This window comes from Nicotiana tomentosiformis, chromosome 9 (genome assembly GCF_000390325.3).
Source record: "Nicotiana tomentosiformis chromosome 9, ASM39032v3, whole genome shotgun sequence".
NCBI lineage: Eukaryota > Viridiplantae > Streptophyta > Magnoliopsida > Solanales > Solanaceae > Nicotiana > Nicotiana tomentosiformis.
Window position 1 is genome coordinate 101,322,424 of NC_090820.1, and position 144,179 is coordinate 101,466,602.

At 37.7% G+C, this 144,179-nt stretch overlaps 9 protein-coding genes, 1 long non-coding RNA gene and 2 pseudogenes across 10 annotated transcripts; 6 read left to right on the forward strand and 6 right to left on the reverse strand.

The window, feature by feature from the left end:
- Positions 1-770: 770 nt before the first annotated feature.
- Positions 771-7,449, reverse strand: LOC104098644 (uncharacterized). Its single transcript, XM_009605428.4, has 5 exons — positions 7,188-7,449; positions 4,205-5,534; positions 3,135-3,404; positions 1,778-1,933; positions 771-1,443 (listed from the first exon to the last, which is right to left on the reverse strand). The coding sequence occupies exons 1-5, from the start codon at positions 7,193-7,195 to the stop codon at positions 1,324-1,326; spliced, it is 1,884 nt and encodes a 627-aa protein (XP_009603723.1). The 5' UTR covers positions 7,196-7,449; the 3' UTR covers positions 771-1,323.
- Positions 7,450-42,283: 34,834 nt separating this feature from the next.
- LOC117278253 (small nucleolar RNA R71) lies at positions 42,284-42,382 on the forward strand (annotated as a pseudogene).
- Positions 42,383-53,987: 11,605 nt separating this feature from the next.
- On the forward strand, positions 53,988-54,689 carry LOC117278252 (uncharacterized). The gene has a single exon (XM_033657696.1). The coding sequence runs from the start codon at positions 53,988-53,990 to the stop codon at positions 54,687-54,689; it is 702 nt and encodes a 233-aa protein (XP_033513587.1).
- A 7,520-nt stretch (positions 54,690-62,209) lies between these two features.
- Positions 62,210-63,077, reverse strand: LOC138899282 (uncharacterized). Its single transcript, XM_070185432.1, has 2 exons — positions 62,637-63,077; positions 62,210-62,269 (listed from the first exon to the last, which is right to left on the reverse strand). Exons 1-2 carry the CDS (start codon positions 63,075-63,077, stop codon positions 62,210-62,212), a joined length of 501 nt encoding a protein of 166 aa, XP_070041533.1.
- Positions 63,078-75,002: 11,925 nt separating this feature from the next.
- LOC138899283 (uncharacterized) lies at positions 75,003-75,362 on the forward strand. The gene has a single exon (XM_070185434.1). The coding sequence runs from the start codon at positions 75,003-75,005 to the stop codon at positions 75,360-75,362; it is 360 nt and encodes a 119-aa protein (XP_070041535.1).
- An 852-nt stretch (positions 75,363-76,214) lies between these two features.
- Positions 76,215-76,523, forward strand: LOC138899284 (uncharacterized). Its single transcript, XM_070185435.1, has one exon. The coding sequence runs from the start codon at positions 76,215-76,217 to the stop codon at positions 76,521-76,523; it is 309 nt and encodes a 102-aa protein (XP_070041536.1).
- A 5,261-nt stretch (positions 76,524-81,784) lies between these two features.
- On the reverse strand, positions 81,785-82,475 carry LOC104102292 (uncharacterized). Its single transcript, XM_070185436.1, has 3 exons — positions 82,152-82,475; positions 81,924-82,052; positions 81,785-81,820 (listed from the first exon to the last, which is right to left on the reverse strand). The coding sequence occupies exons 1-3, from the start codon at positions 82,473-82,475 to the stop codon at positions 81,785-81,787; spliced, it is 489 nt and encodes a 162-aa protein (XP_070041537.1).
- Positions 82,476-84,536: 2,061 nt separating this feature from the next.
- LOC104102291 (transcription factor MYB102-like) lies at positions 84,537-85,988 on the reverse strand (annotated as a pseudogene).
- A 10,785-nt stretch (positions 85,989-96,773) lies between these two features.
- LOC117278250 (uncharacterized) lies at positions 96,774-97,842 on the reverse strand. The gene is made up of 2 exons (XR_011411359.1): positions 97,083-97,842; positions 96,774-96,947 (listed from the first exon to the last, which is right to left on the reverse strand). It is a non-coding gene; the product is annotated as an uncharacterized lncRNA (long non-coding RNA).
- A 2,588-nt stretch (positions 97,843-100,430) lies between these two features.
- LOC104102289 (uncharacterized) lies at positions 100,431-105,125 on the forward strand. The gene is made up of 3 exons (XM_009609971.4): positions 100,431-100,600; positions 102,477-104,745; positions 104,835-105,125. Exons 1-2 carry the CDS (start codon positions 100,540-100,542, stop codon positions 103,001-103,003), a joined length of 588 nt encoding a protein of 195 aa, XP_009608266.1. The 5' UTR covers positions 100,431-100,539; the 3' UTR covers positions 103,004-104,745; positions 104,835-105,125.
- On the forward strand, positions 103,567-117,161 carry LOC104102290 (uncharacterized). Its single transcript, XM_070185437.1, has 6 exons — positions 103,567-104,023; positions 104,196-104,412; positions 104,835-105,071; positions 116,357-116,411; positions 116,494-116,588; positions 116,723-117,161. Exons 1-6 carry the CDS (start codon positions 103,567-103,569, stop codon positions 117,159-117,161), a joined length of 1,500 nt encoding a protein of 499 aa, XP_070041538.1.
- A 15,409-nt stretch (positions 117,162-132,570) lies between these two features.
- On the reverse strand, positions 132,571-137,120 carry LOC104107685 (sugar transport protein 12-like). The gene is made up of 4 exons (XM_070185807.1): positions 136,877-137,120; positions 135,797-136,119; positions 133,897-134,520; positions 132,571-133,351 (listed from the first exon to the last, which is right to left on the reverse strand). The coding sequence occupies exons 1-4, from the start codon at positions 137,013-137,015 to the stop codon at positions 132,848-132,850; spliced, it is 1,590 nt and encodes a 529-aa protein (XP_070041908.1). The 5' UTR covers positions 137,016-137,120; the 3' UTR covers positions 132,571-132,847.
- Between the last annotated feature and the right edge of the window lie 7,059 nt (positions 137,121-144,179).

Genomic DNA, 144,179 nt, shown 5'->3' on the forward strand with positions numbered 1-144,179 from the left:
GCTGCAGATAAATTTGCACAAATGGGACATCATTTAAAGAAGCCTCAAATTTGGAGAGATGTTCCTCCTAATCAAGTTCTTCGTATTGTAAATGAAGATGCTGAGGGCAAGACATTTTTTCGTAGAAGATAGGTTTTTGTAAAATAAAATAAAAATTAATAATTTGGGTGATAATTATTTCACCTTGGTTAATTGCATATAGTGATAATTTAGGTGCTAGCTGATGAATAAATCAGATTATTACCAAGAATATAGGAAGGGGAATCTGTATTTTAGTAATTTTTCTTTTCAGTTAGTTGTAAGATTTGCCCATGTATTTTGAGTTAGATTAAATTGGCACAGTCTAATTGCTTATTGTATACTCTTAGTTGTTGTAATCATAATTCATAAGTGTGTATTAATTTAAGAACCATTCATATCCGAGTACATAAATTATTACTCCCCTTTTTTTATGGTTATGTTTGATTGGATGCGAAATGCAGGAAAGAAAGAAAAACCTATTGCATACATACCAAAAATACCCTTAAATGCTAGGCATTTCAATAGTTTCGGTCTATATGAGTATTTAAAGTAAAATAAGATATTTAAAGTTAAAAGAGTCTTTAAAAATAAAAATGCATCATTCTTTTTAGTGAAAATTTGACTTCAAATTCAAACAAATGTCATTAAGTGGTCAACAAATTTAACTTCTGGTTCGTTTTACATTTTAACAAATGCTGCCTTAATTTAGAAATAAAATTCTAATTATGAAAGAATAAAAGAGATTCACATGGTACAAAATTCTGGTACAACAATCTATTTCTCTACAATCTTAAATATTTGATTGTCAGTACAATATCAATAGCTTTCACAACGCCAATAAACCATAGCAATCAACAACAGATAGCTTCCCTCAAAATTTTCTTTTTTCCTTCTAATAGAAAAATAAGCACAAAACAGACTAGTAGAATTACATACATTAAGGGGAAAATTGTAGTGATGAAAACAAAACCTAACATCTTCAGTCTTCTATTCCCTAGAAAAAACTACTACATAAGAAAGAAAAAACGAAAGAGATAATCAATGAATAACTTAGGAAGATTTTACTTTCGCCATTGTTGCCGCGCAGTGTCAAGCTCCAGAGGTCAGCATTATTGGATAAAATGTACAAAATCTTTCGCTAACAAAATTTTGTGAGGAAGGTATGTGGCTACTAGCTAAGTGGTTAATAAAAATAAACTAGACATGATTTTGGTCTTTTCGGCTAAATATACATTTGTGTGTTGTATAGTAACGATTTGTGAGGCAATTCTTTAGCAGTAACATATGATTTCTGAGGGACTTTCATGGAGCCATGAGCTGCTCAATTGTATAGGAAAGATCTTTTGCCCAATCGGCTTTAAGAAGCAACGTCTGTAGCGTGTGCATTATATTATAATCAGGATCAAGTTTCCGCTGCCAACCCTACAACCATATGAACAACGTTACATATATAGTATGTAGAAAAGAAAGGGTAGCCCGGTCCACGAAGCATCCAGCTCCACGCAGGGTCCGGGGAAGAGTCGCACCCCAAGGGGTGTGATGTAGGCAGCCACCCTAATGCAAGCATCAGTGGCTGATTCCACGGCTCGAATCCGTGACCTATAGGTCACACGGAGACAACTTTACCGTTGCTCCAAGGATCCCCTTCAACGTGTAAGTATGTAAGCAATAGTATTCATTAGGTTTATTCCCTTCGTCGGCCACAAAAAATTTACATTCAATTATAATAGCTCAACTGATAGAAGGAAGAAACTACCTCGAGGACTAAAGTTGTGACCATCGCGGTGCATACATTGCCGTCAATGTTAACTCTGTGACGCCTAACTTGTTCAAGTAGTTGCATCATACAGTCCGCAGGATGGACTAAATCTCCTTCTGGAGTCCCCCAAAAGTCGAAAGATTTTTTCACTTCCTGTTTAGCAATGTAGTAAAATAAATAAGACTAAATATATTCAGGGACTAAAACGAAGACAGGAAATATTCATATTACCAAATCTGAGCAATACAAAGGTACTGGCAGTGGTCATAAAAGGGCCATTATACCTGCATGCTTAACCAAAAAAGGCTATACCCTCTATGAATTATTGAATAAAAATGTTCCATCATATATATCTAGAAATATGAGAACTAAAGACACTTAACCAAGAACAATCAAAACCATGCTTCTGATTCTGGAGGAAGGTTATTTTTCTCATAACTAAGAGAGTGACTGGTTGAAGGGAAAGGGAGCAGAAAAATCCAGGGATTCGATATCCCCAAAACTATTGGACATTGAAAGAAGACTTATAACCCTTCTCGGAAACTGGAATAGCACATAAGCCAACTATATTACGAGCGGAAAATGAACTAATTGACCTCTTCAAGAAAAGGGCGTTGCACATGGGAATGCTGGCAGATCCTGCTGATAGGAGCAAAGGAAGGTCTCTTTCGTCTTCAAGCATTAGTACTAGAGAGGAGTCTGTTAGGTTACAAAGAAGGTTTTTACTTATTTCCGCTGGGTTAGTGCGCATCTCTTAGGGACAATGAAAAGACAAACTTTTCAAATTTCTACGGGGAAGGAGGAAATGAAGAGTTTTCCGCAAAAGGAAATTAATCTTGAGCTTTTATTTCTGGCGGTCAATAGATTTTATTCAATAACTTTTGACCCCCCCCCCCCCCCAAAAAAAAAAAGAAAAAGAACCAGAGGTGTAGCTTCTCATTACGATGTATATCATTCATGTATCAACTTCCCTTTCCTTATACCTTTCGACTTTTTTTCTTCTAATTAGTTTAGCATGGTGTTCTATCAATGGTGTAAACAATGGCCAATTCCCCAATGCTGTCACCTAAAAGGCTCATTCATAAACTTCCTAGAAGAGAAAAAGCCATATAGAGAAAAGGGAAACCATGTTCCCACACCCAAATTACAGATTCAGCCAATTCCTCGATGTAGTAACAATCAGCATAACAGTTCTAAGTGGTATTGCTTCATTGAACTTTATTTTTAAGGATAGCTAACTAGTCAAAGTACTCAGTTTAAACCAGTCCAAAAAACAAAAGTCGCTGGCTAATTGGAGTCTTTGAGAATCGCGTTGAACTAGAAATGAAAATTTGAATGAACAAAAATAATTCACCTTAATGAAGGCATCTGGATCAGGGCAGTTCTGCTTCTTTGACAGATTTAAAGTGCACTCAGCTGCAGTGGTACCATCTCGACGAGCAACGGCCTTAAAGAATTCAAGCAAATTCAGCTTGTCGTTCTGAGAAAGTTCAGCAGTCATGCCTACGTCAAGGAAAATCACATGGGGCTTTGACTTGAATATACGTTTCCGAGAGGATTTGTGCTGCGGCACACGGACAAGAATATTTCCTGGATGCATGTCAGCGTGCATAAAGTTGTCAACCTGAAAGAAAGAAGTGTATCGTAGGTCCAGCAAAATCACTCACACAGAGAAATACACATAAAAGTCAACTTTCCTTCTATTACGCCGGGTTAACATCTAAGCTTTCACATAATATTATGAAATAGCAGCATGTAAAAATATCATGAAGTGCAATAAAATAGCAAAGATCTCGGCACTCTGCCTGCTCTCAATACTGAGTAGGTTTATTTGAAAGTAACATTAAGAGCACTAGTCTGAAGCCAGTAATTAGTGAGCTGCTTCTTCACCTTAATAACATATTAGAAGAAACTGTGTGACGGCAAATGATGATGACTATGTTGTGCAGAAGAAACAAGGGACAAGGACAAGAGAATATATCATAAAAACCAACTACATATGCACATGCATAAATGAATGGAGTCATCGAAGCAAAACCACATAGGGTATCTTGCCACAAACATAAAAAACATCCTTGCTCTAAGCGTGTGTAGGCCCGTATTTGTGTCCAATACTCTCATCTCAGTCTTATGTAGAAAAAGAAAAGATGAACCCATATTACTAAGGAATATCAAATAATCTTTGTTCATGTCATGTTTGAACAGAGTCTTCATCATGTGAGAGTAATTGAGAATCTTATTCTTAAAAGAGTAAAATCCAAATATTATAGAGTAGAAACAAAAAAGATACATGTTTTGTAACATCCGGCCATAATCGCAGTAAGACAAATTTTAGGAAATAGAAACCAATCACTATATAATGAACCACAAAAAAGTGATGTTAATACAAGCAAATCGAACAAAGCAGAACAGAGAAAAGCTTACCAGAAGCATCTTGAGAAGTGCATGAGTACCGATATGAGCAAGAGCACTCTTAAGTCGTTCGTGACCCACGAGTTCATCAACATAGTGGGCGACACTTTCACCTTCCTCAAAAGTTTCCACCAACACAGCAGGATGTACTAATGGATAAACAGGCTTAGGGAAAGAAACATCTTTCCATCTCCGAAAGTTATAAATAAAACGACTTAGATGGGCAGCTTCTCTTGCAAGGTCAACTTGTGACATCATAAAGACAGCAAATTGCTGGACACTTTCATCCAATCTAAGCCACTTAAGTGATGGTATGAACCCTGATAATTTTGCAACGACATTGATAATCTCAAAGTCTCTTCTAATTGATTCACCAACTCCAGGGTGTCTAACCTTCACTGCCACTTTTATGGGCTTGATCTCACGACCACGGTATCTATACTTCAAGGAAGCACGATGCACTTGAGCGATACTTCCAGATGCTACAGGGGTCTGCTCAAACTCGTCAAAAATCTCGGAAAGCTTGCGACCAAAAGCTTTTTCAACAGCTCTTTTTGTGTAGGCAAAGCTATGTTCAGGGGCTTTCGAGTGAAGCTTTGACAACTCAGCACACAAGTCTCTTGGGAACAGATCCGGCCGTGTAGCCGCCCATTGGCCCCATTTTATAAATGCTGGACCTGCTCTTTCAAGAGTCCGGTGAACAACCTGAAGCCATATTTTCCTGAACCTAGGTCCCAGAACTTCTGCAAATGGAGCCATTGCTATGCTTGGAGAAAACAGGATTGCCAAATAAAAAGCTCTCACCAAAAGAATAGCACCTTCAAATGCAGAAAGGATTACTCGAGTAAATAAAGCATGACAATTTTGTGCACGTAGATAAAATGAATTCCTTGGCGGGGAAAGGTCCATATCCGGCAGAGCGTCTGCCACTGCTACATTTTTTCGACATGTTAAGGCAAATATACCAGGAACAACAACGGCAGAGCGGCACAAGGCTAAACTAACTGCTTGAGCAACTCTACTAAGTGGAACAAAAGTTCTTCCCTTGTACAAAGAATTCAGCAAGAACCTCTTCCAAGCAAGTCGGGCATAATGTAATTTAGAATTACTTGATGAAGTGGCTGACTGTATCTTGTGAAAATTGTTATAGATGCCATTTTGCAATCTGTACCCGGTAAATGAAGCATATCCTCTAGAAGATGTGTATTGCCCATAATATCTGTATCGAGAAGAACATAACCCAACCCTAAGAAGCAATCCATGTTTTTCCCCTGAATAGACACTTCTCTGACTTTTTTCAAGGGATTGTACTATTCTTTTAATACTACCAATTCTAAAGAATCTGCATTAGCAAAAAGTACAAATACAGGTTACAAAAAGCATTCTGTGATTACAAAAGACCAACGCATTCAAAAGAAAACCAAGTACAATATAAATAACCAATACGCGGAAACAACATCCATCAGGAACTCATGAAAGAATCACTAATAATTCAAGAATAATTCTGCTTCAGCGACATTTGAACTTCTCTCAAATATTTGGAAGTGACACAGGACCCTCTTATGGTTCCCCCCTCTAATAATGACCTATAAGATTTACAAAAGGATTCAATTTTATAGCTGTAAACAGAACTAGTATAAAGGACCAACTAATCAGTTGCTAAATATTTTCTGCAAAATGCTGGATAGTTTGACAAACTTATGTTGTTTATGCTTATGTCATTTAAGGGTCTGTACTCGTTATCCAGGATTCAGGAAAAGAAAAGACGAGTTCAAGATCAAGAGATTGATGTTCAGTTCTAGGATTTTGCTCTTTCATTTCTACATTACCATATCTTCTTGCAGTATAGTGAAGATTTGGTATTAAGGTAATTTCTATATTACCATACTTTCGCTTAGTAAGCTGAAGAACTTCAAACACAAGAAGTTCAGACACGAATACTATAAATAAAGAGGGAAGCTTCTTCTAGACCAAAGCCCAAGAGAATCTAGAAAGAAGAGAAATTTTCCACCTAAATTCACTACATCAGCTAGTAACTAGTCGGGTCTACTCGGGTCTCCATATAGCACAATCACAAAAACATCCAAACAACCAAATGATTAATGTAGTTATCTGATGATCAGAGGCGGAGGTTGGATTTGAAGCTTATGGGTTCGAAATTCTAGTATGTTTAAGTTACTGGATTCTAAGTTAATAATTTATACATATCCAATGAATTTCTTAAGACAAATACAGGGTTTGGACCAAAGCTACTCGATTCGGCTAACCTGCATTCCACATTCTAGCTCTGCCCCTACTGATGACAGTCCTTTTATCTACCTCATTCGTCTGCCCAAAAGTAATCTGCCTTAAACTTCACAAAGTATAGCCAAATCCAAACCCAAAAAGGAAGGAAGCTTTAAATATCTTGGCAACCAGAATAAACACTCTAACTATGATAAATTCTATGAAGGGAAAAGGTCCAATTTTATCCGAAATATCTCAATTTTATTCACACCTTAACCAGGGGCGGAGCTAGCCTTCGAATTACAGGTTCGCATAACCCAGTAGCTTTAACTCATAACCCTATATTTTGTGTTAAAAACTCACTTAATTTGTATCATTAATTCATTCAGAACCCGTAAGCTGCGTTTTCTAGAATCTAGAACTCATAAACTCAAAATTCTAGCTCCGCCTTTGCCTTTCACATTAGCAAATCGTCTTGTATTTAACCTTGACCTTAAAGGAGCTCCAGCTTAGACTATGTGGATTCTACGAGTCAAATACTTCAGGAAAAGGGTTGAAAATTACCCCTTCACTTTTGACTATGGTTTAAAATTATCATCATTTAAACTTAAATTAACTGATTTAGGATTTAAATTAAAACAAGTAGCAGAACAACATCAAGTAATCAAGTAAATCATAAAATTCAAATAGGTAAAAAATCCTTAAAATAGAAACCAATCAAACATCTTTTAAATACGTAAAACACAGCGAGAGGAAAAGAAAAAATTACCTTGACATATCGATCCAAAAGGGAATTTAAAAGGATTTATTGCGTGCGGTGGTGTTGGCTAACGTGCGCAGGAGGTGGCGAATGGCAACGAAGACGAACATTTAGGAGAGATTATTGAAGAGCAAGAAGAAGAAACCATTGTTTTGTTACATAAAAGGATTTTTGATTTTGGGTTCTTTCTTGCTTCTTCGGACAATTGTTTTTCTTTTTTTTGATATAATGTTTTTTTTGTGTTAAAACCTAGGCGGCGTAGATGAAGAAGAAAAGGAAGAAATAGGAAATAATAATAAAAAAGAAAAAGAAATATTGGTTTGGATCTTGGGGTGGAAGGCAATTTCTTTCCCACTTGGGGGTCAGATTCAAGTCCATATCAGTTTTGACCATATTTAGTGGGCGTTTGGTAGTAAGAATTGTAAAATTTCAGAATAATCGTGAATTTTTTTTTTACGTGAAAATAATATTTGAAATTAGAGTAAAATAAAAAAAAATTGAAAAAAAGCGAAAAAAATCTTATGTCCTTTATCATTACCTTTTTTTATATAATATTTGGTATATGAACCTCACAACTAATTTCAAACATGAATTAAATCTATAAAAAAAAATCATTCACAAAATTTAAACTTGAAAGCTTTATTAAATAGTGAAAACATGGCAACCGTATATCCTACCACACCAAAAAATGGCATCATTTGTTGTTTTTAACTTATATATTTCAATATTTTCTTGACTAATATTTGTTTTTAGGGTACAAAATAGAGATGTATATTATATGAACATTGATGTAAATATCTATTATGAACTGTCACTTTTTTATGACCAAAAATGTAAACACACTAGCTCATAATGCAAGACAAAGTGAAGCTTGTTTTCCAAGTACATATTTACTAAATTAATTAGTAGAGAGTTAATTTTAACTTATCAATATTTATCTTAATCTTTGGTGGTGAAAATTTTATCTACATATGAAAAAAATGATAAAATTGAATAAAGTGCAATAAAAACACGTAGAGTGGATTTTGTTCTTTTTTCAACGTATGGTGGTAATGTTTGGTATATAAACAAAACTTAAATTTTGTATTCATATGTTATGGACTTAGTTTATATGTAATCAACAAACTTAATTTTTCTATAATATATTATAAGCAATACATAATTTTTTATTGACAAGAACTGTGTCAACCCTTACCTTTCCACCCAAGCAAACTGAGAAATATCTTCCAAAAAAATAAAATTAAAATTAATAGGCCCAGGCTTGTTTAAGCGAAAAGGAAACGAGAAATTGAATACCTCTTCCTCCTCCTTTTTATTACTATTCTTCTTCTTCATAAATCATAACCCACGCTTGTTATGAAGAGGCAAGTCAAATGACAGTTTTTTATGTGGGATGGGTTTACCAAGTCGTTTTCGATATCTACGTTGAAACCTGATTATATTCCGATTCACGTTGTATAAGGTCCATATAAGAGGAAAATGCTTTCTAATAAAAACAAATTCACACCGCAACGTTCGAACACGAGACCTCTGGTTAAGATTGGATGGATTATATCCCTCCACCACAACCCATGTTAGTGTCTGCTTACCGAAAAAATCGGATAACGTTAGATTTGTGTATGGTTCTAAGGATATGCGATACAATTCGATATAAATCGCGTAGAGAAATGGAAATATGTGTATTGTTGGTTGTGAGAATGAAAATAATAAGCAAAAAAGAATGAATAAGTAAAACAAACATAAGGAGATAACTATCAATATAAGAAGTGATCTTCCTTCCTCCTCTTTTTTTCTCTCTCCTTTGGCTTACAAAGATTTCCCCTTTTATAGAAGAGAGTTTTTATAAAAAATAATAAAACATACAGTGGAAGGCCCATGATGACTTGTCTCTTCTTTGATTCCCGCCAAGATTCTCTCTCTTGGTGCGGTTGCAACGGCTCTTGTCTGTGAGCTCGATACTAGCTCGAACTCGTTACTGGGTCGGGCCCTTCGGTCTCGGATCGAGTTCGACCTTCGAGATGGACGTCGCGTATTTCGGATCTTGAAGTAGTGCCTTGCGGATCGATTCGGTCACGGGCTCGATAGGATTATCGAGCCGCCTCCTCGAGTGACCTTCGGGCTCGAGGTTCGTTAGTACCGACCTTAGAGCTCACTCTCAAAACCTCATTTCGGCTTTTTAACACTCGAACTCGATCGAACGTAGGAAGGCCGAAATTTATTTCGACCGTATACAGATAGTCCCCTCGTTTCTCGAAAAAGGATGTGGCGAGAAACGATATGATTTCTCAGCAGCTCGATCAGATATACATTGATGTTTTTATCGATCCCGACCATGACTTATGCAATGCTCGATCATCTTATGCGTCTTTACAGTCCCCAACTTTATCGAGGATACCCGAATTTTTTCTTCCCCTGTGGGAATTGCCAGTTACCTTCGGTCCTTGGTGACCAGAGAAGATCAATCAGTGATGAATGCGACGGGCCCGCCTGTCTTTTCAACGAGGCCCAACATGCTTTGAATCGCGTAACTTCTGATGGCGTTTTCGCCGCCTCTGTACAAAAAATTTGTAAATACAAATCTTTCTTCTTTTTGAAGAGAAATGGCCTTTCAAACTAAATAGATAGTTTGAATTTAAATCTCGGTTGCCTTCGGGCCTCGTGGGTAGTCCCCTTTGCTTTATCGGGCTCGAGCATCCTTCAGCTTAAATAGTCAAGTGTTTGTTTTAACTCAAAGAAATGAGTAGTTTTGCTCGAAATAATGTAGCCCGTAGGCGTAATAGTCGAGCGAGTGATTGCTCGAACTCAAAATAAAGGTAGCCCGTAGGCTTGGCAGTCGAGAGAATAATTCGAACTCGATGCAATGTAGCCTGTAGCCCTAATAGTCAAAGTAGCCCGTAGGCTTGGCAGTCGAGCGAATGATTCGAACTCGATGTGATGTAGCCCGTAGGCTTAATGGTCGAGTGAGTAATTGCTCGAACTCGAAATAAAGGTAGCCCATAGGCTTTGGCAGTCGAGCGAATGATTCGAACTCGATGCAATGTAGCCCGTAGGCGTAATAGTCAAAGTAGCACGTAGGCTTAATGGTCGAGTGAGTGATTACTCGAACTCGAAATAAAGGTAGCCCGTAGGCTTGGCAATCGAGCGAATGATTCGAACTCGATGCAATGTAGCCCGTAGATGTAATAGTCAAAGTAGCCCGTAGGCTTAATGGTCGAGTGAGTGATTATTCGAACTCGAAATAAAGGTAGCCCGTAGGCTTGGTAGTCAAGCGAATTATTCGAACTCGATGCAATGTAGCCCGTAGGCGTAATAGTTAGAGTAGCCCGTAGGCTTAATGGTCAAGTGAGTGATTGCTCGAACTCGAAATAAAGGTAGCCCGTAGGCTTGGCGGTCGAGAGAATGATTCAAACTCTATCCTGTTTGCATAATAAAACTTGAACATAGGATATCGGTAAAGAAGAGATATTTCTTTACAAGTCATTATGCATGGGTTCATGTTTTGCGTCAAGGCTCAACTGTATAAGCATGGTTCGTTTTGACCATTTAGCCCTTACGACGTTTCCCGTTGAGACACTGTTTGTCATGAAATAACGAAATAACTTCCTTTGCACCGAATTTGATAATCATCACAGATGCGTTCAATGATAAAGCCCCCATGTGTACGACGTTGATTTTAAAGAGGCCTCGGATACTCAGCAGTAGTATCGTTTCCGCTATATGGCTGGTATCGATCTCTGGTCGACTTTTGCTTTGTCATAATAGACCTAGAAGTCAACTGGTCATCTTCGACTCTTATTTTGGATTGATATCGATTGTGCACATCGGTCCAAGTAATAGCTGGGTACTCAATCAGATTTTGCTTCAGCCGCCGTGAAGCCCTCGAGCTCCGCTCATTTAGACCTTGAGTGAAAACTTGAACAACCCAATCGTCTGTGACTGGTGGCAAATCCATTCGTTCCGTTTGAAAATAAGCTACGAACTCCCTTAGCATCTCGTTATCCTTTTGTATTACCTTGAACAAGTCCGACTTTCTAGTTTCGACCTTTATGGCTCTGGCATGTGCTTTTACGAAGCAATCTGCAAGCATAGCAAAAGAATCAATGGAGTTAGATGGTAAATTATGATACCATATCATTGCCCCTTTTGACAGGGTTTCACCGAATATTTTTAAAAATACAGATTCGATCTCATCATCTTCCAAATCATTGCCCTTGATGGTACACGTGTAAGAAGTGACATGCTCGTTGGGGTCGGTCGTTCCGTTATATTTGGGTATTTCGGGCATACGGAATTTTTTGGGGATTGGTTTTGGGGCTACACTCGAGGGAAAAGGCTTTTGAATGAATTTTTTCGAATCTAGACTTTTTATCATTGGTGGAGCTCCCGGGATTTGGTCGACCCTGGAATTATATGTCTCTATTTTTTTATCATTGGCTTCGACTCGTTTTGTGAGTTCCTCGAGCAATTTAGTAATTTCGGGAGTAGTCCCCGATTCTTGCTCATTTGACTTCTCTATGGTTGGTTCCGTTCTATGGGTTACTTCTCGAAGGGGATTGGGCTCCGGCCTGCTTTGTTCCTGAGTTTGGCTCTGCAACTGAGCTATCACTATTTGCTGGGCTTGTAACATCTCGAAGATCATCCGTAAGCTGACTTCGATCTCCTCCACGTTATGGATGTCTCGAGCTACGGATCGAGTACCGCCCTGAATGCTTCTTTCTGGTTCATAACGCTGATTCGCCCCTAGAGCTATTTGTGAATTAACATCCAATGGTACTTCGGCTCGGATTTCGGGTGCTTCGATTCGAGCCTCAGTGCCATCATCGAGTGGCCTTCCGGCCCCGGGTGCTAAGTTGTTGGTTTCATATTGAAGGCTGACTTCATGGTCGATAGGTGAAACCATTGCTGATTTGAAGTTGCAAACTGGCGTGTACTTTAGATTTATATCAAACGATCACTGTTACCCTTAGCCCCACGGTGGGCGCCAAACTGTTTACCGGAAAAATCGGATAACGTTAGATTTGTGTATGGTTCTAAGGATATGCGATACAATTCGATATAAATCGCGTAGAGAAATGGAAATATGTGTATTATTGGCTGTGAAAATAAAAATAATAAGCAAAAAAGAATGAATAAGTAAAACAAACATAAGGGGATAACTATCAATATAAGAAGTGATCTTCCTTCCTCCTCTTTTTTTTCCCTCTCCTTTGGCTTACAAGGATTCCCTCTTTTATAGAAGAGGGTTTTTATAAAAAATAATAAAACATATAGTGGAAGGCCCATGATGACTTGTCTCTTCTTTGATTCCCGCCAAGATTCTCTCTCTTGGTGCGGTTGCAACGGCTCTTGTCTGTGAGCTCGATACTAGCTCGAACTCGTTACTGGGTCAGGCCCTTCGATCTCGGATCGAGTTCGACCTTCGAGATGGACGTCGCGTATTTCCGATCTCGAAGTAGTGCCTTGCGGATCGATTCGGTCACAAGCTCGATAAGATTATCGTGCCGCCTCCTCGAGTGACCTTCGGGCTCGAGGTTCGTTAGTACCGACCTCAGAGCTCACTCTCAAAACCTTATTCCGGCTTTTTAACACTCGAACTCGATCGAAAGTAGGAAGGCCGAAATCTATTTCGACCGTATACAGTGTCAAATGACAAAGTTGAGAAACAATTTTGATAGCAATGCTCAACTGTCAACTGATAACCACCCCATCGGATATCATGGCTCATGAGTCATGATGTAGGAAAAGAGATATCTCTTTTCCCTTTTTCCTTTTCAATGTTTAATTTTTATTTAAAGAGTATAACCAATTTTATATATCTTGTAAAGCAATTTTATATATGTATAATAAGGCGTTATTTGAAAGTAGCGAAGCACCACTGTTAAATAAAAATTTGAGAAAATATTAGAGTAGTAATCAAACCCATGCAATGCACAAGAAGTCAAGTTATATCCTCCCAAATCGGTTAATACGGTTGTCTAAGCTTTGAGTCTTAGTATGTTAATCAAAATATATATTTGTTATTTATATATGTATTCTTTCTAAGTCATACCATGAAAGTGTGGGAGAGGGTGGTTGAAGTGAGAGTGAGGATGACAATGTCTGTATCCGACAACCAGTTCGGGTTCATGCCGGGTCGTTCAAATACAGAAGCTATACACCTTGTTAGGAGGTTGGTGGAACTATACAGAGAGAGGAAGAAGGATCTGCACATGGTCTTTATTAACCTAGAGAAAGCGTATGACAAGGTTCCTAGAGAAGTTCTCTGGAGATGCCTGGAGGCAAAAGGTGTGTCGGTTCCCTACATTATGGCGATCAAGGACATGTATGATGGAGCTAAGACTCGGGTTAGGACAGTAGAAGGCGACTCTGAGCATTTTTCAATTGTAATGGGGTTACACCAAGGTTCTGCACTCAGTCCGTTCTTATTCGCCCTGGTGATCGACGCGTTAACACACCATATTCAAAGGGAGGTGCCATGGTATATGCTATTCGCTGATGACATAGTTCTGATTGATGAGTCGCGAGCCGGTGTTAACGAGAGGCTAGAGGTTTGGAGACAAGCTCTTGAGTCTAAGGGTTTCAAGCTGAGCAGGACGAAGACGGAATACCTGGAGTGTAAATACAGCGCTGACCCAGGGGAAGTGGGTGTGGATGTGAGGCTTGAATCACAGGTCATCCCGAGTAGAGGCAGCTTCAAGTACCTTGGTTCGGTTATCCAGGGGGGAGAAGAGATCGATGAGGATGTCACACACCGTATTGGGGTAGGATGGATGAAGTGGAGGTTAGCATCTGAAGTCCTGTGTGACAAGAGAGTGCCACCAATACTCAAAGGTAAGTTCTATAAAGCGATGGTTAGACCGGCCATGTTTTATGGGGCTAAGTGTTGGCCCATTAAGAACTCACATATCCAGAAGATGAAAGTAGCAGAAATGAGGATGTTGAGGTGGATGTGTGGGCACACTAGGATAGATAAGATTAGGAATGATGTTATTCGGGAGAAGGTGCACGTGGCTCCCATTGATGACAAGATGCGGGAAGTGAGACTTAGATGGTTCGGACATGTTCAAAGGAGAAGCCCAGATGCTCATGTACGGAGTTGTGAGCGGCTGGTTGTGGAGGGCACGAGAAGAGGTAGAGGGCAGCTTAAGAAGTATTGGGGAGAGGTGATCAGACAGGATATGGCGAGGCTCCAGATTTTTGAGGGCATGACACTTGATAGGAAGATGTGGAGGTCGAGCATTACAGTTGTAGGTTAGGATGTAGTTGAGTCTTGACTTACTTCGTACAATTGTGGGACTAGCCAGGTAGGGTTTTTGTCTAAGATAGCTAGTGACAATGTTGTGTTTTACTACTTCGCTTTTCAGTGCATGTCCTATTTACTAGCTATCGCTTTTGCTTTGCATCTTTCTTCTGCATTTATTGGTGTTCCTATTTTTTCTATGATTGTTGTGGTGATACTAATATTGTCTCCTTTTGTCTTTTTGTTTTCTTGAGCCGAGGGTCTTTCGAAAACAGTCTCTCTACTCCTTTGGGGTAGGGGTAAGGTCTGCGTACACACTAATCTCTCCAAACTCCATTAGTGAGATTTTATTGGGTTATTGTTGTATATATATATTCTTTCTGAAATTATCGGGAGCCGATGACCTCCTACTCTCTAAGAGTAGATCCGCCAGGATATATAAGTATTGTGTTACTACAAAAGCAACATGAATCATGATGGACAACAAGCTGAATTGAATATGGAATACACATGTCTATCTAATTAACCTATAATTTTATACTACAAATAATTCCTTTAAATTCCAGCTAATAGGATTTTGGGACAAGACAGCCTCAAATCAAAATTATTTATGATCTTTTTCCTTTTAAGTAATATTTGACTATCTCGGAGGCAAAAAGATTATATTTCGACTTTAATCGTCGTGATCTCAAAATTAGTGGGTCTTAGTATTTGAAGTTAAGTTGAAAAATAGTATTTTAAATTTGAAATTAAATTTGGCATGCATTTCACTTGAAAAATATTGCAGTTTTGTGAGTGGGGAAAAAACTTTTCCTGAAAATTTTGAATTTTTTGATTTTTGAAAAACTCATTTTAAAAAACATGCAAAATTTAATGGACAAACACCTTTTTGAAAAAATAATTATGGACAAACGGGGCCGGCTTAATTGTATAGTTCGCAGTAGGAAAAAGTTTCCCATATTTACTAGTTCTTCAAGTTCTAAGATATTTACATGGTATTTACCATTAACACAGCTAGAAAAAATTGGATATGTACGGTGCACTATACAATTATAAGGTCCTACTTAAGGTCCCAATTCGAAATAAATTTCAGTTCTGTCAATACCTTAGGCTAGCAGCTGAATGAATGTGGTCCATTCTAATTGGGATTTTTAGTTTAAATAGTTGGGTGAACGGCTATTTGGGTTAATTTTTCATTCTATAATTGGTATATGCGAAATCAGCCCGTGGCACCTTTTGTTGGTCCATGGACGTAAAGCAAACAGAAAATTATATTCAATAACCTTGAAAATAGATGGTAGATGGTCTTGATCTTTTGACTCTTGCTTGGCTCATGGACAAACCTTTAAGGTCAAAAGTCAAAAAGTATTGCCCATTGAGCAAGCGAGCGACAACACTTGTTAAACTTAAAGTTCTGCCCACAACGCAAACAGGGTCAAAAAAAAAAAAAGTTATTAGTGGCACTTAAGTGTCTATTTGTGCAAATCACCCTGAGCAAATGTAGGCTCAACTGAAATGAGGAGCAAGAAATATTTACTAATAGTTTGCTCTTCGTACTCAGTGATTATTCTTGGGTTAGTAGATTTAAGTCTTGACCACAAGGCGAAGCTATAATTTCTGTTAGGAGCGTAGAATTCTTAAATTATTTTGTATTTTCTTGTTCAAGTAAGAAGCTGTCAACATTTATACGAGCAACATAAACCAACACCCTTTTTAAAGGCGAGGAGGGTACTCATTCTAGTGAGAAACAAACTTGAAGAACCCAAATTACCTATAATTTAAAAGTTATTCGGAGCCCGTCACCCGAATTCAGGAAGATGGCGTGGACATTAGAGCACGAAAAATTGGAAATCGTCTTGAATTTTAATTTTATGGCCCTAAAACGCCAAAAAACGATAAACAATCACGAAAAAAATAAAAATCATCGTGAATACCTGTTTTATGTCCCTACAATGCCAGAAAAATAAGGAACAGTCATGGTGGAGCGATAACTATCGTTCATTAGGTCGTTTCTGATGTGCTCACAAACTTTTAGGCGATTCGGAACCCGTCACCCAAATTCATAAAGATGGCGTGAACATTAACACACGAAAAATTAAAAATAGTAATGAGTTTCTGCTTTATGGCCCTAAACGCCAAAAAAATGAGGAATAGTCATGGCAAAGAAATGACTATTGTTCATTTGGTCATTTCTGATGGGTCCACAAAATTTTAGGCGATCCGAAACCCGTCACTCGAATTCTTGAAGATGGCGTGAACATTAACATACAAAAAATTAGAGAATAGTCATGTGTTTCTGCTTTATGGCCCTAAACGCCAAAAATGAGGAATAGCCGTGACAAAGTAATGACTATTGTTCATTTGGTCATTTCTAATGGGTGTGAGCACCAAATTTTTGACTATATTTGAATTTTTATCACCTTATACTATGTAAATATTTTTAGAAATTTAATATATATTTTTTAGATTTGTTACATTTTTTTATATAGGGTAAGAATTAAAAATAATTTAAAAGGTCAAATAATTACTATTAGTATTATTTTTATTTTTTATCTTTATTTTTAAATAAAATAAATTTAAAAAATCGAAAACATTAAATGTTTTTTTTTAATTTTCGGATGGTAATAAGATAATAGAAATATTAAAAGTATGGAATAAAAAAAGTAAAAGTAAAAGTAGGTGAAAATTATTTTTTTTAAAAGGTAAAAGAAAGTGAAAAATTAAAAAAAATAAAAGTAAAGAATGTAAAAATTTAAAAAATGAAAAGTAAAGAAGTTGGAATTAACAAATAAAAGTAAAGGTAGCTAAATTTTGTTTTAAAAAAAGTAAAAGAAAGTAGAAATAAAAAAAAAGTAAGATAAGTGGAAATTAAAAAAAAAAGTAAAATAAGTGGAAAATAAAAAATAAAAAAAAAGTAAAAAGTGGAAAAATAAAAAAAGAAAAGTAAAGGAAAGTGGGGAATTATTTTATTTTTAAAAAAGAAGAAAAATGGGAAGTGAGAATTCTTTTTAATTAAAAAATAATAAAATAATAAAAGAAATCTGAAAAAATTCCGAATTTTTTTCTATAAATAGAAGAGAAATGTGAGGAGAGAGGAGGGAGAAGGATAAAAAAAAAAGAAGGGAGCAGGGAATTGAGAGAAATTATTTTTTTTTCTTTACTCTAAGGGAATTTCTACTCGTGTCACTCTTTCTTCGTCTTTCTTTCAAACAATCCAGCAAGTCATCACCCAAAACCCAAAAAAATATATTTCATAACATCCTTTTTTACACGCCAAAAATTGAAGTCAATAGTCGAAGTCGAGGATTTCATTGGAGGTCCGTTCACTAGGTTTGATGTTATTCGTCGCTTATGCTTGTTCGACGTTCGTCTGAGTTATTGTACCTGTTCTTTGAGACTCATTTAATTGGAAATTTTGCATTAAAGGTTTATTCTTCCCTATGTTCTTTTTATCTTATTTCATGTGATTTTATTTATTTGCCTTTAAACTTTATAAATAACAATGTAAGTTAGTCCTTAAATGCTATATGCTTAATCATGTTTTTGAAAATATGGTATTCAAACTTGCTTTAAACTTGGGAAGATTTGGACCCTAATGAGTTTGGGTTTCAATTGTTGGGTTGTAGGGTATTGGTATATGATGGTTTATTTATTCAAATATCTAAAATCATACACTTCTTCCACAAGTAATTCCATAATTCATGGCCTTCACAATAATCTCAAACTTAGGAAAGAAATAAATCATGAATGCGCTAGAATGCTTTAGGCGTACTCATAATTAATTGAATCATCGTGATTATGTATACGTTCGCGTGACATAATTACAATTCTCAAAACTAAAAATCAAGGTATGCGTTCGCGCAACTTTGGGCGAAACAACCTTAAATATAATAAAAATGCTATTAATTGCGTGCACGTACACGTGACATGATTTTGGCACAATAAACAAAATGTATTCACACACGTGATTCGTTTCAAAGATAATTCTATATTTTAATATAAAAGCGGACAGATAAAATATGGAAACAAATAAATCACAGTTTATCTAAAATTAATTCAAGTCAAGTTGTAGTCAATAAAGCGACCGTGCTAGAACCACAGGACTCGGGGAATGCCTTACACCTTCTCCCCGGTCAGCAAAATTCCTTACCCGGACTTTGTTTTCGCAGACCAATAATAATAGAGTCAAACATTCCTTTGACTAGGGATTCAAATAAAAGGTGACTTGGAACACCTAAAAAATCAATTCCAAGTGGCGACTCTGTAAATAAAATAATTCTATTCAAATTTGTCACTTTAATTGAAAAAACTCTTTAACCCATAACAATCCATAACACATATATCTTTTGGGACAAAAAGAGGTGTGACAGCTCTAGCAACTCCGCTGAAAAAAATAAACCAGAACTTCTGGTTCAGGGTTCAGAATTCGAGCTTGTAATATGATTTATACTTGGCTTTCTTGATTGTTGATATTACTGTGTTTCTGGGCCTAATGTGCTAATTGCCGCTCATTTACTGCTTTGATATTATTTGAACTATATAAACTGCCTTCTTACGCCTCCCTTCTGAGTCTTCTGAATTTATGGTACACACGTGCGCGTGGCACACTATTCTGTTAGAGGTCATCCCAAATAGAACGAGGCTGGATCAGTAACTAGGCTGGGTAGACTTTCGTGCTCCCGGTACGTTGCCCCCACCTCGGCTCGAGCTGTCCGCTTGGGTAAGCCAGGTCTAAAATACCCCCCAGAATTTAAACCTAGAATAACATAGCCTCATGCCGGATCCCTAGTAGGAATGTTTGTTTGCATCACGTGCATTTGACTTTGGGGACTCAACACAGGGGTTGGGTCCGTCTAGGACATGTGTACCAAAAAATAAAAGACCATCATGATGCATCCTACGTACTATTTGTGCATTTTGTTTGATATGATTTGCTATGTTGACCGGCTGCTAGAATAAATACAGAAAATTGAGAAAAGGCAGAAGTGAGAAGTAGGAGAGAAAATTCATCCGGTTTCCAAAAATTACGGTATTTGAAAAATCTAGAAACTCTGCCGAAATTTTGAAAAAAAAAAAGAGAAAAAGAAAAGTCAATTCAAATTGAGTAAAAAAAAATCATGTTTTCCCTGTTGTGTCAAAATCGACCGAACTACGCGGGTCTGATTCTCACAGGATGTGAGATAGGTAGGCAAACCTCATCGGTTCCGGCCCCCAATTTTTAAAAATTCAAAATGATATTTTCAGTTTAATTCCTTATTTAGAAGTTTTTCTTTGAGACGTCAAATCCAAAAATTCAAAAATATTTTCTTCCTTTTTAAAAAAAAAGGTCTTTCTCCCAAAATTCAAAATAAAAATCAAAATCCAAAAAAATATTTTCTTTCTTTTGAAATTTACAAAAAAATAGAATTCAAAATCCAAAAATATTTTCTTTCTTCTTTAGAAGTCTTTCTTTCACCAATTCTCAAAAACTAAATATCGAATAGAAAAAAAAAATTAAAAATATTTTCGTTGCTAGGAGATTTTGTCTGATTATTTGTATATGAGTAAAAAAAAGAGTTAATTTATCTATTTTATTTCTGATCTTCTTAAACTACGTAATGATTTGATTCATGCGGCGTCATGATACGTAGGCAATCCCCTTCGGATTCGATCATAGTCATAAACAAATTGAGCGAAAAAAAAAATCGAAAAAAATATTGAGTGAAAAAGAAAGAAAAGAGTGACAAAAAATAACAGAGAAAAACAAAGAGCGAAAAATAATTAAAAGAGAAAGAAAAAGAAATCAAGATATGAAAAAAATCAAAAAAGAAAAGAAAAAAAGAGCCTCCCCAGAAGGAATCAGTTCACCCCTGTTGGTGAATCATACTCAAGCTTGTTCCAAAAGCTAGTCAGGCTAGGTCTACTGCAACCAGTAGCCCTGAACTGGCCAAATCCTAAGTCCCCCATCGTGCTTTACACTCTTCCTCACAATTCACAGAATCAATAACAACGGATAGAGAGAAGTTTTACAAGAAATCAATATTTCATCAATGATTACTTTCATAATTTAACATCTCGACCTCGAATCAATATTCTCAATCTTATCGACCTTGGTGGAACCGGATACAAGTCTCCCAATATTTCAACAACAACAATAAGCATGGATAACAAGATTTAAGACTACAATTTGCAAGAAATGGAATTTCACTCGCATACTATGACTCGACCACAACGTATAGATACTCGTCACCTCAACTATACGTCGTATTCAACAACAAAACACGTAGCAAATACTCACACAATATCTATTCCCTCAAGCCAAAGTTAGACACAATACTTACCTCGCTCCGAAGGCCACTTAATTCTCAATCACAGCTTTTCCTTTGGAATTCACCTCCAAACCACTCGTATCTATTCAAAAATGACTCAATAATATTAAATATTGCTAAAGGAATTAATTATATTTCATAAATTAAATTTCGCAAATTTTCCTCCAAAAAGTCGAAAAATCGACCCCGGGTCCGCTTGGTCAAAACCCGAGGTTCTGACCAAAATCCTTTTACCCATTCATTCCCGAGCCTAAATATATAATTGGTTTTGGAATCCGACCCTAAATTGAGGTCTAAATCCCCAAATTCCTGAAATCCCTAGTTTCTACCCTAACCCCTAATTCTACCATGAAACTCTAGATTTTTGGTTGAAAATTCAAGAAATGTAATGGGTAATTGAAAGAAAATGGTTTAGAATCACTTACCAACAATTTGGGGAAGAAATAACTCTTGAAAAATCGCCTCTCATCGTTTGGTTTTTGAGAAAAATGAGTTTTTGGCTAAAATCCCATTTTTTGATTCTGTTAAGTACTGGGTGACAGTGTTCATCGCGTTCGCGAGAGCACTGTCGCGTTCGTGAAGGGTACTGGCTGTCAAGCCTTCGCGTTCACGATGATCATTCCCCCCGGCCTTCGCGTTCGCGATGAAGCAACGACCAACCACCCCCCAGGTCCCCACATGCTTCGCGTTCGCATTGGGACAATCGTGTTCGTGAAGGGTAAGTCTCCCATCACTTCGCATTCGCGTTCGCGAAGAAGAAAACTTCAGCTGCCCGGTTTACTCTTCGCATTCGCGAGAGTACCTTCGCGAACGCGAAGAAGGACATGCCAGAACACAGACTCTGCTGAAAAAAAAAACCAGATTTCCAAAGTCCAAAACATCCCGTGGTCTATGCAAAACTCACCCGAGCCCTCGGGGCTCCAAACCAAACATGCACACATGTCTAAAAATATCATACGAACTTGCTCGTGTGATCAAATAGCCAAAATAATACCTAGAACTACGAATTTAGCACCAAATCGAATGAAATCCTCAAGAACACTTAAAAATTACTATTTTCTCAACCGAAGGTCTGAATCACGTCAAATCAACTCCGTTTCTCACCAAATTTCTCACACATGTCTTAAATATCATAATGAACCTGTACCAGGCTCTGAAACCAAAATACGGACCCGGTACTAACAATGCCCAATATCAATCAATTCTTAAAAATAATTAATTTTCAGACTTTTAATTTTCATCAAAAGTTCATAATTTGAGCTAGGGACCTCCGAATTCAATTCCGGGCATACACCCAGGTCCCATAATTTGATACGGACCCACCGGGACCGTCAAAATAGGGATCCGGGCCCATTTACCAAAAATATTGACCGAAGTCAACTAAAATTAACTTTTAAAGCAAAAATTCTTATTTTTATTAGTTTTTCAACATAAAAGCTTTCCGAAAACCTGCCCGGACTGCGCACGCAAATCAAGGAGGGTAAAGATGAGATTTTTAAGGCTTAAGAGCGCAGATTCGTGTTCTAAAACATAAGATGACCTTTTGGGTCATCATATTCTCCACCTCTAAAACAACCGTTCGTCCTCGAACGAACATAGAAAAGTACCTGGGCTGGTGAAAAGGTGGGGATATCTACTTTGCATATCAGACTCAGACTCCCAAGTAGTTGCCTCAATAGGCTGACCTCTCCACTGCACTCAAACTGAAGGGTAGCTCTTTGATCTCAACTGGCGAACTTGCCGGGCTAGAATTGCCACCGGCTCCTCCTCGTAAGTCAAATCCTTGTCCAACTGGACAGATCTGAAATCTAACACATGGGACAGATCGCCGTGATACTTTCGAAGAATGGACACATGGAATACCGGATGAACAACTGATAAACTAGGTGGCAACGCAAGTCTGTAAGCCACCTCTCCCACTCTCTCCAGAATCTCAAAAGGTCCGATATACCTAGGGCTCAACTTGCCCTTCTTTCCGAACCTCATTACACCCTTCATGGGTGATACCCGAAGTAACACTCTCTCTCCGACCATGAATGCAACATCACGAACTCTACGGTCGGCATAACTCTTCTGCCTGGACTGAGCTGTGCGAAGTCGATCCTGAATAATCTTGACCTTATCCAAGGCATCCTGTACTAAGTCTGTGCCCAACAACCGAGCCTCTCCCGGATCGAACCACCCAACTGGCGATCGGCACCGCCTACCATATAATGCCTCATAGGGATCTATTTGAATGCTCGACTGGTAGCTGTTGTTGTAGGCGAACTCTGCAAGGGGCAAGAACTGATCCCACGATCCTCCGAAGTCTATAACACAAGTGCCGAGCATATCCTCCAATATCTGAATAGTATGCTCGGACTGCCCGTCTGTCTGAGGATGAAATACTATGCTCAACTCAACCCGCGTACCCAACTCACGCTGGACTGCTCTCCAAAAGTGCGAGGTAAACTGCGTACCTCGATCGGAAATGATAGACACGGGCACACCGTAAAGACGGATGATCTCCCGAATATAAATCTCTGCTAACCATTCCGAGGAATAGGTAACTGCCACAGGAATGAAATGCGCTGACTTAGTCAACCTGTCCACAATAACCCAAACTGCATCGAACTTCCTCTGAGTCCATCGGAGTCCAACAACAAAATCCATAGTGATACGCTCCCACTTCCACTCAGGAATATCTAACCTCTGAAGTAAACCACCAGGTCTCTGATGCTCACACTTTACCTGTTGGCAATTTAGGCACCGAGCTACATAGGCAACTATGTCCTTCTTCATTCGCCTCCACCAATAATGCTGCCTCAAGTCCTGATACATATTGGCGGCGCCCGGATGAATAGAATACCGGGAACTGTGGGACTCCTCAAGGATCAACTTACGAAGTCCATCCACATTAGGCACACAAATACGAACCTGCATCCTCAAAACTCCGTCATCTCCAACAGTAACCTGCTTGGCACCACCGTGCCGCACTGTGTCTCTAAGGACAAGTAAATGAGGATCGTCATCCTGCCGATCTATGATGCGCTCAAACAAAGAAGACCAAGCAACTGTACAAGCTAGAACACGGCTGGGCTTAGAAACATCCAACCTCACGAACTGGTTAGCCAAGGCCTGAACATCCAATGCAAGCGGTCTCTCACCCACTGGAATATATACAAGGCTACCCATACTAGCTGATTTGCTACTCAAAGCATCGGCCACCACATTAGCCTTCCCGGGATAATACAATATGGTGATATCATAGTCTTTCAATAGCTCTAACCACCTTCTCTGCCTCAAATTGAGTTCCTTCTGCTTGAACAAATACTGCAAGCTTCAATGATCAGTGAATACCTCACATGGCACGCCGTAAAGATAGTGCCTCCAAATCTTCAGCGCGTGAACAATGGCTACCAGTTCTAGATCATGGACAGGGTAATTCTTCTCGTGAACCTTTAGCTGCCGTGAAGCATATGCAATAACCTTGCCACCATGCATCAATATCGCTCCCAGACCAATACGAGATGCGTCATAGTATACTGTATAAGATCTTGAACCTGTGGTAACGCCAATACCGATGTCGTAGTCAAAGAAGTCTTGAGCTTCTGAAAGCTCGCTTCACACTCATCTGACCACCTAAACGGGGCACCCTTCTGGGTCAATCTGGTCAATGGGGCTCCTATGGATGAAAACCCCTATACAAATCGACGGTAATAACCCGCCAAACCCAGGAAACTACGGATCTCTGTAGCTGATGTGGGTCTAGGCCAGTTCTAAACTGCCTCAATCTTCTTAGGATCCACCTGAACACCCTCTGCTGACACAACGTGACCCAAGAAAGCAACTGAACTCAACCAAAACTCGTATTTTGAGAACTTAGCATATAATTGGTTGTCTTTCAGAGTCTGAAGAACGATCTGAAGGTGCTGCTCATGCTCCTCTCGACTGTGGGAGTAGATCAAGATATCATCAATAAACACAACCACAAAGGAATCCAAGTAGGGTTTGAACACCCGGTTCATCAAATCCATGAATGTTGCTGGGGCATTTGTTAGCCTAAATGACATCACTAGAAACTCATAATGCCCATACCGAGTCCGAAAAGCTGTCTTAGGAACAACGGATGCCCTAATCCTCAACTGATGGTAGCCAGATCTCAAATCAATCTTTGAAAACACCTTGGCACCTTGAAGCTGATCAAATAAATCACCAATCCTCGGCAATGGATATTTGTTCTTGATGGTGACTTTGTTCAACTGTCGATAATCTATACACATCCTCATCGATCCATCTTTCTTCTTCACAAATAACACAGGTGCACCCTATGGCGAGACACTAGGTCTAATGAAGCCCTTATCAAGCAAGTCTTGCAATAGCTCATTCAATTCTTTCAACTCTAGCGGGGCCATGCGATATGGCAGAATGGAAATAGGCTGAGTGCCCGGAGCCAAATCAATGCAGAAATCAATATCCCTGTCAGGTGGCATCCCCGGCAGGTCTGCAGGAAACACCTCTGGAAACTTACGAACAATCGATACAGAATCTATGGAAGGAACCTCCGCACTAGAATCGTGGACATAAGCCAAATAAGCTAAACACCCCTTCTCAACCATATGCCGAGCCTTTACATAAGAGATAACCATGCTGGCAGAATGGCCAAGATTTCTTCTCCACTCTAATCAAGGCAACCCCTGCAAGGCTAAGGTCATTGTCTTGGGGTGACAATCTAATATAACATGATAAGGTGACAACCAATCCATACCCAGTATGACATCAAAATCAACCATATCGAGAACTAGAAGATCTACACGAGTCTCAAGACTCCTAATGGTGACCACACACGGACGATAAACACGATCTACAACAATAGCATCTCCCACTGGTGTGGACACATACACAGGAGCACTCAAAGAATCAGGGGGCACAACCAAATAGGAAGCAAAATAGGATGACACATAGGAATAAGTAGATCCCGGATCAAATAGAACTGAAGCATCTCTATTGCAAACTGAAACAGTACATATGATAACAACATCAGATGACTCAGCCTCAGGCCTGGCTGGGAAAGCATAACACCGGGGCTGAGCCCCACCACCCTGAACTACTTCCCTGGGACGACCTCTAGCTGGCTGGTCTCCACTTTTAACGGCCTGACCTCCACCTCTAACAGTCTGGCCTCTACCTCTGGCTGCCTGACCCCTGCCTCTGGCTGGCTGAGCAGGTGGTGCAACAACTGGTGTCGGAACCATGGCACGAGAACTCTGATGTTGTGAGCTGCCCGTTGCCCGAGGGCAAAATCTAGCAATGTGCCTCGGATCACCACAAGTATAACATAACTTCGGTTGCTGTCTATGACTGCTAACCCTGAAACTGACCCTGTCGACCTGAATAACCACCCTGATAACTCTGGAGTGGAGGTGCCCTAATAGGAGCTGGTGGTGCACCGTAGGCTAGCTGGTCGGAATAATGCATCTGAGGACCACGACCACCTGAGGCAATGTGGGATGCCTGGAGCGCTGAATGAAACGGCCTGGGAGGATGGCCTCTACCAAAAGTACTCCTGCCTCTAGATGAGGCACCACTGAACTCACCGGAATGACGAGGTCTCTTGTCAGACCCCTGACCTCCCTGAGTAAGAACCAGTTCGACTCGTCTGGCGACATTAGCAGCCGCTTGAAAAGAAATCTCACTCCCAGTCCTCTTAGCCATCTGCAATCTGATAGGCTGAGAAAGTCCATCAATAAACCTCCTCACCCTCTCTCTCTCTCTCTTCGTGGGAAGCAGAAGAATATCATGATGGGCCAACTCCACAAAACGGGTCTCATACTGAGTAATAGTCATACTGCCTTGCTGGAGACGCTCAAACTAACGGCGACGCTCCTCTCTCAATGTGATAGGCAAAAATTGCTCTATGAAGAGCTGAGAGAACTGGTTCCAAGTAAAAGCAGGCGACCCAGCTAGTCTGGTCAACAAGTAATCTCTCCACCATTTCTTGGCGGAACCAGTCATTTGAAATGCAGCAAAATCGACCCCATTGGTCTCCACTATACCCATGTTCCGTAAAACCTCGTGACAGCTGTCAAGATACTCCTGGGGACCCTCTGAAGGAGCACCGCTGAAGTGAACATGAAAGAGCTTGATAAACCTGTCTAATCTCCATAAGACCTCAGAAGACATAGCTGGCCCATCTCCGACCTGTGCCGCAATAACCGGCTGAACTAATCCGATTGGCTGAGCTGCTGGAGCCTGATACTGGGGAGCTATCTGCTCTGGAGTGGGAGTGGTAGGAGTCTGGGCTCCTTCTCCAGCCTGGGAGACTGCTGGTGCCATGGGAAATGCGCAGTCTGGGCTACACTCTCCATAAGGCCCACCAAATGGACCAAAGCGTCCTTAAGTACTGGGGTGGCAATGAATCCCTCTGGAACCTGAGCTGGTCAGGCAGGAACAGTCTAGGATGGAACCTCCTCGTCAAGCTCTATCTGAGGCTCTACTGCTGGGGCTGCTGCTCGGGCCCTAGGCTGAGCCCTGCCCCTGCCTCGGCCTCGACCTCTGCCCCGCGTAGGAGCTGTCGCTGGAGGCTTTGGTTGCGGCTCAGCTGAGGAAGCGGTACGGGTTCTCGCCATCTTCGAGAGAATAAGAGTAGAAGAGTTTAATCAGCATTGAGAAAGCAAAATCTCATGACAGAGAAGAAAAAAAGTGAAACTTGTTCCTAAACTTCATAGCCTCTGGAAGATAAGCACAGACGTCTCCGTACCGATCCTCCAGACTCTACTAATCTTGCTCGTGAATCGTGAGACCTAAGCAACCTAGTGCTCTGATACCAACTATCACGACCAGAAATTTCCCACCGACGGGACCGTGATGGCGCCTAACATTTCACTTGCTAGGCAAGCCAACGTTAGAGAATCATTAACCACTTTCTTATTTCCATTAAGTAATTAAAAATAATTAACTAAGATAGAATATAATAAGTGCGGAATATCATAAAATTATATTAACTACTACCACCCGGATCTGGAGTCACCATTCACGAGCATTCTAGAATTTACGACAAGTAATAGTCTGAAAGAAATACAACTGTCTGAATGAAAGAAAACAGTATGACATAAAAGATAGACGGGGACTTCAAGGTCTGTGAACGCCGACAGATCTACCTTGAGTCTTCGGACAGCGGGCCAGTAGATAATCTCGATCAACCTGAGCCGGTATCAAAATCTGCACAGAAAGTGCAGAGTGCAGCATCAGTACAACCGACCCCATGTACTGGTAAGTGTCGAGCCTAACCTCGGCAAAGTAGTAACGAGACTAGGACAAGACACCCACATATAACCTGAACAATATAATCATGCTAGTGACAACAATAGTAAATAAAGCAATAACGCAGAAATAATGGGAAGGGAACATACAATGGAGAAATACAACATAAAGAGTGAGAATAATGAAAAGACAGAATTAAATAGAAAATCCCTTAAACGAATTGAGCAATTAAAACAGCAAAGAAAAACTGCACGACATCACCCTTCGTGCTTTTACTCTCAACCTCACCAAATAACAAATAAGACTGCACAGCATCACCCTTCGTGCTTTTACTCTCTTCCTCACAACATAAATAATTTATGTACGGCATCACCCTTCATGCTTTACACTCTTCCTCACTATATAATTAAATTATGCACGGCATCACCCTTCGTGCTTTACACTCTTCCTCACAATTCACAGAATCAATAACAACGGATAGAGAGAAGTTTCACAAGAAATCAATATTTCATCAATGATTACTTTCACAATTTAACATCTCGACCTCGAATCAATATTCACAATCTTATCGACCTTGGTGGAATCGGATACAAGTCTCCCAACATTTCAACAACAACAATAAGCATGGATACCAAGATATAAGACTACAATTTGCAAGAAATGGAATTTCACTCGCATACTATGACTCAACCACAACGTATAGATGCTCGTCACCTCAACTATACGTCATATTCAACAACAAAACACGTAGCAAATACTCACACAATACCTATTCCCTCAAGCCAAAGTTAGACACAACACTTACCTCTCTCCGAAGGCCGCTTAATTCTCAATCACAGTTTTTCCTTTAGAATTCACCTCCAAACCACTCGTATCTACTCAAAAATGACTCAATAATATCAAATATTGCTAAAGGAATTAATTCTATTTCACAAATTTTCCTCCAAAAAGTCGAAAAATCGACCCCGGGCTTACTTGGTCAAAACCCGAGGTTCGGACCAAAATCCTTTTACCCATTCATCCCCGAGCCCGAATATATAATTGGTTTTGGAATCCGACCCCAAATTGAGGTCTAAATCCCCAAATTCCCGAAATCCCTAGTTTCTACCCTAACCCCTAATTCTATCATGAAACTCTAGATATTTGGTTGAAAATTCAAGAAATGTAATGGGTAATTGAAAGAAAATGGTTAAGGATCAATTGCCAATAATTTGGGGAAGAAATGACTCTTGAAAAATTGCCTCGCACCGTTTGGTTTTTGAGAAAAATGAGTTTTTGGCTAAAATACCATTTTTTGATTCTGTTAAGTGTTGGGCGACAGTGTTCATCGCGTTCGCAAGAGCACTGTCCCATTCGCGAAGGGTACTGGCTGCCAAGCCTTTGCGTTCGTGAGACCCAGCTCGCGTTCACGATGATCATTCCCCCCTGGCCTTTGCGTTCGCGAGACATGGCTCGCGTTCGCGATGAAGCAACGAGTAACCACCCCCAGGTCCCCACATGCTTTGCGTTCGCGTTGGGACAGTCACGTTCGCGAAAGTTAAGTCTCCCATCACTTTGCGTTCGCGACCAGTCCTTCGCGTTCGTGAAGAAGAAAACTTTAGTTGCCCGGTTTGCTCTTCGCGTTTGCGAGAGTACCTTCGCGAACGCGAAGAAGGACATGCCAGAAAACGGACTCTGCAGAAAAGAAACCAGATTTCCAAAGTCCAAAATATCTCGTGGCCCATCCGAAACTCACCCAAGCCCTTGGTGCTCTAAACCAAACATGCACACAGGTCTAAAAATATCATACGAACTTGCTCGTCGATCAAATCACCAAAATAACACCTAGAACTATGAAATTATCACCAAATCGAATGAAATCCTTAAGAACACTTAAAAATTACTATTTTCTCAACCGAAGGTCCGAATCACGTCAAATCAACTCCGTTTCTCACCATAATGAACCTGTACCGAGCTCCGGAACCAAAATACGGACCCAGTACTAACAATGCCCAACATCAATTAATTCTTAAAAATAATTAATTTTCAGACTTTTAATTTTCATCAAAAATTCATAATTTGAGCTAGGGACCTCCGAATTCGATTCCGGGCATACGCCCAGGTCCCATAATTCGATACGGACCCACCGGGCCTGTCAAAATATGGATCCAGGTCCATTTACCAAAAATGTTGACCGAAGTCAACTAAAATCAACTTTTAAAGTAAAAATTCTTATTTTCATTAGTCTTTCAACATAAAAGCTTTCTGGAAACCTGCCCGAACTGCGCATGCAAATCGAAGAGGGTAAAAATGAGATTTTTAAGGCTTAAGAGTGTAGATTCGAGTTCGAAAACATAAGATGACCTTTTGGGTCATCACATAAGTTCTTCTTTCCTTCCCCCGAAAGGGATATCTCTTGTCTAAATTCATTGTCCATTTCATTGTTTGTTGTTCTTTAAATCCCTTTCGGTCTAACTCTATTCCAAAACTAAGGCAAATAAGGAATAGCAAAATTGATTTACAGGGTTTTCGTTTGATACAAGCTAATATTCAAGAGGCACCCAGCCTTGGTAGGGGCATCAAATCAACTCTGATTGGCCATGGTGGCTGATGCTTTGAAATCGAAAAATCTCGAAAGGAGGAAATCAAATTGAAAGTGCCTACAAGGCAAAATGAAGTTGAATAGGTTAAGTCCCAAGTGGTTAACCGTTTTGGCAAAGTTTGAAAAGCCAAAGGTTCCCCAATGCTTTGGAATTGAAAGTTTTGGAGGAAAGAAGTCGAAAGTGAAATGCCACAAAGGCAAAATAAAGTTGAAAAGTTTAAGTTCCACGCGACCAACCATCACGTAAAAGTTTGAAAAGTCAAAGGCTCTCTGGGGCCAGAAATGCAAGTAGTATTCACAAAACATTTAGTGACAATTTGAAATCATCATCAAAAGAAGACGGGCACAAAGCCAAGCTGCCAAAGACATCAAGGCCACAAACCGACCACCACTTTTAAAACTCACAATTTTTCTTTATTTGCAGCAGGAACAAAGCAGTGCAGAATGGCAACTCCTAAAAGACGAATGTCACCAAAGGTAAGTTTCCTCAAAATCTCCACTTTCCTTTATTTTTAGCATGCATCACTACTGTTCATACCTCTCATTTTCGTAGCTTAACCCAGGTAGAACCTTTTCTCCTAGGGGGATCCAGCTCATAGTTCTGGGTAGAAGTACTCTTCGCTCAGGATGTTTTGCATAGCTTAACCCAGGTAGAACCTTTTCGCCCAGGGGGATCCAGCTCATAGATCCAGGTAGAAGTACTCTTTGCTCAAGTTGTTTTACATAGCTTAACCCAGGTAGAATCGTTTCGCTTAGGGGGATCCAGCTCATAGTTCCGGGTAGAAGTACTCTTCGCCCAGGTTGTTTTACGTAGCTTAACCCAGATAGAACATTTTCGCCTAGGGGGATCTAGCTCATAGTTCCAGGGTAGAAGTACTCTTTGCTCAAGTTGTTTTTCATAGCTTAACCCAAGTAGAACCTTTTTGCCTAGGGGGATCCAACTCATAGTTCCGGGTAGAAGTACTCTTCGCTCATGTTGTTTTACGTAGCTTAACCCAGGTAGAACCTTTTCGCCTAGGGGGATCCAGCTCATAGTTCCGAGTAGAAGTACTCTTCGCTCTTGTTGTTTTACATAGCTTAACCCAGGTAGAACCTTTTCGCCTAGGGGGATCCAGCTCATAGTTCCGGGTAGAAGTACTCTTCGCTCAGGTTGTTTTACGTAGCTTAACACAGGTAGAACCTTTTCGCCTAGGGGATCCAGCTCATAGTTCCGGGTGGAAGTACTCTTCGCTCAGGATGTTTTATATAGCTTAACCCAGGTAGAACCTTTTCGCCTAGGGGGATCCAGCTCATAGTTCCGGGTAGAAGTACTCTTCGCTCAGGTTGTTTTACGTAGTTTAACCCAGGTAGAATCTTTTCACCTAGGGGGATCCAGCTCATAGTTCCGGGTAGAAGTACTCTTCGCTCAGGTTGTTTTACGTAGCTTAACCCAGGTAGAAAATTTTCTCCTAAGGGGATCCAGCTCATAGTTCTGAGTAGAAGTACTCTTCGCTCAAGTTGTTTTTCGTAGCTTAATCCAGGTAGAATCTTTTCTCCTATGGGGATCCAGCTCATAGTTCCGGGTAGAAGTACTCTTCGCTCAGGTTGTTTTATGTAGCGTAACCTAGGTAGAACCTTTTCGCCTAGGGGGATCCAGCTCATAGTTCCGGATAGAAGTACTCTTCGCTCAGGTTGTTTTACGTAGCTTAACTCAGGTAGAACTTATTCACCTAGGGGGATCCAGCTTATAGTTCCGGGTAGAAGTACTCTTAGCTCAGGTTGTATTACGTAGATTAGCCCAGGTAGAAACTTTTCGCCTAGGGAGATCCAGCTCATATTCCGGGTAGAAGTACTCTTCGCCTAGGCTCGCTTTTCGCAATTTAACCCAGGTAGAACCTTTTCGCCTAGGGGATTCATTTTCATTTCAGTAATACAGGGTGTCATCGCATGGTTACATTTTCTTTCAGTAATACAGGACTCCATCCTATGATTACATTCGCTTTCCGTAATACATGGTACCAACCCCTGGTTATATTTCCTTGCCAATATCAGGATACACCAATCCCTAGTCACTTTTCTAACATAGGGTCTCCACTCCCTAGTTTCTTTCATTTCCTAGTCTTTGATTTTTTCGGGGTACTCCATTCCCGACCTTTTATTGCTTTCAATAAAGAAGTAGTTTAGAATTTTGTTACAATAACTCACGAAAGTTTCCTAGTGCAAACTGGGGCAGAAAAATTTCGTTTGTTTATTTTGGTGTCTGAGTAGGTTTTACCTCGAGGCACGGGGTTCGAGATGAACAAAAGAAGAAGTCTCAATTCATAATAAAAGAAAAGAAAAAATAGGTGAATCCAAAATAGAAAAGTAGTTGAAAAGATGTGGAATGCTCAAGACATGACTAAAGCCACGAGCATTGGAGTCACGTTTTAATTAGAAGAAGCTATAGAACAATGAGCTAGTACCTACATCTAGCGAGCATCAAGGTTTAGATCAGAATCTGCATGAAGAACCAGTCAAGACTCAAGATCAAGTTTTAGAATACTCATAGATAGGAATCTTGTAACTCATAGTTGATAGGCTTGTTGAGTTTCTTTTTTATTTTGATATAATAGCAGGACCGCGGACTCGAGCCTCGACGGAACCTTACTCGACTCCTCAACTCATCATTCCACCATTCTCCTTGACCTACACGTGACCTGATTCCCCTATAACTCGGGATATGTAGGCTGTCCAAAATCAGGACTCGGTTGCACCCTGTCTTTTATTTCTTTTCGTTTTGAATAACGGTTTGGTCAAACATTAGTCACATGACTCACCTAGTCTTTTTCTGAAAACTCTTCATGTTTCCAAGTAAAGAGGGGAAGATGTGAGCACCTAATTTTTGACTATATTTGAATATTTATCACCTTATACTATGTAAATATTTTTAGAAATTTAATATATATTTTTTAGATTTGTTACATTTTTTTTATATAGGGTAAGAATTAAAAATAATTTAAAAGGTCAAATAATTACTATTAGTATTATTTTTATTTTTTATATTTATTTTTAAATAAAATAAATTAAAACAAACCGAAAAAATTAAATTTTTTTTTTAATTTTCGGATGGGAATAAAATAATAGAAAAATTAAAAGTATGGAATAACAAAAGTAAAAGTAGGTGGAAATTATTTTATAAAAAAGGTAAAAGAAAGTGAAAAATTTAAAAACATAAAAGTAAAAGAATGTGTAAATTTAAAAAATGAAAAGTAAAAGAAGTTGGAATTAAAAAATAAAAGTAAAGGTAGCTGAATTGTTTTTTAAAAAAGGTAAAAGAAAGTAGAAATTAAAAAAAAAAAAAAGAAGTAAGATAAGTGGAAAATAAGAAAAATAAAAGTAAAAAGTGGGAAATTAAAAAAAAAAGTAAAGGAAAGTGGTGAATTATTATTTTTTTAAAAAGAAGAAAAATGGGAAGTGGAAATTTTTTTTAATTAAAAATAATAAAATAATAAAACAAATCTGAAAAAATTCCGATTTTTTTTTCTATAAATAGAAGAGAAATGTGAGGAGAGGAGGGAGAAGGAGAAAAAAAGAAGGGAGGAGAGAATTGAGAGAAATTATCTTTTTTTTCTTCTACGCTAAGGGAATTTCGTGTCATTCTTTCTTCGTCTTTCTTTCAAACAATCGAGCAAGTCATCACCCAAAATCCAAGAAAAAATACTTCATAACATCCTTTTTTACACGCCAAAAAGTGGAGTCAATAGTCGAGGTCGAGGATTCCATTGGAGCTCCATTCACTAGGTTTGATATTATTCGTCGCTTATGCTTGTTCGACGTTCATCTGAGTTATTGTACCTGAGTTAAAATATGGAATTAATAGCATTTTTATTATATTTAAGGTTGTTTCGTCCAAAGTAGCGCGAACGCATACCTTGATTTTTATTTTTAGGAATCGTAATTATGTCACGCGAACGTATACATAATCACGATGATTTAATTAATTATGAGTACGCCTAAAACATTCTAGCGCATTCATGATTTGTTTCTTTCCTAAGTTTGAGATTATTGTGAAGGCCATGAATTATGGAATTACTTGTGGAAGAAGTGTATGATTTTAGATATTTGAATAAATAAACCATCATATACCAATACCCTACAACCCAACAGTTGAAGCCCAAACTCATTAGGGTCCAAATCTTCCCAACTTTAAAGCAAGTTTGAATACTATATTTTCAAAAACATGATTAAGCATATAAAATTTAAGGACTAACTTACATAATTATTTATAAAGTTAAAGGCAAATAAATAAAATCAGATGAAATAAGATAAAAAGAACAGAGGGAAGAATAAACCTTTAATGCAAAATTTCCAATTTTCAATCACGGATTCACACACGTGATTCGTTTCAAAGATAATTTTATATTTTAATATAAAAGTGGACAGATAAAACATGGAAACCAATAAATTACAGTTTATCTAAAATTAATTCAAGCCAAGTTGTAGTCAATAAAGCGACCGTGCTAGAACCACAGGACTCGGGGAATGCCTTACGCATTCTCCCCGGTCAACAGAATTCCTTACCCGGACTTTATTTTTGCAGACCAATAATAATAGAGTCAAACCTTTCTTTGACTAGGGATTCAAATAAAAGGTGACTTGGAACACCTAAAAAATCAATTCCAAGTAGCGACTCTGTAAATAAAATAATCTCTATTCAAATTTGTCACTTTAATTGAAAAAAGTCTTTAACCTACAACAATCCATAACACATATATCTTTTGGGGCAAAAGGAGGTGTGACAATGGGCCCACAAAATTTTAGGCTATCCAGAGCCCGTCACCCTAATTCTTGAAGATGGCGTGAACATTAACACACGAAAAATTAGAAACAGTCATGAGTTTTTGCTTTATGGCCCTAAACGCCAAAAAATGAGGAACAGTCATGACAAAGTGACGACTATCGTTCATTAGGTCGTTTTTGATGTGCCCACAAAGTTTTAGGTGATTCATAGCCCTTTGCTCGAATTTATGAAGATGACGTGGACAATAACACACGAAAAATTGAAAATAGTCATAAGTTTCTGCTTTATGGCCCTAAACGCCAAAAAATGAGGCGTAGTCATGGCAAAGCAACGACTATTTTTCATTTAAACGTTTCTGATGGGCCCACAAAATTTTAGGCGATTCGGAGCCCGCCACCCAAATTTTTGAAGATGGCGTGAACATTAACACACGAAAAATTGGAAATAGTCATGAGTTTCTGCTTTATGACCCTAACGCCAAAACAATGAGGAACAGTCATGGCAAAGCGATGACTATTGTTTATTTGGTCGTTTATGATGGATCCACATATTTTAGGCAATTCGGAGCCCTTCGTCCGAATTCATGAAGATGGCTAACGAGCGCGAAACACAACACGAAATTAATGCTCGCTAGCAAAAGATGGTATAGTTATGATTATCTTCTCCACAGTGATTGAACTTAAACAATGTTCAAGTAATTTCTAGCTTAACGCTATTCAGGATGATTAACACATTAGTTGTGATAATTAACAACTAAAATTAACTACGAAACTAAAATAATTAACAATTGATCACTTGAAGACTAGAGTTGAGAAACACTGAAATATCAATGGGAGAAATAAGGGTCGTGACAGAATAGGTGCAAGATAGCTATTTGGGACCCAACTCTAGTTCAATTCACTCTAATGTTCTAATGATTCTCACTAATTCACTCGATGATTAGTTCAAACGTGTAGTCAAGACTCCTCTCTCGATTAAATCTTAACTCTACGAGGTGAACTAATATAAGCTCTGTGAAAGTATGCAAGCATGCGTTAATGGATTAGTCTTCAGGAAAACGTCTCTTGAATATTCTCCTAACTTGATTTAATCAACAATTCAACAAGCTCTTTCGATTACTTAAGAGAATCACTTAATTAAACCAAATAAAATAATACAAGATAATCACCACAATATTCCTCTTTTAATTAAATAAACTGGTGAATAAAGTTACAAATAATTCAAAGCTCCATAAACGAATTTAAGCAAAGAACTAGAGTTACAATCCACAAATATCAATCAAAATACCATATCTGTCAAACCCTAAGGGAAACTACTCCATAATCATGGTGGAAGTCATCACAAATAGAATTAAAGAGTAAGAAAACATCAATCTCATGTTACAATCTAAACTCCAGTATTGAATTGATGGAAAGATGATGAAATCGTGTGTCTTCTAGCCTCCAATGCTCTTCAAAAGCTTCCAAGGGAAAAAAGTTCCTTCAAAAACGTCTTTTTTAATCCTTAATTTTAGTTATATCTCTCTCTAGCTTTGTGCTCTCGGCGCATGGTACGCTATCGTGCGCCGTCTGTGAATCGCCAAGGCTAGGAAGAGAGGACGACCTGCAAAACAATAGCACGTGACCGTAGGAAGCTCTGTTAGAGCAAGTGTGATTGCTGATACCATCGAAAGAGAAAACTCATAGCAAGTGGTAACTCCGATTGGCAACCCGTTCCCAGCTAGGTCAATATATTTGGGGGTGAAGAATAATAACCCAGATGTGCACAAGAAACTGATCTTATGCCCGCGTACAACACCAAATCAACCAATTATGGCTTCAAATCCTGTTGCTAGAGAAATTTCACCTGGGGAGATAAGAGAATCAAGTGTTACACGAGCAACTAGGGCTGAGGAAGGAGAACAGCAGGCAAATCCAAAGACTCCGACAAAATCCGCAGCACCGTGGACAACTCCTTTTGCTGGAAATCTCTCTGCTGAGAATGGTATGTACCTAACTTACATTGCACCTGAAATTGTGAATGGTCAATTTGTCATCAATTTAAATAAAATTGAAATTGAGCGTGAAACTGAAAAGTGGAAGAAATCTCTTATTTTCTATATAATTGGGGAAATTCCTGGGTACAATCATATGAGAAAATACATCTCACAATTTTGGAACAATGTGGTTGGACCAGAATTGTTTCTTCATGAAGAGGGGTACTATATCGTTAAAGTTAAGAGCCTAGGTGATTTGGAGAAAGTATTGTATGGTGGCCCTTATACCATCAATAGCAGACCAATCATTCTAAAACAATGGACCCCGAATTTTGATTTCAATGATGAATTCTTGACATAAATTCCATTGTGGGTGAAGTTTCCAAAACTTCTGATGAACTGCTGGGGCAAAATACATTAAGCAGGATGGCTAGCACCATTGGTAATCCATTATTTTTAGACCAATGCATTGCAAAACAAACCAGGGTGTCATATGCTAGAATTTTGATTGAAGTGAATATCACAAAGAAACTACCTACTGAAGTAACATTTAAGGATCCCTCTAGTATACAATTTCAACAACCCATTAAATTTGAATGGAGGCCAACATTCTGTGCCGAGTGCTTGCAGATTGGCCATGACTGTAGCAAGCAAAAGAAGGAAGTGAGAATTGGCCCACTGTAAAGAGCCAGACCTAAGCTAGTTCAAGCATGAAAACCAAAATATAACCAGCAACCAACAGATAAAATGTAGAACCAACAACAATCTTTGCATCAGAGTGAAGCTAATGAAAGGGGTAAACATGAACTTGGTCTACAATTAATGAGACCACTAGAGCAGGTTGGATTCAGATGCGAGCAAAAGGATCCACTTCAGTTTAGAAATTACCTGAAAACCAATCAAGTAGACAACATGAGAGAACATATAGGAAAGACAGGCATCATCATGCAACTAATGCAAAGATGATAATGACCAAGAATGGCTTCCAAGCTTAGCTTGTAGAGGGAATGAGAGATGAGAACACTAGGTCTCCTGATATAGGAGGTGAACTCATACTATCTCAATGACTTGGCTATTCTGGAATGTTAGGGGAATCGATAAGAGATACAAGCTGAAAGAGCTTAAGCAGTATCTCAGAGATAATCAAATTAGATTAGCTGGTTTATTAGAAACTAGAGTCAAAGAAAATAAAGCACAATCTATAGCTAGCAAGGTGGCTCCTAACTGGATAGGCTAACTAACTACACAGAAGCAATTAATGGGAGAATATGGCTTCTGTGGAATGCTAAAAGCTATGAAATTCAACTCATAGCAAAGGCAGCCTAGCTGCTTCATTGTCAGGTGACTGGTAAGCTGAATGGTATGGTTTATATGCTCACAGTGGTATATGGGTTCAACACAGTAAATAAAAGGAAAGCTTTGTGGAATCAACTTGAACAGATTGCCCCCATGATCAAGATGCCTTGGATTTTATGTTGAGATTTCAATGTTGTCCTAATTCCTCAAGATAGACAAGGCAATCCTGTGAGTTTAGCTGAATTGAAAGAATTCTCAGAATGCTACAATAGCCTATTAATAAATGAAATACCTTGGAAGAGAGATTACTATACATGGACCAACAACCAAAGAGGGGATGCCAGAGTATGGAGTAGACTTGATAGGGCAATTACAAATGATGATTGGATGATGCAATATGGGCACTTGATTGTAACCTATGGAGAACCATTCATATCATACCATAATCCTATGCTTATACCTTTAAGAGGGCCAAGGAACAACATTAAAGTTCTCTTTGGGTTCTTTAACATCTGGGCAAATCATGAGCACTTTAATCAGATTGTAGCACAAAGATGGTCCAAAACTATGACAATTGAAAAGAGGAGGAATTTGTGGTTTAAACTAAAACAATTGAAACCGGCCTTTAAGCAACTAAACTCAACTGAGTTCAAAGGGGTGGCAAGGAAAATTATACAAGCCAGAGAAACTCTGAAAGAGATTCAAGAAGCAATGCATACCCACAACCATAATGAAGGAAAAGCAAACTCAGAAGCAGATTCATGAGATTAACTCCTTAACAGGTCATAAACTACAAGAACCAAGAGCAATCAAAGCTGAATTTGTTGACTTTTATAAATCCTTTATGGGAAAGCAGCATCTAGCTTACCATTTGTCAATAGATTGGTTATGAGGAATGGTCCTTGTCTATCACATGCACAACAGAAAGATTTGTGTGCCAATGTTACAGAGTCAGAAATCTATGAAGCGCTGAATACAATTGGGGATTGTAAAGCCCCAGGGATATATGGGTTCAATGCTTTATTTTTCAAGAGATCATGGCCCATTATCAAAAAAGATGTTTGTGAAGCAGCGAAGGAATTCTTTGATACATGGATCCTATATATGGCCATAAATTGCACCACTCACCTTACTGCCAAAAGTTGCCAACCTAGAAATAGTAAAGGATTATCGACCCATAGCATGCTACACAGTATTGTATAAGCTGATTGCCAAAGTCATAACTGGAAGAATGCAAAAGGTTATGAGTCATATCATCTCAGACTCACAAGTAGGCTTCATTTCAGGGAGAAGAATAGCGGACAACATAATATTATCTCATGAGCTGGTTAAGTCATACTATAGGAAGCACATTTCTCCTAGATGCATGATAAAGTAGACCTACAAAAGGCTTATGACTCTATAGAATGGATATACTTAGAGCAGGTTCTTGAGGGACTAGAGCGTCACAACTAAAGCACTCACTATTCTCAAGGTATAATAAAGTTAATAGATATTGCCTTCAATTCAAATCATAGCACATGATTTTCTACTCCTAACAAAAATAAAAACTAACTACACCCGGTTCAAACAAAACCCTTGGAAAAGAACCGCGGCACAAAGAAAAAATAAGGGGGAATTAATACACTACCTAACAAAAGAAAATCTTTTTGTCTTTTTCTTTCAGTTTTAATCCCTCAAGAAACCCGTCGAATGATATCCATCATCAGGAAAAATCGATTTTTTTTCAATTTTTATGTTTTTTCCAATTTTCCAACTACTATAACTAACAAAGCTAACACATATACATACAACATACAATTATTCCCCACCCCACACTTTAAGTTGTGGCATGTCCCCATGACACACAATTAAAAAGCATAAGGTAAAGGAAGGTTCCCTGAACATCTAGTCGGGGTCTGAGTCGAAGTCGGGCTCCATTCCTCGCCTTCGGACTAATGTGCACATCCAGGCGGAAAACTTCTTCTCAGCCTTCTTGGGATACACCCCACACTTATCTTTCTCACTCAATGCATCCTTCTCTTTGAGACCTTCACTTTTCATTCAATACTTGCAGCTGGTTTTTCCTTTAGTGCCCCCTTTTCTACATTCATATCAAAAGTCACCGTCTCCTAGACCACTCTAAGCATGAGTTTCATCTCGTGTATATCTAATATAGCTCTACCTGTTGCTAAGAATGGTCTTCCTAGGATGAGGGGGACCTCCTTGTTCTCTTCCACATTCACCACTATAAAGTCTACAGAAAATACAAACGTGCCCACCCGAACTAACACATCTTCCACTATTCCCTCGAATATTAAAGTCGTTTGGTCCGCCAGCTGTAAAGATATTGGCACCGACCTTATCTGTCCAATCTCCTTCTCAAGTTTCCTGTAAATAGATAGAGGCATTAAGTTAATTGATGCACCAGAATCACATAAAGACTTATCAAAATTTATAGTCCCTAATGAGCAAGGTATAGTAAAACTCCCTGGATATCCACACTTTTGTGGGAGTTTATTTTTCAATATAGCACTGCAATGCTCTGTAAGATTGACCGTTGAGGTCTCCTTTACTTTCCTCTTCTTTGTGAGGATCTCTTTCATAAATTTGGCATAAGCAGGCATTTGTGAGAGCACTTCTGTAAATGGTAAGTTTACCTGGACTTGTTTTAGCACATCCAGAAATCTCCCAAACTGCTTGTCCAACTTTTCTCTATATATCTTTTGAGGGAAAAGTAAAGCAGGCAGATGCTCGCTCTTCTCAGGTTCCTCTCTTCTCGATTTTTCTTCCTTCTTCTTCTTCTTCTTCTTCTTCTTCTTCTTAGTTTTCATCGGGCCTTTTGTCTTCTTGTCATCATCACTTTTCAGATGCTCCCCACTTTCTTTTGTAATTATCACATCTTTTTGGATTGGGGTGGTATCCTTCAACACTTGCCCACTTTTCAAGGTCACAACATTCACTGTTTCTTTGGGATTTCTCTCACTATCAGCGGGGAGAGTTCCTAGAATCCTCTCATACAATAGAGTGGCTAGCTGCCCAACCTGTCTTTCTAAGTTTTGAAAACTAGTACCTATTTCTTTGATAGCTGCTCCATGTTCATGTATAGCTGCGCTATGAGTTTTAAGCCTCTCATCAGTTTTCAGAATGAAGGCCTTCATGAGATCTTCTCTGCCAGACTAAATGGGTTGTTGAGGCTGAAATTGCTGTCTCTGCTAATTTTGGAATGCTGGCGCTCCTTGTCCCTAGGGTCTAGAGTTATTTTTTTTCCATGCATTCGCGGTACCCCCAGGTGAACTCTATGAAAAACTGGGGTGCCTATGACCCATTGCATTGAAATTGTAGTTTCCCACAACATTTACTTCTTGAGTTAAGGCTTGACACTCATGAGTAGGGTGTCCTCTTCCACATATATCACATGCTGCATGAGGCTCACTCTGTATTGTATCCAAGGTCAGCTTCCTTATTTCTTCAGCCATAACATCAAGCTGTGCCTGCACAAATGTGTTAGCATCAAACTGGTGAATACCAGTTGATCTTCTTCTTTCAGCACTCTCAGAGTGCCACTGATTAGCATCATCAGATAACTCGTCAAGAATTGTAACTATCTCCTCTGGAGTCTTCTTCATCAACGGACCTCCAGCTGCATTGCTCAATGTTCTACGTGAGGCCGGTGTCAATCCATCCCAAAAGTCCTGGAGTTGCATCCAGAGTTCAATTCCTCTATGTTGACACTTTCTAACAATCTCCTTAAACCTCTCCCATGCTTCAAAAACAGTTCCATTCTCTTTCTGGCAGAAGTTATGGATTTCTCTTCTAAACTTGCCCCTCTTATCTGAGGAGAAATATTTATCAAGGAATTTTCTAGTCATCTCCTCTCATGTTCTAATTGATCCTGTGGGTAAACTTTGAAGCCACTGCTTTGCATCATCTTTAAGAGAAAAGGGGAATGCCCTTAGATACACTGCATCTTATGACACACCATTGTATTGAAAGGTGTTCATAATCTCCTCGAAGTCCATTAGATGTGTGTTTGGATCTTCGTTTGGCTTCCCTCTGAAGACACAACAATTCTGAAGGGTTTGAAGCAACTCTTTCTTTAACTCAAAATTGTTTGCTGCAATTGGAGGTGGTCTAACACTTGATAAACCTTGATTGTAGACCGGTCTAGCATAATCGCCAAGTGGTCTCCCAGGCAAGGGTTGATATTGATTAAGTCTGAGACCCCTCTCTTCTTCATAGATGTTCCGCGCATCTCTAATAGTTACTTCCTCAGCATCCCGTGTAGCTTGTTCTCTTCATTAGGCTACTTCTCTCGCAGCCAAATCCACATTATCTTCACTATTTCCAGCCATAAGTTCTTTGGTTGAGGATTGCCCAACCTTTTCTGTTGTCTCGGTGAGATTTCTTTCCTTCTTCAGCTGTCACGGTTGTTTTTCAGTTTCTAGCTCGTATGGTAGCACTTCCTTCGCAGAGGTTCTAGTCATGCACCACTCTGAACCTATAGCCTGCGCAGAGTCAAAGAACGCCAACTGTAAAAAGGGAAATATAAAATAAAAGAAAAAGAAAAATTCCTGAATTAACACTACAAACTATTTAAAACACTATTGATTGCCTATCCCCGGTAACGATGCCAAAATTTGACGAGCTCGAAACACACACTTAAATTATGCTCGCTAGTTAAAGATAGTATAGTATAATATCGTATTCACAGGGATTGGAGTTAAATATTATTTTCTTAGTTACTAGCTTGATTGATATCCAGGAGAATTAGCAATTGAGAGTTATATGATTAATAACTAAAATTAACTAAGAATCTAAAGCTATTGACTAATGACTATCGCAACAATGGTAAGCAATTAAGTTATCAGTGGGAGAAAATAGGGGTTGATAGGATAGGTGCAAGATAACTGTTTGGGATCTAACTCTAGATAATTCACTTCTAATGTTTAAGCGAGTCTCTCGAATTTACTAAATTATTAGTTCAAACATTTAGTAGAAACTCCTCTCTCGATTAAGTCTCAACCTCACGAGATGAACCAATTTAAGCACGTGAAGATATGCAAGAATGCGTAGTGGATTGGTCTTTAGGAGAACCTCTCTCGATTATTCTCCTAACTAGGTTTAATCAATGATTCAACTAGCCTCTTTCGATTACTATGAAGAATAAATGAACTCACCCAACAATATAATGCAAAGATATCACAAGCTATGCCTCTCTTGATTACATGAACAAGTGAATATAGATGCAACAATGAAATCATCCAAAAACGCTTCAATACATAAAACTAGAATTATAATCCACAAACAATCATCAATACACCCAATTCATCAAACCCTAAAGAGAACTACTCCATAGATATGGAGCAATTCATCACAAATATAATTAAAAGATAGGAAAACATAAATTCGATCCAAACTTGGGTCTTGAGTGAGGAAGGAATGATGAAATCCTTGTGTTTTTGCTCCTCCCACTCTTCCTTGGCCTCCTTAGGTCTAATATGTGTCAAAGTCTAGGAAATAATATTTTTTCATGTATTTATACCAAGTAGGGTCGGGCCCAGATGAAATCATCTTCTCCTAGGCGAAATAGGAAATTACTCAGTAAAAATTGCACAGGCACGCCGCATGGGGCGACGCACCATGCAGGGCATTAGTGGAAAAATCCAGAGAGTTGGTTCTGGCAGGCAGCAGGAATTTGCATAACCGCGGTGCGTGGGGCGCCGCGAGAGTGAGGTTTTCTCATAGTACAGATCTTTCTTGCATTTTAATGTCCAGGCTTGGTCCTCGAACCCCGATCACGATCTCGGCTTAATCCCTTGGGCTTTTACTCAGACTTCAAAACTCCAAATCACTCAAATTCATTCCACAATATCTACATAGCTCGAAATCACTCCTACAAGGCATAAAACACACAATAAGTGCAAAACACTATCAATTAAAGCTCAAAACAAGTAAAGTACAGTGAATTAGAGAGCAATAAGCGACTAATATACGAGATTATAGTCTACCATCAATAATTGACAGTAAGGAATTGGGGATTCACAGTGTGGTTTCTTTTCAATGTGAGAGATAAGGGGTTGACATGATAGGTGCAAGATAGCTATTTGGGACTTAACTCTAGTTTAATTCACTCTAATATCTAATGATTCTTACGAATTCACTCGATGATTAGTTCAAACGTGTAGTCAAGACTCCTCTCTTGATTAAATCTTAACTCTACGAGATGAACTAATATAATCACTATGAAGTATTCAAGCATGCGTTAATGGATTGGTCCTTAGGAAAACGTCTCTCGAATATTCTCCTAACTTGATTTAATCAACAATTCAATAAGCTCTTCCGATTACTTAAGAGAATCAATGAATTAAATAAAATAAAATAATGCAAATATAATCACCAAGATATTTCTCTTTCGATTAAATAAACCAATGAATAAAGTTGCAACCATTCAAAACTCCATAAACGAATTCAAGCAAGAACTAGAGTTAAAATCCACAAATATTTATCTAAACACCATATCCATCAAACCTTAAGGTAAATTACTCCATAATCATGGAGGAAGTCATCACAAATACGATTAAAGAATAAAAAAATATCAATCTAATGTTACAATCCAAACTCCCGTATTGAATTGATGAAAAGATGAAGGAATCCCATGTCTTGTAGCCTCCAATGCTCTCCCAAAGGTTCCAAGGTCAAAAATCCCTTCAAAAATATCTTTTTGGTGTATTTATACCCTGTAGGAGTGGGCCTAGGTGAAATTACCTTTTTCAAGTCGAAACAGGACAAATACTTTGAGAAAATTGGACAGGCGTGCCGCGCATTGCACCGCTCCATGCGGGGCGCTAGTGAGGAAGTTTAGAGAGCACGTTCTAACGAGCAGCAGGAAAATTACACTGCCGCTCCGCCCCATGCAGCGCGGTAGTGGAGGTTTTACAGAGTTACTCTTTTTCTTCACGTTTTAACATCCAGACTTGACTCCCAACCCCCGAACGCGATTCCGGTTTAATTCCTTGGGCTTTTACTCAGACTTCAAAGCTCCAACTTGTTCAATTTAGCTCCCTAATATCTTTTTAACTTGAAATCACTTCATACAAGGCATACAACACATCATAAGTTCAATACGCTAACATTTAAGCTCAAACACAAGTAAAATACAGTAATTAGAGTGCAAACTATGACTAAAACACATTATTCTAGCTTACCATCAACACCCCACACTTAAACCATTGCTCGTCCTCGAGAAAATCAAACTACACTTCACATCGAGATGACCTTCTTATCAAACAACTTCCCTAACCCATCATGCCAAGAATATTTAAAGCAAGTGAAGCACCCTATCATAACATCCTAACCTCAAGACTCGACTGAAAAGTACCACGTATTTTTCACAACCTGCTCACTTACTCTAACAAGAGGTCAAAGTCATTGCCTTTCCGTTGCAAGTCATGTTCCCTAGCACAAACAACAAAGAGTAGTTCCACATATAATAAAGTTCAAGAACAATTAGGAACTCAAGATAAAAATAATTCACTCACTCTCAGAATCAAAATTCATGTTCCATAGAAAACGTACCACAGGCTTGCCCGTAGTGTAACACACTACTAATTGAGCTCAGCCAGTCAAAGATCAAGTTGGACTTAATTTGGTTGTAATGTGGGTTGCGGGACGAGTAAGATACATTTGGATATACTGAATCCATCCCACTGAGCACTTTAATACATGTACATTAACACATTAAACCCCACACTTATGTTGAACCAAATCCCAACCTTCATTCATAATAGCATCAAGCTCCCAATATCTTTAAACATAAACAAGATGAGAACTACCACTACCATGGAATCTATTTTTTCTTTTCTAAGTTTTGATTTTTTTTTTCAATTAAACTCTTTTTTTTTTCAATTTTCTATAATTGGCTCTCACAATGTTTCAAACAGTGCACCTTTCTCCTTTTTCTATAGTTCCACTCAAAACCCGACCATACCTTACTTAGCTTTTACAAGCTCATAACAAAATCAAGTGCTCAAGAGAGGTAAAAGGCTCAAACAAATAGACAATTCAAACAATGGAGATCAGACTTGTAGTGTGGTTGCCAAAGAAGTAGGATTACAGGCTCAAATGAGCTAACTACGTACACATTCATTTGGTGGGTAAAAGTATATATCTGGCTCAACAAAGAAATATCTATATCACTTTCTAGACTGAACAATACTACTATTTCGCTTTGCAAACATACAAGGCAAGTTCTATACATCAACTGACGTGCACAGAATATCACAAAACCTCACACACACATTGGTACATAATTCACTTAGGATCGGATCTATCCCGACTCTCTAGTCAAAGCAGTTAAGCAAAGTCATAATCAACTAATTTAAGGCACTTATCTATGAATCAAGAACTGAGCCTAAGCGTCACAAATAAGGCACTCACTGCTCTCAAGGCATAACAAAGTCAAGAAAAGTCATCTCCATTTCATACATAGAACAAGACTTCACTACTCCTACTAAAAGAAAAACTAACTACACTCGGTTCAACAAAAATCCATGGAAAAGAATCACGACACAAAGAAAAATCAAGGGGGAATTTTTACACTATTTAAGAAAAACAAAATATTTTTTCTTCAACTTTGATCCCTCAAGAAGACAACCGAGGAACTCCATCGTCGGAAAAAGTCAATTTTTTTATTTTCAATATAAGAAACGAAAACAAACACACATTTACATATTTACATCCCCCACTTTAAATTATGGCATGTCCCCATGATACACAAATAAAAAGCAAGAGGTAAAGGAAACTTCCCTGATTCATCTAGTCAGGGTCTGAATCGAAGTCGGGATCTCCTTTGCACACCCGACCCAATGCACACATCCACGTAGCGAGATTCGTTTCCACCTTCTTTGGGTACACCCCATACTTATCTGCTTGACTCTCTCCAAGTTTCTCCTTTAGAGCCCCCATTTCTCCTTCCATTTAGAAAATCAACTTTTCATCCCCTACTCTGAGCATGAGCTGCCTTTCCTAGATATCTAGAATTGCTCTGCCCGTAACCAAGAATGGTCTTCCTAAAATCAGAGGGACCTCCTTATTTTCATACATGTTCACCACAATGAAGTCCACATGGAACAAAAGTTTGTCTACCCGAAAATAGATAATGACATAAGATTAATAGAATCACCTGAATCGCACAAAGATTTTTGAAATTTGGTACTGCCTAAAGAGCAAGGTATAATAAAACTCCATGGATCTCCACATTTTTAAGGAGCTTATTTTGCAAGATGGCATTACAATGCTCTGTCAGCTTGACAACCGATGTCTCTTCCACTTTCCGCTTCTTGGACAATATCTCCTTCATAAATTTAGCATAAGATGGCATCTGTGAAAGCACCTCTGTGAAAGGAATATTCACATACACCTTCTTGAACACTTCTAGAAAGCGCTCGGATTGTTTGTCCAACTTCTCTCTTTTTTGCTTCTGGGGAAAGGTAGAGCTAGCATGTATTTGCTCTCTTTTGTCTCATTATTTGTTGAATTATCATTTTTCTTCCTTTTTGGGCTCTAATCTTCCCCTTCTTCTTCAAATCCTCATCTACCATCACTCCTCCTTCTTGAATGTTGTTATTTTTCTATTTGTCCACAATCTCCACCTGTCTCTCAATTGACTCATCCTTTTGCTTTTCTATGGGATCTTCTAACTCGTGCCCACTCCTCAAAGACACTGCATTTATTGTCTCTTTTGGATTTCTTTCAGTATCAGCAAGGAGCATTTCTAGAACCCTCTCAGACAATAGAGTAGCTAGTTGCCCAACCTGTCTTTCCAGGTTTCGAAAACATGTGCCCAGTTCTTTGATAGCTGCACCATGGTTGTCAAGCCTCTCATCTGTCTTAATAATAAAGGCCTTCATCAGATCTTCCATGCTAGAATGATTGGACTGTAGAGGCTTATATTGCTGCCTCTACTGATTTTGAAAACCTAGAGCTCTTCGTCCCCGAGGTCTAGAGTTATTTTGCTGCCATGCATTCAGGCTACCACTTGGTGAATTCCAAGAAAAGCCTAGGTGCCTCTGTCCCATAGGATTGAAATTATTACCACTCTGGTAGTTACCTCTATCAAATCTTCCCACATCATTTACCACATCATCTGCAGCTAAGGCCTGAAACTCATGCGTTGGATGACCCATTCCACATAAATCATAAACTGGTGATGGTTGGCTCTAGACCTTGACTAAGGTCAACTTTCTTATCTCTTTGGCCATGGCGTCTAGTTGGGCTTGCACTGCGATGTTAGAATCTACTTGATGAACCCTAACCAATCTTCTTATATCATTACTCTCAGCAGGCCACTAGTTAGCATCTTCAGATAGCTCATTAAGAATTGCCACAATCTCTTCAGGAGTCTTCTTCATTAAAGGACCTCCGACTGCAGTTTTCAGAGTTTGTCGTGAGTGGGGTGTCAGTCCATCCCAAAAGTCCTAGAGTTGCATCCACAATTCAATCCATTATGCTAACACTTCCTCACTATCTCCTTGAATCTTTCCCAAGCCTCGAAAACTGTTTCGGTGTCCATCTGGCAGAAATTTTGAATTTCCCTTCTAAACTTCACTATTTTTGCAGCTGAGAAGTATTTGTCAAGAACCTTTTTAGTCATATCTTCCTACATCCTGATCGACCCCGTGGGTAAGCTACGAAGCCAGTGCTTCGCGTCATCCTTCAGTGAGAAGGGGAATGCCCTTATGTAGATTGCATCTTTCGACACTCTGTTGTACTGGAAGGTGTTCATGATTTCCTCAAAATCCATCAAATGAGTGTTAGGATCCTTATTCACCTTCCCTATGAATACACAATTGTTCTGAATAGTTTGAAGCAAGCCTTGCTTCAACTCAAATTATTTGCTGCTACTGGCGGAGATCTGACACTGGATAGTCCCTGATTGTAGACTGGTCTGGCATAATCACCCAATGTTGTACCGGGCCTGGGTATCGCATTCTCAAACTGATCTTCAATCAAGGGTCGATTCAGATTGAATTTTTGACCCCCGTCATCGTTGATAGTCTCATCAGCAGCTTTACGGGTTGCCTCAACTGCTATCCTTAAAGCTTCGTCTCTGTGTTGTGCTGCTTCTCTTGCAGCTAAATTTACCTCCTCTTCACCGTTATCATGTGTTCTTGGGTTGAAGGTTGCCCCAAGAAAGTTTCGTTGAGTTCTTTCTCTTTCCTCAACTATCGCAGACTCTTTTCTACCTCTGGATTGTATGGAATCAATTCTTTCGAAGAAGATCGAGTCATACACTAGAGACGCAAATCTGTTGCCTGCACACGAAAGAGGAACTCGTGAAGAATAAAAAAGGAAAATAGAATAGAATAAAATAAATTCCTGAATTAGCACAAAAAACTAATTTGAACACTATTGATTTTCAATCCCCGACAACGATGCCAAAATTTGTCGAGCGCAAAACACAATACGAAATTGATGCTCGCTAATCAAAGATAGTATAGTATAATATCGTCTGCACAACGATTGAATTTAAACAATGTTCAAGTAATTTCTGGTTTAATTGCTATTCAGGAGGATCAACAGTTGAGTTAAATGATTATGATCTAAGTTTAACTAGTAAAATAAACAATTGACAACAAGGAACTGGGGATTCGCAGTGTTGTTTCTTATCAAATGTGAGGGATAAGGGGTTGACAGGATAGGTGTAAGATAGCTATTTGGGACTTAACTCTAGTTTAATTCACTATAATGGTCTAATGATTCTCCTGAATTCACTCGATGATTAGTTCAAACATGTAGTCAATACTCCTCTCTCAATTAAATCTTAACTCTACGAGATGAACTAATATAAGCACTGTGAAGTATGCAAGCATTAGTTAATGGATTGGTCCTTAGGAAAACGTCTCTTGAATATTCTCCTAACTTGATTTAATCAACAATTCAACAAGCTCTACCGATTACTTAAGAGAATTAATGAATTAAATAAAATAAAATAATGCAAAGATAATCACCAAGATATTCCTTTTTCGATTAAATAAACTAATGAATAAAGTTGTAACAATTCAAAACTCTATAAACGAAGTCAAGCAAGAACGAGAGTTAAAATCCATAAGTATTTATCAAAACACCATATCCGTCAAACCCTAAGGTAAACTACTCCATAGTCATGGAGGAAGTCATCACAAATATATTTAAAGAATGAGAAAATATCAATTTAACGTTACAATCCAAACTCCCGTATTGAATTGATGGAAAGATGATGGAATTGTAAAGCCCCATAAATTTCTAGCTTAAAATTTAATAATCTCGGAGTTCATAACGTAATTAAAGTGCTCGAAGGGTATAAGGACTTGCACAGTTTAAGCGAAGTATTTGGGATAATATGCGTATAGGATATGAACTAATATGGTAGGACGGATACTTAAGAATAAACTAAGTTACCTGACTTTTAGTTGGAAAATAAAGTTGCAAAAATTTTCTAGTATCCGAGTGTATTGAATAATTTCTTATTATCTAGTGGAATGAAGGATAAGTAGCCTATATATTAGTTTAAAATATGGTAAGAGAAATCAAGTAAACAACTGGAAAGAAAGAAAAAGTTGGGCAATTATTTAGCTATGTCCCACGTGCCCACTAGTGAAAACTTTAAGAATAAATAAGTCCACTAAATCACTGGCAATTTTATGCCTCTTTCGCTGGCTACTTTCAAGATAGAAAGAAAAAAAAGTTTCTGTTTTCTCAAGCTTTTTCACCGCAAGTCTGCAACTGCTTGGGTTATCTTGCGAGTTTGATTTCACGAGAATTTTGTAATTAAAAATGAAAGATTGACTCTCTTTTGGAGGTACCCATATACTCTTCTCTAGTAAAAATTGTTTATCTACTATCAATTGAGATATGGGTAGGATTTTGAGATTTGGATTTTTTATAAAAAGAAAATAAATAAAAGGATTTTAAATGCTTGGGATTTATTCAATAATGTTATTACAATATAGTAAGAGCCTTGGATGTATTTACTATGAATTTATTATTGGAATCATGATTACCCATTGCTGGGCAGTGATGATGTTTGGAAGAAAAAAAAATAGAAAACTTCGTAGTTATAGCTTGTTTTAATGAGTTGTGGGATTAAACGTTACAAATCGATTTATTGAGTTATTACGGATTAATTAGTGTTTTAGAACCTAAGTGAAATTTTCCTAGAACAAGAGAAATGTGTATATAGTTGTATTCTTTGGACATTTATTAATTTAAGTTAGACCCAATTGTCATGTAGTTAGAGAAATTGGTGACTTGTGATTGCCTGGAAGATACGTGGAGGCAAAGTTGAGCTTGTAATTGAGGTGAGTTGAGGTTTACTTTCCTAGTAGGGAATTCCATTAGAACCCTTGTGCTCCATATGCTAGATAAAGCTAAGTCATGTCTTCTCGTGATCTAATACTCAGTTCACTTTATTCTTATTTAGTACGACCTTATATGTGACATGAATACATGCTTATGTGAATTACCAGTTGTTATGTGCCTTTATTTGTGATATTCATATTCAGCTAAGTATTCAGTTTCAACATTAATTCATGCATCAATTTGATCACATTCAGTAGGGAGAAGTGGCCAACCTCCCCCAGCGTGAGTGCCATGATGTCAGGGTTACCTACCCCACGCTCGCAGGTGCCAACTGTTTGTTGGGAGATAGGCCGACACTTCCCCGTACGTGTTCCCAGATGCTCACGTACGCAGGGCCATTATGCGTAACAATTAACTTTGCAAAGTTATGTCTTAAAATATATATAACTCAGTTTCTATTTCAGATATCAGTTATGGGCTCAATTTCAGCTTACAGTTTTAGTTTTCAGCTTATTACTTGGTTGTAAAATTTTATATGATTTATATGATTTTTCGTATATCCCTTTTCTTTCTTATAATTTCCAGAAGGTCCCGCTCCGCCTTGTTAGGAGGTAGCCTATGAGACTTACTGAGTATCCTTTGGTGATACTTAGCCCGTTTGGGCCTACTACATCGTGTGGTATTGAGGACGCAGGTAACGAGGCACGTGGCTAGAAGAGATATTTTAGATTCAGTTTACAGACTCCGTTGATTCATCCCTGTGGCAACGGATCCTTTTCAGACTATTATTTATAACTCTTTTTTTACGTTTATTTTATTTTTGGGGGATGCCCCCGTAGGCTATGTATTTTAAATTTTGTTTTTCAGATTCTAGAGGCTCATGACTTGTTAGTGGGTGAGTATTAAAATATTTTGGAATTTATTCTTTATTTATTATATTTTATCAGTCAGCTTAAGAACTGCAATTTGATTAGAATTAATATTTAAGCTTGTTAAATTCTTTGCTCTTGAACTTGAAGTTTGATACAAATAGTACAGAGTTCACTCAACGAGTGGGAAGGGTTGAGTGTCAATCACGTCCCACCCTCGTTTGGGGGCGTGACAAGTTGGTATCAGAGCAGTCAAGTTTACGGAGTTCTAGGGAGTCATGAGCCGTGTCTAGCAGTCTCAAATATGCGTATGTTATGCACCATACTTATATTTGGGAGGCTGCAGGACATGTTAGGAATTTTGTTTTTCTTTTTTTTCCTTCCTCTCCTTTGATTCTTATATCGTGCATTAGAGCTAAACGTTTCAGAATTCTAACACCCATTTATCTCTCGTTTTAGCACAAACAAGATGGTTAGAACAAGATCAACTTCATCCTCTGCTGCTAACAATGTTGAGATACCAACTGCTAATCATCAAGAAGCAGCACCAGAGGTGCAAGCCGCATTAATAGTACCAGTTGCAGTTAGAGGACGTGTCAGAGATAGAGGTATAGGTCAAAATGCTAGGGGTAGAGGTGGAAATGCCAGAGATAATTAGGCTCGTGGTAGGGCCACAAGACAAGCAAAAGCTCTACCTCAGCAGGTTGTTAATGATCGGGTACCACCACATGAGCAGGATAATCGAATTGACAGAATTTTGGACTTTCTGGAGTCCCTATCCCCTCCGATTAGTGGTCGGGCTGCACCTGTTCATGCTCCTCCTCAGGACCCTCATGATTCAGATAAAGAGGTTATAAGAGATGATTTTCAAGCTCCACCTGAGGTACCACCACCAGATGTCCCTGCAAATATTGCCCCGACAGTGCAGTTACCAACAGAAAAAATTGATCCACATGCCTTTCTGAGATTAAACCCTCCTACTTATAATGGTACCAATAAACCAAATGAACCAATGTTATTTTTGGAAGAGATAGAGGAAATGTTTGTTTCTTTGGGTTGTCTTCAAACACAAGCCACAGAGTTGATTGGGTTTCGTAGAAAGGTTCCAGCAGGATAATGGTGGAGAGGTTACAAGAAGGCTAGAGATTCTACATTACCGCCACTTACTTGGCCCCAGTTCAAAGAAGCTTTCAGGGTCAAGTTTTTGCCTAGCAGTCAGATGGATGAGCTCCGACGTCAGTTCGAACATTTTAAACAGGGTACCATGTCAGTGACTAAATATGAGATGAAATTTACAAAATTGGCAGAGTATGCACCTAATTTGATACCAACAGAGAGAGAAAAAGTGAGAAGGTTCATTGAAGGCTTGAATCCACTTATGGAAAAAGATATGACTTCATATCAGGATGAAAAGACTTATCTTCAGGTTGTCAATATCGCTACGCGTAAGGAGGATTTTGATAAAATCGCCAGGGAAGCTAGAGATAACATCAAGAAGGCTAGAACAACAGGTATTTATAGTGGATTTTCAGTTGGGGGTAAGAACATGAATCATTCAGCTCACATTCAATCAACGACTAACTCATCTCCTTATCCAGTTCCACTCAGACATGGACAACAGAGTAAGGGTCAGGCCCCTCAGAGGCAAAGTTCAACTAGTCAGGGCCAACCTTGGCTCTCCTATCCTATATGTCCTTCGTGCAGCAAAAGACATCTAGGGAAATGCCTTTTGGGTCAGAAAGGTTGTTTCCACTGCCGTGATCCGGGTCATATTAAGAGAGACTGTCCACTGCTTGGACAAGCTCCGGGGAAAACTCCAACCAGACAGACAACATCCATGGGTAATTCTATAGTTTCACCTCCTCCAGTTCGGGCATCTAATAATCATACTGGGCGTGGTGCCAATAGGGATGGAGCTTAGGGAGGAGGAAGACCAGCCAGATTCTATGCAGTTCTAGACAGGTAGAATGCTGAGGCGTCTAACAGAGTTATTATAGGTATTCTCTCGGTTTGTGGTCGCCTTGCTTATGTATTAGTTGATCATGGTTCAACTTTCTCCTATGTGTCTCCTTATCTTTGTGTCTAGTTTGGAAAAGCACTAGAAAAATTAGGGGTTCCGTTTGAGGTTTCCACACCTATAGGGGAATCTGTTAAAGTTTAGTATATATTTAGAAACTGCATCATCACAGTTCAGGGCCGAGATATATTAGCCGACTTGAACTTGTTAGATATGGTAGACTTTGACATCATAGATGGCATGGACTGGTTATATTCTTGTCATGCTACAGTTGATTGCCACGCGAAGACAGTTAAATTCTCATTTATTAGGGATGATCCAGTTATAATTAGAGGTGAAGTGGGTACGCCTGTAGGTAAGTTTATTTCTTACCTTAAGGCTAGAAAGATAGTGAGCAGCGGGTATTTGGTGTATCTAGAACATGTACAGGATATGAAAGCTGACTCCCCAATGCTTGAATCAGTACAGATTGTGAAAGAGTTTTCAGACGTGTTCCTGGATAATCTCCTAGGGATACCACCAGATAGGAAGATTGAGTGTGGCATCGACACATTGCTAGAAACTCAACCAATCTCGATTCCTCCTTACAGAATGGCTCCATCTGAGCTAAATGAACTCATGAAGTAGTTACAAGACCTCTTAGATAAGGGTTTTATTCGATCTAGTGTTTCACCCTAGGGTGCTCCAGTGTTGTTCGTGAAGAAAAAAGATGGTTCCCTACGGATGTGTATAGATTACCGCCAGCTGAATAAGGTTACTATCAAAAATAAATATCCACTGCCCAGGATAGATGACTTATTTGATCAGTTGTAGGGTGCCAGGTATTTCTCAAAAATAGATCTGAGATCGGGATACCATCAGTTAAAAATTAGAGAAGCAGACATCCCGAAAATAGCTTTCAGGACTCGGTACGGTCACTATGAATTTTTAGTGATGTCCTTTGGGTTGACCAATGCACCAACAACTTTTATGGAGTTAATGAACAGAGTCTTCAAGCCTTTCTTAGATACCTTTGTCATAGTATTTATCGATGATATTTTGGTATATTCCCGTTGCCAGAAAGAGCATGAGAATCACTTGAGAACAGTTCTTCAAATACTCAAGGACCGTCAGCTTTACGCCAAATTTTCCAAATGTGAATTTTGGCTCGATACAGTTGCATTTTTGGGACACGTGTGATAAATGGGGATTTTGACTATATATTAGCAACTTTTTGCTTTCAATTTAGTCCAAATGAGCCCCCAACATGAAATCCAACTCAAGAAGAAGTGATATGTACTCAAGGATACAAACAGGCACAGAAGCTCAAAGTGCGGACCGCAAATTTTCATCTGTGACCGCAGATTGTGAAGAAACTCCTATTAGAGACAAGTGCAAAGTGCGGTGCACTCATGGCATGTGCGGCCGCAGAACCTGGGCAAGAGCAAAAGTTCAGAGAACTTGCATCTCAAGTTCAACAGAAGTGCGGACTGCACAATTATTGTGCGGCCGCAGAAGAACAGCTATGTGGTCGCAGTCTGTGCGGTCCGCAGAAGAGCAATGTGCAGCCGCACTTAGAAATGCGCGGACCACAAAAAGAGAGAAGTGTAACCGCAGTTCAGAATTATACGGCCGCAGGTTTCCATTACTGTCAGGCTGAAGCAAAGTGCGGACCACACTTGGAAATGTACGGTCGTAGAACCTCTGAAAGGGCATTTTTGTCCCAAAATTCCAGTATTGTATAAATAGAAGAGTTTCACTTTTTTAGGTTAAGTTTTGACATCAGCAGCTACAATAGACTCTTTCTTTTACTCTTTTTAGTAGTTTTTGCTATTTTGAGCTTTTTGAATATTGATTTCATCATTTTAATTATCAATATGTGTTTAATTATCACTTCTTCTTCTTTTTCTACCAATTTAAGCATGAGTAGCTAAATTTTCACTAGGGTTGTGACCCAACCCTAGTGTGTAAACTTAATGGGTGTTTGATTTATTGCTTGTTTATGGTTGGGTGTTGATTATCTAGCCTAGTTCTTTCTTTTATGTGAAGAATTAATGGTTGCAAACATTATTTCATACCTATTTGACTTGGTCTCTACTTGAGAAAAAGAGACTTAGTCTAGGAAAACTTGGCTAGCAAGAAATTGGGTCAATCAAGAGATTGATAAGCCCAATTATGGGTTGAACCTAGAGATAGTAAAATCCGACTTGAGCTTATCATCAACTATTTTGTTCAATACCCATTTGGACTTGAGAAAGCTAAATTGGGAAAAATCACTCTCTGACCGAGAGATATTGAGTGGGTACTTGGGTGTTGATAGCTATAATACACCCTGACCAATAAAACAAGCTTTAAAGTTTACAACCCATTAGGTGAATACCTAGGTGAAGGTTATAGCCCTAGGCCTTTCATACAACAACAACAACAACCCAGTATAATCCCACTAGTGGGGTCTGGGGAGGGTAGTGTGTATGCAGACCTTACCCCTACCCTGGGGTAGAGAGGCTATTTTTGATAGATCCTCAGATCCCTCCCTCCAAGAACTACCCACCTTTCTCTTGGGGTGACTCGAACTCACAACCTAGGCGTTTCATAACATTTGAAAAACAACCAAAAACACTTTCAAAGTTTAAATTCTTAGTTTGTAGTCTTCGTTTAAATTAGACCTAGAAACAACCCAAATTTGTGGAAGTAAAATTTGAGATAATTCAAGCTCATACACTATAATATATATTCCTAAGACCCATTCATAGCTCCCTGTGGAAAATCGACCCTGACTCTTTGTTGGGTATTACTATTACATCGACCATTTTCATATCCTCAAATAGAGGAGTGAAATTGGACGAGATCAAATTTTGGCGCCGTTGTCGGGGAGCTGAAAAATGATGTTTGCTATATATTTAGGTGTGCTTTTGGAATATCTTCTTTTCCTTCCTTGTTACTAACGTGTGAGTATTGTAGGTGCAATCATGCAAACAACAAGCTCGGAAACATAGCCGTGCGGGATATGGATGTTGATGATGATGCAATGGATGAGGTCCCTCTTGAACCTCAAGCCAATAGACGAGGCCGACCACCTCAAGACAATGTACCCGTTCCACCCCCACCTCCACCACGAGCGGCTCCACATCGGGTGATTCCTAATGAAGGGTATGCAAGTGCTATAGTCCTACCTCGTATTAGGGTGGAAAACTTTCAAATAACTAACATAATGCTCACTTTGCTAGAGCAATGAGGGATTTTCATCGGTGCACCGGGTTAAAATGCATATAAACACTTGAAGGGGTTCGTTGATACATATTGGGGGAGCAAACAAACAAATGTCTCTGAGGATGCTTTGAGACTAAGGCCTTTTCCCTTCTCTCTACAGGATAAAGCTTTAGATTGGTTGGAACGTTTGTCAAATTATTCCATTCATACTTGGGATGAACTAGCGGAGAAATTTATTTCAAAGTACTTCTCTCCCGGGCACATGGCCATTCTTCGAGATGAAATTCTATCATTCATGCAAGAGCCTAATGAACCACTACACGAGATATGGGACAATTGTGAAAGAGTTCCCCAACAATGATATGACGGAGAATATGATTCAACAAACTTTCTATCGGGGGATCAATACTACCAACCAATGTGTAGTGAATCAACTATGCCTTATGCGGAGGCGTGTGATATTTTGGATGAGAGGGAGGATACTTCATCGGTGTGGCAATCTAGAGCCAATGTTCCACAAGGTGATCCAAATGTGATTCTTCTTCATAAAGAGTTACATGACTAGGGGTAAGCCATAGCCGAGTTGACAACCACTATGAATCAATTGGCAAAGGCTCAACTTCAACAAGTTCAAAACCCGAGGCAAGTCAATGTTATGGAGAGAGTCAATATGATGGTAAACAAGAGAAGAACAAGAAGCCCACAAGTGTAACAAAGAGTGGATAATTTTGTGAAAGATGATAGTGGGTTTGATTAAGGAGATTCTTACAATAATCAAGAAGAAGAGGTCCAATATGTGAACAACTTTCAAGGGAAAACAAACAACTAGCAAGGCCCTAGTCAACAACAATGGAGACCTTCGAATAATCAAGGCAATTGGAATTCTAGCAACCAAGGTAATTGGAACAACAACAATCAATGTAATTGGAGTGGAAGCAATAACCAAGGGAATTTGCAAAACAATAATAACCAAGGCAATTAGGGAGGCAACAACCAAGGCGGGTGGAACAACAACCAAGGAAATCGGGGGTCAGATTTTCAAAGGCCCTCGATGTATCACCAACCGAGCAATCCATCTCCTTATCCTTCTCATGGTCCTAGTTCCTCTAATAATGAAATGAGTCGTATTAAGAACATGTTCAAGCAAATGATGGAGAAGAATGCCGATTCCGATGCCCAACTTGTCTCACACAACACATCAATCTGTAACTTAGAAGTGCAAATGGGTCAAATCTCCCAAACTTTAAATTCTCGTCTTATGGGGGCACTATCAAGTGATACAGTGGTGGACCCGAAGGGTGGGAACACTACGGGGCATTCCATGGCCGTTACTACAAGAAGTGAAAGAGGTGGGAATGCACCTACCTCAAGTCAAAGGCAACTTGTGGATGATGAGTAAGTGGTAGAAGAAGAGGAGATCCCTAGCAATATTGTGCAAGCAAATGATGAAGTGCGAATTGATATTGATGACACAGCGGAAGAGACTCAAGAGGATGTGAACCCGTCTAGGGATCATGTGATTGACATACCGGAAACAATAGTGCAAAAAGCTAAGGTACCATTGCCTAAGCCACCTCCTCCCTATCCTCAAAGGCTTGCCAAGAAAAATGGCGAGAATCAATTCAAGAAGTTCATTGATATGATGAAGAGTCTCTCTATAAATGTGCCATTAGTTGAAGCCTTGGAGAAAATGCCTGGATATGTGTCACGCCCCAACCTCAAGAAGCGCGACCGATGCTTAACCGAGTGAACCCGACCGAGTAAGCCTGTTAGATACTTTCTACCCAACTTACCCATGATCTAGAAAAGACGTGATTTCATTAATTGTACAGTAGGAAGCTCATTCATGCAATACTAAATTGTTTCATTAGCTACTTCGCCTTTCAGTCTCAAAATACACATATTTTTATAGTCTGAGTGGAACAAGTGAACAAACACAACATAACTTGCTGAATATTTCCAACACCCATATACAACCCACACAATGTCTACGGAGCCTCTAAAGATTCAAAAGAGTGTAAAGAAGGTGCCGACAACAAGGCCCCGGCTATACCTCAGAAAGTATAACAATATAAACAAAAGATATATTACATGACCCCAGAATGAAATGGGGCTCACCGAGTCCACTGGGATGAGGATGCAACACCTATCTATGATAAACACTGTCTGCTATGTAACTACTTGCATCTATTTAAAGATGCAGCGCCCCCGGCAAAAGGGACGTTAGTACTGTCGAATAGTACTGGTATGTATAATTAAACACCATCGCAATAGAATGAACAATAATACAAGGGGAGACAGTCAAGAATGCAATATGAGCTTCAAATAACACTAAAATATCAAGTTAAAGATCACTTAGATTTCCAAATCAATTTCCACGTTATTTGGTTGGATGATTTTATTTTTTTGCCAATATATCACAGTCCACAATACCACCGTGTTCTTACACGGAGTCCGATCTCGGCCTGATCGGCTAAGCCATCTCATTTGAGACATCAACCATATTCACTATTTCATTCACAATACCACCGTGTTATTACACGGAGTCCGATATCGGCCCGATCGGCTAAGCCATCTCATTCGAGACATCAACCATTTCAATCGGTCATATTACTTCGTATTCCTTTCCCATCTTTTCAACACATTGGCACAAGTGGCTTTAATTATAAAGTCGTTCTTGGCACTTGGACTTATTTCATAATTCAAGTTCTTTTCCACAATCCAACATTATTATTATCATCAATAACAATATAGTTTTCATTCAAGACTCTTGAGTTCACATATGAGCAATTTCAATTTCAAGGCACATAGAGGCTTTTCACACAATTCGACATAACATTCTTTAATCGAATTTGACGTGAAGTCTAGGCATATTAGCAAATATTCTAAGTCTTGAACATTTTCTCAGATGACGAGATAATATGATGAAGGCGTGGGAATACATATTACACATACATTTGCAAAGCAAGCACATTTGGGATAGCAATTTCTAGGATGTTCAATTTGGGACTTACGTCGATTACATGAATACCGTGGAATTCAATTCTAAGAAGAGGGGGTGTAGCCCATATACCTCAATTGTGCCTCTTAAAACTCTAAGATATTTCCGGAATATTAGCAACTTCAATCTCTTTTAGCAATATAGAAAAATTGAACCCAAAATTAGGAAAACGATCATAATTCTAGCTCACTTGAGCATTATATCAAACACTATATGTGCATTAAGGTTCCATGGTCCTTTCTTTTTTATCTTTAACCCACACCACATTCTTTTCTATCTTTAACTCACAACCTCCCCACATACCTTAGAAACACATGCATGCAAAGTAAGCACCCCCATCCCCATGAATTACCTTACTAATGGCCCATTCTAGTTACATATTGAAATTAAGAGTTTGGGTGATAGAATTTACCTCTTAGGAAGAAGACCTAAGTGCCTATCTTGATAATCTTCAAGGTTTTAAGTGAGAATTGAAGAGAAATTTGATGAAGATAACTTCCTCCCTCTAGGACCCTCTCTCTCACTCTAAAAATATCAGAAAATAATCTCAAAATGGTCCAAGGTAGGTGTTTTAACGGAATAGGGTCGGGTTTAAAAACCCCAAAAATGAAGCTTCGAAGCAGGTTTTGCGGTCGCATATGCGACCGCATAATGGTTATGCGGTCCGCGAAATGACCGCAAAATTGGGGTGCCAAAACTGGAAACAAACTGACCGGGTCTACGATCACTATGCTGCCCGTAGACCTGTTCTGCGGCCGCATAATGCACCACAGAACGGTTTTGCGGTCGCATAGTGCACCGCAGAACCTCCCTCCGAAAATTTCAAGGCAGGATATGCGACAAGAGTGCGGCCGACGAAGTAGTTATGCGTTCGCATAATGGCCTCGAAATTTGAAACCAAAATGGCCTAGTAAACTGGCCTACTTCGCGACCATTATGCGGTCCGCAGAATGGTTCTGCGGTCACATAATAGGCCGCAAAAATGCCTATTTCTGCCCAACATTTTTTTCAACTCCCCAGCGCACTGTTCAATCCAAAAAGTCTGAACCGCGACTATTATTACCCTCTACGCCTACTTCAGCATCACGGAATCCGAGTTTTTAGAAAAAATTTAATTGGGACTTACATCCTCCCCCACTTAAGATCATTTGTCCTCGAATGAGGATCAGGGTCCACTATTAGCACCTTATGCAACTCCGTTTTTCATACCCCACAGCAGCTGCCCCAAATTTAACTAACTCCCCAAATTTCCAAAATATTCGCCAGAGTTTTCTTTGTAACTAGGCCTATCCACCTGTTAGAGAGCCCCAGAAAAACATCTTACAAACATATGCACAACCCAACGACATAACAAAACTCATAACAATACCAATCGTGGCCTCATAAGCAACATATAATCAAAAGGAACACCTTTACATTAACTAAACAAGTGATATAAAATTCATAGGCGGCAATGTTCATAAAAAGAAAGGATTACACAGCTATTCAAACAAGTAAGGATACTTCTTCTTTATCTCTTCCTCGGCCTCGCACGTGGCCTCTTCAACCTGCTGGTTTCGCCATAACACTTTCATGGAGGTAATTTCTTTATTTCTCAACCTTCGGACTTATCTATCAAGAATGGAAACTGGAATTTATTCATATGACAATTCTTCACTAACCTCAATGGTCTCAACCGGCACAATGGCTGACGGATCCCCAACTACCTTCTTCAACATAGACACATGGAATACCGGGTGGACTAATGACATTTCTGGTGGTAGCTCAAGCTTGTATGCCACCTGGCCAATTCTTTGAATGATTTTGTACAGCCCGACATACCTCAGACTCAATTTTCCTTTCCTTCCGAACCGCATTATACCCTTCATGGGGGAAACTTTCAAGAATACCCAATCATCGTCTTCGAACTCTAAATCCCCATGATGAACATCTGAATAGGATTTCTGACAACTCTGAGCAGTCTTCAACTGCTCCTTAATGATCTTAACTTTCTCCATAGTCTGATGCACGAGATCTAGCCATATCAACTCAACTTCCCCAATCTCGAACCACCCAATTGGAGATCTACATCTCCTACCATACAATGCCTCAAATGGCACCATCTGAATACTCGCATGAAAGTTGTTATTATAAGCAAACTCTATGAGTGGCAAATGATCATCCCAGCTACCCTTAAAATCAAGAACACAAGCACGCAACATGTCCTCAAGAGTCTGAATAGTCCGCTCTGCTTGCCTATCAGTTTGTGGATGGAATGTTGTACTAAGATTTACCTGAGTACCCAAACCTTGCCGAAATGTCTTCCAAAAATTGGCCGTGAACTGAGTCCCTCGATCGAAAATGATGGAAACTTAAGTGCCATGCAGCCTGACTATTTCCTTGATATACAACGGAGCATATTGTTCCTCTGTGTCGGTAGCCTTAACCGGCAAAAAGTATGTTGATTTCGTGAGTTGATCCACAACCACCCAAATTGAGTCAAACAGAGTGCGCGGTAATCCCACTACAAAATCCATATTAATCATTTCCCACTTCCACATTAGAATTTCTACGTTATGCGCCAACCCACTAGGCTGTTGATTCTCGACCTTCACTTGCTTACAATTCGGACACCTTACCACAAAATCTTCCACATTCCTTTTCATGTCATTCCACCAATAGATTTCCTTGAGGTCATGATAATCTTTATAGAGCCTGGATGCGCGGAATACCTGGAAGCGTGAGCCTCGGTCATGATTATTTCCCGGACACCATCTACATTCAGAACACATAGCCGCCCTCGGTACCTTAGTGTACCATCATCCATGCCAAGAGTAAAAGCCATAGTTTTATGTTTTTGAATCCCCTCCTTCAGTTGTACCAAAAATGGATTATTGTACTACTTCTCTTTGACTTCCACAAAAATTCCAAAGCGGGATATGCGACAAGAGTGCAGCCCACGAAGTGGTTATGTAGTCGCATAATGGCAATGAAATTTGACACCAAAATGGCCCAGAAAATTGACCCACTTTGCGACCATTATGCGGTCCGCAGAGTGGTTTTGCGGTCGCAGAATAGGCCGCAGAAATGCCTAATTTTGCCCAACATTTTCTTCAACTCCCCAGTGTACTATTCAATCCAAAAAGTGTTAACCGCAGATCGCAAGCTTGTCGCGAAGAATTTCTACTATTATTACCCTCTACGCCTAGTTCGGCATCATGAAATCCGGGTTTTTAGGAAAACTTTTACGGGGCCTAACAATATGCAAAGTTTATGAAGGACTTGGTGACAAAGAAGAGATCGATAAATTTTGAAACTATCAAAGTCACTCACCAAGTGAGTGCAATTGTGCATTCAATGGCTCCTACATTAGAAGATCCCAATGCGTTTACAATTCCTTGTACCATTGGAAGTGCCGAGTTTGCAAAAGCTCTTTGTGATCTTGGGGCGAGTATCAACTTGATGACCTATTCAGTTTTCAAGACATTGGGAATTGGGCAACCAAGACCCACATCTATGAGATTACAAATGGACGATCGTACAATGAAGAGACCGCTGGGGATGATTGAGGATGTATTGGTTCGAGTTGACAAGTTCATTCTCCAGGCGGATTTTGTTATTCTTGATTGTGAAGTGGACTATGAGGTGCCGATTATTCTTGGTAGACCTTTACTTGCTATGGGGAAGGCTCTTGTTGATGAAAGCCAGTGAACTCACTTTTCGGGTGGATGATGAAAAGGTGGTGTTCCACGTGTGCAAATCTATGAGGCAACCAAATAACAATGAAGTGTGTTCATTCGTGGACTTGGTGACCGATGTGATTATTGATGATACAAGTACCACGATTAATGTGGGTGACATGTTGGAGGCCGTTTTGCTCAATTTTAATGATGATGAAATGGATGACTTCATGGAATGTGCTAATTCTTTGCAAGGGATGGGGTCATACAATTATGCACATCGGAAACTTTCCTTGGATCTTGAGAATAGAAAAACTCCTCCTACAAAGCCTTCAATTGAAGAGCCTCCTATCTTGGAGTTGAAGTCATTACCTCCACATCTGAGGTATGAATTCCTTAGACCTTGCTCTACTTTACCGGTTATTCTTTCCTCTTGTTTGACTAACGTGCAGGTTGACTCTACATTGGCGGTGCTCCACAAGAGGAAGAAAGCTATTAGATGAACTTTGGCGGATATTCGGGGAATAATCCCTGCATTTTGCATGCACAAGATTAATTTGGAGAAAGACGCCAAACCCTCCATTGAACATCAAAGGAGACTCAATGAATCCATGCAATAGGTGGTCAAAAAGGAGATTAAAAAGTGGTTAGATGTCGGGGTTGTCTACCCCATTTCTGACAGTTCGTGGACTTCTCCAGTGCAATGTGTTACGAAGAAGGGGCTCATAACTATGGTCACCAATGATAAGAACGAGTTGATTCCAACAAGAACGGTGACCGGATGGAGAGTATGTATGGACTATCAAAAGCTAAACAAAGTCACAAGGAAAGACCATTTACCACTACCCTTTCTTGACCAAATGCTTGATAGGTTGGCCGGCCGAGCGTTCTCTTGCTTTCTAGATGGATATTCGGGCTACGATCAAATCCTTATTGCCCCGAAAGATCAAGAGAAAACAACTTTCACTTGTCCATATGGCACTTTCACTTTCAAGCGGATGCCATTTGGCTTATGCAATGCACCGACAACTTTTCAACGATGTATGATGACGATCTTTACGGATATGGTAGAGACTTTTCGGTAGTCGGGGATTCTTTTGATGATTGCTTGGCAAATTTGGACAAGGTATTGGTAAGGTGTGAAGAAACGAACTTGGTATTGAATTGGGAGAAATGCCATTTCATGGTCGAGGAGGGTATTGTTCTTGGCCACAAGATTTCAAAGAAGAAAATAGAGGTCGACAAAGCGAAAATAGAAGTGATTTCTAAACTTCCACCTCCAACATCCGTGAAGGGCGTGAGAAGTTTCTTGGGTCATGCAGGGTTCTACCGGCATTTCATAAAGGATTTTTCCAAAGTGGTGAACCCCTTGTGCAAGCTTTTGGAGAAATATGCTAAATTTCACTTCAATGATGATTGCATGAGAGCATTTGAATTGCTCAAGTTCAAGTTGACAACTACTCCCATTATCACCGCTCCTAATTGGAGCATTCCTTTTGAGATCATGTGTGATGCTAGTGATGTAGCGGTTGGAGCAGTTTTGGGGCAACGTATCAACACGATCTTTCATCCGGTCTACTATGCAAGTAAGATCCTGAATGATGCCCAAGTCAATTACACCGTTACCGAAAAAGAGCTCATTGCCATTATGTTTGCTATTGAGAAGTTTCGCCCGTACTTGATGGGTGCAAAAGTGATTGTCCACAAGGATCATGCAGCACTTTGTTATCTGATGAGCAAGAAAGATTCCAAAGTGCGGTTGATGAGATGTGTGCTTTTGTTGTAAGAGTTTGATAAAGACATCAAAGACCGAAAAGGAAGTGAAAACCAAGTGGCAGACCACTTATCTTGTTTGGAGGAGGAGGGGAGGCCGCATGATAGCCTTGAAATCAATGACTCCTTCCCCGATGAGCAACTCTTAGCCATTTCAATGAAAGAGTTTCCATGGTTCGCGAATCTAGCAAATTTTCTTGTAAGTGGTATCACCCCGGATGAGTTCTCTTCAAACCAAAGGAAGAAGCTCAAACGGGATTGTAAAGACTATTATTGGGATGAACCGTACCTTTTTTGGATTTGCACGGATGGAGTGATTAGAAGATGTGTACCGGAGGAGAAACAAGTTGAAATTCTGGGGGCTTGTCATTCTTCCCCGTACGGTGGTCACCATGGCGGAGCAAGAACGGCGGCCAAAGTGCTAAGTTGCAGTTTCTATTGGCCCACTCTTTACAAGGATAAAAGTGATCTAGTCAAGAGTTGTGATGAATGTCAAAGGGCCGGTGGAATCTCAAAGAAAAATGAAATACCCCTCACCACCATTTTAGAGATTGATATTTTCGATATGTGGGGTATTGACTTCATGGGACCTTTTGTGAGTTCTTGTGGAAACACCTACATCTTGGTCGCGGTTGATTATGTGTCTAAATGGGTTGAGGCCATTTCTCTACCCAACAATGAAGCAATAAGTGTGGTGGCATTTTTGAAGATGAACATCTTCACAAGATTTGGTACTCCGCAGGCTATCATAAGCGATAGGGGTCGTATTTTTACAACAAAGCTTTTGACACCTTGCTTAGAAAGTATGGTGTCACTCATAAAGTTACAACTCCCTATCACTCTCAAGCTAGCGGTCAAGTGGAAGTCTCCAACTAGGAGATGAAGAGTATTTTATCCAAAACAATGAATGTTAACCGGACGGATTGGTCAAAGAAGCTTGATGATGCACTATGGGCTTATTGGACTACTTTCAAAACTCACATAAGGATTTCTCCATACCAGTTGGTGTTTGGCAAAGCTTGTCATCTTCTGGTGGAACTCGAGCACAAGGCCATGTGGGCTTTAAAGAAGTTAAATCTTGATTGGGATGCAACTGCTAACTTGCGGGTTGTATATTTGAATTAATTATATGAATTCCGGTACCATGCATATGCAAGTTCGTCCTTTTACAAAGAAAGAATGAAGTACCTTCATGACAAATACATCCGAAATAGGGAGTTCAAGGTGGGAGATCTTGTTTTGTTGTTCAAATCACGATTGAAGATGTTTCCCGGAAAGCTAAAATCCAAATGGAGTGGTCCCTTTTAAATTGTGGGTGTGACACCTTTTGGTTCATTGGACTTGAAGAACAAAAATGATGAGGTATTCCGAGTTAATGGTCACCGGGTGAAGCATTATTTGGGACAAGCTGATGATGGCCACGTGGTGGCAGTGATTCATTTGACGTGATGGTAATCTGCGTCGTACCGCGATGTTAAATCGGGCGTTTCTTGGGAGGCAACCCATGTTTCTTTTTCTTTTTCTTTTTCTTTTCTTCTTCTTTAGATAGGTCTTATTTTGTGCTAACTAGATTTGAAGTGTGTATTTCAGGAAGGTGTATGCTTTATAGGAACTATACTCAGAAAAATTGGCAAAGTATGGAAAAAGTGTGGACTGCACTATTTTGGATGCTACAGCAGAAGGCAAATGCGGCCGCACAATTCCTGTGCGTACCGCACAACTTGAGATGCAAAAATGCAAACTCTCTGAAGCTTGTTATTCAGAGAAACAACCAAAGTGCGGTCGCACAATGAATTCTGCGGTCCACACCAAAATCTGCAATCGCACAGCTAAATCTGCGGACCGCAGATCATCAAAAGGAAGTGGAACACCAGGTAACAGAGTGCGGACCGCATAAGGAATTATGCGGCCGCACTCGTCTCTTGATTCCTTAGCTAGACCCACTGTGTATAAATAGTAACCCTAAGGCTACTATTGAAACTTTCCATTCTCTGAGAAATCAAGCTAAAACTTTGCACGCATCTGATTCAATCATCTACCACCTAATTACGCATATGTGATCATTCCATAGCACCACTTCATAACTGGTATGTTTAAATCATTTCTAGGATTCTTCAATTTTCTTAGTTTAATATACAATTTGTTAGTCAGTTTAGACCATTTGTCAATTTCATATCCATGTGGGGGGTTAAATTGTATAGTTTAACTCTTACTTGCTTTTTGGGGAGTGGGTAGGTTGATTATCATGTTTAGTTGCTATCACCATGTCCAATTTGTGCTTAAATCGAAAACCTACAGGACTCTACCCGATTGAATTTTGAAATGTGCGGCCGCACATGGAATTGTGTGGTCCGCAGAAGTATAGATTAGGGTAGTTGGTGAGGCAAGATTGTGCGGACCACAGTTATTTCATCGCAGCCGCAAAAAAGTGTGTGCGGCCGCAGATCAGGCCAATCTCTGTCATCAGAGAGTTGGCACTTTTGGAAAGTTTCATGTGCGGTCGCACTTGCAATTATGCGGACCGCACTTCAATTCTACGGCCGCGCTCAAAATTATGCGGACCATAGTTTTATTGTTGCGGCCGAACTTTAAAATTGTGCGGTCCGCACAATCTAGGTTGCGGCCGCATTTGCAATTGTGCGGACTGCACTTCCCCACCCTGCAACATGTTTTGTTATGTGACTTTGTGTTTATTTGCAATTGAATTGGAACTGACTCCTACTGCTGTTTGTTACAGAAAATGGTTAGTTCACGAGGTCGTGGTGATACATCAAAGGGGAGGGGTGAACCTTCCAGAGGTAGAGGCAAAAGCAATTTACCCCTCGCCCTCTAAAGAGTAATTAGTAAGAAAGCTACAATAGGCCGAGGAAGACAGCCTGAGCCCTCTAGATCTAGTTCATATGCCCTGTATAGGGAAGCTTCAGAGGGAAACTCAGTACAAGTGTAGCCTGTTGTGCAATCATAGCCATAGTAGCCACCGTGTAGATAACAACTTAGAGACGAGCCTTCCTCCTTTGAGAGCTCTTCTGAGGCTTCGGAAGGTGACAGTCAGACTTCAGAGCCCTCATCAACACATGCCCCTGACGCACCTGCTACTATAGTGGATGTTGATGATATTCCGGATGATGGCCGAGGGGGTGATACCAAAGTTACCGGCCTTGAGAGGTCGAAGAAGAAAGAGATTTGGGAAGATAGGTTTGTCAGTCTGGCTACTTTCACAAGCTTCCGAGAGTGGTGGCCAATGAGATCTCTCACTCTTGAGCGTCAGTTCATGATAAAAGACCTTGACAAATACAATCCGATATTGTTAAGACAGTTCCAGGAGTAGAAGGGGTGGATGTGGTTCACCAAAAGTGTAGATGCCAAGGAATACCTGGTCCGGAAATTTTACGCCAATGTGGCACATATAAAGAAAGGGGCCAAGGTAACAAAAGTGAGAAATCTAAAGGTGCGATTCGATCAGAGCACCCTGAACATATATTTAAGGTTTGAGGATGTGGATCCTATGCAATACCTGGAAAAGTTAGCACTGGGAGATGCAGTTCAACCATGGATAACTGAGATTCTTGCATCTCCGAGGCTGCCTCCAGCATGGATCACAGCAGGGGTTCCCATTCAGCGGAACACCATAAATTTTGAGGCAAAAGGATGGCAAACATTCGTGTGTAGCAGACTAGACCCGTGCCAAAATGAAACAAATCTTCCAATTCAGCGGGCAGTGCTAGTCGCTTCTATCATGGCCGAGTACCCAATCAATGTGGGTGTCGTGATGTCGGCCAACATGTCTGTGGTCGTCAGGTAAGGTAACACCTCCTACCTGTATCCCAACACTATCACTGAGTACCTTACAGATACGGGTATGGAGCCGAGGGATTTTGATACCAAGGTGCGGGCGAAGAAGCCCTTCTCATGGTATTCTTTGATGGGTGGTGGAAACCCAAAGAAATAGGGTCAACCCTCTACTACTGCAGGCCAGTCTGATGAGCCTGTCGGGGTAGCTGCTGAGACAGTTGACATGCCATCTTCTTCAGCAGAGTCTATGCCTCCACCTCCTTCTTCAGGTCCCTCAGCATCTGTACCTTCCACATCGGCTTTGAAGCCGGTGCCCATGCCCGTTAATCCACTATCTACGCTGCGAGTCTCCCAAACACTAGCAAGCCTCAACAACTAGATGCAGACAACCACTGTAAAGCTGTCTTACATATCCAGTACTGTTACAGCACAGTCCTCCACTCCGGCACCCCATATTCCTCCGACAGTAGAGGATACATTGAAGAAGATCTTGAAGAACCAGACCACCATCATGAACACCTTGCTAGCACATGGAGCAATAATTGAGGAGCTGGGGAATCATGTAAAGAAAATGAAGAAAACCCAGGCATCCAAGAAATCAGTTGACAGGCTGAGGAAAGAGGTGACCAAGATAGCAACAGCTGGTGATCTTTCATTTGATATGCTCAGGGAGTTAGACCCACCATCACTAGCAGATCCAGCAGCACCATCAGCTCCAGTTGCACCAGCTGGCCAGTCTGAGGAGCCAGACCTGGCTGCCGACACTGTTGAGGCAGTGCGCCAGATGTTCACCAACCCAGTTACTCCCAGAGCCGATGATGAGATTCAGTTAGAGTAGACTGAGGGCGGTGACGCTGCTATGGACACGGAGATGTCCAAGGCCACATAGGGAGTTTTTTTTTTTTTTACTCTTACCCTTCTTTATTCTTGTTTTGATTAAGTATTGCAGACAACACTTATTTTTATTCGGGGGGGGGGGGAGGTGATGGATTTATTTGATTTGCTATTTGGATGACTTTTAGACATTTGGTTTGTAATAACTAACAATATTTTCTTCTTTCTCTTCATTCTGTATATATATATTCTCTCTTGATGTATATATTCTCTCTCTTTCCTCTCTCATTATGTATATTCATTAGCTTCTTTATTCTATTTTCTTTTTAGTCTATGTTTAATCTAATAGCTTCTTTTTAATTTTGGAGCTTCTTTTTATGTTTTAGTGAACAATAAGCCTTTGGTTTTCTTAATGCCATGGTTCTTTCCAAAGGTCATTTTTGTGTGAACCGGTGACTCTTCCTAACGATAGATGGCATGACAACCTTCTTAAGGGATTGAGTCCGTTTTTTGTGTTTAGGTAAGAATAGTAGTAATAATGAATAAAAAGACCTAATCGAGTCAGGCTCGAAGAGTAAAACATGCTTCACTTGGTACCAACACACTTAACTACGTGCTTATGGTTAAAAATAAGTTTTTTTGGGAAAGACATAGCTCTAGTTAGTGACGTTGTGACTCGTGTGTTGACTTAGGCAATCATCGAGTGGTTTAATCGAATCATAGTAATTTTCAATCTTGAATATGGTCGTTTTGGGCCCTCGACTCTATCCTCTTTAACAATCCCGCTGCGTGAGAGGTGAGATATTTTTGATTCAAGTCCAAATACCCGTGCGAATGGTCTAGAACTTGCCCCTAATGTGTCTCTAGGCTAAATTTTAAGTTTTGCTTGCCTTGAGAAGTGATTGTAGGCTCTCCTTGACCCGCATGAAATTTTTCATGGCCCGCCAATGTTGTTATCCCTAGTCAACCCATTTGAGCCTAAAACCTTTCTCATTTGATAACTATGTTACAATTCTGTTGTGACCCTCTCTTGGCACCAGAGCTTTCCTTAACACTCTTGTAAAATAATTGGCTAAAAATGTAAGTTTGGGGGAGAGATGGGGAGTTTGAAAAAGGTATCAAGGCACAAAAAGAGAAAAGAAATGAAGAGAAGGAAATGCAAGAAAAAGAAAGAAAGAAAGAACAAAAAGAAAAATGCAAAAAAAAAGTAAATAAGTTGAAGAGTTGAAGGGATTCAAAGAAAAGTAATGATGCAAAGCATGGAGAAAGAAAAGAAGGAGAAAATGAATATCATGACCAAGAAAGATTGATGTTGTCTCTCTAATCCCCCATGTGCAAAAGAAAAAATGCCTCAAAGAGTTGGCAAAGCATGAGCCGATAAGAGAAAATGTAGTGCTTAAGGAAAGATACCCGTTCTATCATAGCATATCCAACCGTAGTCCAAAAGCCTTCATTGCATTCCGAAAAAAGCCCTATGTGATTTCAAGCTGAGTGAGCTTACATTAGTGGTGATTTACATGAGGGGAAAGCCTATGGTACCTAAAGTCGTACTTGTGACATTCTTTTGAGAAAGATAAGCGAACCTTTCACAAATCTTTGAATTGAGTGCTACATTCTTAAGTGAGTTATGAAAACAGAGACTAGAAAGAAGGAGTTTGGGATCCACAATGATTTACATGAAAGAGCGAGCTTCCTTGATGAATGAAATCAACTCTTGATGCTCAAGTGTCACATTAGAAATATTTGTGCTTAAAAGTTCAACCTGTTGCCTTGTTAATAATTCATAAGTGTTGTGGGTAATTGTTGGTCCCAATTGATGCATCTTTGATTAGCAGGAATAGCTTTTAACTTGTGGAGGTAGAAATTACCTTATTTGCTTGAGGACAAGCAAACGCTTAAGTTTGGGGGAGTTGATAAGTGAGAATTTTGACTACTTATTTGCACCTTTTTGCTTTCGTTTTAGTCAAAAAGTATTTAGTTGTGTTCCCAAAAATTGATGAAATATGCTTAATTGTAGGAATAGTGGAAAATGAGCCCCAAGATGAAATCCAACTAAAGAAGGAGTGATCTGAACTCAAGGACACAAACAGGCATAAAAGCTCAAAGTGCGGACCGTAGATTTTCATCTGCGGCCGCAGATTGTGAAGAAACTCCTATCAGAGACAAGTGCAAAGTGCGGTCCGCACATGACATGTGCGGCCGCAGAACCTGGGCAAGAGCAAAAGTTCAGAGAACTTGCATCTCAAGTTCGACAGAACTGCGGACCGCACAATTATTGTGCGGCCGCAGAAGAACAGCTACGCGGCCGTAGTCAAATTTGTGCGGTCCACAGAAGAGCAATGTGCAGCCGCACTCAGAAATGCGCGGACCGCATAAAGAGAGAAGTGCGGCCGCAGGTTTCCATTCCTGTCAAGCTGAAGCAAAGTGCGGACCGCACATGGAAATGTGTCGTCGCAGAGCCTCCGAAAGGGTATTTTTGTCCGAAAATTCTAGCACTGTATAAATAGAAGAGTTTTACTATTTTAGGTCAAGTTTTGACATCAGTAGCTACAGTAGACATTTTCTTTTACTCTTTTTAGTAGATTTTTCTATTTTGAGCTTTTTAAATATTGATTTCATCATTTTAATTATCAATATGGGTTTAACATCACTTCTTCTTCTTTTTCTCCCAATTTAAGCATGAGTAACTAGATTTTCACTAGGGTTGTGACCCAACCCTAGTGTGTAAACTTAATGGGTGTATGATTTATTGCTTGTTCATGGCTGGGTGTTGATTATCTAGCCTAGTTCTTGCTTTTATGTGAAGACCTAATAGTCGCAAACATTATTTCATGCCTATTTGACTTGGTCTCTACTTGAGAAAGAGAGACTTAGTCTAGAAAAACTTGGCTAGCAAGAAATTGGGTCAATCGAGAGATTGATAAGCTCAATTAAAGGGTTGAATCTAGAGATAGTAAAACCCGGCTTGAGCTTATTATCAATTATTTTTTTCAATACCTATTTGGACTTGAGAAAGCCAAATTGGGCAAAATCACTATCTGACCGAGAGGTATTGAGTGGGTACTTGGGTGTTGATAGCTATAATACACCCCAACCAATAAAGTAAGCTTTAAAGTTTACAACCCATTAGGTAAACACCTAGGTGAAGGTCATAGCCCTAAGCCTTTCATAACATTTGAAAAACAACCAAAAACACATTCAAAGTTTAAATTCTTAGTTTGTAGTCTTCGTTTAAATTAGACCTAGAAATAACCCAAATTTGTGGAAGTGCAATTTGAGATAATTCAAGCTCATACACTATAATATATATTCCTAAGACCCATTCATAGCTCCTTGTGGAAAATCGACCCCGACTCCTTATTGGGTATTACTATTGCATCGACCGTTTTCATATCCTTAAATAGAGGAGTGAAATTGGACGAGATCAACATGGTCTCGAAAGAAGACATTAGAGTAGACCCATAGAAAATAGATGCAGCTAAGAGTTGGCCTAGGCTGACGACCCTTACAGAGATTAGTAGTTTTCTAAGGTTGGCAAGTTACTACCGCCGTTTTGTAGAAGGGTTCTCTTCAGTAGCTTCCCCATTGACAAAGTTAACTTAGAAAAATGTGAAGTTTCAATGGTCTAAAGCTTGTGAGAAAGGTTTTCAAGAACTCAAGAGCAGGTTGACTACAGTCCCAATCCTAACTCTACCTACCCCTACAGGTAAATTTGTGATCTATTGTGATGCTTCCAGAGTAGGATTATGATGTGTTCTTATGCAGAATGACAACGTAATTGCTTATGCTTCTAGGTAGTTAAAGAATCATGAGAGAAATTATCCTACCCACGATCTTGAGCTAGCGACAATTATTTTTGCTCTAAAAATATGGTGTCACTACCTTAATGGAGAGCAATATGACATTTATACAAATCATAAAAGTTTACAGTATATATGCAAGAAGAAAGAGTTGAACCTAAGACAACACATGTGGTTGGAATTACTTAAGGATTATGATTGCAATATCCTTTACCATCCTGGCAAAGTGAATGTGGTTGTTGATACTCTGAGCAGAAGATCCATGGGGATTTTGACCAGGTTGTGTGTGGTCGAACGTACAATAGTTAAGGAAGCCCAACAAATATCTAGCCAAGGGGTTCGTCTCTATGAGAAGTATGATGGAAGGCTCATATCAAGTATGGGTACTAAGTCTACTTTAGTAGAGCAAGTTAAAGCCAAACAATTTGATGACCATAGCTTGCTTAAGCTCAATGAAGGTGTCCTCAGTGGCAAGATTGAGAATTTTGCACTTGATGAGAATGGTGTAATGAGACTTGATGGTCGCTAATGCGTGCCTAATGTAGAAGATCTTTATTAGGGCAATTATGGTAGAAGCTCATAGCTCCAGATATTCAATACATCCAGGTTTTACCAAAATGTATCATGATTTGAGGGATGTTTATTGGTGGAATTATCTGTCAGCAAGTAAAAGCTGAACACCAGAGGCCAGGTGGCTTAGGTCAAGTCATTGAAATACCAGAATGGAAATGAGAGAGAATAAATATGGATTTTGTGGTGGGCTTTCCGCGGACTTTTAAGAAACATGACTCTATTTGGATCATAGTAGACCGACTCACTAAGTCAGCTCACGTTTTGCCGGTCAAAACAACCTACACGGCACCCAGTATGCAACATTATACATAAAAGAGATTGTTCGGTTGCATGGTTCTCCTATGTCTATTATTTCTGACAGGGGTGCACAGTTTACTGCCCAGTTTTGGCAGAGTTTTTAGGAAGGTCTCGGTACCCGAGTTAATCTAAGTATAACTTTTCACCCTCAAACGGACGGGCAGGCCGAGAGGATAATTCAGACCTTGGAAGATATGTTACGAGCATGTGTTCTTGATTTTAAATGAAACTGGGATGATCATTTACCTTTGATTGAGTTCGCATATAATAACATTTATCAAGCGAGCATTCAGATGGCCCCATTCGAGGCCCTATATGGGATGCGATGTTGTTCACCTGTAGGGTGGTTTGAGTTAGGTGAAACGAAGCTTATTGGGCCAAACATAGTACATGATTCCTTGAAAAAGGTGAAACTTATTCAGCTCAAAGCCGACAAAAGTCATACTCAGATATAAGACACTGCGATCTAGAGTTCAAAGAGGGTGACTATGTATTTTTAAAGGTGTCTCCAATGAAGGGTATCATGAGTTTTGGTAGAAAAGAGAAGCTTAGACCAAGATATACAGGGCCTTATCCAATTCTAAAAAGGATTGAGCTTGTGGCGTATCGACTAGCTTTACCTCCAGAGTTATCTTCTGTGTATCTAGTTTTTCATGTGTCCATGCTGAAACAATACTTTCATGACCCGAGTCATGTACTTGATAGACAGGAGATAGAGATTGGTGATACTCTCACATATGAGGAAGTCCCTGTAGCTATGATAGATAGGCATGTTCGTAAACTTCGAACCAAAGACGTTGCTTCGGTGAAAGTGATATAGAGAAACCACTTAGCTAAGGAAGCTACGTGGGAGCTCGAGGAAGCCATGAAGAAAAAATATCCTTATTAGTTCGAGATTTCAGGTACATAATTCATTTTTAAGCTTCAAAATATTTAGATTGTCAAGTTATGTGATATTTATGCTTATAATGATGTAAAATGGCTTTGGCGGGTATATGGGTATGCCTTGATATTTTATATTATTGGATTGAGTGGCTAGAGGTGCAAAGTGTTATTGTTATTGGGTTGTTGGACAAGTTGAAAATTTATGAAAATCTCCAGTTACAAGGGAGACTCTGCCGAAAGTTTTGAAAATTTTAGGAGTTAGTCAAATTTTGGGGTCCTAAGATCTTTCTTTTAGACTAAAGAACAATTACGACACAACATTCGAGGATGAACATTCTTAAGCGGGGGAGAATGTAAAGCCCCATAAATTTCTAGCTTAAAATTTTAATAATCTCGGAGTTCATAACGTAATTAAAGTGCTCAAAGGATATAAGGACTTGCACGGTTTAAGCGAAGTTTTTGGGATAATATGCGTATAGGATATGAATTAATATGGTAGGATGGATACTTAAGAATAAACTAAGTTACCTGACTTTTAGTTGAAAAACAAAGTTACTGAAATTTTCTAGTATCCGAGTGTATTGAATAATTTCTTATTAGCTAGTGTAATGAAGGATAAGTAGCCTATATATTAGTTTAAAATATGGTGAGAGAAGTCAAGTAAACAACCGGAAAGAAAAAAAAAGTTGGAAAATTATTTAGCTATGTCCCACTAGTGAAAACTTTAAGCATAAATAAGTCTACTAAATGTGTGGCAATTGTATGCCTCTTTCGCTGGCTACTTTCAAAAAAGAAAGATAACAAAGTTTCTGTTTTCTCAAGCTTGTTCACCGCAAGTCTGCAACTGCTTGGGTTATCTTGAGAGTTTGATTTCACGAGAAATTTATAATAAAATGTGGCAGATTGACTCTCATTCGGAGGTACCCATATACTTTTCTCTGGTAAAAATTGTTTATCTACTATCAATTGAGATATAGGTAGGATTTTGAGATTTGGATTTTTTTAAAAAAGAAAATAAATAAATAAAAGGATTTTAAATGCTTGGGCTTTATTCAATAATGTTATTACAATATACTAAGAGCCTTGGATGTATTTACTATGAATTTATTATTGGAATCATGATTATCCATTGTAGTTATAGCTTGTTCTAATGAGTTGTGGGATTAAACATTACAAATCGATATATTGAGTTATTACGGACTAATTAGTGTTTTAGAACCTAAGTGGGATTTTTCTAGAACAAGAGAACTGTGTATATAGTTGTATTCTTTGGACATGTATTAATTTACGTTGAACCCAATTGTCATGTAGTTAGAGAAATTGGTGACTTGTGATTGCCTGGAAGATACGTGGAGGCAAAGTTAAGATTGTAATTGAGGTAAGTAGAGGTTTACTTTTTTAGTAGGAAATTCCATTAGAATCCTTGTGCTCCATATGCTAGATAAAGCTAAGTCATGTCTTCTCGTGATCTAATACTCAGTTCACTTTATTCTTATTCAGTACGACCTTATATGTGACATGAATACATACTTATGTATATTACCAGTTGTTATGTGCTTTTATTTGTGATATTCACATTCAGTTAAGTATTCAATTTCAACATTAATTCATGCATCAATGTGATCACATTCAGTAGGGAGAAGTGGCCAACCTCCCCCAGCGTAAGTGCCATGATGTCAAGGTTATCTAACCCACGCTCGTAGGTGCCAACTGTTTATTGGGGAGATAGGCCGACACTCCCCCGTACGTATTCCCAGATGCTCACGTATGCAGGGCCATTATGCGTAACAATTAACTTTGCGAAGTTACGTCTTGAAATATATATAAGTCAGTTTCTATTTCAGATATCAATTATGGGCTCAATTTTTACGTTAAGTTTAGTTTCAACTTACAGTTTAGCTTACAGTTTCATTTTTCAGCTTATTACTTAGTTGTAAAATTTTATATGATTTATATGATTTTCCGTATATCCCTTTTCTTTCTTATTATTTTCAGAAGGTCTCGCTCCGCCTTTTTAGGAGGTGGCATGTGAGACTTACTAGGTATCCTTTGGTGGTTACTTAGCCCGTTTGGGCCTGTTACATCGTGTGGCAGGTATTGAGGACGCGGGTAACGAGGCACGTAGTTAGAGGAGATATTCTAGATTCACTTTACAGACTTCGTTGATTCATCCCAGCGGTAGCGGACCCTTTTCAGACTATCATTTATAACCTTTTTTTTACGTTTATTTATTTCCGGGGGATGCCCCCGTAGGCTATTTATTTCAAATTTTGTTTTTCAAATTCTAGAGGCTCATGACTTGTTAGTGGGTCAGTATTAAAATATTTTGGAATTTATTCTTTATTTATTATATTTTATCAGTCAGCTTAAGAACTGCAATTTGATTAGAATAAATATTTAAGCATATTAGTTTATTTGCTATTGAACTTGATGTTTGATACAAATAGTACACGGTTCACTCAACGAGTGGTAAGAGTTGAGTGCCAATCACGTCCCACTCCAGTTTGGGGGCGTGACAGGAATCCCGTGTCTTGTAGCCTCCAACGTTCTCCCAAAGGTTCCAAGGTCAAAAGTTCCTTCAAAAACGTCTTTTTGGTGTATTTATACCATGTAGGAGTGGGCCCAGGCGAAATTATATTTTCTAAGTCGAAATAGGACAAATACTCTGAGAAACTTGCACAGGCGAGCCACGCATTGCGCCCCATGCGGGGCACTTGTGGGAAAGTTCAGAGAGCACGTTCTGACGGGCAACATGAAAATTACACTACCGCGCCTCCCCATGCGGCACGACAGTGGACGTTTTACAGAGTTACTCTCTTTCTTCATGTTTTAACATCCTCACTTGGATCCCGACCCTCGAACGTGATCCCGGTTTAGTCCCTTGGACTTTTACTCAAATTTCAAAGCTCCAACTTGTTCAATTTAGCTCCCGAATATCTTTTTAACTTGAAATCACTTTCTACAAGGTATAAAATACATAATAAGTTATATACACTAATATTTAAGATCAAACACAAGTAAAGTACGGTAATTAGAGTGCAAACTATGACTAAAACACGTGATTCTAGTCTACCATCAATGGCGTAAACTTAACACACGAAAAATTAGAAAAAGTCATGAGTTTCTATTTTATGTCCCTGAACGCCAAAAAATGAGGAACAACCATGGCAAATCGATGACTATTATTTATTTGGTCGTTTCATATGGTCTCACAAAATTTTAGGCGATTCGGAGCCCTTCGCCTCAATTCATGAAGATGGCATAGACATTAACACACGAAAAATTGGAAGTAGTCATGAGTTTCTGCTTTATGGCCCTAAACGTCAACAAATGAGGAAAAGTCATGGCAAAGCAATGACTATTATTCATTTGGTCATTTCTGATGGGCCCACAAAATTTTAGGCGATCTGGAGCCCGTCACCCGAATTCTTGAATATGGCGTGAATAATTATTTTTGGTAATAAATGTGAAATATTACCATAAACATGCAAATTGATAAACCTAAAGAGCACCTAAAGCCCAAACCACTTTCTAGGAAGGGTGCTTGACACTTCTAGGCCTCAACTGGAAAAAAAACTTATTACATAATCTTTGTATTAACATTTGGCAACCTCTAGCTCTCTTTGTATTTTGTATCATATCTAGTCTATGCCTAGTTTCCTTTTGTATCCGCTCTTTAACACAACTAATATTTACATTTATATTTCAAAACAGCTTCTAATTCCTAGCATGCCATGCATTATATCATCGCTCCCCAGACTGTCATGATCACCTCCTTTATTGTTTGTCTCCAGTGCTTTCTCTTGATCCATCTTATTGTTTGTCTCACCCCATATCTCTGCAGTTTATTCCAAGCCATGTTGATAGCTCTTCCCTTAATTCAGTAACCCATGTACATTCAACAAATATATATTTTTGAGTTTCAGTCAGCCCCTCTCTACATAAACAACTTGCATCATCACTCATTGTTACTTGTAATCTCTTGAGCCTTTCCTCGGTCAGCAGCCTCTCCTGATTTGCTAACCATACTATGAATCTATGCTTTGGTTGCATGAGCTTAGTCCATATTAAATCAGCTTCTGGAAGCTTCACCATGTCTCCTATTAAGGCTTGTAGCTCATAGTTACAGAGTAGTCTCCATTTACTGTCAACAGGTGCATATCATCCTGATACCAGTCTTTCATTCCCAACTTGAGTGAGCTGAGATTCTTCCGGTACCAACTGCAATCAAAAGGTGGTTGGTGATCCCATATACTCACATTATTCTTCATATATAACCCATGCACCCATCTCACCCAAAGTATATCCTGCTTCTTTGCTAGTTGCCATAGCAATTTCCCCACTGGTGCCATATTCCACTTCCTACAACTCTTTATATTCAGCCCTCCAAATTGCTGTGGAACACAAACTTTGTCCCATGCTATCAGAGGCACCCTTTTGTGTTTAGTAGAGCTACCACATAGATAGTCCCTACATTTGCTATCCACCTCATTTAGTAAAATTGATTCGAGTAAGCAGTATTAATTCTAGTAGTTATCTTCTCCACCAGCTGGTGACAATCCATCTTACTCCATTTTTTAGATGACAAAGGCAAGCCATGATATCTAATATGTAGAGTTCCTATTGAGAATCCTATGTATGTCAATATCTCTTCCTTTCTATCATCTTCCATTCCTGCCAGGAAGATGTTTGTTTTGTCAACATTTTCCACTAAACCTGTCATACTACTGAAGTGGTGCAGGGCCTCCATCACCCTTTAAATTGATTGTATATCTCCTTTGCAAAAGATCATTAGATCATCTACAAATATTAAATGTGACAACTTTAAATTCTTGCACATTGGATGAAATTTGAAATCTAGGAGCTCACTCATCCTCTTCAAAGTTCTAGTGAGATATTCCATGACAAGTACAAAGAGCAGTGGTGAGATTGAATCTCCCTGTCTCAGCACTCTCTTTCCTTCAAAGTATCCATACCCTACTCTATTTACTTTCACTGAGAATTTTGTGGATTTGATGCACACCATGATCAACTCGATAAATGAGATAAGATAACCATATCCAATCAGAGCTTCCTCAATGAAGTCCCAGCTAACAATATCATATGCTTTTCTCAAGTCAATCTTCATCAAACACCTTGATGAAGTCCTCATATTATAATGTCGCATTAGATCATGACAGATTCAAATGTTGTAAGCTAGTGCTCTCCCTTAAACAGAAGCTGCTTGATTTTCTGCAACCAGTGAGGTTAGTGTCTTATTCAGTCTTTGACATATTACCTTAGATATGCACTTGTATAATATATTGCAGCAAGATATTGGTCTGTATTGGCTTGCCATTTGTGGCACCTCTACTTTAGGAATCAAGGAGATCATGGTTGCATTGAGCTGCTGCAAAAGCTTACCATTGCTCAGAAATTCGAGTACAACTTCAGTCATATCATCTCCCACAATTGACCATGCTTTCTTGAAGAAATCATTACTGTATCCATCAGGCCCTAGGCTCTTTGTACTATCAATACTAAACAGAGCCTCTTTGACATCCCTTTAATTGTATTTTCTCACCAATTGCACATGTTCTTCCACTGTCAATATGTGACCATTCTTCAAGAAACTCCCAAAAGCTTTAACCCTTCCCTGTTCTTTCCTCCCCAGCAATTCCTGATAGTAGTCTACAAAGACCATAGTTATCTTCTCTGGATCATGTTGCATTATCCCATGTTTGTCTTGTATTTGAGTAACTGCTTGTTGGAGCTTCCTGTGTTCGATGATGGAATAAAAATACTTATTGTTATCATCTCCTAATTTGATCCATGTATCTTTACTCCTTTGTTGGAGAAACATCTCAGCTAGGTAGGATGTTCTTCTGAATTTCCTATATTGCTCCATTTCCTCCGTTTATAATTTTTCGTGTGGAACATTAACACACGAAAAATTGAAAATAGTCATGAGTTTCTGCTTTACGACGCCAAAAAATGAGGAACAGTCATAGCAAACGATGACAATTATTTATTTGGTCGTTTCTAATGGCCCACAAAATTTTAGAAAATTTGGAGCCCTTTGCTTGAATTCATGAAGATGGCGTGGACATGAGCACACGATGGATTTGAAATCGTCATGAATTTCTGTTTTATGGTCCTAAAATGCCAAAAAATGATGAACGATCACGGCAAAGCGATGAGTATTGCTCATTATGTTGTTTCTTATGGGCCCACAAGATTTTAAGCGATTCAGAGCCCCTCGCCCCAATTCATGAAGATGATGTGGACACACGAAAAATTAGAAATCATCTTGAATTTCTATTTATGGCTCTAAAATACAAAAAATGAGAAAAGGTCACGACGAAGCGATGACTATTGTTTATCATGTCGTTTCTAATGGGCTCACAAAATTTTAGGCGATTCGAAACCCGTTGCCCGAATTCATGATGATGGCAAGCACACGAAAAATAAGAAATCACCTTGAATTCCTATTTTATGGCCCTAAAACGCCAAATAATGAGGAACAGACATGGCGAAATGATGACTATTGTTCATTTGGTTATCTTTGATGGGCCCATAAAATTTTAAGCGATTCGGAACCCGTCGTCCGAATTCATGAAAATAGTTTGGACATTAGCATATGAAAAATTAGAAATCGTCCTGAATTCCTGTCTTATGGTCCTAAAACGCCAAAAAATAATAAATAGTTATGGCAAAGTGATGGATATTGTTCATTAGGTTATTCTGATAGGCCCACAATTTTTGACAATTCAGAGCCCTTCCCTCGAATTCATGAAAAAGGCGTGGACATTAGCACACGAAAAATTAGAAATTATCCCGAATTCTTGTTTTATGGCCCTAAAACGCCAAAACAAATGAGTAACAATCACAGCGAAGTAATGACTATTGTTCATTAGGTCATTTTCGATGGGCCCACAAAAGTTTAGGCGATCTGGAGCCGTCGCCCGAATTCTTGAAGATGGTGTGGATATTCCTGTGTTCTGGCCCCTAAAATGCCAAAATATTAGGAATGGTCACGGCTAAGCGATGACTATTATTCATTAGGTCATTTATGATGGGCCCACAAAATTTTAGGCAATTCGGATCCTGTCTCCCGAATTCATGAAGATGGCGCACGAATAATTAAAAATCGTCTTGAATTCCTACTTTATGGCCCTAAGACGCCAAAAAACGAGGAACAGTAATGGCGAAGTAACGACTATTTTTCATTAGGTCGTTTCTAAGGGACCACAAAATTTTAGGTGAATTGGAGTCCGTCACCCGAATTCATGAAGATTGCCTGACATTAGCACACAAAAAATTGGAAATCGTCATGAATTCCTTTTTTATGGCCCTAAAATAATAAAGAACTCGTGTCACCTTCCTAATCGCCAGCCTGTCATAAGCGACGGCGTTGTCGCCGGTAACTTGACTGTTGGGATCTAAGGAACCACCATCTTTACATTTTCCCGTTGTTTCGCCGTTATTTGTCTTCTATATATGATTTTAAATTGTTACGACTTTATTGGGTTATTGTTGTTTGTTGTTAATTTATCTCGTTTCTTGTGATATTATGTGTCTCTTAGCTTGGATGTCAACTGAATGCAAAAATATGCGTGTAAAGGGAAAATAAGTAGAGACAATAAATGATAAGTAAAACATAGCATTCGAAACTTCTAATATGAGAGAGTTTAAAAAAAATAGGAACAATAACTAAAAGTGGTAGGTATTTTTCCAAAGCTAAAATGCCAAAAAAAAAAAAAAAACAAAGTCTCTATGAACTGTTTACGTGATTTGGTGTTAGACTAAAACTATAAGGAGCATTGACATCCAAAATATTTTTAATATCAAAATTTAACATGTTGCTACAGTAGCTTTCCCCTTTCCTTCTCATCTTCAGTAGTTGTATTCAATGGAGTAGAACTAGATGAAGGCGTAGATGAATTTGATATAAAAGATTGGAATTTCATCATGTTATTGCTGCCGTTGGATTGAAGGTTGATGCATCGGACGGTGAAGGATCCATAACAGATTGATCTGGCTCATAGTAACCATAATTTTGTAAAGGAAAGTAATCTTTTGTCAAATCAAATTGACTTCCATTTTGCCAATCATTTAGTTGGTAATTTTGTGAGCTATAAAATTGCTTCACATTTGCTTGTTGCATTAGCTGAGCTTCACTAGAAAATGGAACACATGGAATATCTTGAGTAGCAGTTTGAGTTTGACTAAGTTGAACTAACGGTGGCAGTTGATTTTCTTGGACATTCTTTTGACCAACGAGTTCGGCTGGTTTCACTGTATATTGTGATGATAAAAGAGAAGTGGTTAATATTCTCAAGACTTCTGGATTTACCATAGGTTGCAATCCCACCAATCTTGAAATATTGACTTGAGATGAATTGTAAGGGTTTAAGTTGGAGGTAAAATCAAGATCAAGACGAGGAGTGTGTGTCACAGGATCAATTCCCATTCTCAGAAGCTTTTTTCTTATGTGAGTATTCCAATAGTTCTTGATTTCATTATCAGTCCTTCCAGGCAAGCGAGCAGCAATTTAATGTAACAAATTTTATACTATTAATGCAATTTAACATGTATATAGCAGGTTGTCTTAGTTACAAATTCTACTTATTATCAACGGTTATTTGCGGTTATTTTTTAGATAATCTGATAGTGTTAAACATCATTTTCAATTAGTGCATAGTTAATTAAATATGTAAATTTATAATTCAAGGAAGTCCAAAGACATAGAGAACATGAGAACTTCAACACTATTATATAACTAAAAAGTACATATATACTACTTTCCAATGATTAGTTAAACAAACAACTTACTTGTTGCCTAATATACTATGAAGTAGAATGATTGTTTCCTCTTCTTCAAAAGAGAATTTTCCCCTTTTAATATCTGGCCTTAGATAGTTGGTCCAACGAAGCCTACAACTCTTTCCACACCTTTGAAGTCCTACAATTTAATAATATTTATTACTTCATGCATGCAAAAGTTAAGAATGATTAATGAATTGGAGAGAACAGAGAAAGAAAAAAAGTACACTCCGGTGCACAAAGCATCTCGCCTTAACGCGAGATTCAGGGAAGAGCCGCACCTTAAAGGATGTGATGTGGATATAACCTACCGTAATACAAATATTAGTGGTTGCTTCCATTGCTCGAACATGTGATTTATAGGTCACACGAAGATAATTTTTCCGTTGTTCCAAGGCTCCCCTTACGAAGAGAACAGATAATGAACAAAATAAAGGAAAATTTAAAGAAAAATACCAGCATTTTTGGGAAGTACCCTCCAATTTCCATAACCATGCTTTTGAATGTAATCAATGAGCTTTTGATCTTCTTCTGAGGTCCATTGACCTTTCTTAAGTCCATTTTTTTCACAGCAAGGAGTTCTTCCCATGTTGAGTAGTTTTAGTATTCCTTCTTTAAGATTTATTGTGTACAAAAAAAAAATTATCAGACAGTGCAATAGAGAGAATTAGAAGAGATTAATATGTGTTAGAAGATATATTGTAAGTCTGTAATGGAAAGTATTAATTTGGGTATATATAGGGTGAGAAAAAAGGAAGAAAACAAAGGAAAGTCAAAGGGATTCGGTACCGTCCTTTGTTTATCACTATGAGTTAAGACTACGTGTCCCTTCTCTTTTTGAGACAATGTGAATTAATCAACCATCTAGAGAATAGTCTTTGTGTCAATTTTGAGAAAAAGAAAAATAAGTACCTTGCTAATAGATAATGAATTCAAATTCTACGTGCAGACAGTATAAAAAATAAAAGTTTACGTTCTATGAATTAATGATTTAAAAAAAAATTACACAATTGGATAACTTAAAATGTAATTACGCGTAACTCTTTTTAATAGCATTAACTGATAACTTAGAATAAATGGTAAGTGACTTGTTAAAATAAAATGTTCTAAAGTTTGGTTACCGGCTTGAAAAATCGAAGTTTAAGTGACGCGAGGCTATTTTGCCTAAACTAAAAACAAAAACCTTGTTAGCAAATAAGAAATTTAGAGAATATAGCCTATGTATTTGACTATTCCCTGAAATTTCATGCAAACAGCCCCTTCAAGATACTTGGAAAACGTGAAGTAATTGCCTTAATTAAGAAGAAGTTAAATCAGTGAGGTTGTTAATTTTCAAGAATTATCACCGCCAAAGATAAGAAAATATCAGCAAAAAGAGACAACGAAGCACATCAATTATGGTCAAGCATGCAACAATTAGGGTTTATTACTGAAATGGACACTTTAGATCGTGAAATTAAAGATGCAAATAATGTAGAAAATAGTTATACGAAGCCGTGCCTATCAGTTTTTATAATTTACTTTATGATAACTAGTACCCACGTACCTCCAAAGTTTTAATTATTTATTGCATATGTGATGGCAATTGCGGAGCCATATAGTTTTAAGAGAAAATACTTTATTATAAAAATTGATTAATTCATAAAATATTATTAATAATAGCCAATTAGCTATTTGTATCCAACAAAAGGTCAAAGTTTTGCTTTCTTTGGAGTGAGTGTTATTTAGAATAGATTAGGTACACTTTAACGAGCTTGAATCTCATTTTTTGAGAGTTTTGAGGTAGTTTGAATTGAAAATTCGAAGTAGAAGATGAATATAAAAATAATGATATGTGTATCATACTGTGTATAACTTGTGTATCACATATTTATCATATTTGTATCAAATATGTATTACATGTATATCCATTTATACCTGCGTGTGAGATACATGCGTGATACATGTCTCGCAGAAGAATTTTTTTAACTCGATTTTAACTACGAATTTTGATACCAAATCAGTCCAAATCACCTATAATCTTCCTCAAATTTTGTATATTGACTCATCTATATGTTTTCATTGAATCTCAATCACACCCATTGAAAAAAGTAATTTTTTGCTTAGATGTTTAGAATCTTGTATATATATTTTTTTGTATTTCACCACCTTATTTGCTACCTCCAGGGACGAAGCTACGTTAATTATACTACGTATAAGGTAAAATATTACTTGTTATTGATTAAAAATAGACTTTGAACATCCTTACATAACCCACTGGCAAAAGTTTGACCACCCTAATTGAATTTTCTCGCTTCGCCACTAGCTACCTCATCCATAAAATTTCCTTTATGTCCTACATTTTATGTTGCAAATCATGCTTAAAAATATGAAATGAGATTTTTGTGTGTGATTCTTGAAGAGAAAGAACTTTATTTCTTTGAGTTTTTAATTTTTATATGTGTTTGGCTAGTTTTGGTAAGTTAGGATTTTTTTGGGACATTTTTATAAAATTTCCTAGTTTTAAGGGGTGGTAATTAACACCTCTGCGCTGGAAAATTATAGTGTTTAAATAGGTAAAAAATTAATTTTTATATATATACACTATGTATTGGATCCTCTTGACTTTTTTGTATATTTAATTTTTTATATTTTAATATTTTTTAATTAAAATTCTGGCTCTGTTGCTCACATATGGGTATAAATATGAGCCCGTTTGGATTGGCTTAAAAAAAGTGACTTTTAAGCACAAGTGCTTAAAAGCACATTTTTAGTGCTGGAACTTGTTTTCTAAATAAGTAGTTATGCGTTTGGATAAAAGTGCTGAAATTAAAAAAAAGTTGTTGAAGTGTTTAGTAAACAAGTGCAAATAAGCACTTTTTCTGTTAAAATGATCGAAATATCCTTAAAGTTATTAACACTAAAAATAAGCTTATTACTACAACATCCTTAATGTAAAATTAACTCAAATACAGACTAATTTATGTCTTAATTAACTCTAAATTAAATTAATTAGATAAGATTTTTTTAATAAATATAATTTGAATGCCAATAGAATTGTAACATGCTTTTGCTCTTAATATTCAACTACTAAATAAAATTATTTGTTTCTAGAGTGAAATGAAAAAAGCGTAATAAAAGTATAAATTAATGCCAATAAAACTAATGTCTCAGCCTTTGCATCGTTTCTTTCGTTTCTCCTCTAGTTCTCACATTTGTCTACTATCATGTAATTAAGGATCTTATTAATTACTTATTACAAAAAAAATAAAGCTACTTATTTATTATAATAAAGTGAAGAAAGATACCTGCAACGTCAAAATGGAAGATGGAAAAAAAATGACGTTATGACTTATTTAGTAAACTAAGAGTATTTTGTAATTTATAAAAATGGGAAGAATAATAAGGTCAACTACTTGGTCAAACATAAAAAGTTTTTAAGCAAACAAGCAATAAGTTGGGCATTCCTGACTTTTGGCTTTTGACTTAATTCAGCTTAAAAGTACTTGACTTAAAAGCTATTTTTAGGTTTGTCAAATACTCAAACAAGACAAAATGTGTTTTTAACTGATTTGACCAACTTTTAAGCCAATCCAAAAAGTCACTATGTCTTTCTCCACCGAATAATTATGCTTGATTTGAAATGAAGGCTATTGGATTTCAAGTTTGTTGACTTTTTATACTTCGAAAACCTGTGTAGAATCCAAGGTCACGTAGACTTATATATACCAATAATTAGCCATCACTTTAAGATATAGCCTACTATGTGATCTTGGCCAAGCATTATTCTCGAAAAAGGTCCTTTCACGTTGAATTTGTGAAACTCTTATTAGTTTCTTTGTACAAAATTTTAACTCCTATAGCAAAGTAGATACCCTATTTATTATAAATTAAAATTATTTTAAAATTGTATATGGTCGAAATAGATTTCGGTCTTCCTACGTTCGATAGAGTTCAAGTAGTAAGAAATCGGAGTGGGATTTTGGAAGTGAGCTCCGAAGACAGTACTAACGAGCCTCGAGTCCGAAGGCTGCTCGAGGAGTCGGCTCGATAACCTTATCGAGGCCGTGACCAAATCGATCCGCAAGACATTGCTTCGAGGTCGAAAATGCGCGAAGCCAATCCCGAAGGTCGAACTCGAGCCAAGACCGAAGGGCTCGATCCAGTAACGAGTTCGAGCCAGTATCGAGCTCACAGACAAGAGCCGTTGCAACCGCACTAAAAGAGAGAATCTTGGCAGGAATCGAAGAAAAGATAAATCATCATGGGTCCTCCACTATATGCTTTATTTTATTATTTTTTTGTTATAAATAAAGTAATGACCCTCTACTATAAAAGGGAGATCTTTGTAAGCTATGGACATACTGAATATACTGGAACAAAAGATATCTCTATGTGCTTGTTTTACTTCAGTTTATTCATTCTTTTTGTTCATTATTCTCATTTTCAAAGTCAAGAATATTCGTATTGCTATCTCTCTATACGATTTGTATCAAAGGGTATCACGTATCTTTAGAACCATACATAAATTTAACGTTATCTGATTTTTTGGGTAAACAGTTTGGCGCCCACCGTGGGGCTTAGGATAACAGTGATTGTTTGACATATCTGCAATACACACCAGTTTACAACTTCAAATCAGCAATGGCTTTACCTATCGACCACGAAGCCGGCCTTCAAGGTGAAACTAATAACTTGGTACCCAGGGGCGGAAGGCCACTTGACGATGGGGCTGAGGCTCGAATCGAAGTACCTGAAATTCGAGCCGAAGTACCATTGGATGTCAATTCACGAATAGCTCTGGAGGCAAATCAGCGTTCCGAACCGGAAAAAAAGTATTCAGGGCGGTACTCGATCCGTAGCCCGAGACACCCATAACGGGGAAAAAATCGGAGCCAACTTACGAATAATCTTCGAGATGCTACAAGCCCAACAAGTAACGATAGCCCAGTTACAGAGCCAAACTCATATACAAAGCAGGTCGGATCCCAATCCGCTTCGAGAAATCACCCCCAGAACGGAGCCCGCCATAGTGAAATCAAACGAGCAAGAATCGGGGACCACTCCCGAAATTACTAAACTTCTCGAGGAGCTCACAAAACGAGTGGAAGCCAATGAAAAGAGAGTGGAAACGTACAATACCAGGGTCGATCAAATCCCGGGGGCTCCACCAATGATAAAAGGGCTTGATTCGAAAAAATTCATACAAAATCCTTTTCCCTCGAGTGCAGCCCCAAAACCAATTCCCAAAAAATTCCGTATGCCCGAAATTTCCAAATATAACGGTACGATCGATCCTAACGAACACGTCACCTCTTACACATGTGCCATCAAAGGTAACAATTTGGAGAACGATGAGATCAAATCCGTGTTGTTGAAAAGGTTCGGGGAGACCCTCTCGAAGGGAGCAATGATCTGGTATCACAATTTACCGCCAAATTCCATCGATTCTTTTGCCATGTTAGCAAATTCGTTCGTAAATGGCACATGTTGGTGCCATAAAGGTTGCAACAAGGAAATCGGACCTCTTCAAAGTAAAGCAAAGGGGTAATGAAATGCTGAGGGAATTCGTATCCCGATTTCAAATGGAACGCATGGAATTGCCACCGGTCACAGACGATTGGGCTGTACAAGCTTTCACCCAACGGTTAAACGAGCTAAGTTCGACAACATCACGTCGGCTGAAGAAAAATTTGATCGAGTATCCAGCAATAACTTGGGCAGATATATACAACAGATATCAATCGAAAATTAGGGTCGAAGATGACCAGTTGGGAGCTCCGTATGGACCCGTGCATCAGAACAGGATAGTTACTAAAAATCAAAGGGAGATCGACAGAGAACAAAGGTCGAACAGAGACCGATATCAACAGTATGTCGCAGATCAGATGAACAACGGTTCAACACGCAATACAGTTCGGAACAATCGAAGGATTGATCGAGAGCAAAATTCTCGGGGACTTATGAGCAAGAGAGGCTTTGATAAATATGTCGATCCTATAGAAGCACCTCGATTATCAGAGTATAACTTCAGCGTTAGTGCATCCGCCATCGTGTCGGCTATCGGATGCATCAAAGACACCAAGTGGCCTCGACCCATGCAGACCGATCCTACCCAAAGGAATCCTAATCAAATGTGTGAATATCATGGCACTCATGGTCATAGAACGGAAGATTGCAGGCAACTAAGAGATGAAGTAGCCCGCTTATTTAACAAAGGGCACCTTCGGGAATTTCTGAGTGATAGGGCGAAGAACCATTTTAAAAACAGGGATTTCGGCAAGCAAAACGAGCAAGAAGAACCACAACACGTCATTCACATGATCATCGGCAGCGCCGATACCCCTCAGGGACCAATGCTTAAACACACTAAAACATCGATTGCGAGGGAAAAGCGATCTCAGACTCAAGATTACGCACCCATAGGGACTTTGTCCTTCGATGATGAAGATGCAGAAGGAGTCATCCAACCTCATAATGATCACTACAACATTATGCATATATAGCTATAAAATATATTGTAGCTAAATATAAAAATTTCCATAGCTAAACACTTTAGCCACAAATTATTTTTCCGTAGCATTCGTACCAAGAAGTGGCGTAACTAAAAGTTAGCTATAAACTTTACATGACCCATGGCAAAGGACTAATACTTATTGCTATGGAACTTTTTTGTGTTCTAGCTGTGATGATAATACATTCTTGCCACGGAAAAGATAATTATAGCAATAATTTTATTCTTTTGCCACGACAAATTAAATGTATAGCTATCTTTATTTTGTAGCTACAAAGTGTTGTATTGTAGCAAAAGATTTAATTTGTTTGCCACGTAACTTTAAATTTTGTGGCTATTTCTATAGCTTAGTTTCGTAGTAATAGTACTTGTATTCAGCTACGGATAAAAAATTCATAGCAATGAATTGAAGTATTTACCACAGATATTTTCTTATTGCAGCTAAAAATTCATACTTTTAACCATGAAATATATCTTATTATAGCAAAATATTTTCTTTATTTGCTACGAAAAGTAAAAATATGTAGCCATGTTCGTGATACGTAGCAATTATAGATATATATGTTTAGCTACAAATTAAAAATGCATAGCTAAATTCCATACTTTTTTTCCACAAAACACAAAATTGTTGCAAAAGATCTTCTTCATTTGCTATGAAAATAAAAATGTATAGCCATGTTTATATTATGTGACTATTGTATATATGATTTGCTACGATTCAAAAATCCATAGCTACTAATTGAGAATTTTGCCTTGAATACTATTAGCCACAATAATTCATATAATGTAGGTAAGAAATTATTTTTGGCATGAAATATACATTCAATTGTAATTATTTAATAAATGAAATATTAAAAAAAAACTTAATAAATGTTCAACAATATCATTCAAAATAGTGAAATATTATTTTAATCAAACATATCAATACGCTTATACAAAAGAAATAGTAATTATTCATGTCCCCGTCAATTTTGATGCTTCCATCACTACTCCACAACATGCAACAACAATTAAAAATATAAATAAGTACAACAAAGTATTTTCGCTGAAAAAAATAAATTATACTTGTTAATAAGAATAATTTTTTGTAAGGATGATATAATAAGATATTAGTAAGTAGTATAATAAGTTACTTACGATCTGATTTGCATCATTTGGCTGTCGATTTTGAGCTGCAAACATCATTTGGAATCTTTTTTCCCATCGTTTTTCCATCTCCACTAGTTTATTATCAGTTTCTTTCTTCATTTCTTCAACTTTTTCATCAGCTTTCCTTTTAACTTCTTCGATTTGTTTCTTAGCTTCCCTTTTAACTTATTCCACACGCTCATTTGCTTCTTTTCTGGTCAATTCTACTTGCTTTATAAGTTGTATCTTTGTTGATCTACCTCCAAATTATTCACTGATATTCTTTCCGGGACCATATGCTCGAAGATATCCAATTTTTTCTACCCCAAGTACTTTCTCAAAGATATCATCATCATTTAAAGAAATTTCTCCTTTTTTTTTGTTGCTCTTTTAATTGGTCAAATTGAACCTACAATCAATAATGCAAATTAATTAAACATAAGTGCAAATGTATATTCTAAAAGGAGATAAATATAAAATAAGAATACATTGACATTACAATGACATCTTGTTGGAAAGTATCAACTTGTTTTTGTCACGACCCTAAATTTTCCACCAACGGGACCGTGATGGCGCCTAACATTTCACTTGCTAGTCAAACCAACGTTAGAGAATCATTAACCAATTCCTTATTTCCATTCAGTAATTAACAATAATTGACTAAGATGAAATATAATAAGTGTGTAATATCATAAAACTGTATTAACTGCTACCACCCGGATTTGGAGTCACAGTTCACGAGCAATCTAGAATTTACGACAAGTAATAGTTTGAAAGAAATGCAACTATCTGAATGAAAGAAAACAGTAGGACATAAAGATAGACGGGGACTTCAAGGTATGTGAACGCCGACAGATCTACCTTGAGTCTCCGGACAGCGAACCAGTAGCAAATCTCGATCAACCTGAGCCGATATCAAAATCTGCACAGAAAGTGCATAGTGCAGCATCAGTACAACCGACCCCATGTACTGGTAAGTGTCGAACCTAACCTCAACGAAGTAGTTACGAGGCTAGGACAAGACACTCACATATAACATGAACAGTATAATCATGCTAGAGGCAACAACAGTAAATAAAGCAATAACGCAGAAATAATGGGAAGGGGACATACAGTGGGGGAATACAATATGAAGAGTGAGAATAATGAAAAGACAGAATTAAACAGAAAATCCTTAAACGAATTGAGCAATTAAGACAACAAATGAAAACTGCACGATATCACCATTCGTGCTTTTACTCTCAACCTCACCAAATAACAAATAAGACTGCACGACATCACCTTTCGTGCTTTTACTCTCTTCCTCACAATATAAATAATTCATGCACAACAACACCCTTCGTGCTTTATACTCTTCCTCACAATATAAATAAATTATGCACGACATCACCCTTCGTGCTTTACACTTTTCCTCACAATATAATTAAATTATACACGGAATCACTCTTCGTGCTTTACACTCTTCCTTATAATATAAATAAATCATGCACGGCATCACTCTTCGTGCTTTACACTCTTCTTCACAATTCACAGAATCAATAACAACGGATAGAGAGAAGTTTCACAAGAAATCAATATTTCATAAATTATTACTTTCACAATTTAACATCTCAACCTCGAATCTATATTCACAATTTTATCGACCTTGGTGGAACCGGATACAAGTCTCCCAACATTTCAACAACAACAATAAGCATGTATAACAAGATTTAAGACTACAAATTTGCAAGAAATGAAATTTCACTCGCATGTTATGACTCGACCACAACGTATAGATGCTCGTCACCTCAACTATACGTCGTATTCAACAACAAAACACGTAGCAAATACTCACACAATACCTATTCCTCAAGCAAAGTTAGACACAACACTTACCTTGCTCCGAAGGCCACTTAATTCTCAATCACAGCTTTTCCTTTGGAATTGACCTTCAAACCACTCGTATCTATTCAAAAATGACTCAATAATATCAAATATTGCTAAAGGAATCAATTATATTTTATAAATTAAATTTCCCAAATTTTCCTCCAAAAAGTCGAAAAATCGACCCCGGACTCGCTTGGTCAAAACCCGAGGTTCTGACCAAAATCCTTTTACCCATTCATCCCCGAGCCCGAATATATAATTGGTTTTGGAATCCGACCCCAAATTGAGATCTAAATCTCTCAATTCCCGAAATCCCTAGTTTCTACCCTAACCCCTAATACTACCATAAAAACTTTAGATTTTTGGTTAAAAATTCAAGAAATATAATGGGTAATTGAAAGAAAATAGTTTAGAATCACTTACCAATAATTTGGGAAAGAAATGACTCTTGAAAAATTGCCTCTCACCGTTTGGTTTTTGAGAAAAATGAGTTTCTTTGGCTAAAATTCCGTTTTTGGATTCTGTTAAGTGCTGGGCAACAGTGTTCATCGCGTTCGTGAGAGCACTGTCACGTTCGCAAAGGGTACTGGCTGCCAAGCCTTCGTGTTCACGAAACTCAGCTCGCGTTCGCGATGATTGCTCCCCTCTGGCCTTCGCGTTCGCGAGACATGGCTCGCATTCGCAATGAAGCAACGACCAAACTCTCCGCCCCAGGTCCCCACATTCTTCGCGTTCGCGTTGAGCCAGTCGCGTTCGCGAAGGGTAAGTCCCCCATCACTTCGCGTTCACGAAGAAGAAAACTCCAGCTGCCCAGTTTACTCTTCGTGTTCGCGAGAGTACCTTCGCGAACGCGAAGAAGGACATGCCAGAACACAAACTCTGCAGAAGAAACCAGATTTTCAAAGTCCAAAACATCCCGTGGCCTATCCGAAACTCACCCGTGGACACCTAGAACTACAAATTTAGCACCAAATCAAATGAAATTCTCAAGAACACTTTAAAATTTCTATTTTCTCAACTGGACGTCTGAATCACGCCAAATCAACTCAGTTTCTCACCAAATTTCACAGACAAGTCTTAAATATCATAATGAACCTGTACCGGGCTCCGAAACCAGATTACGGACCCGATACTAACAATGCCAAATATCAATCAATTCTTAAAAATAATTAATTTTTCAGACTTTTAATTTTCATCAAAAATTCATAACTTGAGCTAGGGACCTCCGAATTCGATTCCGGGCATACGCCCAGGTCCCATAATTCGATACGGACCTACCAAGACCGTTAAAATATGGATCTTGGCCCGTTTACCAAAAATATTGACCGAAGTCAACTAAAATTAACTTATAAGGCATAAATTCTTATTTTTATCAATTTTTAACATAAAAGCTTTTCGGAAACCTGCCCGGACTGCGCACGCAAATCAAGGAGAGTAAAATGAGATTTTTTAAGACTTAAGAGTGCAGATTCGAGTTCTAAAATATAAGATGACCTTTTGGGTCATAACAGTTTTCCTTTTTTTCTCTTGCGAGATTCCAAAAAAACTTCTAACACGAGATGGAGCTTTTCCATTTTTTTTCTCCTGTGAAAATAATAATCATTTTCATTAATTGAATAAGATATGTGAATATAATTCTTATAATGTTGTTCTAAAAAAATATCATGTTGTTCATACCATTTCGTATCTAAGTCTTGCATAACTTTTGGTCCCACTATATGGAGGCAAAGAACGCTTCAATCTATTTGCCTTGTTTTGCGTACTTTTCTTCTGAACAAAAGTTTTAAAAAATAATTAATAATATTAGTTTCTACAGCATATAATAATTTAAAAGAACAAATAGATCAATTAAAATACCTGAAAGTCAACATCACTTCAAAGGTTGACCAAATATTTCCATTCATCTATAATGAGAAGTTTAGGCTTATTCCGTAAGCGAAGTTGATAAGTTGCTTTTGAATCGAAATACTTATTTTTCAACTTGTGCCTATAGTCTCTGTAGAGGTCACTCATATGACCAAGAATTGCCCCTTTTCTTCCCTCGGAGACATCAAAATTAAACTTTTCCTATAAAAAATAAAATCTACCATTATAAAAGTTAGAACTAGTGATTTAAAACCAAACTTGCTTAGTATCTCAAATTGTCAATCCATCAAAAATTAAAGAAAATTATAAACTTTATTAGTTTACTAATTTTCTTACCAAGATAATGTCCCACATGTGGTCGATCTTGTCTTGCTCTAATTCTTTCCAACCATTTACTTTTAACGGGCAACAAGTTCGGCTTCTCACTGTTTGACCCAAAAACCAAGTGAAATCGGTTGCATTCTCACCGATAGCTTGGTGATCTTCATCAAATTGAACAACCAATTTTTGTCCTTCCTGTAAATTAATTATCTTCACGCATCGTGTAGACCCTCTGATTTTTCTTTTCACAATGTTAGGGCCTACATTTAAAGATTACATAAATATACTTCAAGTAAAAATATCGAAAGAATTGACAAAGATCAATAAAAGAAAAAGAATACCTGTTGAATTTGTTGATTCATGTTCTTCCACAACCGTTTCACTCACTTGTTCAGACGAGTTCTCATTAGAGTTATTTTCTCTGAGAAAAGAACTCATAAAAATATCATTTTTCTGGAGTGTATAAATATCAATTGACTTATCCTTATGCTTCTCATAACTGAGAAGCATATTCTTAACATCTGAATCGTCACGACATTCCACTAACCCATCACAATCACTGATAACTCTATCACCTCTCAAATAAACAAACTTATCTCCCTCAAGAATATTGAAGTTACAAAGCCTTTTCATTTCATCAAGCAGATCAAAGAAAGCTATGAACTCAATATCAATGTTTGCTTTCACCAACTGCCCACTTACATATTTTCTGGAAGGAGAAAATATAAAATGGCCACCATAATGGAAGCTAAATTCCAATTCTCTTGTCATACTCATGTTTCCTAGAAAATTCATAATATAAGTTAGCTAGGTGATTAAACAAGCACAAAATATTGTTTAATTGAAAAGGAATTAATAAAGAATTCAATATTTTATTAAAGCTTTATTGCAATTACCCGAATAAACAACTTCTTCCAAATGTTGTGTGGGCAAATCTTCTATAACATATGCCTTCTTGGAACTTTCGGAGGTTTCGTCTCATGATCATCAGTTAATCGATTATTTCTTTTTCGAAGACCATTTCTACCCATGTCTGATTATAAACAAGTATTTGTAAGACATCAATATATTTTCAATAATTTCCAGTAATAGAACCGGATCGAATTACCCACAAGAAAGGCTGCTAACTATTCACTAGGTCCCAAAGTGCAAAAAATAATCCTCAGTCCACCACCAAAAGAAGGTAAGTTTATGTTGTATCAAGCAAAAAATCAAATACTTTAAGCAAGCCATATTTTTTTAATTTGATCTAGGGTCGAGCCACTGTAGTTTAAACGGAAGTTGGTTAATATATGCTATATATTTGCACCAAGGAAGTTGGTTAATAATGAAACACTACTGGAAAAAGGTGGGCTTACATCTGCCTTTAAGCACAATTGCACAGGCGGCACTAGTACTGATGTAATATTTCTCTAAAATTAGTAATAATATTCCCTTTCACAAAAAAATAATAATTTAAATTACTCAACCAGAGAATGATCAATAAAGCTCCCTTTTTGAATATCGAACATGGTAGTTTCCTGTTTCTAACTTTTTGATATGGTGGATTGGTGATAATATTTAATCGGAGTAGGTTCAACTTGTTATATGTTACAAATATGTTCTAAGACATGAATCTTGCAAGATTTGATTACATATTTGGTAATTTAATCTTGTAATTCATCCACAAAAACAAAAGAGTTATGTTAAAGGAAAAGTGGCGTACCTTTGCTCCTCAATTCTTGTAACTTTTAGTATTTTAGGGTTTTTGCTTCTTTTAGTTTATGTTTTGGCTCACTAGTCTCTCTAATAGGAAAAGAAGACTGTGATTTAGGCACAAAAAAAAATAGAGGAAAATAATTTGGAGGGAACTTTTTTCTTTTGGTAAAATCGTATTTTATTTTTCAAATTGTAAATTCATGTTTCCCTCCTCCTAAACAGATAATTTAATTATATTTATCTGTTTTAGTTTGTAACTTATTAATATAACTATATTTTATTAAAATAACTATTCTCGAAGCACTTGATCAGGATAAAGCTTGAGTGATACTTAGTGAAGTTTTATTTAAATTTGATACATTAGTTAATAAATATTAATTAGTGATGATCACTTATTTATTTTGATTATATGTGAAACTTACTGGTAATCTAGTAAGCTCCGGCGAAATTAGATCGAATAGAACGATGAACACCTCTAATTACACTAAAAGGTATTGTTTTGATTAAAAAAAAGACCCGAGTAACATAACTATTCTCGAAGCATTTGTTAGGATAAATCTTGAGCGATACTTGGTGAAGTTTTATTTAAATTCGATATAGGAGTTAATCAATATTAACCAGAGATGATCGCCCTACTTATTTAAATTGTCTTGCGAGTAAGATCTTGTACTATTAGGTCGAACTGAATGATGAACACCTCTAATTACCCTAAAAAGTATTGTTTCAATAGAACAGATCCGAGTAAAATAACTATTCTCAAAAGCACTTGATCAAGATAGATTTTGAGCGATACTTGGTGAAATTTTTATTTAAACTTGATATAATAGTTAATCAAAGTCAATTAGAGATACTGTGAAATTAAGTCAAAAGAACACCTTTTATTACCCTAAATGGTATTGTTTCGATAGAACACGTCTGAGTAAAATAACTATCTCCAAGTACTTGATCATGATGGAACATGAGCGATACTTGGTGAAGTTTTATTTAAATTGATATAATAGTTAATCAATAATAATTACATATGATCACCCTATTTATTTTAATTATATGTGAAACTTACAAGTAATTAAGATAGTAAGCTCCTGCAAATTTGGATCGAATTGAACAATGAACATCACAAATTACATTAAAATGTATTATTTCGGTAGAACATGTTCACCTAAAATAACTATTCTCAAAGTACATGATTATGGTGAAGCTTGAGCGAACTTGATAAAGCTTTATTTAAATTCGATAAAAGAGTTTATCAATGTTAATTAGAGATTATCATCCCTATTTATTTAAATTATATTAGAAACTTACAAGTAAGATCCTGTAAAATTGGATTGAACTAAACGATGAACACCTCTAATTACCCCAAAAGGTATTATTTTGATAGAACATGTCCGAGTAAAATAACTATTCTCGAAGCACTTGATCAAAATGGATTTTGATTGATTCTTGATGAAGTTTTGTTTAAAATTCGATATAAAAGTTAACCAAAATTAATTAGAGATAATCATCTTATTTATTTAAATTAATATGAGACTTATAAGAAAGAACCCGTAAAATTAAGTTGAATCCAAGAATGAACACCTCTAAAATTTTTAATCTTAACATATATAAAGTATTATGGACCAAAGTGTATAATATGCAACTTTGACATATATGTGCATTCCTTAGAGCAGGACGTACAATCCCCATAAGCGTCCCTCATCTCTCAAAATTACACCGTACCAAAAGATCCCTAAACCCTCATCTCTCAAAATTAATCTCTTCCAAATTTCTCTCAAAGATGAAGCCTCAACCTCATTCTTCATCTCCGCTGGAAGCAACTGGCGATATCATCCGGCAAAGTAAGTTTATTTTTTCTCTGTTTTCTGAAGTTTCTTTCTTCCTATTCGCTTAAAACCGGAATCTCTTTCTTCTGTTTCTTTCTAGTCGGAGGTTCACTGTTGGGCTGCTTAGAATGCTGATTGTTGTTGTGAATATTGATTTGGTGTTGAATACTGATTGTTGTTGTTTTGGAGCAAAAAGTGGGATTTTGTGTATCGGGGTTGCTATGACATATGGCCTCTTCTAGCATGAAAAGATATACTGCTTGTTTAATGTGATTTTGTTTTATCACTTTGTGTGTATTGTGGGAGGGAGTCCTCAAAAGAATTAAAATAAGATCAAGTAATGTATATTAATTAACAATGATTAATAGAGTGTATGAGTTAAGTGATAAAAATTTATGGGCAAATACTCTGGCTATCTTAGACTAATTGTAACATACAGAATCACAGATTATAAGGTTAACTGCGATTCCCGTGCTTCTTGAAGCACGTTCATAATCTCAAAGATAGGATAATTCAATTTTTTTTTTTTTTCTCTTTCTCCATTTGATTCTTCTCCTCCATGAATATGATACTGAAAACTCAAAAACTTTTCTATAATCTTTATGATATTTGCATCAGATTCAACTCTTCCAATAGCAGCACATCTAGAAAACTCCTCCGTCCAATGAAAATGTGAATAGTATAAAGCTTCTACTAACAACACGGAATAGAAATATAAGCTATCACAATGTTGAATTCCTTTAACAGTTTCTTAAATCTGAAAGAGAAATGTCCAATTTCCCCATTCGGATATTGAGATCTGCTATCCAAATAGGAATGCCAAAACCTCTGGCACTAAAGGAGTTATGTATATTTGTGTATCTATTTATAGGTGTAGAGTATAGTCTGCTGCATCATTTTGCATTTAAATTCAGCTGTTGTAGTCTTTTGGTTCAAAAAAAGACATGTCTTTTGAAGGAATTGTTCTCAGCCCACAACACTAAATCTACAACTTATATGACACGCTTTCTAAGGCTCTCGTCATTGGCTTCGACTTCATTTTCATTAGTTCGGCTTGCCAAGAATAAGAACACAAATGGGCAAAGAGCATTAAACCAATTTTCAAAACTTCAATCGGCACACAAATTCTTCACTACAGGATAAAAGATCCATAAATTTAAAAAGCAAAAGCTGAAACTTATCTGTCAACTATTTTTTGGTTGAATCTGAACCAGCTAAATTTAGTACTATAAACTAAAAAACTCTCACCTAAGAGAATAGAAGCCATAATTTGCTATCACATCCAACTTGAAGGCCAATAAGCATGAATACCTATCTGGTCGTGATTATTGTTGTGAGAGATGTCTTATGAAGGCAGATTTTTTTAAAGGGGGTATTGCATATAAAGAATTCATGACATTGACTTATCTTGTCTTTGCTTCTTTTTTTCATTCTCTTTTCCCTCATTCTTTCTGCAATTCTTATTTCTCTTGCTTTAATTATTAATTGTAAGGTGATTTTAGTAGCAGTTGCTACAGATTCTTTCATCCAGTACATAATACCTTCCAGCTTTTCATTATCACAAACATCTTATTGTAAGAATTAGTAATGTGATTATGGATTGCTTTCAAATTATGTATTTGGAAATTTTTTTATTGTTCTTATTCTCTTGACACTTTTTTTCTTGTGCTCCAAAATTTATTTGCTTTAGATTTATTCTCTATCTTGTGTAAAAGTTGCTATTTGATTCAAGATATATAAGTGAGTAACTGATAAGTTCATTTACATTTATTTTCCAAATTAAGCATTGTATCTTTCTGAATGTAGCAAAATTAGCCTCTAAATTGTATAACCATGGTTAAGTGATCTTTCTTTTTTAAGCATCTTGATCTTATTTTATTTTTCTTTATAGGAAATTTTGAAATGGACAAGACTTGGATGCGCTATAACGATAGATTGAGCGATGTATATTTAAAAGGAGTTGAGGATTTTCTTCAATTTGCTTTTAAGCACACAGAACCAGAAGGTGAAATTCCTTGCCCTTGTAAAAAATGCAACAATGTTTTTCACAAAACTAGAGACGAAGTAAAGGAACATTTAATAATTTTTGGGATAGTCAAGGGGTACACTCGTTGGCTTTTTCACGGAGAATTTGCACCCAAAGAGCAAATCACTAATAAGAATGAAATAAGACAAGAGGAAGTAAGAAAAGGGCAAGGTGATGATATATTTGAAATGATTTATGATGCCACTGGCCCTGATATCACGAATTGTTCTGGTGGGGTTGATCCTTCTGAACCAGCTTCGGAATTTTCCAAATTACTGGAGGATGCTGCACAACAACTTTATCCTGGTTGCGAGAAATTCTCCAAGTTGTCACTGATTGTGGAGCTGTTCCAAATTAAGTGCCTTTATGGATTGAGTGATAAAAGCAACTGACTGCATAATGAAGTTAATTAAACGAGCACTTCCTTCTAGTGAAACTTTACCGGAATCATTCTATGGAGCAAAAAAAGTGATTCGAAGTTTAGGTCTTCGTTATGAAAAAATACATGCTTGCGAAAACGATTGTATGCTGTTTTGAAAACATAATGCAAAAGCTGAATCTTGCTTGGTTTGTGGCGAGTCTAGGTGGAAATCAAGAGAAGGTCAAAAAGCTAATAGGGCTACTACAGAAAAAAGTGGAAGCAAAATTCCTCGAAAAGTTTTACGTTACTTTCCTTTGAAACCAAGATTGCAAAGGTTGTTTACGTCACCAGAAATAGTTTCAGACATGACATGGCATCATGATCAATATTTGAAAGATGGGGTTTTTAGACATTCAGCCGACTCAGATGCATGGAATCATTTTGATACATCTAACCCGGGCTTTGCCAGAGATCCTCGTAATGTTAGACTTGGATTAGCATATGATGGGATAAATCCTTTCGGCAATTTAAGTGTTTCTCATAGCACTTGGCCAGTAATTATTACTGTGTATAACCTACCCCCCTTGGATGTGCATGAAACAACCATATTGCTTCTTGTCTTTGTTGATACCTGGCCTTAAAGCTCCCGGAAATGATATCGATGTGTACTTAGAACCTTTGGTGGATGAGTTGCAAGAATTGTGGTATAATGGAGTCGATGCATATGATGCTTCGAGAAAGGAGAACTTCTGTATGCGGGCAGCACTCTTATGGACTATAAATAATTTTCCAGCTTATGCCTACTTGTCTGGATGGAGCACAAATGGAGCTTTGGCTTGCCCTTCATGCAACAAAGAGACTCCGTCTACTCGATTAAAGTATGGTCGTAAGTTCTCTTACATTGATGCTCGTAGGTTTTTATCGCCTAATCATAAGTGGCGGGGAAATACACGTGATTTTAATGGGGAAGTAGAAAGAAGACCTGCTCCAAAAATTCTCTATGGAGATGATATTTTAAACCAGTTGGATAGCTTGGAAGACATTAAATTTGGTAAGACCCAAAAGAGAAAAAGATACGAAAAAAGTAAAGGCATTCATAATTGGAGGAAGAAAAGCATCTTTTTCAAACTTCCTTATTGGAAAAATAATCTAATACGCCACAATTTAGACGTCATGCATATTGAAAAAAAATGTGTGTGACAATATTATTGGGACGTTATTAGATATGGAAGGAAAAACGAAAGATAATTTGAATGCTCGTCGTGATTTGAAGGAAATGGGTATAAGAAAAGATTTGCATCCAACTCAAAGAGATGGAAAATGGTGTTATCCAGCAGCATGCTATAGTTTATCATCAGACGAGAAGTCTAAAGTATGCAAGTTCTTGAAAACTATTAAGGTTCCAGATGGATATTCTTCCAATTTATCACGGTGTATAAGGTTAGAGGGTCGTAAAATTTATGGACCGAAGAGTCATGACTCTCATATTCTTTTGGAACAACTGCTTCCTTTTGCAATCCGCGAAATCCTGCCAAACCATGTCTATAAAGCTATTACTGAGATAAGTATTTTCTTCAGAGAGTTATGTTCAAAAACTGTACGAGTTGATGTGTTGGATCAACTTGCAACTCAAATTCCAATTACGTTGAGCAAAATAGAAAAAATATTTTCGCCGACATTTTTTGATATAATGGTGCACTTGGTCATTCATCTTCCAAGAGAGGCTACGTTTGCTGGACCTGTACAATACAGATGAGTGTACCCAATAGAGCGGTATGTTTGTATTTTATAATTTCGGTTTAATTTTATGTGGCTTGTTAATTTTTCGTGCTACACGTTTAACTGAATGTTATATTATGCAGATTCTTGCGCAAACTGAAATGTTATGTTCGCAATAGAAGTCGACCTGAAGGTTCTATTGCAGAAGGGTATATTGTTGAAGAAAGTCTAATATTTTGTTCAAGATATTTACATGGAAGTGAGAAAGGGTATAATCGAGTGGATAAAAATGATGAAGATGATCATGTTAAGTCAAACTGTGGATTGTCAATATTTGAACAAAAAGGTTGCCCTTTGCTAAGAGATACATCTAGAAATTTGTGATAACCCAAAATGTCATCTTTAAAGTTAATAATTAATTCAATATTCTAAGACCTCGAAAAGCACTACTTATCATTACACGACTTGCGTGCGCAGTCCGTAAAATTTTCCGGAAAGTTTTTATGTGAAAAATGGATTAAAATGTGAATTAGAGCTTTAAAACTCAATCGAGTTGACTTTGGTCAACATTTTGAGCAAACAGACCCGGATCAGTGTTTTGATTGTTCCGGTAGGTCCGTATCGTGATTTGGGACTTGGGCGTATGCTCAGAATCAAATTCCGAGGTTCCTAGCCCAAGATATGGAATTTTGATGAAAAAAATAAAAGAATTTAAGTTCAACTAGTGACCGGATGTCGAATTATGTGCAAACGACCCCGGAATAGAATTTTGATGATTCCAACAGCTTCGTATGGTGATTTTGGACTTAGGAGCGTGATCAGAATTTTATTTGGAAGTCCGTAGTGAAATTAGGCTTGAAATGGCTAAAATAGAAATTTAAGTTTGGAAGTTTGACCTTGGAGTTGACTTTTTGATATCGGAGTCGGAATCCATTTTTGAAAATTTTTATAACTCCGTTATGTCATTTATGACTTGCGTACAAAATTTGAGGTCAATCAGACTTGATTTGATAGGTTCTGGTGTTGTTTGTAGAAATTGAAAGTTTCAAAGTTCATTAGGCTTGAATCTATGTGTGATTCGTGTTTTAGTGTTGCTGGATGTGACTTGAAAACTCGACTAAGTCCGTATGATGTTTTAGGACTTGTTGATATATTTAGTTAAGGTCCCGAGGTGCTCGGGCGTGTTTCAGATGGTATTCGGAGTATTTTCCTTCATTTTGGCACTGCTTGTAGCTGCTGATTTCCGGTATTTTAAACCTTCTTCACGATCACAAAGATTGGGACGCGATCGCGCAGGCTTAGTTGAGGCAGTGTTAATTTTGTTCTTCGCGATCGCGTGAGTTCAACTGCGATCGCGTAGGTTGGGCTAGTCTGTGCATCGCGATCGCGTGGCATTGTTTGCGATCGCGTAGGGTTAATTGAGGGCTGCTAAGTTTTGTGCTTCGCGATCGCATGAAGCGGGATGCGATCGCGTAGCTTTGAGACCTTGTGACTCGCGAACGCGTGAAGAGGACTGCGATCGCGTAGAGATGGGAACTCTGTGCTCTGCGATCGCGTGAGGATATATGCGATCGCGTAGAGTTAATTTGGGCAGTGGTAATTTGTGCTTCGCGATCGCGTGTGGATGTACGCGATCGCGATGAGTAAAAGCCTGGGCAGAATATTTAAGTTCTAAAACTTTTTCAATTTTAACGAATTGGAGCTCGGATTGAGGCGATTTTTGAGAGATTTTCAGAGAAAACGTTGGGGTAAGTGTTCTTAACTCAATCTTTGTTAGATTACCCGAATTTATCACTGTTTTTAACATTTAATTGGTGATTTAAGTTGGAAAAATTCGAAAATCCTCTTTGATAGATTTGAGGATTTGAGGGTCGAACTGTTATTGGAATTTAGTCATTTTGGTATGGTTAGACTCGTGGTTGAATGGGCGTTCATATTTCGTAACTTTCGCCGGATTCCGAGACGTGGATCCCATGGGCCATTTTTGAGTTAATTTCGGATTTTTATTGAAAAATATAGTATTTTCTTATAGAATTGATTCTATAATTTTTGTTGACTGTATCGAATTAATTATGACTAGATACGAGTTGACCGAAATCGAAAAATCGAGGAAAAACCATGCTACTTGGTTAAATTGGAGCAAGTCGAGGTAAGTGACTTGTCTAACCTTGTGTGGAAAATTTTTTTCCTAGGATTGGTATTGAAGTGATAAATTGTAATGTGTTGAAAGTCGTGTACACGAGGTGACGAGTGTGTACATGGGCAAAATGTGAAAGATTATATTTTTAAATTGTGTAGATCACTGTTGCGCATTAATTAAACTATTTTATTCTGATATATTCTTCATCATTGATTTAATATTTATATTTTAAAGTTGTCTGATTTTTTCCTGCTAATTGTTTTACCTGTTTATTTAGAACTTGGTTTCATTTATTCTGTGCATTATTTGAAGGTTGATTTTCTTTAAAATAAATATTATTAATATGAATTATTTGATACTTAAAATTTGGTATTGAAGCAATATATTAAGATTTTTAAATATTATTTTGCTGAATTATTTATTGCTGAATATTTTTGTATGATTTTCGTACTCATTGTGATGCAGTCGTGAGCTCTTTATTGTGAAAAAATATTATTGATGATTTATTTTGGCAAGTTAAATTATTTGAGCACTTGAGGTGCAAATTGTGATATTGATACGTATGCGGTGGTATAAGGTCTGAGTATTGAAACGCATGCGGTGAGATAAGGGTGGCTTGATACGCGTGGCTAGTAGGGGAAACTACTAGAAATCATGCGGTGTGATAAGAGTGGCTAAAACGCGGGATGCTATTTCGAGAACAATATTTTCTTTAAATAAATTGTGAAGGCTCCCGCGGTGATATAAGGAAAATGGGATATTATGAATTTATTTATGATTTGGGACTACGAGGCGGTACCTCGGTAGTGCCCTTGTTGATATTGATTTATGGTCGTAGTTGCCTTTGATTTTTATTGTGATTTTTCTTAAAGTTGAAAAGAAATTCTTTTTTGTTTTCACGAGGTATTTATTTGCCATTATTTGGTGTAATTAAATGTGACATACTACTTGATTCACTTCCATCGCCATTTTATCTTATTAAATTGTTTAAACATTTTTCCATGTCATTATTTATTCTCCAGTAGGGTCTGTCTTGACCTCGTCACTACTCTACCGAGGTTAGGCTTGACACTTACTAGGTACCGCTGTGGTGTACTCATACTACGCTTCTGCACATCTTTTTGTGTAGATCCATGTACATCTTACTAGTCTACACGTTAGTGAGTTACCTGCGCACGGAGACTTCGAGGTATATCTGCCAGCGTTCGCAGACTTCGGAGTCCCCTTCTATCATTTTTATGTTGCTTCCTTATTTTTCTTTAGACCTTGATATATAGAGCATTGAGAATAAAATTTTAGAAGCTTGTGACTTATTTCTACCGAATTTTGGGAGTTGTAATTATTTGAATTGTAGTTTATTTATTTCAGATATTTATGATTATTCCGCATTGATAAGCTTACCTAGTCTTAGAGACTAGGTGCCATCACGACCTCCTACGGAGGGAATTTGGGGTCGTGACAGTTGGTATCAGTGCTCTAGGTTCATAGGTGTTATGATTCACATGCAGGTTTAGTAGAGTCTTGTGGATCGGTACGGAGACGTCTGTACTTATCTTCGGGAGGCTATGAAACTATTAGGAAAATATTCACTTCTTTGATTCCTTATCGTGCGTCATTGATTTAGCTTGAAACATATATCTCATATTCCTTTGTATCCACTCGTGTATGACATTGCGCACTCGGTATCAGTTGTGCGTCGACGGTTCGTGATGTCGCAGATGGACTACGAGGGAGCCAGAGATGCTCAAACATTTCCTTAACGTGTGGTTCCGACTGAAGATGCAGGCATATTGAGAGATCACCTAGTGAATCATGTGCGGGGTGCAACAGACATTGGCGTCTGGTTGATTTATACGAGCTGTGAAGGTTATTATTGTGGATCATCGGATGTTGTGACCTATGACTTCACGTCGTCCACTATCAATGGGTGGATTACGGGGTCATGTATTATATCAGTTTTGGGCCTGAAATGTATATATGTGGTACTGAAAGATTCCCTAAAATTTACACATGTTTAAGGCCTGAGATTTTGTAGAGGATAAGGTTGGGACTTGCGGTATATCCGCCTCCTTAATAATCCTATACTTCAATACCAAAGGAGTTATAGAAACAACTCTAAATTTGTAGAAGGTCTACTCAGCGTGGACGTCACTGTTGCGGATTTTGGGGTGCTTCGGAGGAAGTACACTTGTTGACGAAAGTCTGGACTATGTGGTTCGTGACAAGATTTGTCTGTATGGAGCTCTACTTTTGTGATTGTTGTGTATAAATAGGGGTAAAGGTTACCCCAAAGAAGAATCGAAGAGTATGTTAAGAAATGGGTCAGCTCAACAGTGTGGAGTCAGCATAACAAAAGAAGAAATTTGCCTTGGGAGAGATAATTCTCCACCGGTGTTTGTGGCAATCCTATGAAGAGGGCAGACCAGCCAATGCAACACCGCCCACTTGGCTCAGTTCTCAGAAACGCTTTTGAAAGAGTTTGTTTCCCCGGACTCTTCGTAATGCGTGGCGCATAGGGTCTGAACGGTTGCGTCAGGTCACCATTGACGGTGTCAGAATATGCCATCAAGTTCAATAAGTTAGCCCGTCATACTCCTACTTTGCTTCCTACAGCCAGAGGGCGAGTCCACAAGCTCATTAAAGGACTCAATTATGATCGTAACATTTTGTACGACTCGGGAGCTACAAGCTGATACTTCATTTCTGCTAGTTGTACAAATTGCCAAGATATTAGAATGTGTTCGGGATGAGGAAAAAAAGGAAACTAAGGAGACCAAGACGTCTCGAAGTTCTGTGGGATTCAGTGGATTCTACGCTGCAAGTATAAATCATTATGGCGGGGGCTCGGGCAGTCGGCCAGCCCAGTCCGCACATCGGATTACTCGGGGTGCTCCAGTAAGTTCTTTTAATGCACCACCGACATGAGTTCCTACAATGGTTATTCCAGTTATCTGGCACAGACTTAATATGAGCAGCCTAACCCGCAAAGGGGTTGTTATGAATACGGTGATACTAGGCACATCATGAGAAAATTGTCCCAAACTTGGGAGAGACTTATTTCATCAAAGCACTCAGGCTACGTGCCCCATTGCAGTTACTACACCACCCACACGACCAGTTAGGGGTGGAGGACAGACGGGTAGAAGGCGTCCTAGAGGTGGAGACCCATCTGTTGATATATTTGTTTTATGGTATGGCGGAGGTCGCTACATCAGTTGGTGTCGTTACAGGTATGACCTTGATAAAATATAAAGGAATAATTTCCTTAACTTGATTCGGTTCTGAGTATCGAGACGAGTCCTCCTATTGTGCTCCACTTATGAGTGAGTTTCATAATTCTATAATCTACTTATGTGTTTACTCCTGTTGGGAGATTCCATGGAGATAACTACGCCTATCATTCCATGCTGGTCACTAATAAGACCCGTGAGGCTAAATGTGACTTTCTGTTACTTATTTCGGTAAGTTTTGATGTAATTTACGGATAATTAATTACAAATTGTGAATTATATGCCCTACCAGTGTGGGGTTCATTATCTGTTGTGATTTTGTTTAACGGAAATTATTTAGAAGGAGCAAATGAAAAGTTTTGATTGGCACGATGTGCATATTACTTGTGATTTAGGACCGAGGACGAGATCCTCGCATTTTAATATAAACTGATATGTTTAAACCAGGATACGAGCTGCGGTGAAAGTTATATAAGGACGAGATCCTTGTGAGAAAAATTCTTGTGTTTAAGTTCTTCCTTGTGAATTTTAATTTGTACTATAGTAATAATAGGGAGTCATGCCTATTAGGCTTATTTGAAAATTCTATATGAAATTCTCTGTGCATACTTGCCAATTTTGTGTTGTAATTATTGAGTTTTAACCTACGAGGTAGGTTCCCGCCCAGGTGACGTTAAATGTGACTCATTAATTCGGGTAAATAATTATGAGGTCGTCATGCTTCATATCTCGTTATCGGTATTGTGAATGTTTGAAACGAGATTTTTGTTAACATAAAGTTAATTGACGATTTTGTAATTGATTATGAACAATTATTAAGACCAGATTGACCCAGAAGAGTGCTCCGTTCATATGGACCGAGGAATGTGAGGAGAGCTTCCAAAAGCTCAAGACAACTTTGACTACAACCCCAATGCTGGTATTACCTATATGTTCAGGGTCTTATATTGTGTATTGTGATGCGTCGCGTATTGACCTCGGCGCAATGTTGATGCAAGACGGTAGGGTGATTGCCTGCGCATCTAGACAGTTAAAGGTGCATGAGAAGAATTATCTTGTACACAACCTTGGGTTAGCAGCTATTGTTCATGCCTTAAAGATTTGGCGGCATTATTTGTACGGTGTCTATTGCGAGGTTTACACTGATCACCGAAATCTACAACATCTGTTTAAATAGAAGGATCTTAATTTGCGGCAGCGGAGATGGTTGGAGTTGCTTAAGGATTATGATATCACCATTCTCTATCATCCTGGGAAGGCCAATGTAGTGGCCGATGCCTTGAGTCGTAAGGCGAAGAGTTTGGGCAGCTTAGTATATTTACCGGTAGCAGAGAGGCCTTTAGCCTTGGATGTTCAGGCCTTGGTCAACCAGTTTGTTAGATTGGATGTTTCCGAGCTGAGCCGAGTTTTGGCTTGTGTGGTTTCTCAGTCTTCACTTTATGACCGTATCAGGGAACGTCAGTATGATGACCCCCATCTGCTTGTCCTTAAGGACACAGTTCAGCACGACGATGCTAAGGAAGTCATTATTGGAGATGACGGTGTATTACAGATGCAGGGCAGGCTATGTGTGCCTAATGTAGATGGTTTGCGTGAGTTGATTCTCCTAGAGGATCACAGTTCGCGGTACTCCATTCATCCGGGTGCTACAAAGATGTATCAGGACCTGAGACAACACTATTGGTGGATGCGGATAAAGAAAGACATAGTGCGATATGCAACTCGGTGTCTAAATTGCCAACAAGTGAAATATGAGCATCAGCGACCGGGTGGATTGCTTTAGAAGTTGGAAATTCCAGAATGGAAATGAGAAGGGATCACTATGGATTTCGTTGTTGGACTCCCACGGACTCAGAGGAAATTCGATGCAGTTTGGGTGATTGTAGATAGATTGACCAAGTCAGCTCATTTCATTCCTGTGATTACTACTTACTCTTCAGAACAGCTGGCTCAGGTATATATTTGCGAGATTGTCGGACTTCACGGTGTACCGGTATCTATCATCTCTGATCGGGGTACACAGTTTACCTCACGGTTTTGGAGGGCTGTACAGCGAGAGTTGGGTACTCGTGTGGAGTTGAGTACATCATTTCACCCTCAGACGGACAGACAGTCCGAATGCACTATTCAGATACTGGAGGATATGCTTCGTGCGTGTGTGATAGATTTTAGGGGTGCTTGGGATCAGTTCTTACCACTTGCGAAGTTTGCTTACAACAACAATTATCAGTCGAGCATTCAGATGGCTCCGTATGAGGCCTTGTATGGTAGGCGGTGCCAGTCTCCAATGGGTTGGTTCGAACGGGCGAGGATAGACTATTGGGTACAGACTTGGTTCAAGATGCCTTGGAGAAGGTTAAGTTGATTCAGGATCGACTTCGTACAGCCTAATCTAGACAGAAGAGTTATGCGGATCGGAAGATTAGCGATGTTGCATTCATGGTTTGTGAGCGGATATTGCTCCGGGTTTCGCCTATGAAGGGTGTGATGAGATTCGGGAAGAAGGGAAAGTTGAGCCCTAGGTATATTGGGCCTTTTGAGATTCTTGAAAGAGTTGGAGAGATGGCTTACAGACTTGCACTACCACCTAGTCTCTCTGCAGTTTATCCGGTATTCCATATTTCTATGCTTGAAAAATATCACGGCGATCCGTCTCATGTGTTAGACTTCAGTTCGGTTCAGTTGGACAAGGATATATCTTATGTTGAGGAACCAGTGGCTATTTTAGATAGGAATGTTCGAAAGCTGAGGTAAAAGAACATTGCTTCCCTGAAGGTTCAGTGGAGGGGTCATCCGGTCGAGGAGGCAACTTGGGAAACCGAGCATGATATGCGCTGCTATTATCCACACTTATTAACCAGCTCAGGTATTTGTTTTCTAACTCCGTTCGAGGACGAACGTTTATTTTAGAGGTGGAGAATGTGATGACCCAAAATGTCATCTTTAAAGTTAATAATTAATTCTGTGTTCTAAGACCTCGAAAAGCACTATTTATCTTTACTCGACTTGCATGCGCAGTCCTTAAAATTGTCTGGAAAGGTTTTATGTGAAAAATGGATTAAAATGTGAATTAGAGCTTTAAAACTCAATCGAGTTGGCTTTAGTCAATATTTTGAGCAAACAGACTCGGATTAGTGTTTTGACAGTTCCGGTAGGTCTGTATCGTGATTTGGGACTTAGGTGTATGCCCGGAATCAAATTTCGAGGTCCCTAGCCCGAGATATGGAATTTTGATGAAAACATAAAAAGAATTTAAGTTCAAACAGTGACCGATATCGAATTATGTGCAAACGACCCCGAAATAGAATTTTGATAATTCCAACAGCTCTGTATGGTGATTTTGGACTTAGGAGCGTGATCGAAATTTTATTTGGAAGTCCGTAGTGAAATTAGGCTTGAAATGGCTATAATAGGAATTTAAGTTTGGAAGTTTGACCGGGGAGTTGACTTTTTGATATCGCGGTTGGAATCCATTTCTGAAAATTTTCATAGCTCTGTTATGTCATTTATGACTTGCGTACAAAATTTGAGGTCAATCAAACTTGATTTGATAGGTTCCGGTGTTGTTTGTAGAAATTGAAAGTTTCAAAGTTCATTAGGCTTGAATCTATGTGTGATTCGTGTTTTAATGTTGTTGGATGTGATTTGAAGACTCGACTAAGTCCCTATGATATTTTATGACTTGTTGGTATATTTGGTTGAGGTCCTGAGGGGCTCGGGCGTGTTTTGGATGGTATTCAGAGTATTTTCCTTCATTTTGGCACTGCGTGTAGCTGCTGATTTCTGGTATTTTAAACCTTCTTCGCGATCGCGAAGATTGGGACGCGATCGCATAGGCTTAGTTGAGGCAGTGTTAATTTTGTTCTTCGCGATCGCGTGAGTTCAACCGCGATCGCGTAGGTTGGGCTAGTCTGTGCATCACGATCGCGTGGCATTGTTTGCGATCGCGTAGGGTTAATTGAGGACTGCTAAGTTTTGTGCTTCACGATCGCGTGAAGCGGGATGCGATCGCGTAGCTTTGAGACCTTGTGACTCGCGAACGCGTGAAGAGGACTGCGATCGCGTAGAGATGGGAACTCTATGCTCTGCGATAGCGTGAGGATATATGCGATCACGTAGAGTTAATTTGGCCAGTGATAATTTGTGCTTCGCGATCGCGTGTGGATGTTCACGATCGCGATGAGTAAAAACATGGGCAGAATGTTTAAGTTCTAAAAAAATTTCATTTTTAACGAATTGGAGCTCGGATTGAGGCGACTTTTGGGAGATTTTCAAAGAAAACGTTGGGGTAAGTATTCTTAACTCACTCTTTGTTAGATTACCCGAATCTATCACTATTTTTAACATTTAATTGCTGATTTAAGTTGAAAAAATTCGGAAACCCTCTTGGATAGATTTGAGGATTTGAGGGTCGAACTTTTATTGGAATTTAGTCATTTTGGTATGGTTAGACTCGTGGTTGAATGGGCGTTCATATTTCGTAACTTTCGCCGGATTCCGAGACGTGGGCCCCATGGGTCATTTTTGAGTTAATTTCGGATTTTTATTGAAAAATATTGTATTTTCTTATAGAATTGATTCTATAATTTTTGTTGACTGTATCGAATTAATTATGACTAGATACAAGTCGACCGGAATTGAAAAATCGAGGAAAAAATATATTACTTGGTTAAATTGGAGCAAGTTGAGGTAAGTGACTTGTCTAATCTTGTGTGGGGAAAATTTCCCCTAAGATTGGTATTGAAGTGATAAATTATAATGTGTTGAAAGTCGTGTACACGAGGTGACGAGTGTGTACACTGGCTAAATGTGAAAGATTATATTTTTAAATTGTGTAGATCACTGTTGTGCATTAATTAAAATATTTTGTTCTGATATATTGTTCATCATTGATTTAATGTTTTTATTTTTTAAAGTTGCTTGACTTTTTCCTACTAATTGTTTTACCTGTTTAGTTGGAACTTGGTTTATTTTATTATGTGCATTATTTGAAGGTTGATTTTCTTTAAAATAAATATTATTAATATGAAGTATTTGACATTTTAAATTTGGTATTGAAGCAACGTATTAAGATTTTTAAATATTATTTTGCTGAATATTTTTGTATGATTTTCGTACTCATTGTGATGGAGCCGTGAGCTCTTTATTGTAGAAAAATATTATTGATGATTTATTTTGGCAAGTTAAATTATTTAAGCACTTGAGGTGCAAATTGTGATATATTGTGATATTGATACGCATGCGGTGGTATAAGGTCTGAGTATTGAAACGCATGCGGTGAGATAAAAGTGGCTTGATACGCGTGGCTAGTAGGGGAAACTACTAAAAGTCATGCGGTGTGATAAGGGTGGCTAAAACGCGGGATGCTATTTTGGAAAAAATATTTTCTTTAAATAAATTGTGAAGGCTCCCGCGGTGATATAAGAAAAATGAGATATTGTGAATTTATTTATGATTTGGGACTACGAGACGGTACCTCGGTAGTGCCCTTGTTCATATTGATTTATGGTCGTAGTTGCCTTTGATTTTTATTGTGATTTTTCTTAAAGTTGGAAAGAAATTCTGTTTTATTTTCACGAGGTATTTATTTACCATTATTTGGTGTAATTAAATGTGACATACTACTTGATTCACTTCCATCGTTATTTTATCTTATTAACTTGTTTAAACATTTTTCATGTCATTATTTATTCTCCAGTTGGGCCTGACCTGACCTCGTCACTACTCTACCGAGGTTAGGCTTGGCACTTACTGGGTACCGCTGTATTGTACTCATACTATGCTTTTGCACATCTTTTTGTGTAGATCCAGGTACATCTTACCAGTCTAGACGTCAGTGAGTTACCTGCGCACGGAGGCTTCGAGGTATATCTGCCAGTGTCCGCAGACTCCGGAGTCCCCTTCTATCATTTTTATGTTGCTTCCTTATTTTTCTTTAGACCTTGGTATATACAGACATTGAGAATAAACTTTTAGAAGCTTGTGACTTATTTCTACCGGATTTTGGGAGTTGTAATTATTTGAATTGTAGTTTATTTATTTCGGGTATTTATGATTATTCCGCATTGATAGGCTTACCTAGTCTTAGAGATTAGGTGCCATCACGACCTCCTACGGAGGGAATTTGGGGTCGTGACAAAATCTTGAAGAGCTTGAGCGAAAACAAGCTCATCTTTATATTTTGAGAAATTGTGAAGAAGTTCAACCATTTTTACGGTATATTTCTTTATGGTATTGTACATCGCAATTTGATTTTGTTAGCTTTTTCTCAATTATTATATTTATTTTTAAACAGGGAGTACGAGCAGAGTAATAGTAACATGAACTTCGATGATTCGTTTTTTCATCGAGTAACTTTTCAATGTATTTTTTATTCAATTTGTCATATTTATTTAGTATCATTAGATTATGCAATTATTTATTTTTGTACAGATCATGCAAATGCGCAAGGAAGGAAATTCACATGTAAGTTGCGGGTTGTATTCTTTGGCTAGAGGTCCTTTTGATGGAATTCAAAGATTCATGGGGTATGAAATAAATGGTTTTCGATTTCTTACTAAATAACTCGAAGGTAATAGGGTGAAGCAAAATAGTGGTGTTTTAGTAAGAGGAGTAACGAATGGTCAAAATACAAATTACTATGGTGTTCTAACTGAAATAGTAGAACTTCAATACTTCGAAGTAAACAAATTGTTTTATTTAAATGTGATTGGTGGGATATTGATCACATTGGAAAAGGAGTGAAAATAGATAAACATGACTTTGTTAGTGTCAATACTAACCGAAAGTTAGCAACAAATGAGTCATTTGTGCTTGCATCTCAAGCAGAACAAGTTTTTTATGTCAAGGATAATCTTCATCCCAATTGGTCAATTGTCTTGAATGGTCATTCTGCTTATTTTACTGATGGTACTGTCAATGAAGAAACTTTTCAACAAGATGCTCAAGATTTCTCTTGTACATTTGAAGAAGATGAAGACTTTATGTATTGGTGGAGAAATAATCTTGATGTTATCAGCACTGATTTTACCTTAGCTGATGATATTATTGAAGAAATCGAATCAGAACCTGAAACTGATGATGAAGATTTGTTACTCTAAATATTTAGAAGTCTTATATGCATATTTGTTTATATTCAGTTAATATTAAAACTTTTACTCATTTGCTTGAGAGATGATGTTTAATTCTTTATTATTTTACTAAATTTATGTATTACTTCATTGGAATTATTGTAGTTTATTTTTGGTAATATTGCCTTCTCGAATTGACTACTTCTTTATTCGGTCAGTTGGGCTTTTGTGTTAAAGCTGAGTTTTTTCTTTCTTTCTATTTTATGGTTTATGCGGTGTGGTGTTTGATGCCACTGTTTTGAGGCGGGTTACTGAGATTTTTGCTGAGAAGTTAGTGGTTAATATATTTGAGAGTTTTTCTTGAGAAGACTTCAATAGTGTCGGTGGTATATGCAGCAAAGACTTGAGCTTTGTGGAATTTTCAAGAGGGGTGAAATCTGTTTTGGTGTTTTTGAGTTTTTTGCTTGAAAATCTGAGGTGGAGTCACTGAGAATTTTGTTGAAAAGTTTGTGATTTAGATATTTCAGAGGTGTAATTCAGGAGACTACAAAAGGGTTGATGGTAAATGCAGTAAAGACTTGATCTTTATAGATTTTCAAGAGGGTTTTGAGTTTTTTGAATGAAAATCTGAGGTGGGTCAGTGAGATTTTTGTTGAGAAGTTTGTGGTTTTGATATTTGAGAAGTATTCTCCAGAAAATTTGGAAAGTCCATAAACACTTTCCGTGTGAGAAATGGGAAGGAGTACACTCTCTTGTCCTTTCACTTCTTTCTTCTCGATGTTATCAGTACTGATGTTACCTTAGCTGATGATATTATTGGAGACATCGAATCAGACCCTGAAATCGATGATGAAGATTTGTTACTATAAATATTTAGAAGTTTTAGATGCATATTTGGTTATATTCAATTAATGTTAATACTTTTTCTTATTTGATCAGCTGAGAATTTCAAAACTTGAGCTTTAGCCGTTGCTCATGGCAATGCCGTTAATGGCCTGAGCTTTGTTGCTTGTCCTCCCAATTAAAGTATGTTAATTTTTATTCTTCTTTGTTTAATGAAAATCCAGGCATGGATAGTACGAATTTCCAATTCATGTTCTGCCTTATAAAGGGATTCATAAGGCAATATATGGGATGAATGTTTTTAGATTGTGATGGGATTGCTTCTGTTAACTCTAGTTCCTTTTCTGGTGTGGTTTCAATCAGTGTCTGAATTCCAATATCAGCAATTTTAATCAAGAGCAGACATTTCTACTTTCCAGATTTTAGAGTAGTGGTTGGTAGAAACACAACTAAAAGATTACTCGTTTAAGATTAAAATAAGTATAGCACGCATGAACAACTATATATGTTGATGTTAGTTCTTCAATGGTGGCATTGTTTACTCCCACAGTAAGCCACATTTGTAATTACGTATGAATTGTTTTCAGCATCTTTGGACCATGTAGATTCCATGTTGTATATAATTTAAGCACATCACGGTTTCAACACGAATGTTGTAATACATGTAGCTACTATGACAAATAAATGTAGCTATTATGTCCCAACAATTGCTACGAGTTTTGAAAATTGAAGCAAGACTATTCTTTTAGCTATAAAATTATGTGCAATCAAATATATTGTGGCTAGAATATTACAATAGCTACAATGATGTCAAATGCATAGCAAAAAATTAGAATTAGCTACAATACTTATTGTAGCTATACAAATTCGTGGCTATATTATTTTGCCATGATATTCCATAGTAGCTATTGACCCCACTATTGCCATGCTTTTTATAACTTGAAGCAAAGATGTTCAATATTTTATTTGACATAATTTGTCGTGGCTAAAAAGTTATTATTGCTACAATAGTTCAAACATGTGGCAAAAACTAATAATTAGCTACAAAATTTTAGTGTAGCAATAAATTTGTTGCTATTTAGGCAGTTATTGCCACGACATAAATTAACTATAGCAAAAATGAGGTATTAGCTTTGCCAATTTAATTTTTGTAGCTAAAAAATTTTACCAATTTGTGAATAGCCACGAAACTCTAATTTTTATGGCTATTACCACGTAATAGCCACAAATTTTATATTCGTAGCTAAGAATTCGTAGCTGTAGATACAATTGTAGTGGATGCACTAGTAATATCAATACTCATGAATAAAACTAAAATTAAGCGTGTGTTAATCGATCCAGGTAGCTCGGCCAACATCATTAGATTGAAGGTCGTAGAACAGCTCGGCCTGCAGGACCAGATCGTACCCGCAACTCTAGTTCTAAACGGATTCAATATGGCATGTGAAACCACCAAAGGCGAGATAATCCTACCAATAAACGTGGTCGGAACCATCTAGGAAACGAAGTTTCACATGATCGAAGGCGACATGAGGTACAACGGCCTTTTCGGAAGGCCATGGATCCACAACATGAAAGTTGTACCCTTCGACCCTACACCAGGTCCTCAAATTTCCAACATCGAGAGGTGTCAAAATAGTGTACGGAGAACAACCGGCCGCAAAAGAAATGTTCTCCGTCGAGGAAGCGAAATCAATATCCTCGCATTCGCCGATAAAGGGATCGGGCTCAGAAGGAGAACGGGACACCAAATAGCAATCACAGATGTCGGCTTCGACCCAGCCAGATAACCAGAAGATCGAAGAAGATGATGGTCAAAGGGTCCCTCGATCTTTCATGATTCCTGATGACTCCGACTCCACCAAATCAACAATTAAAGAACTAGAGCAAATCACACTAATCGAGCACTGGCCCGAGCGAAAGGTGTACTTGGGAACGGGGTTGAGCCCCGAACTCAGGAAGAAACTTGTTCAATTTCTTATCGATAACATTGATTGTTTTGCCTGGTCCCATTTAGATATAACAGGGATCCCACTGGACATAACGACGCATCGTCTAAGCTTGGACCCGAGGTTCAGACCGGTGAAGCAAAGGAGAAGACCCCAGCCCGAGGAAAAGCACGCATTCATAAAGGACGAGGTAACCAAACTTCTCAAAATAGGGTCCATTTGGGAGGTAAAATATCCCGAATGGTTAGCCAACATAGTTGTAGTGCCTAAAAAAGGGAACAAACTTAGAATGTGTGTGGACTATAAGGATTTGAACAAAGTATGCCCCAAAGATTCCTTTCCGCTGCCCAACATCGATCGCATGATCGATGCCACGGACGACCACGCGATCCTCACTTTTCTCGATGCCTATTCCGGGTATAATCAAATACAGATGAACCCGAAGGACCAAGAAAAGACTTCATTTGTCACAAAATATGGAATATATTGTTATAATGTGATGCCCTTCAGGCTAAAAAATGCAGGGGCTACTTACCAATGCCAAGTAAATAAAATGTTCGAAGAACAAATAGGTAAATCAATGGAAGTTTATATTGACGACATGCTAGTTAAGTCCCTGCGCGTAGAGGACCATTTGACCCATTTGCAGGAAATATTCGAGATTTTGAGGAAATACAACATGAAACTCAACCCAAAAAAATGTGCTTTCGGGGTCGGTTCGGGCAAGTTCCTCGGCTTTATGGTGTCAAACCGGGGAATCGAGATTAACACCGATAAAATCAAGGCCATCGAAGACATCACCATCATGGACAACGTGAAAGCTGTACAAAGACTAACGGGACGGATTGCAGCCTTAGGCCGATTCATTTTGAGATCATCAGATCGAAGTCACAAATTTTTCTCTTTACTCAAAAAGAAGAACGATTTCGCTTGGACCCCGGAATGCCAACAAGCATTGGAAGAACTAAAATGATATCTATCGAGCCCACCACTACTTCACACTCCAAAAATGGACGAAAAACTTTGCTTGTACTTGGCAGTATCGGAAATCGCCGTAAGCAGTGTCCTAGTTCGAGAAGAGCAAGGTACGCAATTTCTCGTTTATTATATAAGTCGGACCTTAGGAGAAGCAGAAACTAGATATCCACACCTAGAAAAATTGGCACTTGCACTGATAAGCGCCTCTAGAAAGTTAAGACAGTACTTTCAATGTCACCTCGTATGCGTATTAACTACTTACCCGCTTTGTAATATTTTGCACAAGCCCGAACTATTAGGCCGATTGGCCAAATGGGCCATCGAACTCAGTAGGTACGATATCGAATATCAACCTCGTACGACCATCAAGTCTCAAATTTTAGTAGACTTCGTGGCCGATTTCACGCCAACCCTCGTACCCGAAGTCGAAAAAGAACTCCTGTTGAAATCGGGTACATCATCGGGAGTATGGATCCTTTTTACGGACGGGGCTTTGAACGTGAAGGGGTCCGGGCTGGGCATAGTTTTGAAACCACCCACGGGTAACACTATTAGGCAATATATTAAAACTACCAGGTTAACTAACAACGAGGCCGAGTATGAAGCCATGATTGCAGGTCTCGAGCTAGCTAAAAACTTGGGAGCAGAAGTCATTGAAGCCAAATGTGATTCTTTGCTGGTGGTGAGTCAAGTGAACAAAACCTTCGAAGTTCGAGAAGGTAGAATGCAAAGGTATTTAGACAAACTATTTGTCACTTTGCACTATTTCAAACAATGGACTTTACGACATGTTTCACGAGAACAAAACAATGAAGCCGATGCACTTGCGAATTTGGGATCGTCGGTCGAGGAAGATGACTTGAGCTCGGGGACTGTTGTCCAACTCTCGAGATCGGTAATCGAAGGAGGTCACGCCGAGATAAATTCTACAAGCTTAACCTGGGATTGGAGAAATAAGTATATTGAATACTTAAAGAGCGGAAAGCTCCCATCGGACCCTAAAGACTCTAGGGCCCTATAGACTAAAGCTGCTCGATTCACGTTGGCTTCAGATGGAACGCTATATCGAAGGACATTTGATAGACCACTGGCAGTATGCTTGGGTCCGGGAGGTACCGATTACATCCTACGGGAAGTGCACGGGGCACTTGTGGGAATCACTCTGGTGTCAATACATTAGTTCGAAAAATAATCAGAACAGGGTATTATTGGACCGATATGGGCAAATATGCGAATGAATTTGTTAGTAAATGTGACAAATGTCAAAGGTTTGCGCCAATGATCCATCAACCCAGAGAGCAACTTCACTCAGTCCTATCCCCCATGGCCGTTCATGAAATGGGGAATGGATATCGTCGGCCCTCTGCCATCGACCCCAGGTAAAGCCAAATTCATTTTATTTATGACTTTCTATTTTTTCTAAATGGGTTAAAGCGCAGGCGTTCGAGAAAATAAGAGAGAAAGAAGTTATAGACTTTATTTGGGATCATGTCGTATGCCGATTCGGGATACCCGCCGAAATAGTATGTGACAATGGGAAACAATTTGTTGGCAGCAAAGTAACAAAATTCCTCGAAGATCATAAAATAAGAAGGATACTATTAACACCATACCACCCCAGTGGGAACGGACAGGCCGAATCAACGAACAAAACTATCATTCAAAACCTAAAGAAGAGGTTGAACGACGCTAAAGGAAAACAGAGAGAAATCCTGCCCGAAGTCTTTTGGGCGTATTAGACAATGTCAAAATCCAGTACGGGGGTGACCACATTCTCCTTAGTATATGGGTCCGAAGCATTGATACCAATCGAAGTCGGTGAACCTAGTACCAGATTTTGATTCACGATGGAAGAATCAAATATGAGGCTATGAATACCAACCTCGAATTATCAGACGAAAGACGAGAAGCTGCTCTCGTCCGATTGGCTGTCCAAAAGCAGCGAATCGAAAGATATTATAATCGAAGGACCAAGCTCCGCCATTTCAAGCTCGGGGACTTAGTGTTAAGAAAAGTCACCATCAATACCCAAAATTCGAACGAAGGAAAACTAGGACCAAATTGGGAAGGACCATATCAGGTTCTCAAGAACGTCGGAAAGGGATCGTACAAGCTCGGCATTATAAACGGCAAACAACTATCAAGCAGTTGGAATGTGTCACATCTAAAACGATACTACTGCTAAGGTATGACCCTTCCATATTCATTTACATTTCAAAACTGACCCCTGTAGAAGTCCGAACAAGAGCTAAGATGGACCATTCGCTTGAAAGCACGCGTTGCACTCCTTTTCCCTTAGACCGGTTTTATCCCAAATGGGTTTTTCTGCAAGGTTTTTAATGAGGCAACCAATGATCATGCTGCACTTACAACAAGTATCCGAGGCCTCTGTACAACTAACCTCGAATACTGGAAGGGGGGGGGGAGCATTAGCCCTCAAATAAATCAAGTTCTGATACAAGAAAGTTATTTCGCAACAACGGGGTTCCAGTAGGAAAAGTTGTAAGAACCAAAATGGTCAAAACGAACTATGCTCATGTAGTTGGCCCGAACCCAGACTCAAAACATGAACACATGTATAATGACTTGCAAAAAAAGTCCTCTTCTTTATCGATATCTTATATCCAAGAAAAATTCCTCTATTTGGAGATTTATTATGCAATAAAAATTAGGATAAACTCGACCATTACGCCTACGGGCTACTTTTATTTCGAGTTCGAGCAAGCACTCACTCGACCATTATGCCCTCGGGCTACATTACTTGAGTTCGAATCATTCACTCGACGACTAAAGCCTACGGGCTACTTTTATTTCGAGTTCGAGCAAGCACTCACTCGACCATTACGCCCACGGGCTACATTACTTCGAGTTCGAATCATTCACTCGACGACTAAATCCTACGGGCTACTTTTATTTCGATTTCTAGCAAGCACTCACTCGACCATTACGCCCACGGGCTACATTACTTCGAGTTCGAATCATTCACTCAACGACTAAAGCCTACGGGCTACTTTTATTTCGAGTTCGAGAAAGCACTCACTCGACCATTACGCCCACATGCTACATTACTTTGAGTTTGAATCATTTACTCGACGACTAAAGCCTACAAGCTACTTTTATTTCGAGTTAGAGCAAGCACTCACTCGACCATTACGCCCAAGGGGTACATTACTTCGAGTTCGAATCATTCACTCGATGACTAAAGCCTACGAGCTACTTTTATTTCGAGTTCGAGCAAGCACTCACTCGACCATTATGCTCACGGGCTACATTACTTCGAGTTCAAATCATTCACTCGACGACTAAAGCCTACGACCTACTTTTATTTCGAGTTCGAGCAAGTACTCACTCGACCATTACGCCCACGGGCTACATTACTTCGAGTTTGAATCATTCACTCGACGACTAAAGCCTACGAGCTACTTTTATTTCGAGTTCGAGAAAGCACTCACTCGACCATTACGCCCACGGGCTACATTACTTCGAGTTCGAATCATTCACTCGACGACTAAAGCCTACAGGCTACTTTTATTTCGAGTTCGAGCAAGCAATCACTCGACCATTACGCCCACGGGTTACATTACTTTGAGATCGAATCATTCACTTGATGACTAAGCGTATGGGCTACTTCTATTTTGAGTTCGAGCAAGTACTCACTCGACCATTACTCCCACGGGCTACATTACTTCGAGTTCAAATCATTCACTCGACGACTAAAGCCTACGGGCTACTTTCATTTCGAGTTCAAGCAAGCAATCACTCAACTATTATGCCTACGGTTTATATTTCTTTGAGTTCGAATCACTGACTCAACTAGTAAGCCTAAAGGCTACGTCACTTCGAGTCTGAAAAAACAATCAATCATAGAGACTACGAAGTCCAGATTTGATTAAATTGTTAAGATCCTTGTGAAAACATTTGTAAGGCACGTATAAAGTCTTCACAAGTTGGCCAAGTTGGCTATATACAAAAATTTCTACATGATTGATTACAAACGTAAAAAATTAAGAACTAAGCTTTCTGATCATCCTCAGGGGCGTTTGCTTCTCTGTCATGCTCTTCCCCATCCTCGGATCCCCTCTTGCTACCGTCATCATCATCATCATCGCCATAAGAAGCCAAGGCTTCAGCTTCGAGCTCTTTAGCCTTTTTTATTTCTTCAGTAAAGTTGAAACCTCGAGCGTGTATCTCCTTGAGGGTCTCCCTCCAAGACCTACATTTAGCAAGTTCGGCAACCTAATGTGCTCGAGTATCGGCGGTATCCACCGCCTCTCGTGCCTCCATCTGAGCAGCCTGGGCATCAGCCCGATACACGATAATGGACTTATCTGCCAAAATGTTTGACGACTCAACCTCTGCCTTGGCCTCAGCAAGCCGAGCTTTAAGCTCCTCGATCATCTTAGCTTGAGCCGAACCCTTTTGCTTGACGTTTCGAAGCTGAACATCGACCGATAATAAGTTGGTCAAAATGGTCTCTTTTTCCGTAGCCAGGCGATCGATAGTCTCCTTCCACCGATTACATTCAACTTTGATTTGATCAACTTCTTCCCGAAGTGACCCGATCTTTTCAACCTTTTGCTGTAGCTGAGACAACGAAGGTTTAACTTCCACAGTTGAGTCAAACCCATACTTTAACAGAACGAGGCTCACCTGCTTATCGAGTTCGGCCTCTTCTTCACGAGCCTTAGCCAAATCCGCTTGGAGGTCCTTTATAGCCTCGTCTTTTGGCTGCAAAGAAGCCGCAGGGCATCTCTCTCCCCCGAGACCTTCTGAAGCTCGACCTCACACTGGCTAAGGTCGACTCGAAACCTACTAATGGCCTGCACAGTAGGGAAAGAACACAAGTCAAGTTTGGAAAAGAACAAAGAAATCAAGTATAGTAAAATCATTACCCGAGTAATGAAATGTTGGGCCTCTTCTAGTAGAAGAGAAGTGTCACCAATATCAGAAGCATCATCGACTCCAGTAAAGCAATCCCGAAAGAGATCCCCTGCACTAGAGCCTCCGCCCATATCGTGGGTCTTCAAATCTCGAGCTTCCTTTAACGCCTCCTCAGAAAAGGTTGGAAGGGAAGGGGAATGACCCACTGTCATAGACCCAAGCGAATTACTTGGGGCGCTCCGATCAAGACTCGGGATCCCGGGGCCAACCCCGACCAGTACAGCCGCCATCAGCTTAGGAGCTTTGGTGACCTCGATAGCTCTCACAGATCGGATCACCAAAGTCGAGGCACCGCCTTCTTCTTCTTCTCTCAGTCGCAGGACCGAGTCAATCGGAGGAGCAATTGCCTTCCTCCTCACCCTTCGAGTTTTGGGCTTGGAGTCCTCTGACCGAGAGGCAGCTTTTCGCTTTTTATCTTTCCCCGGTTTCGGGACCGGGGACTTGGTTCCTTCTTCACCGCTCAAAGGCGTCAAAGCGGCATCCTTGGTTACACCTACATGAAAGGAAATTGGTAATGAATGGAGCACAAAGAACACTTCGAAGGAAACGAGAAGTAAAACCTTACCATGATTCTTGGCCTCCCATCTACCTTTTGCCAAATCACGCCAAGCGCGTTCGGCATAAGAGGAAGTTGAGACTAACTTCCGAACCTAATCCTCGAGGTTGGGCACCGCTTGTGGCATCCAAGGGGTAGCTGTATATTGGAGAAAGACATCAGAAAAAATCGGAAAAAGATACGAAAAGCAACGTCTTATGGGAACCACTTACGGTCGAAATTCCATTCCTCGAGGAACGACATCTTCTCTTCCGGAATAAGGTCACGGGTCCTCACCCGAATATAACGGCCCATCTAACCCCGATCCTTATCTTCGTCGATGCTCGACATCAAAGCCTTCGATGCCTGACGATGAAGTCTGATTAGTCCTCGAAAGATTTGAGGCCGATATAATCGTATGAGGTGATTGAGGGAAAAATCCAGCCCCCCGGCTTTGATGGAGAAGAAGCAAAGTAGGATTACTATACGCTACAGAGAGGGATGAATTTGACCGAGGGTGACCTGATATCTTTTGCAAAAATTAATGATCACCGGGTCGACGGGACCCAATGTGAAGGGATAAGTGTAAACACTTAAAAACCCCTCCACATGGGTGATGATGCTCTCTTCGGGGGATGGAATTTGCAACACAACCTCGGAACCCCAGTTGCAGTCTTTCCTAACGGCCTCGAGATGACCCTCCATTATAGAGCACATGTACATCGACACGTGCTCGCATCGACCCGGAACAAATGAAGGATTCTCAACCTTAAAATCGATCTTCAGAGTACATGGGCCGGGAACATAGTCATAGGTGGACGGCTCCATCGGCGCCTTGTCGCCAGACGACCGTGAAGAAGAAGCTTTCTCCTTCTGAGGTACAGTTTTCGAAGTTTTAGCCATTGATATGAGAGGAAGAAAGGCAAAGCAAAGTGAAAAATTGACGACACCAAAACTCTGGTGTAGATGGCAAGCGACGAGATAGAGAGAAAAGATAAGAAAATTTGGAAGAGTGAATGTGTAAAAGTGGTAAATATTAGATGGAAGGGTTATTTATAGGCTCGCATCATGACGGTTCAATATCAGAGGTGGCTGACCGCCATCTGACAAGCATTAAATACCTTAAAAGACTAATTCGATGGGACAACTATCACATACGTCATAATCGATCCCTGTTAAAATGTCAGCTTATAACCCGATTGAACCGTCAAAAATCATATCGATTCTCACCACATCCTTCGTGAGAAACGAGGGGATTATCTGTATATGGTCGAAATAGATTTCGGCCTTCCTACGTTTGATCGAGTTCAAGTGGTAAGAAATCTGAGTGGGATTTTGGGAGTGAGCTCCGAAGACAGTACTAACGAGCCTCGAGTCCGAAGGCTGCTTGAGGAGTCGGCTCGATAACCTTATCGAGCCCGTGACCAAATCGATCTGCAAGACATTGCTTCGAGGTCGAAAATGCGTGACGCCCATCCCGAAGGTTAAACTCGATCTAAGACCGAAGGGCTCGACCCAATAACGAGTTCGAGCCAGTATCGAGCTCACAGACAAGAGCCGTTGCAACCGCACCAAAAGAGAGAATCTTGGCGGGAATTGAGGAAGAGACAAATTATCATGGGTCCTCCACTATATGCTTTATTTTATTATTTTTTGTTATAAATAAAGTAATGACCCTCTACTATAAAAGGGGGATCCTTGTAAGCTATGGACATACTGAATACACTGAAACAAAAGATATCTCCTTGTGCTTGTTTTCATAGTCAAGAATATTCGTATTGCTATCTCTCTATACGATTTGTATCAAAGGGTATCATGTATCCTTAGAACCATACATAAATTTAACGTTATCCGATTTTTCGGGTAAATAAAAATATTATTTTTTATAACTACCTATTATATTTTATAGTAAAATAAGTATTTATGGTGTCTACTACCATTGAGGCATAAAATAAGACATGAAATACGCTATTTATGTTTTTCTTATCTCTTTCTTTCAATTAGCACACGATTCCCTTTCAGAATTTTTCTTTTCTCTCTCTCTCTCTCTCTCTCTCTCTCTCTGAGTAAAATATGCCAAATCATAGATACACGAAAGAGAAATAAATCATAAAAGAAAGCCTCAAAATCTCAAAATCAGAAATATGAAAGTAAACCTATAATAAAAAAAGGAAGCGGAGATACCTTGGGCGACAGAGAGATGGAAAAGAAAGAGGAATTGTTAGTGCGGTAAGTAAGAGAGAAAAGAGGAAGAAGCGGCAGAATTGGAAGCATTGTAAATTATAATGGAAGAGGTAGTGAAGCGATACAAGGAGTCTTGGCCGGAAAACGCCATCTTCGACGAACTTTCTTCTCTTATTTTCTATTTAGTCACATAAAATGATACAAATGCATTGTATTCTGTACAAATTCACTTAAACCCGTTGTATTTTTGTATAAATATATTTTTTTGCATGTGTTTATGTATTTTGAAGGTTTGTATTTTTTTTAATATAGCTGAATACACTTGTATTAATGCATACTATACATACAGTATGCATGAATACATGATATAAACATTGAGATACACTGAATACAAATATTAAAATAAAATAAAATATAAACAGTGAATACATTTAATTTTAAAATACAGTAAAATACACTGAATATAAATAAAAATACAGTGAATACAACTAATGAATTATACTGAATACAATAGTAATAATATGTATTAGGAATAACTAAAATATTGTTAATACAAACACATTTGAATACATTATGTATAAAATAGCGAATACAATAAATACAAACATTGAATCTAATGAATGCAATAGTAAAATAAAATATTGAAACACACTAAATACAAAAGTTATATACAATGAAAAATTATTCTAATTAATTGGATTGATAATGAGGCATGTTAGAATTGATTTTGTTGAGTTATATTAGGAGTGTATCATACTAATTGATATTATTTCTGTTATTAGACAGCTGGACATACCTATTTTTAAGGTGATTGTCGTTACTGTATTCATGAATACATGACGTAAATACATGTGAATACATACGCGTATAGCTGTACTCCCCTGATTTTAGGCGCTTTTTACTGTTGTATTCATGAATACAGCAACGCGAATACATGTGAATACATGCGCGTATAGCTGGATTGCCCTGATTTTAGGCGCTTTTTTCTGCTGCTGTATTCATGAATACATGGCGCGAATACATGCGCGTACAACTGGACAATCCTGATTTTTAGGCGCTTTTTGCCGATATATTCATGAATACAGCAGTCGAATACAGCGAATACACTACCGTAACAACTGAATAATAGCTATAGGAAGTAATTATGTATATAGTAGCTATAGAAAATTAATAGCCACTAAACAATAGTGATTTCTGAAAATTTCACTTGTTTGTACTTCCATAGCAAATTTAATGGATCCAAATTCTCCACAATTCTTACTCTTTTAAAAGTCAACGCTAACAGCACTACTCAACACTATTTCATCTAATGAAAAAAAAAATCAATTTAGGTTCTTTTCCTTTTGCTACATCTCTTGATGTCTTAAATATTGTATGTTATTTTTCGTGATAATGACTGTATAACCACTCTTAAAATAATAGTAAAAAAAAAAATATTTTTTGTGTATATATATACATTATGTATGTTATATACAAAAATTATACAAATTTTATACATTTTTTCTGCTACGAAATGTAAATAGTTTCTGGCGCAGACTTAAAATGACAATACCTCTTATTTTTTGCACGTTATAGTCCAATACTTACACTTGTAAATTAAACATTTGCTTCTAGCGATATTTTTAAGCCCATAGGTTATATTTGATTTTTACCAAAAATAATTATTTCTCTGAATTTCTGTGTTTAACAAACAGCATCGTATAAAATGAAAGGGATGACTTAATATAGTTAGGGGCGGATATACTGCCCAAAATTTATTGCATGCCATGAGGTCTCTCCGTCAATCTAAGTATTTTTTTTACATATTTTCTAGAATAGATCTAATATTATCTGCTGGCAATCACTATGCTGTAAAAAGGCTTAACGGTGTACTTAATTTAATGCTGAGTTATTTACTTAAAGGAATAGAGATCAATGCATACTTAATATTTTCTTTTTTCTCCTTTCGTTAGTGGTGTACCCATGTTCTAGTAATCCTAGATTCGCCCCTCTTAGGATAGTGAATATCGTCAATATCACCTCAACCAATTCGTTAGTAATATAGGAAAAAGAAAACGAAAGATAGAAAGAAATTTTGCATGGCTGTGTAGGCTGCACATTGAAGTGGCACAATCTAGGCTAATGTCTCAATGTTTGGGGTCATTAAGGCATTTCTGAAGTATAAAATTAAGTTTAAAATGCTGATTATGCAAATTAGGTAATTCCTGTGTATTATAATTTAACGAACATAATAATCTCACATACTCAAATGGTTAACTACAATTGTCCAAACCATAGGGGTTGCTTGTTCAAGGTTACCAAAAATATGTTGTCTACCTTCTAAAATTGACCACAAAACGTATAAATTTTAGGTGAATTTTATCATAAAACAGCAATCTGTTGCAAGCTGTTGCAATTCCCCAACTAACCCTTGAATATAGACAGCACGCTTCTGTTTTATTTTTTATAAATAAACATTCGGTGTCTGGAACTCGTTGGCCCGACTAATCCTAATCTGCATCATGGAAGGCCAATAAAAGAGGAAGACCTTCATACTCTCATGATTTAAACCCGAGACGACCTTTAATAGGATAGAGGGATCATATTTATCCCCACGATAACCCTCGGTGATAGAAGAACCATGTCGAATTATATAAAGTATTTGTTTTTTCAGAGGGGGAGAGATTAATCGGTTTTACAGCTATTGTTGCATACGAGATCTAAAGAGATTGTGGATGGCATTCTATTGCTACTAGCTATTTTATATGAGATTGCGGTTTCAAACGTCTATAGAAACTACTATAGTAGATACTTGGTTTCAAAATTAAGCATATTTAATTGCCCTATAAGTCAGTAATTTTGTAAGAAATATAAACAAGAATATATTAGCTTTCTTTCAAAAAAGAGTTGCAGATCTGTGAGCAAGGTGCAGTACTTCTACTAATTATAACCTGTTTGGCCAGGCTTCTTTTGACGCAACAATATTTTTTTTTGTCAAAAGTGTTTTTTTCTAAAATTAAGTTGTTTGACCAAGCTTTTAAAAGGAAAAAAGTACTTTTGAGGAGAAACAGAAACAGTTTTGGAGAAGCAAAAAAAAGTAGTTTCTTTCCAAAAAAAACACTTTTTTTAAAAGTGTTTTTGAGAAAAATACACTTAGAAACAGTTTTTTTAAAGTTTAATTTGGTCAAACACTAATTGCTGTTCAGAAATATTTTTCAAATTAATTAGCCAAACACAAACTGTTTCTCACCAAAAGTACTTTTGAGAAAAACACTTTTAAGAAAAAACACTTATCAAAATAAGCTGATTTTTGCAGCTTGGCTAAACGGGCTATTAGCCTTCTTACCTACTATCGTTTCGGTCGGTTCGAGCCTTCGATATAAAATTGGTTTTGTTAAGGAGAATTTTACCTCTTAATATGAAAGTTTCCGGTGCAAATATAGCACTAATTTAATCAGGTCTTTATGTAGATATCATACTCCCGAACAAAAAAATCAAAATAATCATGAAGCGAGTGATGAAAGAGAGGAGAATGAGCCAACACTAGAAAGTAGAGTACCACTTATTTCCCACCCATATAATCCATTCAAGCTCATAAAGTACTTACACTAAAGTTCAGTCAAACTGAATTGGAAAAAAGTGCAGAGAATCATTTGATTGACGTTCATCTTCCTTTCACGTCCCTGTAGAATCCGTGACTTGAAAGAGTGTATGATTCTCCTCCCATTTTTCCGCCGTTAGTATAAGCGAAAGGAAAAAAAATAGAAAGACAAAAAAAAAATGTCAATTCTCATTCAACTATTATATATAGATTTTTCAAAATAATTTGACAAAATGGTGTCAAATAACTCCATAATAATGTAAAAGAGTTACTACTATTATGCTTTTCTTGAAAAATACGAATTTCCAAATCAAATCTTCTCGGAGAAATAGCGAGCACATGGATGGGTTGAGAAATAAGATATTCTTCTACCATCTTGTATCAGTCGCTATGATTTTTTGACTATTATTTTGAGAATGGCTAAACATATTTCCTTATATAATTTCACAAACGAGTTCATTCAAAATAAATCAAGGAACAAATAACTGCAACTAAGGGATTCTGTAATTTGTGCTTGAGGTTGACATTGAACCCAATAAATATGTATTTTCCTATGGAAAACAGAGAAGAAAAACACTTCAATTTAACAACATCATCCCAACTAAAACATTACATAAACTCCCTTTTCATCTCTTTCCAAATTAATACTCTAATATAAATCTTTATCTCCTCTTTCCAAATTAATACTCTAATATAAATCTTTATCTCAAACTAATTTGTGCCCATTGTCTCCCTTTGCCATTTCAACAGCAGCTCCATTGTAACTTCCTTTCCCAATTCCAGGATAATCAACTTCAGTCATAAACCTAGACCAAAACCAATGCTCTTTCCACACAATAACCATCTCTTCAATAGGTACATTCTTCGTCTCGGGCAAGAAAAAGTAGATAAAAATGGTCATCACGAACACGAAGAATGCAAAGAAGAGGAACAATCCGAACTTCAAATGACACAAAAGTGTCAAGAACACTTGCGCGATGATAAATGTGAAGATCATATTTACTGAAACATTAATACTTTGAGCTGCAGAACGAATTTCGAGTGGGAAAATTTCACTTGGAACTAACCATCCAAGAGGTCCCCATGACCAAGCAAATCCTGATACATAAGCACAGATGAAGATCACAACCACTATAGCATACCACTTTGGTAAATTCCCTGCATTCCCATCTGTTCCAAACTTCAAACCTATGCAAATTGCTACTGCAATCTACACACAAGACAAAGTTCATGTTAATAAAAATGTAAGGAGAGTTTTGGCGCGACAGTAAAAGTTAATGCCATGTGGTCAAAAGGTCAAGCCGTAGAAACAACCAGTGACGAAGACAAATTTTTTTGCTAAAGGGTGTCAAAATATACAAAAAAAAATAAATAAGGAGAGTCAATATAATATATATATACACATCAAATTAAAATTTTAATCTAGCTAAACAGTATAATTTTTCCAACGAAAGAATGTCAGAGGCGGACCCAGGATTTCGAGGGCATCACTATTTCTGCCGAAGTTTACGGGGTCCGATGATCCCTCAACACTATACATAGGTCCGCCTCTGAGGGCTGTTAATTGACACCCTTTAGTATAAGGTGGCTTCGCCACTAAAAATAGCCTCTTGCAAAAATGCAAGGTAAGGCTATATACAATGGATCGACCATATGCAGTCCAACCATTTACCAAATCTCGCCGCATAGCGGGAGTTTAGTGTATGGACTGTACTTTTTGATGAAATTATACAATAAAATAAGGAATTGACTTACTTGGCAAATGAGCATTTGAAAGCCACCTTCAAGGAATAAGAATCTTCTTCCCAACTTATCAACATAGTAAATAGAAACAATGGTTGCAGCAACATTGACCAGGCCAGTAATAACAGCAGACATCAAAGAAGCATCAGCACCAAATCCAATAGTCTTGAACAAGACAGGTGCATAAAACATGATCACATTAATTCCAGTAAGCTGCTGGAAAAATGGGATAACAATAGCCATAGTTAAATGTGGCCTATACTTCTTTTGCAATAAATTTCTCCAAGGATGTTCAACTTTCCTAGAAGCTTCACTAGCCGCGACTAAATCATTAAACTCTTCGTCCACATCATCGACTCCCCTTATTCTCCTGAGCTTCGTTTTAGCTTCCTCGTTATTGCCACGTTCGATCATGGAATTTGGAGTCTCGGGGAGGAGAAGTGAACCGACTGTAATGATCAATGCAGGAACCATAGCACCACCTAAGCTCAAACGCCAACCCCAAGTGATCTTAGCAAAGAAATAGTTCAATATATTGGCTACAAGAATACCAATTGTGATTGACAATTGAAAGCCAATGTTGAGAGCTCCTCTATACTTGTATGGAGCCATTTCAGATAGGTATAAAGGAACAGACTGCAGTTATTACCAAGAACATGTTAATCAAACAAATGGAAGAAAAAAAGAACCAATTCTAAGCAAAATTCAAAGAGAAAAACACCAAAGAAAATGAACAAAAAGGGAAATTTGTGCTTGTTTCAAGAGGATCACATATTCTATGTCAAGATTAATGTGACAAAAAAGGGTACATTATTCTTGATTATACTCTAAATTCTATGATTTGGTGCTCTCAATCCAATTAAGGTTACTACATTTTAAACAAAACAGTGAGTGTTACAACTTGCCGAAGTATCAAATATCAGATTTCATATACAAAATTTAAAAAATAAAAAAAACATAGTAGTAAAACAAAGTTGTTTTCCATTTCAAGAAGGGCAAATGTGCAAATTGTAAAAGTTGTGGGGGTCCTTATATTGAATTTTAAAACACCATCTTTTCAATTCAAGTGAACTTTTCTGAGTCAAGAAATGACAACACAGAATAGATTAAACAAAATAAAATTAAAATACAGAAGAAGAAAGATATGCAGAGCATTCTTTTATGACGAAATTTGCCTTTATAAACATACTTCTCTGAGCTGCTCATTAAGTCAGTATACTTACTGAAATTCAGACCTGAACCATAATAAAGTGTTGACCAGCAACTTGTATATTTCAAAATCAAGGCCTAATTATTTTATTTTTTTTGTAAAGCAACTTAGTCCATGGCAAAGCTTTGAAAAGGAGGAATAAGTCCAGAACAAAGATTCCAGAACAAAGAAAAGTTAAAAATGAAAAATCACCAAAAACATCTAATAAGGAATGTTAAAACATGCTAATATCTGGATCATAACAAGACACAAATCACCAACTCGCTTTAAGAATAGAGTTACCCGATACCTATATTGATCAGAGAGAATATTTACTACTGGTAAAAGAGTGAAAGTAGCACAAATTAGTCCACAAACCACTTTCATAAAGAAAAAAATAACAAGTTACACGCCAACTTGTGTGGTCATTAATACTGAACTCATCAACTCTAAATTCACAATCGACCTCACCCACCCTGACCCGAGAAAAAGTAACATTAAAAGTAAAAAGCAATCCATTGCACTAAACTTCTGCTATGCATGAGGTTTGGGAAAGAATCGGACCATAAAGGTCTATTGTATACAACCTTACCCCACATCTCTACAAGAGGCTGTTTCCATGACTTGAACCCGTGACCTCCTGGTCACATGACATCAACTTTACCCGTTACGCCAAAGCTCCCTTCAACATTAAAAGTAAAAAAAGGGAAAAGAAAATGTTACCTGATTGGCGAAACCAATACCAAAACCAAGTAAAATACGGCCAACAATGAGCATTGAGACACCACGAGCAAAGCCATTGATCAAAGCCCCTGCACAAAATAAGATACCACCAAACAGCATAGAGAGTTTTCTTCCTAATTTTCTGGTCACAGTAGATGCAACCAGAGATGAAACAAGTGCAGCCAAATACAATGATGATGTGAACATTGTCAATGTTTGGCTGTCAAATTTGCAGTATTGATTAGTTGATGTGTCTTCCCTTTGCTTTGTGTATACAGATGGGAAAAACTTTCTCAAGAATGAGTCCATTGATGTCACTCCCCCTGGTTCCAAAACATAAACATAATTTTAAAAAAACAAGAAACAAGTTCATCTTTTTTTTTTCTTTTTTTTTCATGTAACACAAGATTTAACAAAAAAAAAGGCGCGCGCGGGGAGGGTTTGCCCGATGCACAAAGTATCCCGCGTTAATGCAGGGTCCGGAGAAGGGTCACATCACAAAGGGTGTTATGTAGAGTTCAACTAAACTCAGTGGAAGACAAAGGTAGACACAAGATTTTAACATAATCGGGAGCACCAATATTCTGTTCAACCAGTATTCTCTAAAGGCATTAAGTATTCAGGGTATCAGATTATTTAAATTAACCATTTTCAAGGTATACATACACAAGATTTCTGCTAAAATTTACAGGGTTCGGTGATCCCTCAATGTTATACATAGGTCTGTCTTGCCTCTGGTGCAAGATGTAACATATAACTAACGGATTTAACTAAATTCATATTTTTTGAGACGGAATATAAATATATGTGCTGAAAATCACTAAAATTTCACTAAAATAAACAAAATCTTGAAAAAGTGTAGTGCATTCAACACTAAGAAGTTAAAGGCTGAATTCATCAAGTTTACGTTTTGGCTCCGGCTATGCCTGGAAGTCATTGTTTACTTTCCAAACTATATATATATATATGTACTCAAAAAATTAAAATGGATATATATTTTAAGACCATCGACTATAGATTTTGAATTCGCATCTACGTAGACATATACATATAGACACATAGATACACACAAAAACGTACCAGAAATTCCGATATCATAACCAAAAATCAGACCACCCATAGCAGCAACAATACAAGTAATAGTAACATAAAGAGTTAAACTCCCAGGATATTCTTTCCCATTATTTGGATCACGGCTAAAGCCACCACCACCAGCCATATTTTCCACTGCTCTTTTGATATGCTATTAACAAAAACAAGAGGAGAAACAAAAAAGAAAAACTTGAGAAATCAAGAGAAAGAATAGGAATATAGAGGATATGAAAAGGCAAATGCAGGAGTATATATAGAAAATGAAAGAGACTATTATGTCCAAGATTGAGATATTCAGACTATATACTTAGCTGTCAATTTTTATTTTTGAATTTTTTGTTAGCTGTCAAAAATCTTATCTCACATTATAAAGCTTTAAAGTTAATTAAAACGGTGAACCAACTACCAAAAAAGTAATAATGACCTTAATTCTTAACCACAGGTATCAGGTTCGAGCTTATTTGGATATTAAGTCGTCTTTGTTAGAGAGTATTTTATCCCTAATGTGAGACTTTACGACATGAATACGGATTTAGTCGGATCGCAATACGAGTACCGAACACTGAATAGGAAAAAGATGATGAACTTTTAAAAATATATTGACTTACTATATTAACTTTAATCGTTTCAGAAAACGTATCAAGAGGTATGAAATTATTATAGGAGAAATATTCATAAAATAGGATAAACTTTATTCGCTTAGCAAAAGTAATTTTGCTGATACTAATATATTTTCAGTATTATTCGAATTAAAGATCTAAATTTTAAATTTTGTAACCTTTTTCTCATTATTACCAAAAGAGTAATGATAAACTTTGCAAAACATATTGACTTACTATATAATTAGCTGTATCTTCAGAAAACGTATCAGGAAGCATGAAATTATATAGGAGAAATATTTATGAAAGAAGGTAAACTTTATTCACTTAACAAAATAGTTTTGATGATATAAATATATTTCTATATTATTCTAATTAAGGATCTAAAGTTTAAATTCTGTACCTTTCTTCTCATTACTATCCTTAATAGTACTCTAAAAAATTGCAAGATGACTACTCATTTTTGAAGCGTCAAATTGTTTTTTGTCGATTCTTTTAAAGTCTGAAACAATTTTTTTAATAAGATAAGATATATGTTTAATACTTAAATTTGAATATTTAAAAAAAAACAAGAAATAACGTGCGATTTTACAGTGTAAAATACTTTTTATATGATCAGCATAATGAAACGTGTCATATATATTATTGACCTTATTTTTCAGGAATTAAGCTAAACTTTATATAAAAAGATATTATCTTTAAGTAGTCTTTATTTAATTTGATTATGTAAAAAATATTTACATTACCCGTATGTAAAAGTTAGTGTACTAATTAATTAAAGTTGATGAGGTGGAATTCCCAGCGTGGCCTGTATACGTCAGCGATTAGTCATCAAATTTATCTTTATCCTTCGGATTAATTATTTTGGGAAGTGAACTGGCACCTATGTGCCAAAACTTTTTCCACCTAACTTTGGGATATTTAAAAGAAATTGTATAGTGGAAAACCTTTTTTGCTTCTTTCTAAATGGTATAGTTTTGGTCGAACATGTTAAAATCATACTTTTTGTCCGTTCATAATAACTGATTTTTTTTACCTTTGGCACGCCCTTTAAAAAATTAATAACTCCTAGAAAAAAATAAGTATTTTGACTGAATTATCCTTAATTAAAATTTGCATATTGTTAACTTGACATATTGGAATATGTAAATAAGCAAAAATTTGAAAAATTAAAGTTAATTCATTCTTAATTATGTATAAATGACACTTATTTTGAATCAAAATAAAAAGATCAAAAAGTCACTTATTATGAACAGGAGAGAATATGTTATTTCTTTTTCTGTATTTACTTTGTGTGCGCGTGCTAGTTAACTACCGATATTCTGCAACACAACTCAAATTAAAAAAAAAACAAATTTATCTATGTTTGCAATTGCGATAAGCTTAATTTCTTTTTCTAAATGAGTTTTATTTGATTAATCTACACTAACACTATATATTAGGATGATAATTCATAGTGTGCTGTTGCTTGACGAAACCAGCACAGCATGAGAATTGCATGTCAAACGAGTTTTGATTTGAGCAAAAACCTCAACAAGTTAATTAAGAGTTTAGCACTGAGAAGATCATGATTTAAAAGCTCCTATTCTTTAAAAAAAAATAAAAAAAAATAAAAAAAGTTTGACAAAGTGAATTTCTACTATTACTGGTTCCAAATATTAGTTTTTTTTTTTGAGAAATGAAAATTATCTTTTAAGAAGAGAAATTGTCTAATTTTAACAAATACTCTTATAACTAGGGTTGTTAAATGTTTTTCTTAAGGAGTGTAACAAAACTAAAATATGGATAATATTGGATCGAAGGGAATATTTGTTTGCCTGCATTAGTTTAACATGATCCTAGTATGTGGCTTGTGTTTATTTATGTTTATATATATACTAGTCTTTATGTACTGCGTTGCACGTATCTCGCTAATCATTAAAAAAAAGATGAAAATTATTTTCTTCCCTATATTGAAAATCAAAGTTTAATCTAACTCTAAATATTAGATATTTTTTCATGCTATTTCTCAAAATATATCATTTAACCGACGATTTGAGAAAGACATTGTCAATGTCAATCAAGTTACAATTTTAGAAATTAAGAGAATATCACTATACCTTTTTGATTGTCAAGCTATTCTTCCATGACTTTTTTTTATTCCATGATGTAAGTTTGTAATTTGTATACCACGTAGTTATATGTCTTTGTTCCTTATCATCTTTGTATGTACATGTTTAGAGTGAATAAATATTTGAGTGTTAAGCTTAATCTAGAAAGGTTTTAGTCTTCGAAGTAACCCGGCAACTCTCTCTAGCTTATTCATAGTAGAATTCAAATACTAACGGTGATTATAGTTTTATCCTACATGAATAGTTAAATCCTAAAAATAATTTGCTAATTTGTCGCTTTATTCTTATATATTCTTTTCCATCATTTTATTTTTCTCTTGGTCCTTAAAGTATGATTTCTTTATTTTTTCTCAACTTTGCGACCAAATTTCTTAATACAACAATGTAAAACTTTTCCTACAAATTTCAGCTTCATCTAGAGGTTTAATTGTCCACTATGGTCTAATCTTCTTAGAACGTATTGCACATCATATTCATATGGTTTATTTGTGAGAATTACATTAATGAAAATAAAATACTTCACATCCAAATCTAGATTATGGACATTTCTTATATCTTGTCTCAATATATGTCAATTAAACAGTGTTTTAGAAAGATAATTCTAATTTACCCTTTCGATTATCAAATTATTACTTTATGTAAAAAAAAATTATTTCATGATATTTTCGTTATCTTTCTTAAAGAAAAAAAACATATGTACGTAAATCTTGTACATTACACGCTGTGCGTTACTGTTCTCTATTTGATATAGTTATAAGAAAAAATAACTTAATGACCTGCATATAAAAATTTAATGGAATATGTGATATTTCACATTATTAATTCTAGATTGGCTTAGTTGTAACATACCGGAGGAGAATGATTCGCTGTCTTCTTCTTTTTTTTGGTTATATGCTAATATTAGTTTATATGTAATAAATCAAAATCTCATATATTTACAAAAAAATAATTCTAAATCTCATACAAACTGGAGAACGAAATATATGAACCATGCATATTGTTGACGGAAAAAAAAGAAGAGCTACTATCCTCTATCCAAGTATAGTGGCGGAGAGTAGCAGTCCATTAAGTCCGAATAGAATTGTACCCAATATCAACTTTGTAGGGATGTTGTATTTGTAGTTTAAATTGGAAAGGAATTCCTTTCTTGGGTAATTTATAATTATATCCTTAAATAATATAAATATTTAAGAGTATAAAAGTCAATTAATATTTCAGGGATAATTTAGTCGTTCAATATTTAACATAAAATATTCGTGCTTTTATAATAACTAGTTTTATGGTACGCGCTTTGCGCGTGTACCCATGTCAGTGAATTATACAACTTTTTAACTTTTTAAGAAATCGTATAAATATTATTAAATAATATATTTGCATTAAAAAAATATATAAGTTCTTAAAAAGTATGAATACTTATCATATTTAGCTAGCTCGATAAATGAAGTAATATCACTTATTGTGATTGTATTTTCGCCAATTATCTAAATTATCTGATTGTCTTCTTCAATTCTCTCTCTCTCTCTCGTCAATCTCTCTTTCTCTTCTATATATTTGTTTTTGTTATAGAGTGTCGTTTTAAAATGTTATACTTAAAACGTCAATGAAGAGTAAATATTATTTGAGTACAAAATTAAAAGAGTTCAAATATAATATCGAATAAATAATATTCATGTTATGACAGAAAATTATGTCCATGTTACATTATTTAAATAAGAAGGTAAAATCTCGATTGTGTTTTAAATCCTAAATATCTAAACTTCCAACATATGTTTTTTTTTAAAAATAAAAGAAGGATTCAAAGGATAAAAGTTGATGCATGTTTCAATTTTGAGTCTTTGTATTTAACTATTACAAACCACTTTTGTTTTCATTCGCAAAGCAGGAATTAGGCAAAATAGGGATTGGTACGGGACAAGACACACGTAAAATGCTCTTGGACTTATGTGTGGGCTCCTATTTTGCGAAGCTTACGCCTCAAGCGCTTGACATGATTGATATGTGTCTGACGTTTTACACACGGGCTCGTCCCACAATTCATGTGCTGCTTTGTGTAATTAGCTTTGTAGATCATAAAAAATACATTACAATTTTTTGACTCGTCAAAAGCTCTCTTAATTAATTGTATATCAGATATTAAAAACACTAATATTACATCATGAAAGTGAATTTGATAGAACCTCTCATCCAAAAATATTTCGTGTTATAATTTTTGTTAGGCCGATATTATTGCATTCTTTATAATTGTTTCTTCAAATCTTGATTTTTATTTTATTTCGTTTGAAATAATTTTATCATATTTGTAGTTGACGAAACTTATCACTTAATATTTAGTGTTTGGTGAATAACAATTTATAAGTATTTATATACATTAATTTTCTTTTAGTAATGATTAGAGCATTGAATTATGTTTTAATTTATTAATAGCTTATTTGAAGCATATAATGATAAATTGTATTATGTAGTTGTGAACTATTCCTTGAAAATTATATTTGTAAATATTTTATTAACCTGAAAATGGATTTATTTTTGTAATTAAATTGTAAATATTTTATTAACCTGAAAAGGGACTTTTATTTTGTAATTAAATAATTTCATTAATCACGTCTTTTTATGTAAAAAAGGGACTCTAAATCTAAAAGAAGTGCAATGTGTTTAGAAACTTTCCAAATGTGAATTTGCAATGTTTCATTCTTTTACTTTTTTTTCTTTTCTATTTTCCTCTTTTACATTTTCGTTTTCTTTTAGCCTATATGGTTTAGAAGTATTATTAATGTGAATGTGCAATGTTTTTCCTTAAGCTTTTAAACCTAAAAACCGTATTATGATGTGTCATTATTTTGTTTTTAAACAAATATGGTATATCACATAGTTAAAATAAGGAAAATTTTAATATAGAAAATTTAGTTGATTTAAAAGTCCTAAATATTAGAAAATAACTAAAAGTCCTAAATATTAGGAAAATAATTATATAACTATTGTCCAAAATATTAGAGAAATAATTAAATAACTATTTTGCCCAATGTGAAATCAATTTTTAAAGGGTAAAAAAGACGAACGACATTTTACTAAGGACATTTGTGCTTTTAATATAGTATAGATATAGATAGATAGATAGATAGATTTGTATTTCATCTTGCAAAGGTATAGAAAATTAGTATAGATAGGGCCCATTTGGCCATAAGATATTTTTAACTTTTTTCTCAGAATCTTGGACATAAAAATTTAAAATTTCACTTGAAGTTGGATTTATGAATTTTTCGAAAATTTGAAAAATTCCAAAAAATTATTTTTTAAAATTTTCACTTCAAATCACTCATAAAAATTTATAAATAGCTTCAAATTGTATTCATGTCCAAACACAACTCTATTTTTGAAATACTATTTTCATTTGGAAAAAGAAAATTCACTTTTTTCCGGAATTGCACATTCTTATATCCAAACGCCCACATAATATCTAAAGTAAACAGTAAATTATGAATATGACATGTTTCTTTCCTTCTGACCAAACATATAAAGGACGTTAACATTATCTACATGCGAAATATTACTTCGACAGAATATCCTAGTTTTTTATTTTAAAATTCTGGAAGTTAATAACAACTGCTTTGTTCAGCAATCTCTGCAGGCTGCAAAGAAATATATTTGCTAATTCTCCAATCTGATAATAATCATAGACGGTTGTGTCATGGGATATTCATGACTTCTACTTGGAGCTACTATTTGATTTGAAGTCTAATTTTATTCATATATAGAGCGAGTGTTATCGGTGTAGAGCCTTGGAGTAATGGTAATATCGTCTTCGTATGATTTATATGTTATGGGTTCGAGACGTGAAAGTAGCCATTAATGCTTGCATTAGGATACGTCGTCTACGTCACACCTTTGGAGTGTGGCTTTTCCTCGATTCCTGCATAAACGCGTAATGTTGTGTGTAGGGCTGCTTGTTTTATAAAGCGAGTGTTTGTTATTCTTACAAATTGAATTTGATAAGAATAGTAGTTCCTCCGTCCCAAATTAACAGTCATTTTAGCTCAAAATAATTAGCACTTTAGAAATTCAAAACTAAATTTATTAATTTTTTTAACTATACCCTTAAAAAAATAGACTTTTTAATACTGTTCAATTCTCAAAATATATGTAACAAGGTTAATTTTCTCTGTTTCCATTCAGTTGTTAGGATATGGTTTTGCACGATCATTAAGAAAATATTAACATGAGTATTATGGCTAATCTATCCCTTATTAATGTGAGAAAAATAAAGTAAAGTTGATTTTTTAGAAAAGTATAGATTTCTCTAGAATGTCCTAGTGTAGTGTCCTTGATATTTATCTAGTAGACACATCTAGATATTTTAGAATGTTGTGGGAAGATAAGGTTATCTATTAGACACATCTAGATATTCTAGAGTATTATGGGAATATAAGGTTAACTAGACTTTTCTTGTACATGTTCTAAAATATTATCTAGAACCATCCTTAGAGAAGTATAAATAGGGTTGCCTTAGGCATTTGTAACGAAGCCAAAATCAAGAAAACCTTATTTCCTAAACAAAGTTTTCCTCTCCAAAACTTACCTTCTCTT

Coding starts and splice junctions, on each gene's coding strand:
- LOC117278252 (XM_033657696.1), top strand. CDS start 53,988: ATGGATGAGCTCCGACGTCAGTTCGAACATTTTAAACAGGGTACCATG.
- LOC104102292 (XM_070185436.1), bottom strand. CDS start 82,475: ATGGAGCAATATAGGAAATTCAGAAGAACATCCTACCTAGCTGAGATG. Junction 82,053..82,151: donor TGGAAGAACATGTGCAATTG/GTGAGAAAATAC, acceptor GATTTCTTCAAG/AAAGCATGGTCAATTGTGGG. Junction 81,821..81,923: donor AAGTAGAGGTGCCACAAATG/GCAAGCCAATAC, acceptor CACTGGTTGCAG/AAAATCAAGCAGCTTCTGTT.
- LOC104102289 (XM_009609971.4), top strand. CDS start 100,540: ATGAAGCCTCAACCTCATTCTTCATCTCCGCTGGAAGCAACTGGCGAT. Junction 100,601..102,476: donor TGGCGATATCATCCGGCAAA/GTAAGTTTATTT, acceptor TTTTCTTTATAG/GAAATTTTGAAATGGACAAG.
- LOC104098644 (XM_009605428.4), bottom strand. Junction 3,405..4,204: donor CACTTCTCAAGATGCTTCTG/GTAAGCTTTTCT, acceptor TCTTTCTTTCAG/GTTGACAACTTTATGCACGC. Junction 1,934..3,134: donor ATCCAGATGCCTTCATTAAG/GTGAATTATTTT, acceptor ATTGCTAAACAG/GAAGTGAAAAAATCTTTCGA.
- LOC138899283 (XM_070185434.1), top strand. CDS start 75,003: ATGTGGTTGGAATTACTTAAGGATTATGATTGCAATATCCTTTACCAT.
- LOC138899284 (XM_070185435.1), top strand. CDS start 76,215: ATGAAGGGTATCATGAGTTTTGGTAGAAAAGAGAAGCTTAGACCAAGA.
- LOC138899282 (XM_070185432.1), bottom strand. CDS start 63,077: ATGGTGCCATTTGAGGCATTGTATGGTAGGAGATGTAGATCTCCAATT. Junction 62,270..62,636: donor TGCCGGTTGAGACCATTGAG/GTTAGTGAAGAA, acceptor GCTCTCTAACAG/GTGGATAGGCCTAGTTACAA.
- LOC104107685 (XM_070185807.1), bottom strand. CDS start 137,015: ATGGCTGGTGGTGGTGGCTTTAGCCGTGATCCAAATAATGGGAAAGAA. Junction 136,120..136,876: donor TTATGATATCGGAATTTCTG/GTACGTTTTTGT, acceptor TTTTGGAACCAG/GGGGAGTGACATCAATGGAC. Junction 134,521..135,796: donor GTATTGGTTTCGCCAATCAG/GTAACATTTTCT, acceptor TAATAACTGCAG/TCTGTTCCTTTATACCTATC.
- LOC104102290 (XM_070185437.1), top strand. CDS start 103,567: ATGAAACAACCATATTGCTTCTTGTCTTTGTTGATACCTGGCCTTAAA. Junction 116,412..116,493: donor ATGATTCGTTTTTTCATCGA/GTAACTTTTCAA, acceptor ATTTTTGTACAG/ATCATGCAAATGCGCAAGGA. Junction 116,589..116,722: donor GGAATTCAAAGATTCATGGG/GTATGAAATAAA, acceptor TAACTGAAATAG/TAGAACTTCAATACTTCGAA.